At 42.3% G+C, this 141,930-nt stretch overlaps 11 protein-coding genes and 1 long non-coding RNA gene across 17 annotated transcripts in view; 6 read left to right on the plus strand and 6 right to left on the minus strand.

Annotated features, from left to right (window-relative positions):
* The first annotated feature begins 410 nt into the window (after positions 1-410).
* On the plus strand, positions 411-11,205 carry LOC117462496 (uncharacterized). 2 transcript variants are annotated; one of them, XR_004553831.1, is made up of 4 exons: positions 411-939; positions 3,114-3,188; positions 7,331-7,385; positions 9,710-11,205. It is a non-coding gene; the product is annotated as an uncharacterized lncRNA (long non-coding RNA). The 2 variants fall into 2 exon arrangements; XR_004553832.1 differs by lacking the exon at positions 3,114-3,188.
* A 2,617-nt stretch (positions 11,206-13,822) lies between these two features.
* Positions 13,823-14,746, minus strand: ccl20a.3 (chemokine (C-C motif) ligand 20a, duplicate 3). Its single transcript, XM_034105139.2, has 4 exons — positions 14,594-14,746; positions 14,354-14,453; positions 14,179-14,253; positions 13,823-14,057 (listed from the first exon to the last, which is right to left on the minus strand). The coding sequence occupies exons 1-4, from the start codon at positions 14,667-14,669 to the stop codon at positions 14,009-14,011; spliced, it is 300 nt and encodes a 99-aa protein (XP_033961030.1). The 5' UTR covers positions 14,670-14,746; the 3' UTR covers positions 13,823-14,008.
* Positions 14,747-17,934: 3,188 nt separating this feature from the next.
* capn10 (calpain 10) lies at positions 17,935-25,480 on the plus strand. The gene is made up of 13 exons (XM_034104946.1): positions 17,935-18,221; positions 18,679-18,931; positions 19,404-19,535; positions 19,725-19,921; positions 20,020-20,243; positions 20,607-20,748; positions 20,890-21,056; positions 21,521-21,777; positions 21,854-22,056; positions 22,606-22,861; positions 23,457-23,650; positions 23,755-23,800; positions 24,375-25,480. The coding sequence occupies exons 2-13, from the start codon at positions 18,785-18,787 to the stop codon at positions 24,402-24,404; spliced, it is 1,995 nt and encodes a 664-aa protein (XP_033960837.1). The 5' UTR covers positions 17,935-18,221; positions 18,679-18,784; the 3' UTR covers positions 24,405-25,480.
* Positions 25,481-25,628: 148 nt separating this feature from the next.
* eif4e2 (eukaryotic translation initiation factor 4E family member 2) lies at positions 25,629-30,855 on the plus strand. Of its 2 annotated transcripts, none has more exons than XM_034104062.2 (8): positions 25,629-25,738; positions 26,904-27,015; positions 27,099-27,233; positions 27,700-27,804; positions 27,897-28,049; positions 28,133-28,273; positions 30,205-30,280; positions 30,371-30,855. In XM_034104062.2, the coding sequence occupies exons 1-7, from the start codon at positions 25,719-25,721 to the stop codon at positions 30,238-30,240; spliced, it is 702 nt and encodes a 233-aa protein (XP_033959953.1). In that variant the 5' UTR covers positions 25,629-25,718; the 3' UTR covers positions 30,241-30,280; positions 30,371-30,855. The 2 variants fall into 2 exon arrangements, with proteins under 2 accessions (XP_033959953.1, XP_033959952.1); XM_034104061.2 differs by having other exon boundaries at positions 28,133-28,269.
* Positions 30,856-31,552: 697 nt separating this feature from the next.
* On the minus strand, positions 31,553-37,202 carry LOC117462029 (phospholipid scramblase family member 5). The gene is made up of 8 exons (XM_034104060.2): positions 36,889-37,202; positions 35,512-35,863; positions 34,840-34,917; positions 34,536-34,728; positions 32,930-33,041; positions 32,269-32,368; positions 31,977-32,035; positions 31,553-31,689 (listed from the first exon to the last, which is right to left on the minus strand). The coding sequence occupies exons 2-8, from the start codon at positions 35,852-35,854 to the stop codon at positions 31,663-31,665; spliced, it is 912 nt and encodes a 303-aa protein (XP_033959951.1). The 5' UTR covers positions 35,855-35,863; positions 36,889-37,202; the 3' UTR covers positions 31,553-31,662.
* An 85-nt stretch (positions 37,203-37,287) lies between these two features.
* chrng (cholinergic receptor, nicotinic, gamma) lies at positions 37,288-43,541 on the minus strand. The gene is made up of 12 exons (XM_034104059.2): positions 43,362-43,541; positions 41,670-41,806; positions 41,533-41,577; positions 41,326-41,450; positions 40,602-40,757; positions 39,897-39,994; positions 39,602-39,802; positions 39,288-39,402; positions 39,082-39,196; positions 38,688-38,952; positions 38,048-38,181; positions 37,288-37,965 (listed from the first exon to the last, which is right to left on the minus strand). The coding sequence occupies exons 1-12, from the start codon at positions 43,423-43,425 to the stop codon at positions 37,744-37,746; spliced, it is 1,677 nt and encodes a 558-aa protein (XP_033959950.1). The 5' UTR covers positions 43,426-43,541; the 3' UTR covers positions 37,288-37,743.
* Positions 43,542-45,025: 1,484 nt separating this feature from the next.
* prss56 (serine protease 56) lies at positions 45,026-50,604 on the minus strand. The gene is made up of 13 exons (XM_034104854.1): positions 50,290-50,604; positions 49,928-50,182; positions 48,996-49,185; positions 48,774-48,882; positions 48,487-48,643; positions 48,201-48,343; positions 47,867-48,026; positions 47,568-47,756; positions 47,266-47,457; positions 46,899-47,095; positions 45,863-46,433; positions 45,637-45,743; positions 45,026-45,531 (listed from the first exon to the last, which is right to left on the minus strand). The coding sequence occupies exons 1-13, from the start codon at positions 50,561-50,563 to the stop codon at positions 45,358-45,360; spliced, it is 2,718 nt and encodes a 905-aa protein (XP_033960745.1). The 5' UTR covers positions 50,564-50,604; the 3' UTR covers positions 45,026-45,357.
* An 18,106-nt stretch (positions 50,605-68,710) lies between these two features.
* On the plus strand, positions 68,711-81,329 carry vwa5b2 (von Willebrand factor A domain containing 5B2). Its single transcript, XM_034104856.1, has 22 exons — positions 68,711-68,849; positions 71,636-71,851; positions 72,588-72,813; positions 72,928-73,085; positions 73,184-73,315; positions 73,411-73,535; positions 73,653-73,829; positions 73,929-74,039; positions 74,627-74,829; positions 75,913-76,027; positions 76,602-76,787; positions 76,959-77,079; positions 77,171-77,513; positions 78,053-78,288; positions 78,368-78,706; positions 78,785-78,916; positions 79,168-79,296; positions 79,374-79,424; positions 79,664-79,775; positions 79,947-80,070; positions 80,147-80,301; positions 80,446-81,329. The coding sequence occupies exons 1-22, from the start codon at positions 68,711-68,713 to the stop codon at positions 80,894-80,896; spliced, it is 3,981 nt and encodes a 1,326-aa protein (XP_033960747.1). The 3' UTR covers positions 80,897-81,329.
* A 66-nt stretch (positions 81,330-81,395) lies between these two features.
* alg3 (ALG3 alpha-1,3- mannosyltransferase) lies at positions 81,396-86,900 on the minus strand. The gene is made up of 9 exons (XM_071206220.1): positions 86,673-86,900; positions 86,017-86,116; positions 85,783-85,930; positions 85,393-85,553; positions 85,123-85,243; positions 83,516-83,721; positions 83,268-83,345; positions 82,913-83,056; positions 81,396-82,350 (listed from the first exon to the last, which is right to left on the minus strand). Exons 1-9 carry the CDS (start codon positions 86,851-86,853, stop codon positions 82,167-82,169), a joined length of 1,323 nt encoding a protein of 440 aa, XP_071062321.1. The 5' UTR covers positions 86,854-86,900; the 3' UTR covers positions 81,396-82,166.
* Positions 86,901-86,921: 21 nt separating this feature from the next.
* Positions 86,922-91,733, plus strand: mul2 (mitochondrial E3 ubiquitin protein ligase 2). The gene is made up of 6 exons (XM_034104445.2): positions 86,922-87,014; positions 87,632-87,774; positions 88,243-88,330; positions 88,412-88,532; positions 90,060-90,291; positions 90,707-91,733. Exons 2-6 carry the CDS (start codon positions 87,658-87,660, stop codon positions 91,220-91,222), a joined length of 1,074 nt encoding a protein of 357 aa, XP_033960336.1. The 5' UTR covers positions 86,922-87,014; positions 87,632-87,657; the 3' UTR covers positions 91,223-91,733.
* Positions 91,734-98,361: 6,628 nt separating this feature from the next.
* camk2n1a (calcium/calmodulin-dependent protein kinase II inhibitor 1a) lies at positions 98,362-101,364 on the plus strand. Its single transcript, XM_034105306.2, has 2 exons — positions 98,362-98,873; positions 99,465-101,364. Exons 1-2 carry the CDS (start codon positions 98,705-98,707, stop codon positions 99,533-99,535), a joined length of 240 nt encoding a protein of 79 aa, XP_033961197.1. The 5' UTR covers positions 98,362-98,704; the 3' UTR covers positions 99,536-101,364.
* Positions 101,365-114,051: 12,687 nt separating this feature from the next.
* The window catches only part of ece2a (endothelin converting enzyme 2a), a 76,333-nt gene continuing 48,454 nt past the window's right edge, over positions 114,052-141,930 (minus strand). For 3 of the 4 annotated variants that reach the window (XM_034103719.2, XM_034103720.2, XM_071206367.1), the window contains one exon: positions 114,052-115,029. In XM_034103719.2, coding sequence (XP_033959610.1) covers positions 114,736-115,029 — 294 coding nt within the window. In that variant the 3' untranslated portion in view covers positions 114,052-114,735. Of the gene's footprint in view, positions 115,030-132,271; positions 133,448-141,930 lie in introns of those variants that run through there. The other variant, XM_071206368.1, reaches the window with a different exon arrangement.

The raw sequence follows: 141,930 nt of genomic DNA on the forward strand, positions 1-141,930 counted from the left end.
GAGAATTATCCATGCACCATTCCCTCCCCTACTGTGGAAAATTCTGCAGTTCCAGCTGTCTCGTAGCCTACATACAGCAGAAACACACACAAACACACTCTCGCACAGACACCCTCACATGCATGGACACACACAAAATGTCCCATGTGCAGACACAAACACACATGCGATTTCTTTAGGTTTGATGTTTGATGCAAAAAAGGGTTGTTTGATTAATTTATACATTTTCACTTCCATCGTCTGAGTCCAGCATGTTTAATTTTATTTAAAAATATAACAGACTTAGAAAGAAAAACTTAAAAGAGAAATCCACTTCTGATCTTTCACAAATATTATTTTATTAATATTCCATAATGTTCCTATATGAAGTATATTTGTGGTTATTACAGTGATCCTAGTGCCTATGTTCAGAACTCTAAGGTCATACATATTCTAACAGCTAGTACACTATTGGGTTATCATAAATGCCCCAATTAGCCTGTTAGTCCATTTGATGAGATTATTGGATACCATAAACTGTGGTGAATAAATCCACCAATGAAATGTGAAATTCTGAGACACAAGGCATTGTCTGCATATTCCGCTTTGAGTATCCTCCTCTTTCACTCCCCACCCGGTTTCTCCTGAATAATACACGACTGCCCCTTCCCCTCCTGCCCTGCCGTCCAATGGCAGGCACGCATTTTATCAAGCTATCTCCTCTGAGCCAATCCCGGTCCTCCTGGTGATCCCTGTAAACCGGATACACCCTCCTGCCTCTCAAACAGACGTAATGCGTGGACCCGAGAGGCAGGCGCTCAATCGGTGGAGAGTTGGACTCGGACGGAAGTGATGAGAGTGAAAATACCCACTGTGGCAGACTTGAAGAAAACGCACCAGTCCACCTCGACTGGACTCTGAATCCTGCAGTTTTACCTGCAGCCGGGGAAGGGAAATTGCGTAAGTATGCCATCATGTAAAATGTAGGATAACCTAAAAACAGTAAGCATTGTATGTTTAATCCAGTTAAAACTATGCAAACCGATTCTGTATTTAGAATTTAGAAATTAAGCGTCTATAATTAATCAATGTATCTAAAGAAAGTGTGGATATTCTGCTGAATATGCACATGGGTGCTGTGTAACTGTGATAATGTGTGCCGGGGTCTGGGTTGGCGCTCAGTTCTAATGAGGGGGCTTTACGTCTCCAACACGAGCGCATGTGAAACTAGCAGCGAATAGAAAAGCGTGTCTCCCGTTCATTTTATACGAGCCTCCGTGTGACTAGAGGGAAAAAACGAGATTTCGGCAGTTTTTTCTGCACTTTACAACTTTTATAACGCTTTGCGAGACGCGTCGATGGTAGACTACTACACAGTGTACAGATAAATGCTGCTTCCGCTGCTTGGAAAGTTTTAAGATTATGTTTAAACAGCCGGTGCAGTCCAAAGGAATCCTACTGGGAGCCTCCCAAACAATACAACTTTGATTCATTTCACTCACCACACAGTGTATGGGGCCTGAAAGTCGGCGAACACTGATAAATCGGGGCTATTATATTCCAGCTGAACAATGCGCACCGGCTTTGTGTGGACCATCTGTCATTGTATCGACATTACAGCAGCCCTCCTGCCCCAAATGAGACACCTGAAGAGCAGAAAGCAGACAGCGATCATTCTCAGCCGCCACCGTCTCTCGCCAAGCCGTGACTCATGATGGTATCCCTCTGTGGACGGGTGCGTAACTCAGCCCGGTAATGAATAGGCAAAATAGAAAGAAATGCAAAAGATGCAATTAAAATATATAGTGTTTAGTCATTTTCAACATAATGCATGCGCGTTTTTTCAAATGTTTGCATTTTTTTAAAAATACAGACAGTCATTTAAATTGTTCAGACTGTAAGCGTGGCTGTGCGCATCCCGCATTCTCGGAAACAGTCTGTGCGCATCTGACTTCCTCCCGGATTTGGGCCTCCAGCACATGGCAAAAAAGCCAGACTGCCATTTTCAGGGTGGGCACACTGAGAGGATGCACTGACCAAATAAACACACTTCATCACGAGCGTTTTATACTCAGTTTTGGGTCCACTGTGCCACTGTGCTCTGACCCTTCTGATTATTCTAAAGCAGCTGACACAATCTGTCTTGCTTAGCTCTCAGCATGCAGTGCCAAGCACTAATATGCCTTAAGGTTAATGAGGCAGTCTCCATAAATTCTTTCTGCCATTTGGAAGAAGTAGATTCTAGACGCTTAGTGCAGCACTGCATTTAACTGGCTATGGATTGTACACAGCGTGCTCTTAATGAAAAATGCATGGCTTTTTTTTAGAAAAACAAGCACTTACCAAATGCTGACTTTTAACTGTTTGCACTTACATTTCTTGTACATATACAGTGGGAAAATGATGTATTATTTTAATAGAGAAATCTACAATAGATTAACTGACCTTTTATTCTTCTTGAGGCTGACTTACATGCAATTAACTTTGTCCCTTGTGAAGAGAAAAAGCAGCATCTTCCTGATTTTTAAATCCTGGAGCAGCAAAGTGCTTATCTCTTGTTTGGCTTCATTCACTTAGAGTTGCTCTCAAGGAGTTATCAGGCTGGGTGAATGGAGCCGATCCATCTTCCTGCTGCTGTTATGCGGGCAGGGAGGTGGTTAGATGGTGGCTCCTCTAATCTCCTGCTGGAACTATGATCATCATTCTTGTGTAATTCATTATCACATGTGATCATCAGCTGCAACCTGCAATTATGTCAGAAGTAACCTGCTATCACGGTGGATGAGGCTCTCAACCACAGATCACCGTTCATCCGTCATCATCGTCTTCTCATAGAACTGTAAAATAAAAAAATAAAACTCTTATTGGTTTTTTTTTGTCTGTGAAAAGGACATTTTGATAGCATCACATGACCCCCAGATCTTCTCAGCTGTGATCGAACATAAAAGGCAAGGAAGAAAAACTCTTTCAAACTGGCTTCCCCTCTTTTTAAGTCATTAATGCAATATGTACACTTTTTAATCCATTATCCCTGAGTCATCTGGAAGACATAACAAGCACAGATGTCAACTGCAGATGTCAACTTCTTTTCAGAAGACTTAAGTAATGCCTGTGTCCCTTTTTTTCCACCTCAGACTTATCTATGGATCCAGAGCAGAAGATCTAATCGCAGCTGTTTACCACATACTCTTTGTGTTCATGCATCACAGGTAAATGAGGTTAAGGGGCGAATTAGTTCATAGCAGCAGGATCCCGTGTGTGCACATGTGTGTGTTTGTGTTTTTCTTCAGTTCAGCTACAGTGTTGGGTAAATGGAAAGGTTAGAGACCCCTGGCCCCTGCCTCAGGCATATCGACATACTGCCTATCTAGTTGAGTGGACGACCTCTGACCTCTGATATCATGTATTTTTAGCACTATGCTTAATAAAGTCAGAAACTTGTCAAAACATTTTGATGCTCCAGGAGCTGCTTTTATCTAGAAACTCACTCTAAAATGTTCCCTAGGTATGATGAATAAAGGATATTCTAGTGAGTTGTCAAAGACAGATTCAGGGCCTCCATTAGACTCCACTCTCAGTTCATTTATGGGATGTTGAAGCTTTGGTGTGGCCGCCGAAAGACGAAAACATTGCATTAGTTCCGATCTTGTCACAGGTGAGAGAAACAGCCTGTCTCAATTCTGTCACAACATGCTCTCTATTGTATCGCCATGCCAAAAAGTCCCAATGGACATTTTGGAATCTTTCCCATTGTTCCTTAAGGACTTAAGGGCTTTCATATGGAAGTGGGGAACGCCAGGAAATGACAGGCATTCTTTGTGGACTATTTGAAAATAAACTTGCGGGCCCTCGCTTCCCTCTCGACAGCTAAGCTAAAACTAGAAATAAGAAGAGAGGATTATGGTGTTAAAAATCCCTCAATGGCTTTTTCACTTCCTTATGTTTCCTGCAATTTGTCCCGAAAGTACATTTTCTTTTTCAGCACACTGGAGACATGCCATCAGAGTTTCAGCTAAAGAGCTTTTGTCAAGGGCTTTTCACTCTGTTCGCTACATACAGTTTCCTGAATAGGGGCGTTCTTATTTTCCTTCTTATTTGTCCTTATTTCGCCTTATCTTTCCCCTTGGCTTTAAACACAACCCCACTGCTTGAGCTCTGCTTTATGAGGTGTGACAGTGAGGTCTGGGTGCTGAGGCAGTCCGTGAGGACGAGAACGTAAAGCTTTACATTCAGCCGGCTGCGGTTGGTTTTGGGGAGGACTTAAGCTCACTTTACCCCTATACAGTGCCCCGTATACAGGAACTTCCTTCATTCTGCTGAACTGGCATGAAAGTGCAGAATTGGAAGGGGGGAAAAGAAAAACCGGTAGACCTGCCTTTCTAACCTCTGAGTCTTTAACTGCTCACATACAGTTGCTACCTTTTAATAAGGAGGAAAGAAAAGTAAAAACAGATGGTCATAATTTGAGCTTCTAAAGTCATACATAGCATTTTTTCTTCGGTGTCAACAAGTCTGACATCTTTTTGAAGTGCAGTTTGCTGCCAGGTGTGCGTAGCTCCACTGAGACTTAATGACAGGTTTTATTTCACACGCACCTTTTTTCTAGACTTTTCAGTCTCGCCTCAGATTAACACTCACACCTTATCTCCCCCTCCTCCTCCTCCTCCTCCTCCTCCTCCTCCTCCTCCTCCTCCTCCTCCTCCTCCTCCTCCTCCTCCTCCTCCTCCTCCTCCTCCTCCTCCTCCTCCTCCTCCTCCTCCTCCTCCTCCTCTTGTGGTTTTCCCCAGCAGGCCAGTGGTGGTTCCCTGGTATTTGACCGGTGTAGCGTGGCCGGGAGGCTGGTTGTTCTGTCCTCTATGAGACAAAGGCAGCGTGCCTCAAGGAGAGGGATGAAAGGAAACAGGGCAGCCACTCCTTTTTACAATGGGAAACCTCCTTAGTGAGGTTGTAGAGCAAATAACCGCCTTCTCGCTTCCTTTTTTTATTTTAATAAGCACTACGACTGCGAGTGTGTCTCTATCTTTTTGTAGTAGGAAGAGAAGTGTAGTGTGTGTGTACGTATAGATGTGAATTTGTGTGCGTGCTTACAAAAAGGAACGTGTGTCCTTTATGTCGAAATAGAACGCTTAAGGCGTTCTCTTCCTTACACCTGCTTAGCGTGAAGCGGCAGATGGTGTCGTCTTGTTAAAGATGTTTCCTGTGGAAAGGTTTGTTTTTGTTGTGGTTTCAACTGTACAACAGGGGTTAGAGATTGAGGGAGATAAACATAAAAACAGCTTTAAATGTATTTTTTTAGACATGTTTTTCAGCGGGTTTCCTTTGGGGATACAACTATTAATTATAAGAGTATTCAAGTCATTAAATTATACAACAAATTTATATAAATTCAGCATCACTTACTTTTAGCATTTATGCGTTTGCATGTATGTTTTTAGATTTCTTTTCTACTGCATTGTTGACGAGGACAAGTATAAAGAACCACAAAAGGAAAATATTGACATGGTGCTAGTACATGTACCTAAAACAAATCTTTACATGCACAGAACTTAGGTTGTGTATTTATTTTGCTCTCCATCTCTAGAATCTAATATATAATGACACATTTGCTTCATAGCTGTTAACAAAATATGTTGCCACTCTATATATAAGGGGGTTTAACTACACACATATATCTTGGGCGCTCAGTCCAGTGTTATCATCTCGGGTGGTAGTCGGGGGGGGGGGGGGGGGGGGGGGGGGGGCGCCGCCGCCGCCGCAGGAGTCTTTTATGGCTCCTGCTCCAGAGACAACCTGTTCTCAGGCACTTCTCTTTCTGGCACTTTTTTATGAGATCATAAATTCCTCCATTTCCTCTGACCAGCCCTAGGTGGATACAAAGGACATACCTGGCCAGTAATTGTCTGTCTGGCCCTCTCATCTGTCAGTCTCCCTCGACTGCTGGTGACTTCCTCCAGAGCCAGAGTCTCAGGCTGCAGGAAGATAATCAGATCTCTTAGATATAGAGAGTGGACCAATAAAAACTGGCTTATTTGATGAGCGATAAGGCTCTTGTTTACTGAATCCTATAGGTCTTTTAGGTCAGCCTGGCACCCACGTAAGTAGGCTCTCTCCATGCATGTGCACTTCAGAACAACAGCCCACTGTAGACCTGTTGATACCTTTTGTTTGTTGAAGTCTGAGGATGAAGAGCAGAAAAAAAAGGATTAGGGGAAGAAAAGGGAGTTTTTTGGGGGGGAAAGGAGCGTTCACATTCATCTGATACACTGCTGGAACAATACACGCACCAGAAAGACAACATTCCTAGGGGTTAAAAAGGTCAAGGGTCACCGAACGACCCCATCCTGCCAATCAGTCCCAAGGCACTAACTCCATGCCTTTGCTTTTGGTTCATGCCTTTGCACTTGTTGAGCAGACTCTGCACCTTGTGTTACAATGTGCCCTTTGCTCTCAAATAGACTAGATTTACATGGAGCATTTTCCCAGTTCCATAAGGTTTGTTAAGTCAGCTCAGATATCCACAGTTACCCAAGTACAATGTACACGTCGGCTACACGACAGAAGGAAATAATTGTACTAGAAGCTGCACAGACCATCAAATTTAGTTGGTTTCTTTGGCCAAGTTTTCCTGACATTATACTTTTTTAGAATTATGTCCGCAGCCTATGTCACATTTAATACCCCAGCCAGATGTTTGGCATGCCCAGATTTTTATATCCTTGAAACAGAACCACCACAAAGCAGCGAAACTGCAATTATCCACAGTTTGAATGGTTTAAATGGCCACTTAATATAATGAACCCACCAGGGCCGAATATTAGGCCGAGGGCACTGTAGGTCGTCAAAGTCATGTTTTTCCTCCCTTCTGAAAAATCCGGGGTTCCGTTTTTTTTCTAAACACCACAGCACACTTCAAATAAAGTCTGAAGGCTGCCATTAAAGTGGAGCATATGCATCTGTAGGCATGGAGGGGCGTGTTAGGCCCCTACAGGCAGTCTGTTAGTCATTATGGCTGAATGTACAGTATACACTGGAGTGGACATGCAGCTACATTCAAGTCTCGCCCACGGCCACATCGGACCACCCAGAGACACACCACTGGCACTTCCTCCCCTCACTTCCATAGCTCAGCCCCGGGGGAAGAGTGTTTTGGGATGTCCGGAGGATGCACTGGACATTAATTGTCTGTTGATTAGGAAACCTTTAGTGAAAACCAAATTAATTGTGCATTTATATAATAGATAGTCAGAAAAAGCCTTTTCCCCTCCGTCTGTGCAATATAGAAGTCGGTCTCCAGCCCATTGCTTTGCCTCTAACTGTTCGTCTTTTATCTGCTTTTGTCTTCTATCTATAGGTGTTCACAATGCACCTCTTGACGTCTGTGACTCTGTGAAGATTATTTCCACCAGGTATACTGCACATCATTAAAACAGCTTCACAAAATCCGTAGTTTCTCTATTACCGAATATCCACCATGTGTCACATTCTATTGTCCTCTTCCTCGGTGGAAAGTCAACTCAGAGAGATGACTATAAAGCTGCTTGAATTTTCATCCTGCACACTAAATCGGCTTATAGTCGAGGAAGGAGACACTGCTCTCTATTAGTGTGCAGTTAGAAATGAAAGCCTATCTGGCTGCAGCTGTGGAGGAGCTCCAAAGATGGGGACGTTTATTGTCGGAGACAAATAGAGGCCTTTTAATTTTGTCTAGCAGCTGACGCCTCTCCCCACCCACTTCTCCAAAACCGCTTTTGTCTGTAATGTAAAGTGGCCCACTCAGGAAAGAGCCAGATACCACGAGAGTTTCGTTCAAATGAAATGCAGAGTTAGTCAGCGCTAGGCTCGGGGAGGAAGGGCCTGGCTGTTTGCCATATGATGCAATTATCTGCCATTTCAGAAGATTATCTCCCTCCCTCAATATAGTGTTTAAATGTGTATATGCACGTGTGTGTGTGTGTATGTGTGTGATTTTATCTTAAGTTGGTACCCCCGATGTAATGTTGAGACTATGTGGCTTGCAGCTTGGCCCCCCATTTAAACTGGGTTAGCTATGATCTCCCCCCCTCTAACCCCAATGCTCCCCCTCCATGATCCCTCACACACACACACACACACACACACACACACACACACACACACACACACACACACACACACACACACACACACACACACACACACACACACACACACACACACACACACACACACACACACACACACACACACACACACACACACACACACACACACACACACACATTTACAGAGTCTCTCAACACAAAAGAAATATTCAGCTGTAGAGAGGGGGGTCTCTCAGAGGGCGCGACATTGAACTGGGGGGGGATTAAGAAGAAATGGCTGGCTGACACTGGGGTTGCCATGGCAAAGCCCCCTTTTCTCTTCTCCCTCGACCTTCTGCCTAGTTTTCGTTTTAGGGCTTATTGTGGGGTGAGGTGTGTGTGTGTGTGTGTGTGTGTGTGTGTGTGTGTGTGTGTGTGTGTGTGTGTGTGTGTGTGTGTGTGTGTGTGTGTGTGTGTGTGTGTGTGTGTGTGTGTGTGACAGAGTAGGGAAGATGTAATATGGCTTATGAATTTAGTCTCTTATCTGAGCTGCTTCACCCTGAGAGAAAAGAGACTTCTAGTTCACATGCTGCAGTTCACACCAGAAAAAAGCAAGCAGAACAAGGACAAAAAACACGTGTATGTATATCGTGTTTCATGTTATTCATTTAAGTGGTTGTACATGTTATAATACATAATAGGACATTATGTGACCAGATACTGGATGTATTTTGCCATGAGCATCCAAATGAATTTGTACATGTTTACATATTCATAAAATCAAAGCATGCCTGTGAAAGAATGCAGAGGCAATAATTCAAAGAACCCAGACAAAAAGCAAACTGTCTATTTTATGACCTTCTGAATTATAGCTGCCATAACGTGATGCATTACTCATTCATTGTAGCCAGTGTGTGATCATGCTAGCCTGACGTCTGCCATCCTCAGCAGAGTAATAGATGCAGGTCTAGCCCGCTGAATGACATCAGCACACTAAGCCGATGGAGCAGTGCGATGAATGACCATAGATCAGCGTTTACCATCCTGACGTCAGCCCCCCCGTCTGCGCAGGAGCACAGCCACACTGTCGGTGGTTGTTCCCCTGCTCTGCCCTGCTCCTGACAATAGGAGCTCTCAGCCTGTGGTCTGGCATGGCTGGGGTCTGAAACGCTTGGCTGCACAGTGGGACATCGCAGCATTGTTCACCGGACTAGATGTCCACAAGAACAGTGGCAGGCTCCGCAATATTTCTCTAATAGTGTTCTGTGCAACAAAAGAATGGCTTTAAATATGAAAGTAAAACATATATTAATTACTTTTAAATATATAGAGTATTTATTTTTTACATTATATTTAACCTCCAGACCAAAGTGCTGTGCAGTCAAATAAACAAACAAAACATACAAGAAATCACACAGCACAGCCCACACACCATAAAACAAGTACAAGTAAAAACGATAGACAATTTAAAAGCAACAATCTAAAATATGTCAATGCGCTAAGGGGAAGAGGTAGTCGATTATTACTATTATGATAATAGTTTTGGTTTCATTTATCCATTTTACCACCAAAAGGAAATATCTGAATTCTACAAAAGGAAATGAGGAGGGACAGTTTTTCTACAATATTGTGCAACATCAGTGCTAACAACTTCCTCTTCTGTGTTTCAGATGCTGTTACGGCCGTGTTTGAAGTGGAGATGAATGAAGTTCTGGTTAATGAGGCGGTTGTAATGCAATAAAGCAGATCCTCTCAGTTTGTGTTCCAGCTTCTCCACACATCACGATCATGTACAACATAAGCAGAAGCATGTTTGCCCTGTGGACAGTGGACTCATTCTGCCACTGTCCTATTTCATTATGTCCCGTTGCTGTGCGTCCTGACCTCTGGGCTGTGAGTGACATCCTCGCCTCCTTCCCTGTCCCTCTGTCCTCCCTCCTCCACATCCTGCCTCGTCTTGTCACCTCGGCTCACACTCTCCTTCCTGCTTGCCTCGGTGAACATTCAACGCTGTCGGTGAGTTTTGATATGGATCACATAAAAACCATCGACCGTTGACTGTGCCCCGGGGCTTGCTCTGACGACGCCTGGAATGAAATGAACAAAAGGGCAAAGTGGGCGCATGTAAAATCTAGACACGAAGCCACACACACATGCATAGACAAAAGTGACACTCTGTTTCCACTGTACGCAAAGACCAAAGGTCACAATCAACATTCATTGCTGTCGCTGGGTTGGACTGTGTAGAAAGCTCACTGAACAATGAGTGCAACTGTGGCCCAGATCTGCCCGACTCGCGTCTCAGCCAATCAGCCGACCGGATGTGAAACACTGATTTCTTTATATACTTCTTGTTTTTCACTTCTATTTTATCCTCTCTTCCTCCCTCCCCGGTGCTGGATAGTGTTCAGGGGAAGAGAGAAAAAGAACAAGAGAGATAGACACAAATAGACTTCTGGCGGCTTGCTTGTCCTCATCCTCCTCTCCTCTAATTGGTGGTTATGTGTGCAGCAAGGGGGAAGGAAGCGGAGTGAATGTGTAATCATTTGGAGTCTCTTCTCCTTTAGATGTTTCATCCTTCTCTTTTTTGTTTGTCTAATTATACACCGAGCAGTTAACTCTTTGTTAACTCTGCCAGCAAGAATGAGCGAGAGACAAAGAGAGGAAAGTCAAGGGCAAACAAAAAAAGATTAGAGCACATGAAAATAATGTTCTAGTTTTAAGTTTATTTATTCTAATATCCTTCCTGGGGTTGCTTCAGATGGGCCAGGATATAAGCAATTTTCTAATGCAGATTGTTCTCACCTCTCTGAGGATATCTCATTATCTGTGTTTGAGCTTCATGAGACACTGTCTGCTTTTCTGCCAGTCTGTGTGTCATGCCATGATAAAAGACCTGTCTGCTCATCCCAGAGTGCAATATGTTATTTTCTTTTCATACTAAAGCAGACTGCTCTCTCATGGGAAAACACATAAGTCTATATAACCTTGTCTTCCTGCAGATAGTGTGACCGGCCATGCTGCTGCCATCTCTCTTTTCCCCTCCACAACAACTCTCTGCACTGTATCTGTATTTCATATAATATAAATAGTTGAGATATATCAAGGAATGTGTTGAAGGAAGCATGTCTGATTCATAAATTAATCCAATAAAGTTAAATCAATATCCGTGCAATTGTGTCTGATGTGATTATTTACGGTGTGAATTCATCATATAAATCATATTCAGCCCACTCCAGAATATCTTTCCAACACTGTCTTTCCATAGACTATCACATTTTTCTAAAAGTATATACTCCCTGTCATTTAGTTATACATGTCCAGGTCCTTCTCTCCACAGTCTCTCTGTATTATTCATAGAAAAGCACTCTGTACAGTGGTGCAGAACAGTGGAGGTGATGTAATAGTGGCTGTGAGCATTGCAGACTGTCATTTGGGATGGATTCATGCGGCAGGAGAAAACGCTCGTTTGTTCTGCTTTGTTGGTGTTGTCAACAGCCGATGGCCAAGGATTGGGCATGAAGTACATCAATCAACGTACTTATTTGTTGCTGTTTAAAATATAGGAAAGAATATGTGAGAGACATGAAACTCACCCACGTCGAGTCTCGGTCGAGAAGGAAGAAGTTTCAAGATGAAGCTTGAAGTCAACATCATTGTTTGATGTAGTCCTGATCTTTAGAATGCTTTATGATAAAACTTTGCAAATAAAAATAGCACTGAAACAGCAAAAACTAATAAAAGTGCCGCTGAACATAATTTCAAAGCTCTTCTTCTTTGAAGTGATACTACCGCCATCTAGTGGTCAAAGAGTTATTCAAACGACTACGTGCACAAGCTGATCATTCTGTAATGTGAACATGATATACTTCATTTTTACAGTTTATCCTATTTTTTGAATTTTATGATTTTAACTGATCCTAGATCTACAATTGTTTTTCTACTTTAAAATATAAGTACTTTTAAAAATTATTCTGTATCACTTGAACACTGTCACTTTGTAACCCTGGCTTTGGTTTTCTATGTTCAAAGTATTCTACTAGAGGTGGAAGAAGTACAACGATCTTGGACTTGGAAGTAGAAGTAGAAGTACCAGAGTGAAGGAATACTCTGTTACAATACATGAATACAAGTTACAGTGCAGTTTAAGATAAGAATAGTTCAATTAAAAGCAGCGACAAAAAGAAAAGTCTTCAGCCTGGATTTAAAAGTAGTAAGAGTTGCAGCGGACCTGCAGGTTTCTGGGAGCTTGTTCCAGATATTTGGAGCATAATAACTGAACGCTGCTTCTCCATGTTTAGTTCTGACTCTGGGGACAGCAAGCTGACCAGTCCCTGAAGACCTGAGAGATCTGGATGGTTCATAGTTTAGCAGAAGATCAGAAATGTATTTTGGGCCTAAACCATTCAGTGCTTTATAAACCAGCAGCAGTATTTTGAAATCTATTCTTTGACACACAGGAAGCCAGTGTAAAGACTTCAGAACTGGAGTGATGTGATCCACTTTCTTAGTGTTAGTGAGGACTCGAGCAGCGGCGTTCTGAATCAGCTGCCGCTTCCTAATAGATTTTTTAGTGAGACCTGTAAAGACACCATTGCAGTAGTCGAGTCTACTGAAGATAAAAGCATGGACAAGTTTTTCCAAATCCTGCTGTGACATTAGTCTTTTAATCCTAGATATATTATTTAGGTGATAGTAGCCTGATTTAGTAACTGTTTTAATGTGACTGTTGAAACTCAGGTCAGAGTCCATGACTACACCTAGATTTCTAGCTTTATCTGTTGTTTTGAAGTACTGTAGGCCTACAAGTAAAAATCCTGCATTGCATAAGTTACTCAAGTAAAAGTACAAAGGTATAAGCATCAAAATATACTTAATAATGTACTAAAAGTAAAAGTTTTCATTATGCAGATTGGCCCATTTCAGAATCATATATATTATATGTTTTGATTATAATTATTGATGCATTAAAGTGTTATCAAAGTTGGTAAAGGTGCAGCTATTTTTACTGACTTTGTATATATATATATATATATATATATATATATATATATATTGTATACAGGGTAGCTTTTGAATTTACTCCAGCTGTAACTAACGTCTTATTTAAGTGTTGTTTAATCCAAATCTGAGAAGCAACTAAATGTATTAAATAAATGTATTGGAGTAAAATTACACTTTTTACCTCTGTACTGTAGTGGAGTAGAAGTACACAGTAGCATAACATGGAAATAAGTTGTACAAAATTAGGTACAGTACTTGAGTACATCTATTTAGTTACTTTACACCACTGTCTATAACAATGTTTTGGAACTACTTTCATTCAAACTACCTATTTAGCAATATATATACAAATATCTGTATTATTCTCCAAGAGTTAAAAGTTAATAAGTTAAAGGATAGTACCAGCAGAAAACCATTACACCATGACATATAAATGATTATCACTCCTCTTCAGTACAGGTGATGTAAGCATGTCTGTTGACATGGAAATGCCTGTTTTGCAATGTGCTTCAAACAGCTCTCATTACTTCCTCTTTCTAACGTCACAGTATTTTCAGCACTTTTGCCATGTTTGTGTCACAGAACACAAAACTTCCAGAGCTGGAATTTCTCACCGTGATCATAAACAAGGAAGTAAAGTGTAAAGATGTTTTCACGTGTAGTAATTTAATTGTTACGTTTTAACAATCGACCATGCACGGTAGTGTTTTAATTAAGAGACTTGTCACAATGTATTCCTTTTTTTTAACAAAACTTTAATGATTATATATTATAACATTATGTACAAATACATTTCATTATAAAACACACATAATATGAAAATAATATTACTCTTACAACTGAGCTGATTCTTGTGTTGCATTGCCAGTGTCTCACAGTTCAGTTACTGAATAACTGAACTGTAAAACATCATTGGTTTCACAGTACGAGGGTAACAGGCAGGAACACGGCTCCATCGTCTCTCTTCAAATACCAGCCTGTGTGGACTTCATGTGAACCATTCGTGCTTTATTCCTGCAATGAGAATTGATCCTGTTATAATTGTATTCAATCTTTTTGTGTAAATACATTTCACAGCCTGCAAAATATCACAGTTTCTGAGTTATGTTGCACAATTGTATGAAATTAATCTTACCTTAAACGGTCAACATAGTACATCACCCAGTTCAAAGCAGGGTCGGTGCATGCTTTACCCTTCTTTGTGTGGAAACTATGGATTATAAGAAAAGAAAAAAGATTATACACTTATAAACATAAATGTTATGGGGCATACATCTTTAATGTCTTGTTGTGAAGGAGGAGACACTCACATGATGGCACTGATAGGACACAGCCCTGTGACTGTCTGGACAGAGTACCCCTTGATTTTAAGAAATGGTATTTTGGTTTTCATGTAATTTCGACAACATACTGTGAAAAAAGGAGAAAAGAACATTAGATACTGGATAGGAAAAAACAGGTTAAGAGAAATGCATCTTGATATCAAAACATAAAACCATATAGGAAAAGCATTTAAAATCAAACCATAGAAACCAAGGAAACTATAATACCTGGAGATGCATTTGTGGCCAGCAGACAAATGGTGAGCAGTGTGATCACCATCACTGAAGCTTTGATTGACACCATGTCTTCTTCTGTGTTGGCAGCAGAGACTCTGAGCTGTTCTGTCCTCAGGCGGTGTCAGGGAGGTTGTGTTCATTGAGCTGTCAAGGACTGCCGCCTTTTATAATTCTCAGAGGTAGGAAACTTCCACATGGAAGAGATGAACATATTACAACATCACAGAAACCCCCCCGTCAATTTCCCCTTTAAAAAAAGAGAAAGGGTGGGGGGAGGACACACACACACACACACACACACACACACACACACACACACACACACACACACACACACACACACACACACACACACACACACACACACACACACACACACACACACACACACACACACACACACACACACACACACACACACACACACACACACACACACACACACACACACACACTCTCTCTCACACGCAGGTAGCAGGAGCTGTTAGTAAAGATAGTGCTGACGCATGTGCATGTGTATTTCTAGTTTTAATCAGATCTTATTCAATAAAAAAACTCTATAATGCAAATTCGAATGTAAAAATATGTTGTTAGGTCAAACTTTTAAAGCTTAAAGGTCAGTCAACCCATAATAATTCAGTGTTGTTTTCTCAGGGATTTTACTGTCAATATTAATGGAATATTATTGTTGATTAATGATTATGCATGCTACAAAAAATATCTATATATAAGTCATTGTATCACTTGGCATGTCAACCATATATAAATATAAGAAAATAATTAAAACTGTAATGACAAACCAGTACATTAGACAAAAAGTTTGTTACGTCTTTCCATCACCACTCCTAGATACGACAAAGAGTCAAGTGCTACATGGGAAGTGACACAGGTGTGGCTACTTCTTTGTGTGACTTTACCACACAAAACACTGGGAAAGGCAGCAAATATTTAATCAAAATCAAAAATGTACTTAAAATGTAGATAGGATAAAGACATCGTGTGTCACTGAAGACCTCTCTTTGGGCCCCCCGTATGTAAGTAGGTTGCTTTGTGGTTGTACGGAGGTTATTTTCTAGGCCAGAAGAACACTTACCGTGCATCGAAGGAAAAAGTGCGCTGAAATACGTCATGAAACACTTAATGTGTGTCCAATTGTGCATATTGAACTTTCCAAAAAACCCACAGCATGCTTTAATTGTCATAACTCACCTCTGATTTCCTGCAACGTGCATTTACAAGTCATTACTATGCAACTGAATTATTGTCTCTAAATTGCACTTTGGCAGTGAGACAATACTCACATCGCCATGTATACATAGTTATTGTTCACTATAAATGTTCCTCCTGTACAGACTGAAGACATTTATTTTCAAATGTAAAAGACAACATCTACAGTTTATTTTCAGGTGAAGTTAAAATGAGGCATCAGTAGCCTCCGTTAGGAAGGGGGTATATTAATTGGGTATCTTCCAAAGGTACTGTCTTTTTTGTAATGAAAAGTTTCCAAAATACATATGGAAATTGGGGTATTGCTTTAAAACAGACATTAAATAATTTGAGCCTTGCCTTAATGAAGAGGCTATTTTAGGAAACCAGTTTTCTGTGAGAAAGAGACATCAAACGACACCCACTCACAGAGAGAGAGAAGGGGTTTCTGCAGACAACTCGGCTAACTTTCAATGTGCATTTTCTCACAGCCCTCTCCAAACCAGTGAGAAGAGTTGAATAAGAGTTGAATGTTGAAAAAAAGCAAGACAAATATCAAAAGTTTTACCAGTAACATGACAAAGCCAAGGCAGTGTGACTCTGAGCCAGCACGCACAATACCAGGACCCTGCAACTGAAGCAGTTAAATTAAATTCAGAATTATTCATTTTATACCTACTCAGACGTTTCAAAAATGTCCTCTTTGAAAATAGATTTTCAAAGCATCCAAATGAGGAGCTCTTGCTTTCTCATAGACTGGATACATTGACGTTGTTAATAAATGTTTAGCATTTTGATGAAAAATAAACAGTGTGACATGTTAGATGTTTCGTAATACAAAATGTGTTTCATTTGACTCTGACTTGCTTGTCACACCCCATTTCCACAATTTGCAAGTTACTGTCGTGTATACAAACATTTATAAGCAATGGTTATGTGTGATATTAACCAAGGGTGTGTTAGGTTTAACACATTTAAAAGGTAATTGGATAAAAGGACAATACATAATGATGTGTGGTCATAATCATAGAGGACATGTCTTGTACATTGCTTCATAATGTTGTCTATAGCAAAAGAGGTCAGCAGGATGTAATGTGGTATATTGTTTTCTCGCAGGTCTGTTTTGATAAAAGATAAAGATCTCAATGCGACAAACCTGTTACATGCAGTAAGAAGTATTGAGAAATTGTTCTTCGGTAAAGGTTGCAATACAACAACATACAAATACTCAAGCACCTCATTATTATGTATTGACAATAAAGTAATCTAATCTAATCTTAAATGTGACAGTTTCTGAAAGCAGTAAATGACTTTAGTAATTATTGATTGAGGACAAGAGATGTTATCCTGTTTTCATTTTCTGCAGAGTTTAAACTATTTTCCTTCAGTGGGTCTTTCGTTGGTAACTTTTGCTGAAAGGAAATGAATGTAATATTTCAGGCTCAACACAAGTTATATATTTTGCATTACTTCACTTCAGTCTTGCTTCAATGTCTTTCATTTTGGTAAAGCACTTTGAACAGAAAGGACAGTACAACAATCTTAGTTTGCATTTAAATCATTAACTTAAGTCATCAACAATGAGTTACGAATTGGAATACAATATGTTTTTCCCAAAACATTTTTGTTAGAATCAACATTGGAGTAAAGTAAACAGATGCATAGAGATTATGTTACAACTTCCTTTTGTATTTTATTCTATTTATCAGCTTGCCACTGTCTTATTGTTGTTGGTCTTCTAGATCTTCTTTAGATTGCTTGAAATATGAAATATCAGCTTCTTCAATCCATTTTGCTCTCAATTTGCTCTCAATTTAGCTCACAAACGCATCCTGGGCTCTTTGGAGATATGAATCATCTAAGTTTATATTGCAGTTTCATAAGCTTCGTCTTTATCAATACCTTTCAATTTTGCTTTAGATCAGAACTGACTGATTTCCTATATAAGATACTTTCTTAGTTACTTTCCTTTTTTCCTTTATTAGTAGGCTACTCTGTGCATTTTTTAAACAAATAATGTACATTTGACCCTTAAAAACATTGAAAAACATGTGACAGTACAGTGTGTAGTTCACAGTCCTGGCAGTAGGTGGCGGGAGAGTGAAGCCTGACAGGAAGGATTCACTTCATGAATGCACTGCTGTTATCCAAGCGGAAGAGGATTTATATTCCATATTCAGCAATATTATGATGTGCCTGGTTTGGAAATAACTGGCAGTCATAATAAAATATGTCATGCTTCTGGATAAAAAAACTCGGTGTAGTTGTAGTTATGTTTGTTAAACCATGATAAGATGAAGCGATACAGAGATGCTAGTATTATGCTTGTGTGCATGAGAAGCTAGCTCGAGCTAACGGTTAGCTGCTGTGTAACGCCAGCTCCGAGGGGAAAGATGATTAAAAGGGGAAAACGGTAAGATACAGAAGTACAGAAGAGAGCCACACAAATACATGCTATGTCTGTAAAATTACAATTAAGTAAAGAGATATATTCAAACATAAATTAAAGGTAAAATAAACATGTGTGCTTACCCAGTGGTAAGCACACATGTAACTACAAAGTTTTGCTATGTTTCCCCCTGATATTAAACACCTATAAGACACTTTACATACATGCAATGGTGTAGTGGTGTAAGTATATTCATTGTAAAACTATATTATATGAATTGTTGTGGAATTATGAAGGAAGGTGAACTGATTGTGTTTGATTTGGTTCTGTCACATAATATAAAAAGGAAAAGGAAAGACATTCACTGATTTATAAAAAGGGTGAGACTTCCACCTCTCTATTTACATCTGCAGCAAGGTGCAGCTTTCTATTGGTACATTTGCAGAAAACCACAATCTTTCGAAACATGTTTTTTTTATAGGTGCAATACCAGTATGAAAGGTACATGGCGGCTGTGAGGATGGTCACAGCTGGCTGAGGTCCACCCACTGTCCCGGCAGGTAATATCCAGGTTGTGAGAAGGAGCCATGAAAGAAGCGGGCAGGGAAGGCTCTGGACTAGGCGAGGCTCTGTTCGAGGACCTGGACTTCCCCTCTGACGACAGGGCCCTGTTCTCCGACAGCTCCACGCCCATCGCCACGCTGCAGGGAGAAGTCACCTGGCGACGTCCTCAGGTCAGTGACACTGTGGAAATGCCAGCGTGCATTCCTCTGTTTGTTTTGTTCATGGGTTATGATTGCATATCCAGTGTCTTAATTCATTTTTGGCAACCAAATAAGTTGCATCAGTGAGAAGAATTTCCCATGTCAGAAGTTCAGTGTTATTTTGTACTATTTAAAAACACTATATTAGATATGTATACATTTATTTTTTCTATTTATGTCTATGTGCATCATCTTGCAACCCGACAAATTATAGATTGATAAAAGCATATTGGGAGAGGCCTTGAGCTCAATATTAACAACTTCTGATTCAATTTGTTGGAACTTAAATTAAATAAGATCAACATTATTGGCCTACATTCAGTTTAAACACTTAAAAAACGTTCTGCGCCTCATTTCTTTTACCACGAAAACAACAAATACCAGCGTTATTGACCATTTCTAAATCAGCGTCTTTTAATATAAGTATTTTTCACAACTCCAGGAGATCTGCCAGTCCCCTGCTCTCTTCCCTGACAACATCACCCTTGCTCATGCTAAACAAGGCTTATTGGGCGACTGCTGGTTCCTCTGTGCCTGCTCTTTCTTGCTCAAAAACAGATATCTCCTGAACAAGGTACTAAAGCAACAACTGTATTCTCATTTAGATTTGATCAAATATTATCTGCCGCTCTGGCATTGTACTGAATCTGAAGAAGCGAATGATGCCAGTGGCTAGACTAGCTTGCTGTAAAAAAGCATGTCATAAGCCCATTATCCACCGTACCTCCTATACTCTGTGGACTAATTCTGTGACTCTTTGTAGGTGTTGCCTCCAGACCAGCCCCTGTGGGGGGACAGCAGGTACAGGGGCTCCTTCCAGTTTTGTTTTTGGAAACTGGGACATTGGACAGAGGTGACAATCGACGATCGCTTACCCTGCATTAACTCCACTCCCTGCTTCTCACGCTGCCACTCCCCTGCTGCCTTTTGGGTAGCCCTGTTGGAGAAGGCCTATGCCAAGTAAGTAGCTCCAGGAATGTCCCTCTACTCACAATGCACTTTGATTAAAGATAGTATTTTAAGGTTATCCCATTTTCTGTCCCTTTCACCTTCTTTAGGCTTCATGGCTCTTATGAGCGACTGTGGGCAGGGCAGGTGTCTGAGGCCCTGGTGGATTTGAGTGGGGGGCTGGCGGAGCGCTGGAGCTTGGGAGAGGAGGAGGAGGAGCAGAGACCAGAACAGGACAGTGACCAGGTCAGGAGGAGAAGGCTGGACCTGAACCTCCTGTGTTCAGTGAAGGAAGAGTGTGCAGTCAGCTGCTCCACTCAAAGCAGTCCTGGAGGTCAGAAAAAAGCAGATTTCATGCAGAAATAAGTGATATGTTTTTATTTGTATGTTATCATTGCCCCCTCAACCTCATAGATTCAAAATAGTAATAATGCAGTGCAATTCAGACAACATTTGAGAAGGGTGTTACAAGGCATAATAAGGCTTAATATATTGTTATATATTGCATGTATATCATTTCCATCTAATACATTTAAAGGAAATAGCTGGCCCTTGAAAAAGCTAAGAAACAGAGACCAGGTTTCATAAAACTTTCTTGCACGATCCAAAAAAAACATATGCATTTTTTGTTCAAGCTTAAACATTGAGAAAGTGATTTCAATCCGGTGTCACCTGTTGACCTGGATTACTGCTGCAGGTGCCAGTGAGCTGGGTCAGTACCATGCGCTGACTGTCATGGAGTGGTTGGATGTGAAGACGCTGTCAGGGAGCAAACAGCTGCTGCTCAGGATCAGAAACCCCTGGGGAAGATGCTGCTGGGGAGGGGCCTGGATAGGGAGGTAGGCATGTGTTTCATAGTTAGGATTAAGAGATGTGTCTTCAGACGACAGCACCTAAAGTCTTTGTGGAAAGCCCAGAGAAAGCACCTTTCAGACTTGATGTATTGTCTGAATTCACGCACCATACCTCTCTGTCTGCAGTGGTGCTGGTTGGAGTTCTGTCGACCCTGCCTTGGCTTCGGACCTACAAGCCAGGGTGGCCGAGGGCGAGTTCTGGTTGGATGAGACCGAATTCCTGTCCCAGTTTGATGATGTCACAGTGGGCTACCCCATCAGTGATGAAGGGCACCTTAAGAGCATCTATACTGGTAATTTCTAAAGACCACATCTTAAGTGTATTATGAGGACATTCAAAGTAAAGGATAATGCTTTTATAATGTTTCAAGACTGCACAAATGTAAACACACAATGCTCTCTGATACACCATATAAACATAAAACATTACACATGTGAATTCTAAGTATTTTATGGATCTTTTTCAATTGTTAAAGGCTACAGGTTGACTGAATACATCATGACTTCCTATGCACACCTCAACAATCTACTGGAATCAAAGTATGCTATAAAAAGCCACAAAATATTATAAGTTATTACTTTATTTGTTAAATATGTGATCATACATATACATATCGATGCATCCGTAATATTGCATGCTTGTTGACTACAGTTAATAAGATGGTCTTCATAGACAGTGTAATTAATTAGGGTAAACCCACTACCTTTGACCTCCTTGGCTCCCCTTTTTAACCCCCATAACTCTCCTCTCTGACAGGAAGTCCACTGACACACTACCACCAGCTGGCTGGCCGGTGGATGGAGGGTCACTCCGCTGGTGGCAGCCGAAACTGCAGCAGCTACGGCAGCAACCCCAAGTTCTGGCTCAAAGTGTGTGAGAGAGGAGAGGTGCTAGTGTCCCTGCTGCAGCACAGAAAATGGAGGAAGACAGAGAATTGCACACAAACGCCATTAGAGGATAGCAAAAACACAAAACACCAGCACTACCAGGCTATCGCTCTACACATGTGGAAGGTTTGTCCCATCGCTTGTGAGGAAAATAAACATTTGTGTCTTTGCATTGTGTCACTAAAGTTTGTCCTGCTGCTAGGTGGAGAAAAGGCGTTTCAATCTTAGCCGAATGTTGAACAAACCACCTTGTGTTTCTACTCACTGCCACGCCTACGAGAGAGAGGTGGTTCTCCATCAGCAGCTGGAGCCTGGGTTCTACCTGCTGATCCCCAGCACCTACCAGCCAGGAGCGGAGGCCCGCTTCCTCATCAGGGGGTTCTCCTCCTCCCCCACGTCTCTCAGGTAAGGACAACTGTCAGAGAGAGTAAATAGGCTCCTATTATTTATTTAAAAATACTCAAAACAAAAAATACATCCAGGTTATGTTTCTTTGTGTGACTATAACGTTTGAACAAATTCCAATTTCGAAAAGTCCGAGTCCTTTTGAACTTTTTTGGATTCATGCTTTTAATGGATGTAAAAAACATGTTTCCGTGCAAAATCAAAACGGGATTAGCTATTTTGCCCATTCAACAATCTCTTAATCATACATTGTTGATATTATTAAGCGTCTTTGAGCATTAGGAAAAGCGCTATAAAAGTCCCATGTATTATTATTATTATTATTGTTAACTGTTCTATGACTATTATTTATTCATTTAAGATCATGATTTATGATTTATTTGTGCACATATTCTTTTTCTCCATGCCAATAAAAAGGTATCAGCTGGTAAACAGTGACATCTGCTGGTCAATTAGTCACCTCACAATTTACTTTCTCCACATTTTCCTATTTCCATGTGTTGCCATATGTGCTGCAATTGACTTCAATGAATTCTATCTCCTCCTCAGTGCCCTGAAGAGCCCAGCACCTTCACTGCCGTCGACAACAGATGGAGAGTGGGAGACCTGTTACTTCCAGGGCTCGTGGGTGGAGGGAAGGACAGCTGGAGGAAGCAGGAACTTCCTGTCTCACTGGCAGAACCCCTGCTTCCCCTTTACAGTTTGTGATGAGTCAGCAGTGACGTCAGGAGTTAATGTCAGGATTACCCTGCACCAGAGCCGCCCTGACACGGACCTCCACCCTATTGGCTTCCACGTTTATAAGGTCAGTCAAACAAAGGGAGATTACCAGTGTCATGTACAGCACATTCAACTCAATCAAAACACTCTGTTCAATGTTTTTTCTTTTTGTGCGTTCTAACATTGAAACCTTTAGGTGTTAAAAGCTAACTTTACATTTGCTCACATACTGTAGTTGTATGTCTGTGAATGTTCTTAGGATCAACAAATAGCCTCTTATTAGGGTAAAAAAGCAATCATGTATTTGTTTTTCTTTGTTTTTAGGGCCATGTTAACTAACCTGAGAGTTTTGAAAACATTAAAGTAAAAAGTGCTATGGTTAGCTCACAAGTAGTTTGCACTTGAAGACCAAACACCATAAAAAAGATAAAAACATTAGAATAAAAAAAAATAGTTTGTGTATATTTTGGTCTTAATAATATCTTCAAATAATATGATACATGATAATATCTTGAAATGTAAGTTAGTTGTTAGTGTCTGCAACGTTACCATTAATGAACACCTATAGCCTGTGAATAAAAAAATATTTGTAGTGGTATTAAATATTAATATAAGTATTAAAATACGTTTGCTATTGATAATAACTCTACACTGCCTGAGCCTTTGATCTGTGTGTGCAGTTGTCAGAAGGGGAATCCCAGCAGACATTACCCAGGGACGAGGACCCCGCGGCCAGTTGTGTCCCTCACTGCTTCACCCAGGACGTCCTCCTGGCCTGCTGCCTCTCTCCTGGAGCTTACACCATCGTGCCCTCCACCTACAGGCCTGACTGCTCAGCCAGCTTCACCCTCAGCCTGGCCCGCAGGATACACAGGTAGGACATATTCAAATCAGAACATGATTGAATAACTCAAAACAGTATCTTTAGGTATTATTATGTCATTGTCGTAAATAATGGTGGTTTTGTGTCTTTTTTAGGAAGGTGGTGAAAAGCCAGGAGAGACTGGGAAGAGCCATTGAAGAGGTCAGTTATTGGAAATAATGTAGTACTGTTAAATGAGAAAAACGACTTGGTAACACTGACTGACAAATCTTCCTTATCCCACCAATCAACCCGGGATTTTGTCATGGTGATTTACAGAATCTATAAAATATACCAACATTCAAAATGTATTACAAAAGGCAGAATTTCTATTATCTAATTAGAGATATACAAATAGATGGCTAAAGGAGGACAGGAATTTTAGGATAAAAGTACACAACTATATAGAATAACGTTTTTAAGTATTAACCACAAACATTCCGTCAAAACATAATTTGTCGCAGCCCTGGCATTATGGTAAAGAAACTGTCTCGATAACCTGTCCCAGTGTTTCAATTTCAACGAAGCTCAACAAATCAAATGATTATGATTTTGGAAGCTTGATGGTAGGATGAGGAAGAGGGGCAGCAGCTTGACAGCAAGTCATTCCTCCAGATCAATTCAATTCATAACCCTTATGCCTACTTTAAACCTGCAATTATAAATGTGTGTTTGTGTCAGAGGATGGCAGCACTGACTAATCGCTTTTTCTTGCTCTTGTCTCTCTGGGCGGCAGATCTCTCACATCTCTGTGATGCAGAGCTAGTTCTCTGGGACTGTTGCTGCTCCGCTGACGTCGACTCACCTCCCGGTGCCTCTTGGCCCATGATGAAAGAACCAGTTCTCCCATCCACCCTCACCATGGAGGATGTGTTTGTTTGTGTGTGCATGTATGTGTACCACCAGTGGCTGAGAAGGCAGGCACATTTAGTGGGAATGTGTGTGTCGGGAATCCTGGAAACCCCTTTATCCTAACCCGCTGAGGCTCAGGGCTGATGGGCAGCCACACACTCATCGGCGATTAGCACATCAGAGGTTGTCGGTGGGCTGGGCTGCTAATGAAGTATGACGGGACTGGCTGGTGTAAACAAACAGCCGCCATTGAAGAGGGCCGCCGATCCTCTTGCTCATCCACTCGCTGGTGCGCCTGCCGGCCCGGAACAAAGGGCCCTCTCATGAAGGTCCTCACAGAGGCACAGGGGGCAAGGGGCGAGGGGATGGTCTCCGACAGCAGAGCCAACCAAACCACACCACACCATACCGTGCCATACCATGCCAGAGCTTTCCTCCCATCCCTGTCCCCCAGACATTCTGCACCTCACCTAGCTTGCATTGTTTGGCCATATACACAGACACAGGGTTTTCTTAGTACCTCTTACCCAACATGAGTACCATCCGGACTAACACCAAAGTCAGGCTGGACCTAAAGAAGTCCATTTTGTTCCTGACTCCATCCTCACCCCCCAGCTCCCTTTTTGTCCCCCCAGACTCGGTCCACAGCTCTGCCTGGACCTGAACAGAGCCAGGGTTTGAAGTTGCCGCCAGAACAGATGACAAGCGGACGGGTGCAAGGGATGAAACGAAGGATGCGGCACATCAGAGGAGGCCGGTTCATAAGAAGAAAGCCGCCAGTCCTTTTTTGTGTTGAGGCTGCGTATGTGTGGTGGTGTGTGTCTGCCTGCTTGTAACCATGTCTGTTTCTTGAAGTCACAGGGTTTCTGGTTATTCATTTGAGCCAGGGTTAACAGAGACATTTCAGAAAGCTATAATTGACTAATTAGGAGTGGCTGTGTATTTATTTGGGAGTGAGATGTGCGAATAATTAATAAAATGTTAAAACTACTTGGTGGTGATGTGTCCCATATTTTTTGATGTAATTAAGCTTTAAATAAGTATGTGTATTCCAAGTGTTAAATAACTACATTTGGTGACAAACTGAGGAAATCTGTGTGTAGCCCTACGTTCATCAACACGACCGATCTGTGCGTGCGCGTACTCTCGAGTCCTCAATGCGCGCCGCCGTTCCTGCGGAATTCAGGAGACTGTGGTTGGACTCCGAAAGGCTACCACCTAGAAAATAATGAACAACAAATTTGACGCGTGAGTAAACAAAAGTTTCTGTGGCAAATCTGCCAGAGAGTGGGCCCCCCATCGTGAAATTCACGGGGGAGCGTAACGTTAGCGAAAGCTGTTGCGTATAAAATGAGAGGTGTGTCAGCTTCATTGCATATCCTGCATGCTCTGTTAGGTTTATAAACCCACATTAGAGCCAGTTTTAAAGACACAGAGGTGCATTTAAAACGAAGTAAAGACACAGATTACATCGTATTTCAGAAAGGAGATGGTGCTGTGTTGTTAGCGGTAGCTTAGCCTGGCGGAAGCCTGACAGGCCTGTATCCTCGGTGTGCCAGTTGTGGAGAGGCCGGGGAAGGTGTGCGCAGCCTCGGATCAAACTATACTGTCATGGACTCATGGCCCTAAAGTAATGACACACAGCTGACATTTTCATGTATGATATTCACCGTCGGAGTATTTTAGCAACAGATGTGTACGTATGCAATTTAACAGTCTAGATGTTTGCTGTTCCTGGTTAAACAATCACACTCAGTTGAGAGTTTCTAAGCTGTAATGTAGCAGCCCAGCAATACATTATATATCCCTATGAAGGTTATTATTATGTTCCTGTTTTTGCAATATTTTGTCAACCCCATTAATATCAACTAGTGCAGAATATTGGTCTTTATAATAATACAGTTTAGCACCACAAACGATAGAGGGGAATCCCTTCTTGATATTGTGAGTTCAGGGCAATCTTCGTTCACTCATTTCAAATTGCAAACAAATGAAAGCAGATGGACATTTAAAATGCAGTTTGAATGGTAAAAATCCGTTCAGCAATTATGGAAATATCAATGTCAAGGAGTATAAACATCAGTGGGCTTTAAGCTGTAGGTTTAGTGATTTAAACATATTTACTCAAGGAAATATATTTTTGCTTAAACATTAAAAAAAAAAAAGTTGCAACATAAGACCGTGGGAACATCGATTCCCTTACAACAACAGCCTTCAAAGTGACCACAAGTTGACTCAACACTTCCCTAAAACTGTTTAAACTAAAACTGAACTTCTTTATGTGTTATGCGAGCATTAGTTAGCATTTATACCTTAATGACTTTTTAACCAAGATGCAAGTCCCCCTTAACTTAAATGAAGTCAGGTCAAGATACAAAGATCTTTTTTTGCCTAATGTTTCCATCAAATCCAGTCTGAAAGATGATGACAGTGGAGACCACGACCAGGACCAAGGCTCACCGAAAGACAGTGAGAAGGAAAAGACTGAAGACGAGGACAAAGACCAGAACAGCTCCAAGAGAAAGGTCAGCCCATTATAGAATGACTCGTATATGAGTTTATCTCCAAAGTTAGTAGTATGTCTAAGTTCCTTTCTTGATTTCTGCAGATGGTGGTGCCAGGGGCAGGAGAGCACCCTCTTCAATACAATTACACCTTCTGGTACTCAAGGCGCACCCCAGGGAGACCAGCCAGTACTCAGAGCTACGAGCAAAACATTAAACCGATTGGTGGCTTCGCCTCGGTAAGTCGCTCCTCATCCAGTACATTAGAAAGGGTGGGGGGACTCTCTTTGCTTCGAATTATCACCTTAGCAAGGCACAGCGCAAATGCATGAATACAAGCTTATCTTGACTGATATACAAATATTTTAGGACGTTTTAATTAAGACATAAAATATTGTGGCTTTTGTAATACTTACTATACACTGACTCTTTTCACATACTGTAATATGACATCTTTGTGGCATACTATATTATGATTTATAATACAAAATTACCACATACTATATTATGATTTTACAACTAATCTAACTAACTAACTTACAAAAATCACAACTAATTGTAACTTTAAGTGTATCACTAATGTAGCCAGCTCACTCTAAGGGGTGATGGGGTCTTAACACCTATGAAAAAGGGTCTTTTAAAAATAATTTTAAAGGTATAAAATGTAATTATTCCTGCATATTCCCTGTTCTTGTCTTTCCCAAGGTGGAGCAATTCTGGCGTTTTTATAGTCACATGATCCGGCCAGGCGACATGACAGGCCATAGTGACTTCCACCTGTTCAAAGAGGGTATTAAACCCATGTGGGAGGTCGGTACTACATATATTATTGTAATACATTAAATGAATTTAGATTTGTAAATGAAAAACCCAGTCTAAATCCATGCCATGTTGTTTTACAGGATGATGCCAATAAGATGGGTGGGAAGTGGATCATCCGTCTGAGGAAAGGCCTTGCGTCGCGGTGCTGGGAGAACCTGATCCTGGCAATGCTGGGGGAGCAGTTCATGGTTGGGGAGGAGATCTGCGGGGCTGTGGTGTCAGTCCGCTTCCAGGTAAACAGACACGCACTCCTGTAGTACCTCGTCGCACACTGCATGTTTCAGTATCATCATCATGCCCTCTCTTCTCTTCTCAGGAGGACATCATCTCTATCTGGAACAAAACAGCCAGCGACCAGGCGACCACTGCCCGCATCAGAGACACGCTGCGCAGAGTCCTCAACCTGCCTCCCAACACCATCATGGAGTACAAGACTCACACAGACAGCATTAAGTATGTATGTCTAATCGTTTAATTATTTTCTCTCTCTTTCTATCTATCTCACAAACATGTGTGCATGCTCACAGAATGAACATTTTGTCACATTTATGTTTTTAAATATGATGCATTATTGTTGCGTCAAAGAGCGTAATGATATAAAACAATGTATTTTACAACTTGGACAGATAGATAGATAGATAGATAGATAGATAGATAGATAGATGGGTGTGGTAATCTAATTGCAAACATTTGCATGTTGCAGCTTCTCAGTTGTTAACATTTGCTGCTGTTATTTGAATAGGTGAGTGTTGTTAGAAGAAAACATTGAAATGATCATGCAAACAAGATCATGCATTTTTCAGGCCTTTTTTAAAAGCTAGAGCAGGGCCTGTTTTGAACGGCTGAATGATTGGCCTCTGATATTGCAGCTTGCAGCTTTCTCAAGAAGCGCTCATACAAACAGCTGAACACTTGACACTACGCTTCCTTTTCTTTGGTCCTGAGCTTCCATGGCATAGTTCTGTCACTCAGCAAAATACACTCTGGTTCATGATAGCAAACGGCAGAGGCAGACATACTATATTACTGACTTTTTCATAATATACTACGTAAGGCTGCACGATATTGGAAAAAACTGACATTGCGATATTTTCTTCCCCTGCGATATATATTGCGATATGAAAAAATACAGGAATTGAAGAAAAGAGAGTTTCTGTTGTCCGCAAACCATCCTTTCTTGAACTTTAATGCTATACAATTGGTATTTTTTTAAACAATATTTAACCGGATGAAGGATTTTAGTCACGGACTTCTGGATCTTAAGTTATCAGAGCAACAAGCTGAGCTAGCTCGGTTATCCTGCTGTGATCTGATCACATGACATGTCACTTGTTAGACGCTTTTATCCAAAGCGACTCACTCAAGTACCCCTGACATGAGAGCCATGACCCATTTGAGTTCATTTGCCTACTTAATATCGCACGTCCTAAAAATTAAATAAATCGCACGTCCTGCGATGTCAATATCGCGCATGCGCATTACGCTATTATCGTCACGACATGATATATCGTGCAGCCCTAATACTATGCCATTTTTAGGACACATGCTGTTTTTATTTTTGTATAATTTAAGTTAAAAAAAGGTGCAAGTACTTAATCTACCTCTGCCAATACCAAAGTTCCCAATCAGTGAATGATGTATGAAAAATGATCCAAAACAGCGTTTACCTGGGCCCCTGAATCACTCAATCTGCGCCTGGAAAGCAAACCCAAGTAGAGCATGGATTGTAACTTTAGTATTTCCAACATACATGTAACGTTAGCAGGCTATATGCGGCATGTAGCAGCAAAAGAAAGTGCAGTCCATGAGCTGCAGCCTTTAAAGGCCTGCTGCGGACAACATGCTGAGAGTCATGTGGCCCCAACCCATTGCTGCACAGATCGCTATTCACTTGTTTTTTCTTAGTTATCGAAAATGTCCCGTGTCTAAATTGCGCCCAACTTCGACACCGCACCTACTTGGATCCCCAACAATATAGTCGCCAATTATGAAGTAGATCCAATGAAAGGTTCTCGAGATCATACGAGATTCCTTTCTAAGAGTTTAATAAACATTTAATTAGAAAGTGATCAACATTATACTAGATAATGAACATAAATAGTTTTTAGCAGCACTAAGTAGAGCATTACTCTCTTCATTTTCTTTGGCAATTATGATTTATTTATTGAAGCATCCAGAGCTATAATAGAACTGATATATAATTTGTTCCCTTATTTGTTGTTGTATATGTTATAAAAGAAAGACAAGTCAAACCCCACCATGTATGCAACACGTTTCATGTGCTTTTGCAGTAAATTGATGCAGTTGTGATTTTCCCATTGAACAGGCCTGAATATCCAAACGTGGTGTTTATTTTGAATGATGATGTGCTGCATCCTTTGTTCACAGAGCATGGGTCGACTTCCATGGACTGGTGAACCCTAGTGGCGGACGTTAGCCCCTCACACAGACCACCTCTGAAAGAGTAGGAACTGTTGCTACATTATTTCAAAGTGAAAGATAGTTTCTCTCTGATGTGCTGGTGCTAATGTTTGTCTCTGTTTGCTGTGCGTAGGTGTGTGTGTATATGTGACATGCCGGGGGATGACGAGTCCTGGGAAGGAAACCTCTATGTGGATTGGGACTGTGTAACATGAAGACAGAGCAAAAGTCAGAAACAGAGGCAGGAAGACCATTCCTTATTTGCGTCAAATTGGAAATGAACGGAAAAGCCTGTCGAACTGAACCTTGCCGAAGAGGGAAATATGCGTTACTTTTAATCAACCAGAGAAGACTGATGCCTCCATTTTTATTTTTTATTTTTTTAATGCAAGTTGTAACATCTGTTAACTTGCCACAAGAGGGAGGCCATGTGACAGGTATTCGCTGATCTGGTCATTAGCTGTTAACAAAGTGTACTTGACAAAATACAACAAAACCAGTCTGTTATACTAGATTTAACTGCTTCACATCACATTTCCTGCTGTCTAAAATGAATCTGTTTTATTAGGACTTCAACAGGGTTGCAAGTCGATTTTTTTTTTTTATTACAGTGCTGTATTTTAACTACAATTCGTCTGACATTTCGAACCAGAAATATTACTATTATTGTGTACGATATATTTGTAAATACAGTCCACTTCAAAGATCGCTTAACTGAATCAGCAATGATTCTCCATCTTACGTGAAAGTTAATCCCAAAGGATGAGGAGCATCCTGTGTTGGGCAGAAGGTTGTATAACCGGCATCTTAAGAATGGACTGCCAAGCTGCCTAAATCACTGTGCCTGGCCTCGAGCCCGAACCAGTTTTCCCTTCTGTCTGTCACGTCTTCATCCCGCCTTTAAACAATCCAAGGGATGGGTTCTGCTTTAATGTCCTCAACAAAGGTGTCCTGGAACACTGACCTTCACTCCTTTTCCATTTTGTAGTAAAATAAATTAAACTGGGCCCAGGGTCAGGGTCTGTTACAGTTTTTATCAATTCTCGGGAGCATTTTTTTGGAACCATGCCAAGAAAGCGCCTATAGTTTGTTGAAAAACTGTAATGCTGCCAGTGTTTGAGGGTATGATGATGGGTGCAGGTGTGTGTCAAAAGTGAAGAACACATTTGGATGTACACCTGATGGAGTATAGCAATAAATGTCAAATATGCATCTGCTGCTAAATCTGGTTCAGTGTCATTTTCTTTAACATATGTTAGTTGAAACATAATTGTTGAGGGACGGATCATTTCTTTATAAATACAATTCACTGATACGGTCTCTTGTACCATCAACTGACCCCTCTGGTGTGTCTCTTCAATTGTAGTACACACTGACGCTGTAGCAACAATGTCAGTTTACCTTTTTATTGATCCTTTTCATGGATCAGCTCATTTCAAAGAACATGTAATTCTGTGGGGAAAAAAGTGAAAGCAAATCAGTAAAGGGACAAACTCTAAGGGCCCTTTTCACAACAGACATGATATGTACTAGTAGGGAAATCACAGGTATTAATACAACTATGAACAATGTCTATATTGTAGTCATTTATGATGGTAGCATTCACAATATCAGAACCCTAAAACTGAATTCAGCTATGTTTAGTTTAGATATTTACACTTGTATTGTCCTTTCTGTAAAAAAAGGCCTATTATAGTAAATAAAGTATGAACAGTGATAATATAAATTTATTTGCTTACCAACAAGAAAGTGGCTGCCAGCAGCATTAGTTTGGAATGTGATTCCATACCGAGTGGCACTGGAAGAGACACATTTAAATACAATTTGAAATGACATTAAGGTTCTCAAACTATGGGGTGCACATGACTATGGGACATTATGTGGAGTTAACTTAAGTAAAATAACATTTCATTTCTCAAAAGACATTTTGATTTGTAAACACGTGTGTAACTCAGTAATTGTTGTCATGTTCTGTCATGCTCATCAATTTGTTTTTTTTGTGGAAGTTTTTAAACCTTCCTTGGAACTCACCTTCCAACCCAAAATATTCATGGTCCATGTTATAATCATCATTGAAGCCAGGCCATTTCTTCCATATCGAGCCCATTTTCTCCCCAATGTTGGAGACAATCTGGAGAAGATTCAAAGCAAAACATAGCAATTAAAATAAGCGTGTAGAATATTTTTATTTTTGTATTGCTTAACCCTTAGATGCACGAGTGACTGGACCCTACACTCTTCCATAAGTGGGTAAAAAAGGACCCGTATTAGAATAGAATGTTTTTATGCCATTTTTGTCATTTTGGTTAAGACAAATCACTTGTGTAATATTTATTTTTTATTATATATATTATATTTTGGTTCATACTAGAAACTAGAAACATGTAATATTACATTTTTCACTATTTCTAATTTTAGAATCTTTTTTACATTTTGAAAAAAAAAAAAAAATCCATAGAAAATGCTTGCGGGTCATTTTTGACCCACTTATGGAAGCTTGGGGTAGTAATACAAAAACTACAATTTCTTAAAATGTATACAATTTAACGGCATGATATCCAAAACATGTTTTTTGAGGAATAGCTGGAATATGAAATGATAAAAAAAATGTAATTACAAAGATACTCTGAGAAAACCACCTCACCGGGTCAACAAAGACCCACTTATGCATCTAAGGGTTAAATATCACTACCTGGAATTGCTGGTTAGAGAAGCATCGGGATGGACAGCAGGAGCCCTGGATTCTGATGGTGGATGCTCCTTCTGAATCACACACTTCCAGGAGAGGGGTGAACATGCTCCACCTGAAAACAAAGGCCCCCAACACACACCAACTCAACCCGTACCCTTACATAATAATCGTGCAATAAGCAACCTAGCAGATGCACTGGCCAGCACTTCACACAGTGGCGCGGCATAGCCTTGATGCTTGGTTGATCACATTTTCAGCTGTCATGGTTCTGCAGCACTAAAACCATTGTTTGCTTGGTATCGGAGGAGTTCAAATTAGGGCAGGCTTTATTCGAAGATAACTGAGAGAATATGTATACCAAGTAAATCTGTGCTCAACGAAACCTCTGCCAGGTCAGTCTTAATTGGGGAAAACTTCATTGAGTGTGGCTTCTGAAATACTCTGGATCCGGCACACACCACGGTAGCTAACCCTGGAGTCAAATTCAGGCCATAGGAAGAAGAAAGTATTTTGGTGTGCCTACAGTAGATTGGGTGCTGCCATTTCGCCCATTAGTCAACATTCCCATTAAGAAGGACGTTGCATTCCTTCCCTCCCATGCAGCCCGGGGCAGCTTTGTCAGTATGTCTCCGTCCAAGCAGCTGTTTAGTGCATTAAGTCTCACAGGTTTAGACTGCACCCCGGCTGGGTGGAACAGTAAAAGCTCTCTCTGCTATTTACAGACAGGCTGGGCATCTCTGATGGCTCAGGGTGGCCAGACGCCGGGAGGGACACGGAAAAAAAGCTCACATGTTCAGTCTGAGAATGTATAAAGATTGCTGGTACAGTATGTTTATAGTGGAGGTCAAAGGGTACATTCATTTAAATTACAAAAAACTTGAAAGATTGCATTTCTTTCAACTCAACTGTATTTCGACAACATCATAAATGTCAGACCTGATCAAATAAAACGATCCTGATTGGTATTGGTATTAGGAGATGGCACAATTCCACCACTGACCCAAATACCACACCGAAGACACCTTTAATTAAAAAAATCAAATCCGACTAGTTGGGATTTCTTTTTTAGTTTTTATCAAATGTTTTTGCTGCATCAGTAAAATCTTAATTTGAAAAAGTAAGACAAAAATAATTTATGCCATATAACAGTTCAACTGTTAAATCCAGTGTGAAAAACAGAAATCACATGTTTTACTTGAAATAATAAAAAAATGTAAATGTGTGAAGAGAGTTTTACTTAAAGTACCAAAAGTAAATCTACCCATTATGTGGGATATTTTTTAATAAATTATATTATTGATATGCATTGATTACTGGATATAATTTATAACGATGCAACATTTGTTTTGTTTTGTTTATTTTTAATTCTTTATTTATTTGGGGTTACATTATATTAAAAGTACAGTTTTGTCTGAAACATGCACCATATTTTAGACACTTATCTTCTGTTCTACAGGTCAAATCTGCAAAGTAACTTAAATATAGCATGAAATAGAAGATTCTCTAAAGTATTCCCAAGCGTTTATAAGAGTCGGTACTTCAGTAAGTCTACTCTTCAGCACTGAAGTCGGCCCGGGGCAATAGAAGTACGTTTTGACTGTCCTACCTCTGAAACACAGTGCCTATGAGTTGTTTGTGAGGTGTGTACGCCCTCATCTCCATCAGGCAGCAGCCGAGACAGCAGGCGTCCACTCTGAGGGGCCTTTCAAAATAAAAGACCTGCCGGCCCTGACAGTCGAACCCCCGCAGGGAACAGGCCCGAGCTGGACCGCAACACTGGAGGCACACACAGGAACTCTCTGACAGATCAAAGACAATACACCGAAACACATTAAAACCCACACTATCTTCATATGAAAAGCAAATGATGAGCTCAGTTAAGACATGTGTAGCTGAACATGGATCAGTACCTTCCACAGCCATAAATAACTGTGACCTGTGACCTCCTGTGCTGATGCTGTAGATCCTCCTTGGAACACATTGTGGACCTGCGATGACGACACATTATTCTTTAAAACAGAAAAACATATTCACTGCAAGTTTGACTTTTTACAGGTCACCTGTTATGCAAAATCCACTTGTTCATGTCTTTTATACATACACACGTGTCCCCTCTGTGGAAATGAGATTCTGAAAGTCTCAGTAACAAAGACCCCCTCTCTTTTTGTCCTGATCCATTTATATAAAAACCTGTCTGAAAATGAGCTGATCAGATTTTGGCCACTTTATGATGTCATAACGATTTGTTTGGCTTGTGTAACTATTAGCCACCCCCCCCCCACCTTACCACCTGAAACTCCTCCTAGAGCACCATTGTGTTCTTTTTAACCAAATATCTCTCAGAGGGGCGTGGGGAGGGGCTCCTTATTTTCATCTAAAGTAACAGACAGAGAATCAGCACTTTTGAAACAGGGCTGAAACAGAGGGGATTATGGGATGCTACAATGCATGATCTGTTCGGTATTTGGAGCCAAACACTTCAAAGACATGTTTTGTATATATCTGAGACCTATAATATATTGATGAAAAACAGTATAGTAGACCTTTAAAGAAAGATACGCCTAGTGACCCCCCTGTCTCACCCTGCAGCTCTGGTCTGGCAGTGATGTGGATTTCACTGACTGTTTCCAGCACAGACAGGAAGTGTGTTCCTGCTGCACCTCCAGGCTCCTCCCCCCCTGGCAGACTGACTTTCCCTGGTTGCTGCATGAATCCGTTGCTCATCATCCTCCCAGGAGCCACACCTGACAGCGGCCCATCAGATTGACAGTCAGGAGGCGTTTGGGTGCGTTTGGGCCGAGGGTGGTGAGCGTGGCATTCACATGAAGGCCCGCAGTGTTTCTGGAAAGCTTTGAAGATCATCTGGATGTGCTTCTCTCTTTCCAGTTGACCGAAGGGAAGAGGCTGATTGGTCACCGCTGACATGGTGTAAAACTGAAAATATATGTTGCACCCAGAAATAACATCAATGACAAGCAATTACACTGTGAATATATAAGGTGGGATACTTTGTTCACCTTTGTTTACCCGAGAGTATAAGACCAGCGTCAGTAATCGCTCATTTGTGGTCTATGTTTGGATGTAATTATTTAGATACCAGACTCGTGTTAAACAATAATCCAGGACTTTTTGGAGTTATAGAAATAATTGTTGTGTTTAAATTGTCCTCATAGTGTTTAATAATTTTAATTGTAAGAACATCATTAAAAAGACATAGTATTCAAGGTAAATATATATCATACAAATGAATAGTATAATACACAATTTAAAAATCATAAAACATCCTATGTCTTAAAAATTCATCAAAATAAGTCATTGTTAAATACTGTAGGTCACAACAAGTTATTAATATGGATTTAGCATAATATGTATAAAATAATAAGTGTAAAGGAAACAGTTATCAGATTAGGGACCGTTGACCAAAATCTTATGAAATGGGGTCTACGGTATGTCATTAAAAAAGTCATAGTATTGTATGTCATCAAAAGCGTTGTTTCAAGAAGTATTTCAGAACACTAGTTGACTAGATCGTCTAAATAATAATTTCACATTTCCCCTGAAGTAGAGGCTTACAAACAAATAATTAGATTTATCTCTTGAATTTACAAGAGAAAGCTCAAGAAAACCAACATTCCTTTTCACACAAAGTTCCTTCAGGAGGTTCAGGGTGTTCTCTGGCACAATATAAACGCCCTCCCCTTACGACAAAGGCATCAGCCTCTTCTTTATTCAGATCACACACACTCAGCTTTCACAGTGTGCCCCGTTCTGCAGCTGTATGTAACTTTGTACACGATATTCCTCAACAAAAAAGTAATTAAACTCTAACTCCTGTCCTGCATAGAGACAGGGATTGCTGAAAGAATACAAGGTGCCAACATGGTAAACATCTTCCAGAGTATTTAGTATTAAACAGTATTTAAGGACAGAAACCAGCAGAACAAAGCACTCTTGCTTACCGTCTGAGGTCGACCTCCGGGAACCTAAAGACTCTGACTGTGAGAAGGATATAACCAGACAAACATCCACGAGTCGTCATGATCAGGAGGGCTGAAGCACATACCTCCTGACAACCTCTGTATGTATGTAGTAATGTTTGGCGTTGTGATGTGTGTGTATGTGTGTGTCACCGCCGGTCTCACCCCCTGACTCTGTTTCCATCCCAACCAGGCGGATCTGCCTTTTGTTGGGATAAAAAAAGACCCCGCTTGGCCATGTAATTGAAATCCTGCTTCCAGAGGTGGGGGGGCTGTGCAGTGGGTCTGTGTTTTGGGGTAGCCTGGGGGCTGATAGTGCTCTATATGTGCCACACAAAAAGGTGTTAAACACATAATTAAGAAAAGTCTGAGACTGAGCAATTGACCAATAATAGAAGTACTTTTATTTAAAAAACAAAACATGTTTTCACTGTTTACATCTGTCATCAACATGTGTCTCGTGTAGTTTATCATGAAGGCCTAAGATTGTATCATCAGCAGGAAAAAGATGTATACTTACATCAAACACTGGGCTTGTGACAGGAAGAGCACATTTTCTTATACAGCTTTTTACGCAACAAGTATTCTCAACCCCAAAAATCAGTGACAGCTGATACCAGTACTGTGCCACCATCGGTCGTACTGGCATCCAGAAAACTGTGCAGTGGATCCTTTATCAACATGAACAAGCATTTTTGACTTGTGATAGTCGGAAAGACCCCCACATCTTCTCTATTATCTCTGTGTCCTCGTCTCAAAGCGAAGGATCACTGACGGACATCCTCACATTCCGACTTTTGATTGAAAAAGGATTACATCTGGAAGTTTTCTCTTCGTTCACCCCAAGAAGTTTGCTCCCTTCCCACTCTCAGTTAGATCAGTGAGGTTGTTTATTAGAGGGAGATACCTCTTGGGATCCCCGGGGAAAGGCGAGGAGGGGGGCTGGTTGAAATGACCCATCAGGAAGATCCCAATCGTGCCGATAAAAAACACCGACACCATGACAATGAAGCAGACCCTGTCGATCACCCGGGCGACCAGGAACCACTCTTCGTTCTCCTGGAGCAGGAAGAACATGGGAGATTATCACTGATGTTGATGAACCTAAGAAGATCAGCACGTATTGAAATGTAGAACTCACACTTTGGAAGTTGTTCTGTTTTCTTGCAGTCTCGGCGATGTGTTTGCAGGAGGCCACACACTGCTTCAGCTGTGGAGAGGCCTTTGCCAGGCTGGCACTGAGCTGCTCAGCTGAGCCCCCCTTCAGCCCATCATCTGTGTACATAACACCAGATGTTCATGACAAGGAGAACACACTTTCATAGGCACTTTAATGGAAGACTTCACTCCGAAATTATCTTTTGCATATTATTCAACCTCTGTTGCCTTGAGTTCTTGAATACATCTCACAAAAGGCTTTCACAGTGAACACAATTCCTCATGAACCAAAATCAACTTGGTCTGGATTCAACAACAGCACAACTATATCAAGAAATACAAGGGGTCCAGATGAAAAGTATCTGTGCAAACCTGAGACTGTTAATGAGGAGGGGGTTTTAAATAGTTTTTGGTTTGGGAAGTACTGAGCATACAACTAGAAAAGCTTTGATTATAATACACAGGCGTCTGCAAGTTTTTTAGCTGATGTGCTTTAGTAAAACCCCGCTCACTATTGACAGTTTAACCAATGCTTTGTTCACATTGAAGTCGTGATAAAAACATAATTATTATTATTACAATTTGGGGGTGAAGAATTGCTTTGCACTTGTTTAAATACTTACGTATCCTCTCTAATACTGACTTCATCAGTCCGTTTCTGTCTTTGAGTCTGGTAAACATGAGTTCAGATCGAGCTGTTTTGAACACGTATTCCTCCGCCTTGCTAATGAGGCTCATGGAGCTGCGGCGTCGGCAGGGCACCAGGAACACGTTGTTCCTGTCTGTGACATGATTTTCACCGTTGCCAGGTTCTGAAGCCTTGTCACTGTTTGGTTTCCAGGGTTGCATCTGCATCTTCAGCAGCCGAGGCAGGATGTTTAGGAAGATCTGAGGAGGACACAGGGTCAGAGGGTAATCCAGTGGCAAATAGACCTGTGTTTGCTTCACAGGATGCTCATTCAGTAGCTTCTTAATTGAAATTGCCTTTAGAAAAGCGTTTGGTCCACACAGTCTTACCTTTCTGACATTGTCTGTCATTTTGTGAGTGTTTGGGGTTCTCAGGGAAACGTTGAGGACTACCACACAGTTCATCACCACTGTGGTTGTCACTGACATCGCAAACATCAAATACCTGCAGTCAAATGTTCATCAATCACATTTTGTTCTCACTTCAGGTCAGCTGTATTTGAACCAAAACTCTTTGAGTGGTCACACAAACGTACTTTCCAATCAGGGGCACTGCCCTGGAAGTCTCTGGAACCTTCTTGGCGATAAGGAAGAGAAACACAGTCTGGCCCAGAAGAGTGGCAATAGACATGGTGCACTTCTGACCCCCAGCTGCAAAACAAATATCCATTGGTCAGTGGTAATGAAAACAGAAATGTGTAAAGGAGCCAGACTTTTCTTGTCTACCGCATAACATTTGGAGAAAACCTTGATGATGAGAGCTCGGAAAATCATGATGAGGTTGATGTGTTGGAGGTCTGAGTGACTATTATTAGGCTTTTAGAAAGTTTCACAAAGTTAGCAAATAGACCTTTGGCAGGTAAGAAGTAGACAAGGAGGCAGAGGGAAGAGAAGAGCACACAGGGAGCGATGATGTTAATGACGTAGAAGAGGGGCTTCCTCTGGATGATGAGGAAGAAGACCACCTCCTGGTACTCCAGCTCATCCTTAGTGTGCTGAGTGTTGATCAGCGTCTTAGCCGGCCTGTGCTTGATGGCCCACTCTCCATTCTCTAAAAACAAGTTAAGATGGAAGTTAAACATTTTGCAACACAATCATTTGTAATAAGTTTCAATATAAACACTGTCTTTTAAACTCTTCTCTACCTGTGAAAGCCTCTGGGTCAATGTCCACCCACTCCAGCGTGTGGTTGTCCTCCTCTTTGAGAACCAGTTTGATCTCGTTGGCACTGTACGTCTGGGAGCTGAACACAGCGAGAAGACATAATGTTCTGTCTGACACCACAACACACACAGCCATGTATTCCCTTTTACAAGACAGCATGGGGAAAAGGGACCGTGAAGGAAGGAATCATTGTCCCTGGTGAGGACACTGGATGCTATTTCAATCACAAAGAGAAACCTGACATAGAGATCCGAACCGATGGTCCAGAGTCTAAACGATTAGAAATGAAACTGGTCAGCAGCTGGTTTGTCGATTTCAATTCCTTTGGTTTTATCCATTGTTTTCATTTAACATATTCATTTAACTTTAATAAAATGTTCTTGGAACTTAACTTTATTTTAAAGCCTTCTATATAGTAGGGTATAACTAAATCCTTAACATAAATCTAGTTCACATATTTTTTGCAATGTATTACACTCTATATTGAGTTGTTTATCTGTGTCCTTACATTGCAGCCAGTTTCCGTGCTCATTTAACATGCACTTCTACTCTTTGGTTTCTAAAATGTTAAATCTTATCTTGCTTTTCTCTAAATTACTGCAAGATTGTGGGTAAACCGGAGGTGCTTTTTAATATTATAGTAGCTTGACAATCATCAAATCCTAACAGCTTTTGTCTCTACTCACCGGAAGACCATGGTGCAGTTCTGCCAGTCAAATGGAAAGTAGTTGACGGTGATGGCACAAGCACTGCGGTAGATGGCGGGAGGCAGCCAGTACACGCAGCCGTTAGGAGACACCAGAGCGTTGCAGTACAGAGCCACCTCGAACTGTCCATCCATACTGTGCACAGGTTAGAGCAGAGGGGAACTCACACACACATTGCTTCTACAGTGTGTTTTTCTTATGTATACAGGCAGAAGTAAACATTAGAGCTGCACTTGATTCAAATACTTTTGACTAAATTAGTGTCTGATGGACTGTTACACTTTTCTGCCCACAGGAAGTGAGAAATACAAAAATTAACAACTGAAGAAAAACAAAAAACAAACACTACTCAATTTCCTTTCTTTGAAATCTTAAACACTGTATTTCTACCCGTTAGCTCATCATGTACCAGCAGGTAAATATAGTCAATGCATTTTTTTAAATCTGCCCCTTTAGTTTGTATGGCTGAGTTATGTCACTTTTAAATGACTGTGATTACAACAACAACATACCCACACAAAAAGTCTGTATATTACTCTTTGTTTGCTTTCAAAGCTTTTAAACTCATTGTGATAAGTTCCACATCAATGCTAGCTACATCTTATAAGATAGTTCTTCTGAGCTCCAGTTGAAGTTTTAGTGACTGCCTGGGAAAATGTGCTTATTAAATGTGTGGCTGATCCAGTGCCTTGTTCACACTCACTTGTTCTCCAGTATGACTTCAGGCAGCCAGATGCTCTTGGAGGGCATCCGCAGCTCAGAGGTGATGTTCCCATAGAGCGCTGACCTGGGCGGTTGGTCCCACCTGAGCCTGTAGTCACACCATTGCTACAAACAGAGATACCGTGGGTTTGAAATCAGTGCAAAGCAGCTCCAAAGAATCCAACAGGTGAGGTGTGTGTAAGGTTACCATTTCTATCCAGACGCTAGTCGTCAGGGCCTCCTCCTTTTCACTCTGAAGGAAGATAGGGTTAGTACATAGTGTTACCCATAATGCTCAAATAACCACGGGCACCAATGGAAAACACCAGACTGAACTTCACTCACCAGAGAGATGAGGTTAGTGAGAGTCATTTTGATGTCGACCTGAGTGATGTCCCCGCTGTTCTCCATCGGGCGGATGTTCTTGTTGTAGCCCTTCATTAAATCCTTGAAAAGTACCCCTTCAAGGTTGAGCGCTGATGCTGCAGGAACATATTTCATTTCTTTTCAAACCTTTATTTATACAGATAAATCCCATTGAGATCATTGATCTCTTTTCCAAGGGAGACCTGCTCAAGTAGTTCCACATGAAACATAAAAACATAAATAGAACAACAAAAGGACATCATCCAGCATCATTTACATAATTATCCACATAAGCAGGTACCAATAGCTTCCGATTGACGAGCATCCGACCGAGCAAAATGAGAGACAAGTGATAGAAAAGGGACTAAATCAAAGAGTGCTCCATCCATTTGACATATTAGTCTCAGTTTGAAGCCTAATGAATGAGTTGCTTAATGTCTCCTGTGGCTCTGGAGAGAGGTTTCCAACGTTTGTAAAATAACCCGGATGATGTCTTATTATTGTCATCTCAGTTTGGGCTCGACACATTGCGAACAAAACTGCTTAAAAACTAGATGTGTAACGTTTGAGAGACATGATCAGTGGAGTGCTGTATAGGTAAGATCCTCCGTTGTTGGTGCTTGATCTATGCTACGGACTAGAAGCCATGCTTGTGCTACATCAAATCTAAGTACCGTTTTTTTAACCTGCCTCTTATCAGCCCCCCTAATACACTTCAAGTATGTGCTGCATAACATCGCTGATACAAAGCATCACTCGGTACCACTTTATACTTGTATCAGCAAAGATAATACAGCAACCACCTGATAGTCCCCTAAGACGAGTATACAACTGGAACCCGCATGCAGTCTACTACAATGGACTATAAAGCAGAGCAAACTCACACATCATGAGTATGGTCCAACTTTGTGGACATGCCAAATAATTAATCACAATTGGGTAACAATTTATATTTACATCAAAGGTGCATCGTTGTTGTTTGATTCCTCACTGAACCTGGGGCAGTTTAGTGAAGAGTGACGCTTAGTGTACTGCCACCTCTGTAATATCATTTGGCCGAGAGTTGAGTACTACTTTTTGTTGATTGTGAAAATGCAAATATAATTAGTAGTAGGTGTGATGGAAACTCCTGAAGCAATGGAGACAGGACTTAGAGAGACACGTGGAGAGCAGGAACTTTGATAGCAAACACTGTGCCACGAGTTGACACAGCGGTTGCCAAACCAATACTGAAGATCTCTACCCCAGACCATGTGTGTAGCTAGTTCTGAGAGAATAATCAACATTGCGCATAACAAGATAAAGCACTATAACATCTCTATCAGCTGACGCCAACAGGCAGGAACAGGGAGACAACACACTGAGAGCACAGCAGCCCAAGGTTGCAGGCAAACTGGGTCGAAGGTGTGGGCCTAGGAAAAGATGTCCCCAACAGTAGGAAGAGCAGTACTTGAGCTGTTCCTTAATGTTAGAATTAACTTAATTTCATTACAGTTTGACGACACGATATTCAATGTAAGTAAGGTACCTTCATTAAGCATGTTACACCTTTCTGAGAAAGTTGCACTTAATAACATACATAAAATAATCTGGCTTTACAAATATAAACACAATGCGAATCCAGATAAACTAAGCAACAAGATGCTACTCCTAAATCTGACAGCAGCCTACCTGTGGCAGAAATCATGAAGACCCTCACAAAGAGTGACAGGGAGAGTGGAGGTACTGAGTCCATTAGTGTGTGTGCTGCTCTGTCCGAGACAAAGCAATGATCACTAATCTGATACACACACACACTACTCCATGGGCTTACTGGCACTCAAGCTGTGTGTGTGTCTGTGTCTAAATGTGTGTGTGTTTCCTAGCAGAAGTCGGGGCTGATGGGATGGGTGGAGGTTTAGAGGAATGGTTGGGGGTGGGTGGGGGAGTTGATGATTGTTTGGGTTAAATCCAAGAGTTTATTTCTAGGTCTGCATAGTCAGCTGTCACAATGCGTTCACACACACACACACACACACACACACACACACACACACACACACACACACACACACACACACACACACACACACACACACACACACACACACACACACACACACACACACACACACACACACACACACACACACACACACACACACACACACACACCCACGACACGCACATACTTCAGGCATTGTACTTAGTGCTTAGCTGCCGACAGTGTTAAGGTACACCATAAAAAAAAAGTTGTAACTCTTGTTTCTAGCACCTGGCTGTTGTCATTCAGACAACACATGTACAAAGTAACTCAAGGATACTGTGAGGGTACATTTACTACATCAGTGATCTATAAATAAAACGTAACTTTTTCCACCAGAAGTCTTGGTTAAGTGTGTTTTCTGCAATGAAAGGATCACAGACAATAGATTAGACGCATGCGTGTCTGCAAGCCAGAAAGTTAAAAATCAGTACAGAGGACACGACGACAGGTGATACATCTCTTCCTTTTACAGCTCTCCCTCTGTGATGAGTGGCCAGGCTCTGTTTCACTACAGTGTGTGTCTGCGTCACACACATACTTGTTACTGGCATGATTTGGCACAATTCCCACTCACACATAAACACACCAGTTGATGTGTTGCAACCGGAGTATGTATGAGTGTTTACTCAGCTGTCCCACTTATTTCCCTGTATATCCCTCCTAGCATTTGGCAGAAAATGACCACAGATTAGTGGGCAAATATTAGTTGTGGAGGTACTTTGTTTTTGTTCGACTCATTACGCCAATCATCACTGCTGACAAACTCTGAGCCTCGGGAACCACTTTGCCAGTCGGACATAACTCAACACACAGCAAACACACGGGGCTGTCTACGCTTCAAAGGTGTCACTTCAGTTGTCTTTACTTGAAATGCTCGGACTCATGACAGACAATAAGAGACTTTCGGTCGGCCTAGTTCTGCGTCCAGTTACAACTCCCCATCCGGGAAATAACGAGTGAAGACAGGGAGGAGGTGAGAGGGTGCTGGTCACTGGCAGCTGCAGTGTTGATGGGAAAGCTTACCCTTAAAGAGTCGGAGGATTGAGGTCAATCTTGGGTCACGACAGTAACCAATCAGCCGCGACACCTGTCTCTCAAGAGTGTCAGCAAACTGCCGTACCCAGCGGCAACATACTGAAGGATTAGTAGCATTGCTGTCAGCTTATTTGAATATCTCACATCTAACGATCAACACTCAACATGCCATAGCAATAACAATTTTATTTATATATAGATTTTTACAAAAATACAAATGCTTTTCTTTGTACAAATAAATATAGTAAGAATCAGGTAAGAATACAAATAATATTTACAGTCTGTGTGCTTCACAAGAGGCTCAACCTTTGCAAAAGACAATATGAATAACTTATCACTTTGTACAGATTTATAAGTTAAACAACGCTGCATCTCCGACCACATACAAAAATCCTGTGGCATGATGAGTGGGCGACAGTGGGATTGATACATTCAAGTTTGTGTTTTCATTTAGAGCCAGGCTCCGAGAGAAGGAAAACAAATCAATGCTTTTCATAAAAGGCAGAAGAAAGTTTGAGTGAGTGTGCGTTTATGTCTCTGTCCCATGACGAGGCTTTTCTGGTGCAAACAGGTCTCCGCGAGAGTCTTTGTGCTTCCATCGCCATCTCAGACTTTGAGTGCGTCCAGTGCTACAGAGATTATCCTTGGCACACTGCGGTAAAAGGACTCGTTCTCTAGGCCCACAAGACTGTAGAAGGTCAAAGGTCGTCCGCCCACTACTGCTCTGACCCGCGCCTGGTAAAGTCCTCGATCATTCTTGGAGCTCAGATCAACTAACACCTGAACGAAAAAGAGAGAGAGAAAAAAGGCGTACATTAGACACAATTCTCTTTATCAATTGCTTATTCACTTCTGTCAACTTCTCAATCTTAAATTATAGTTCACCTCTTGGAAGCTCATGCGGAGGTTTTTGCTCGGGATGCTTAAGACCCAGCTGTAGGAGTCTCTGACCTGGCTGACCTGCTGTGAGGTCTCTTTGACTCCAGGGCAAACTGCAGGAACAAACAAAAACATTTGATTTGAGAAAAACAACAACTTTCCAAGAACAAATGTTACACACATTGTTTTGTGAAGGTATTTAATGGAAGTCAGAACAAAGTGTGGTACATACTTTTCCCACTGGCCCCAGGTGTCTGCCTCTTCCGAAGGAGGCTCCGGTATATTCTGTGCAGACTTCGAGTCTTTCCTGCTTGCACAGCTTGTCTAGGGTCAGCGGTGGTCTCTGAGCGAGGAGCCCCCTCAGTGACCACAGACGTGGACTGCACAGGAAGCGGTAACGCTGAAGATTTCAATTCTGTTCCGTCTCCATTCTCAACAAAAGTCAAATCCTCCGACGTGACGCTCCAGTTTAAATCAGAAGAAGAGTCTTTATCTGGCAATGTTACACTTTGTGACTCGTCTTCTGTCACTCCTTCATCTTGTGTCCTGACTTTCTGAATCTCATTCATCAGGGCTGTTAAAAGAGACCAAGGTTCCTGGGGTTCCTGTGAGGATGAGGAGGAGGAGGAGGATGCTCCCGTGGAAGCAGACGTTGAATGGGGACTGTTGGGAGACTCCTCCTGGAGGTAGACTGTGTCAATGGACAGGATGGGAGGAGCAGCTCTGGATTCCAATTTTGAGCGCACGGCTGAGATAAAAGATTGAAATTCTGCCTCCAGCTGATGTACCGAGGAGTCCTCTGTCTGGAGAGGACGAGTACAAATAGAGATAGGTATTACAGTCGGTGAAGCTTCATTAATTATAATTAATTCCCATGTCTAAATCAACAGCATCCTACATTGCCGTTGAAAGCAACTGTCAGCGTTGATTTTATTTAATTGATTCCTCCCAGTTGAATTATCAAAAGATATATTGATATTGCAAAGGTCTTTACTGAATCAATAAACATCAGATGTACCTCTTTACTGATTCAGATGATTCTATAAAAGGTTGTATATAAGGATAACTGAATATTTGAAAAATGTATGAAATGTTTATAGATTTTCTTTGACATTTAAAGCTTTTATTGAGGTTCCCGAATGAAGCTTTGTGTGTCAAAATAAATGAAATTCTACAAAAGTATAACACTAATAATATAGCTGTATCTTTAACGACAATTACGCAGAACTACCAGGTTTAAATAGACAGATATGTTGCCTGTAATATACCTGTAAGAAAAGGTTGTCCTCTTGTCGTTTTGGCGCGGAGGTGTCTGTTGATTTGTCATGTTGTTGTTTGTCCAGATCCTCAGCAATATTTCTCAGATATTTCTCCCAGTCGTCCACTGAGGGTCCCACCTCTCTGAATAAGGACGGAGGAACTGGAGAGGGACCCTGCTGTGTAGGCACCACAGCTCCACCGAGCTCTGCAAGTAATAAAAACCATGTTAGAAACCTGACTTCAAAACCCAATGTCTTATTATATCAATGCACCGAAAGAGACATGTGTACAGTTGTATATGCATGGCTTCCTGTAAGTTATTTATAGATTTTATTCTCAGATCAAATGGAATAAGACAATCTAAAAATGAAGTACCTTTCATCTGTGTGAGACGGGGGCTCAGGGCCAGGTCCCTTCGTTCTCTGGTGTGAATGAAGGCGGTGCTGTAGATGTGCTCCACCAGCTGAGGAAGAGTCTGGGTGAAGAAGGTCAAGTCCACTTTGTCCCGGATGTAGTCCTCTGCCCTCTGGAGCAAGTCTAGCAGGGTTTGTATGAACGAACGCAACTCTGGATGACAGAGAGGGGACAGATGAGAACAGTCCAAATCTGAGCAAGATAAATAGTAAGTGGTCTTCTTCTTCATCCATCAAGCTGAGATTTTAAATTAGAGCACTTACGACATTTCTTAAAGCGGGTGAGGCACTTGTCCTCTGCCATCCGGCTGCAGGCGCCGGCTGACTGAGCGGGGGGGCAGGTCAGGGTGTAGAACCGACAGATGGAGCTGAACTCCGACCGCTGTTCCTCCTCCGTCATTTCTGTTGTCTTCAGAAGCTCCTGGCAGGTCGGCTCCCTGCTTCCAAAGGACTCTACAATAATGCAAACATAGATTGTAGCATTGTAGATTAATTACATATTTTAATATTTAGATATCAGCTGTTTTAGCTTCTGTGGTGTTTTATAGTGGCATGAAACTCACTGTGTATCTCAGCCTGAATCCAGTCAGAGAAGGCAGACACCCGAGTGTAGACTCCGGGCTTGCCCTTCTCCCCACAGCCGTCTCCCCAGGAGGTAATGCCGAAGAGCTGGAACCGACCTGAGATTCGGTCCTGGTAGATCAAGGGGCCTCCAGAATCACCCTAAAGATGACAGAAAACCCCAACACGTTATAGAAAATGATGGGTGTTGCTGAAACATATCAACAAGCATAAAGGGTATCAATACCTAGGCACTGTTTTAAAGGTGTGTCGGTAGTTAAAGGGAACCCCCAACTATAACCTGAGAGATCAGATAAGACATGTTGGTCTGCCTACCTGACATGAGTCTATTCCTCCGGAGAGATAGCCAGCACACAGCATGGTATTTGTGACCAGTTCTTTGCCAAGGGCGCTCTTACAGGTGCTCTGAGGCAGCAGAGGCACCTTGGCCTCCATCACCACGTCAGCAGATGGACCATCTGTAGAGAAACACACAGACATGTTATATGTTATATATAGGTTTCAATATACATCAGCACTTTTAAGAAACCAAAACATCTTTTAAACAAAAGACTAAGCTATACATATCATGAACTTCCAGGTAATTGATGTCCTTACTCACCCTCATAGAGGGAGCCCCAGCCTGCCACCAGACACGGACTGCCAGTAGGGGGCTCCATGCCGGAGGGGAGACACACCGGGGTCACACGACCAGACAGGACGACTGGGGATGCCAGCTCCACTAGGGCTATATCGTTGTTAAATGTCTTTGGATTGAACTGTGGGAGGTGAAGAAAGATTGATTGAAGAAATGAAAGAATGACTGATCTGGTTGTTTAACCAGGGAGGTGTAATGGGAGAGGTAATACTCTATTATGCCTCTAATGCATCTTCACCTCGGATAGTTACCTTAGGATGAGGGATGATGCGGTTCACTTTGAGAACCTGCTCATCAGGGTCCGTCTTTGTGATGTCAAACTCCCCCACCACTGCAGTCCAGTAGCTCTCACTCCGGCTGCTACAGAGGTCAACACAATAAGAGAACGTGGGAATGAGTGAGAGGTAAACACTATGATACACTCCAATCAAATATCTTATTATCGTTGCAGAGAAACAGTGATGCACACTTACCCAGCAAAACAGTGAGCTGCAGTGACCACCCAGGAGCTGTCCACCAGCACCCCCCCACACATCAGACCACCATCTAGCTGGAGGTTGACCAGCCAGGGCCAGCTGCCTGGAGGAGCCGGCGAGCCCCCCACGATCCGGGAGCGAGGCTGTGTGATGTTCTGCACCGCGGACGACCTCTGACCACACACTGCTGCTGGGACAGAGACACAGAGGGTCACAAACTGAAATCAGTTTTTTTTAACTTATTCTTTATTAGTTATTTCTCACATTCCCCTTTACATCCAATAGTACTTCAATTTAGATGAACAATTTCTTTAACAAGGGGTCACAACATGTATAAGGTCTCAAATCCCCCAAAACATCAACATGAGAATATGAAAAACAAAACGTATAGAAGTCAAATCAATAATAACACTGAGAACGTAAATAACACAGGTATAGCAAAAATAAAATAAAAGATGGGTTATATACACTGTAAAGTCATCCTACATATTACAATAATACAGTCCAATACACTTAGGAAAAATGTCCATATACCAGGACATTTCAAAATAATATGGCTTCATTTTAAAGAAGCCATATTATATTATTTTGGGGTGTCACACAGTCCAGTTCCTTTTTTATCCAGCCTTTGTAATACTTCCATTATTATTATTATTATATTTCCTCCACCAATGGTGTCCATCTTTCTTTAAAAGTTTCCCTCTAAAAAAATGTCCATACATATTTCTTAGAATTGTCAGCCATTAAGCAGAGGTGGGGGGATCTTTTTTAAGCCATTTTATTGTAATTGTTTTCTTCGCCGCTGTTAGTAATATTTGTAAGAAAATCATCTTTTTACAAAGAAACATTGATTCACTTTGCGAATAAGCCTCACACTTTTCACAGACAAAGATAATCTGTATGAAGACATGACTGATGTATCCCCTCACCCTGTGCATGCGTCTGTGTGGCAGGCTCCAGGTTCTGCATGGTGTTCAGCAGGCTGCACTGGAGCACCCGGGCGCTGCAGCTCTCCCCCATGATCCTGATGCAGCTCTCTTTGTCCAGTTCACCAGCTGGGCAGCGATGCTGGTAGTATGCACAGGCCTGACTGAGAGCCCAACTCCGCTCAGCTTCATCTTGAAGCTTCTGCGCCTTACTGATGACATCACAGCTGGGCTCTGAAAGGGCATTGGCAGGAGACGCTGTTGGGGCGAGAAGCAGAGTTTACTTTAAGAAAGCATTCATTGGTTCAACATGGCTCAAGGTGCTCACTGATTATAAGTGGAAGAAAGAGTCATATTTGACTTACAACAGGAGCCAGACAGCTGTCCACAGTCCTGAAACAAACAGGGAACACAGCCTCGGCAGCCTGCTTCCGCCCGACTTCTCTCAGATGATGCACGGTCGAGAGTGGACAGGGCACTAGTCATGGCCGCCTCGAGAACCACAGTGCCTCGATCAGAGAGTGCTGCAGGGGAGGAAAGGGAGACACCGAAAAGAAAGAACAACATGTGAGACAAGCTGGCGGGAAGGAAGCAAAGCAAGTACGGCAAGATAGAGAAGAAGACAGGAGCCAGACTCATGTGTTGGTCAGGCTGAGATGCCAATATGTATGTTATCAGCTTATATGTTGGGCAAGTGACAAGTAGTTACAGTGAAATGGACACATTTGCGGTAATGCCTCAATTAAAGCAGTTCTGGACATTATCAGTGTAAATCTTGTTAGGGACTGTTTATCAAAACATATTTAAAAACGTTTTATGAGATCATCAGCAGCCTGGCTAGGCTCATTGCATAATGGACTGATACTACTTTCATACTTTTTTTTGGATAAATGCATGTTCATTGACTGAATTCTGACAAAATAGGAAGGACAACTTCATCGTTAACTGCAGACCAGCGTTTTCTGTGGGAACATTATGAGTCCACATCCGTTATGTGAGCATCAGTATTAACTGGTGGCGCTTTCTGGTATGTGTGCGAGGACCCCCCTTTCTCTCATGCTGCTCTTTGAGCTCATTGGCAGCGTGTTAGGGAAGCTAGCTCACGCTCAGCGCGCTGGTGAGGATTCAGCAGACTCACATCAATCGGGCCGCCGACCCTGCAGCCCCCCTCTGTGCCGCGCCACATCACAGGATAGGCTACTAACAACAACAATGCTGATTGAAGACTTAATTAGAAGGCCAGGGCTGAGCTGGCAGAGGCTGGCGAGCAGGGACAGACCCTAGGGGCGGCTGGGACCCCGAGTCCCTTGTTCTAAACACTCTAAACACGTTTGTGTGAAGGCTCTGCTGTACTCAGCACTTCCACCAGGGAAGGCCAGGGGTCCTCCACCAATGTGCTTTACTGCAGGATTAAAGTATGCATGCATAAAGCCTGACTGATAAAGTGCAGAATGAGATACAATTATAAATGTAGACTAATGACATACAAATACAGCTGATGATATTTCTGATCCTTGCAGCTTGAAGACAGTTTGTATGTGCTGAAATACATACTCAAATGTGTTGCATGACTTCTTTAGGGTTACTAGGGTTAGCCACCTGCTGCTCCTCAGAAAAACACTAAACCATGAAATATTGTTAAATAATATCAGCAATAATTCAATTGAAATAACAGAGAAGGCCTATAGCAAAACACAACATTCATTGATATGTTGTGCCTCTTTGTACATCCTGTAAGTCAGCTGTAGTAATAGATATCGTAGTTTTGCCTGCTTTACTCCCAGAGAGATACAACGCTTTTGACGCATCACTAGTGTTTAATGTGCGGGGTTCTCAACATCATGCATTCATACAAATGGATCTGTCTATGGCATATATCCTACATAGCAATTGTTGATTAGTTATTTGGTGTGGAACTGCTTAAATGCTTATTCAGATATCTACACTATAATCCCTTACAGGTCATGTTGTCACTACCTTTAAAATATACTGCAACATGAGAAACACCTTACCTTTGAGAGCGCTCTGAGGCATCCTGTAGACCTCTCGACCTGCCGGGGCTCCCAGCAGACAGTGGAGTCCCATCAGCAGCAGAGATATGAGCAGCAGCATGGTGTCAGAGCATCAGACCTCCACTCCACAGCGACAACAAGCAGACAGGCAGGAGAGGACGCAGAGCTGGTGGAGGTGAGGCGAGCCTGCAGGGTTTCCAGGTCCTTATTTGAAATCCTTCTCTGTCTCCCTCCTCCTGACTCTTTGGACTCTCTCCCACACTGTGGTGCAGGGCATCTGTCGGTAAGTTTACTTAGAGGAACAATAGGTGCCTGGAGTGGTCCCTGGTATATATAGAGTCCCCCAGGGGAACACCAGTAAGTGGGAGGGGGGACCGGACAGGAAAGAGAGGGAGGGAGGAGGGAGAGATGCTCCCATGGCCAATACACAAACAGATGAATTCATTAAGACTGTGACAGCAAATCGGGTGCAACTTGCCAAGGCTGGACATTACAAAGAGGTTTGGTTCTATGAAAAGAGACAGAGGGAGGGAGAGAGAGAGAGATGCAGATAGGGGGGGGGGGGGGGGAGAAAGGGAAGGCAGAGTGATTGGCTGGGTGGCAGGAAAGGGGGTGTTGTTTGAATTAATTAATGTGAGAGGAAGAGGGAGAAAGATATGCAGATAAAGATATGGGCTGATGTGCCACTGGAGTGGAGGAATGTAGATCAAGAGAGAGAGAAGTCTGTGAGCGTCTGAAGTGAAGAGTCACAGGGAAAAGAGGGAGGTTGAGTGACAGAGTGTGAGAGAGCGGGAGAGAGGGTGAGGGAAGTGTCTGCCATTCTGTGTGCCGCTCAAAGAGGGCTTTGTCCCCGGCGTCCCTCTGAGGATGCCCACATCAAAGCCGTCCACCGGGCATCACTTGGCCGCCGCCTCCATTGATCACTTACAGTCTTTTATCCCCCCCATTAAAATATTGTCAGTTCACATCACTTTTGTCTTTCTCTGCTGAACTCTGCTTTTGTTACATAAAGAAAAAATTACATATGAATATGATGTATTTTTAAGGTATACACTTTGAATTTAGAGCCATTCAGTGTCAACGTTTTGGATTGTGTCTTGTCACTGCAACTGCTGGTACTCGAGTAACATTGATGTACTGATTTTCAGACAAAATGTTAGAACTTGTGACATGATGATACAGTATGTTTGTACATCTTTCCATCTGAAAAAGACTATGGTAGCTTGTCATCTTTTTAAAGCTCAAACAATAACATTATATGAAAAACATGTTCATCTAATAACTTAAGAATTATGACAACAAAAAAACTTTTTTAACAACAATTAAATTATTATTGTTAATTAGTTACCAATGCCGAACCATAAGCCAGGATTCCTTATCATATATGGGCCATTCTGCATTAAAGAATATGTTATGGTTTTTTTATTCTAACACTGGTTTCATAGGATGCAGGATGTGCCAGTATGCAATCTGTCAGATATGCAAGTTTGTGTTGTCAGACAAACTTTGTCAATATAACTCTGTATATCAAAGTATATCCAATATAATAAGAACACATTTCACTCTTCCACACCACAGAAGCAAGGCGTCATTTTCTTATTATTAGATTGTACTGCAGTTCACAGCATATAAGGGTTACAGTACACTTCCAGACTTTTGGATGGTTGAAATCTCTGCAGGGAGTGATCCAAATATAACACTGATATAAACCAAATGTTCTCTACATTCACAGGCATCAGACAGTGGCATGATCACAGTCTACATGCACACAGAAAGAAGTCTGTGCCGACCAGTCTCCCAATCGAGAAGCACAACTTGGAGCCAACTAACTGGCTGAACGGCAAAAAGAGAGGCGGCTGAATCTAGCAGGGCATTATCAAAGAGAGCCGTGCACTGCTGCCACACCGACAGCATACAGTACGTGTTAGAGAGTGTGTGACTGAGTGTTGGTGTTTCACTCAAAGTGTGTGCTGCCAACACAAATGCTTTGATGGTGAAACAGATGAGGAAGAAACAAAAACAACATTCAGAGCAAGAAGAAATATGATGAGGAGTCAGAAGATAGAAACATGACATGTCTTCCTTTTGAAGCCATGCTTTCAGACGTTAGTTAGTTTGTTTGTGTGTGTGTGTGTGTGTGTGTGTGTGTTTTGTTGTGTGCATTGTGACCCAGCCCCCTCCATGCACCCGTGCGGCACAATGGCCCTGAGATCTGAGAGCAGGATCAGGCGGAGCGGAGCGGGAACGGCATGGGACAAACGGGCGGCACTCTTTCATTTCTTTGCCCCCTCAATCTGTTTGCCTTTGATGTCCTTTGATTAATTTGCCTTCTGCTCACTCTTCCTTCATCTATCCACCAAGCATGGAGCATTCTGTCCTCCTTTCTCCTCCTCCGCCTGCCTGCCCCAATCCCCACTAACGGTGATGTTGTAACTTATCCAACGATAAAATACTTTGAATGATGTAGCAACGTGATGCGATCAAGTAATCTCTTATTTGATTAGATCTCTGTCAGTATATTTAGGCGGGTAACTGTACAGATACTGTTCTTTTGTTATTGATGACAGTGTTTGTGTTTTTTCTCCTGATTGGTTGAGTTTTCCAAGGCACTTGTCCTTAATAAAGCAGTCAGATATGTACTCATGAGAGTGTCAATGGTAATGCCTCTACTCAGAATGAGGTTGAAGCTGCTTTTAGTACTGCGCTGAACCAACTTCCTGACAATATTAAACGTGATGAACACAAGGCAGTTCTAAATCATACATCATATAAAGTGAGCTCATCTGCTGTGTCTTTAAATTATGATCACCTTTATAAAATGGTGGATACTCCCACATTACAAGATATTTCTGGTCTTTCATCTTTTTTTATTCAATTTGACCTTTTCTTTGAAGGGTTCTATTTACAAATACCCTGCCCTACCTTAACTGAAAAGTAACATGAGCAAGCAATAAGGAAGACATTGTGTTTGACCTAAATTGTCCTGCGATCCTCCTGTAACAAACAGCATAGGCGCGTTCACACCGGAGTACTTTAACCCCGTACTTTTCCCGTTTAGTTCCGTTAGTACCCCTTATGTTATGTTGCGTTCACACCAAAAAGAGTACTCATTCAAACCAACGGTGTTTCAGGGCCGGTTCGGAGCTGGAGCTTGAAAAGCACCGTGTTTTCCTGTTCACACCGCAGCGGAGCAGCCTCTTAGCTCCGGAATCCGGTTCATTTCTCGTACCAAAAAATTGTCCGGCCAGAGCAAAAGCACCACATACGTCACACTTACGTCGAGGTGGGGGCAGGGGCGGGATCAACTCCTGAACAACAACAAAAAGCCGGCGTTTTATCCAGTTTGTACACAACGATGGAGAAACTTAACAAGCAGCAGTGGTCCAATGAAGAGACCAGAGGCCTGTACTACGAAGCTGGTTCAACCTAACCTGGATATGTTTGAGTTAGCCAGTTGGCCTAATCCAAAACATACGCGCTCTCGCTAAACGGTACTATGACGCGGGTTATCAAGTGGATCGCTCAAGCCAGCCGTGTCCTATCTAGTTAGGTGCGCGTTCACATGAAAGGGGTGGTATTTGGAGCATTCGACCAATCACAAACATGGAGAAGCATATACTGACAGCGCAGCGTCATACTTCCTGAATGAAAAGTCAACTATAATATTAGACATATGAAGAAGTTAAACTTTAAACATCCATGACTCAAACACTTTATGCTTTATGTTGTGGCAGATATTTAAGTAAGCTTTCTTAACGCTAATGTTATAGGCCTAATAGTCAGATTGCTCTGAAGATGGGAGGTGATATTCTATTAATGTTCACGTTCACACAGTCGGTGATTTTTGCCGGCCGTCTTTCCTGCAACGGCAGCTTTTCTGTATTTCCTTTCTCCTGTAATATGACTTGATCGCTTTAAACTCCGCACCCTGAGCTCTGATTGGTCAGCAGGCAGTGCTTTCACTGAGTTGAGCTCTTAGCCTGCAACCTAACCAGCCAGGGGGGTATACTACGAATCTAGTTCAACCTATCCTGGATATGTTTTGAGTTATCCGGTTGACTTAATCCAAAACGAAGCCGCTCTCGCTAAACTGTCATACAACGCTGGCTATCAACTCGTTCGCTCAAGCCAGCCGTGTCCTATCTAGTTAGGTGCGCGTTCACATGAAAGGGGTGGTATATGGAGCATTCGACCAATCACAAACATGGAGAAGCGTACTGACAGCGCAGCGTCATACTTCCTGAATGAAAAGTAAACTATAATATTAGACATATGAAGAAGTTAAACTTTAAACATCCATGACTTAAACACTTTATCCAGGATCAAAGCCACATAGCTGCACCTGCAAGGTGAATACAGCTGGTAAAAGAAAAAGTGTTTAAATGCGTACATTAACAGGTTTATGATATCACTGCCCCGTCTAAGACACAAGTGGATCTGACTTTAATTACATTTGACTCGAGTGTTTCGTCAACTTAATGTGTTGCTTAAAATAATACTTATGCTTATGTGTTGCACAGCCAGATACGGCTCAGCTGACTCAGATAAGGAAATATATGATACATTATGATGTGATATGAATGATAATGGGACATATCGACGTCTGCACTCACAGTGTCGCGGACTGTAGGCAACGTAATGTTACTTTGATCCGGTTTTTGTTGTGGCAGATATTTAATTAAGCTTTCTTAACATAATAGTATAATAGTTATAATAGTCAGACTGCTCTGAAGATGGAAGGTGATGTTCTATTCATTTTCACGTTCACACAGTCGGTGATTTTGGCCGGCCGTCTTTCCTGCAACGGCAGTTTAAACTGTATTTCCTCCGCACACTGAGCTCTGATTGGTCAGCAGGCGTGGTGCTTTCGCTGAATTGATCTCTTATCCTGGAACCTATCCGGCTTCGGAGCACAGGCTAGGTTCCAGGATAAGTCACCATGGAGATCTAGCCCGCTAAAAAGTGAACCAGCTTCGTAGGACCGGAATTCCCAGAAGTTATCTTGCTAAACGAAAATCCTGCTTCGTAGTATACCCCCCTGGTCCCGACCAGGTTAGCCACACAGCATAAGTTACCATGGAGATCTAGCCTGCTAAAAAGAGAACCAGCTTCGTAGGACCGGAAACCCCGAGTTTTCCCTGAAGTTAGTCGGCTAAGCGAAAATCCAGCTTCGTAGTATACCCCCCAGCTACCTACTGGGAATCTGATCTTCCGAAGAGGTACAGAGGAAGCTGGAGTACAATCGGCCATTGTTGTTGTTTTCGGTGTCAGCTGTGAGGGGTTTCCGCGCGGTTTGGGTTTATGAAGCAGGCACGCAAACGGTTACGTCATGACGCAAACGATGACGCAATGACGCAGCACCAGTCGGACTCTGGGCAGTGTGAAAAGAGCCGGAGCTAAACCGAAGAACCGGTTCTGAACCTGAAAAGCTCTAGCACGGAGCTTGAACCGGAGTTGCGTTGGTGTGAATGAGGTATTAGTGCCGGGAACTTTTACCCCCATGTTTAGTGCCTGCTAGAGAGGTGGTACCAAAAAAGTACCAAAAAAGTACCAATTTCTATTGGCTGGGCGAATTGCAAACCACGCCCCGTAAAACTCTGAAAAGTGTTTTGAAGCCGACATTGTATTTGCTGGCATTAGCATTATTAGCATTAGCATTAGCCCCGCGCACCAACGGAGAGAGAATAACTTATGGCAACACAAATAAAACATGGGAGCGGTGGAGATGAGGAGGTGTCAGTGTTCTGGCGATTTACTCGGAAGGCTTCAGTAGAAGCTGCTGGGAGTTCCGGCAGCTTCTACTGAAGCCAGTCCCCAACTCCGGGGACTTTGGGCGGCAGTATACGCCGTAAAGTTGTTTGCGGCCTGCCAGTAAACCCAAAGCAGAAGAAGACAAAGTGACGTCAGCGGCTCATTTGCGTAATCTTCCCTCAGGGAAAAGTACTCCGGTGTGAACGCGATTGGTACTTAGTGCCCTGGGGTACTAAGTGCCGGCACTAAGTACGGCAAAGTAGCCTACTTGGTGTGAAAGCCGCTTTTAGGCGCGTTCACACCGGAGTACTTTTACCCCGTACTTTTCCCATTTAGTTCCGTTAGTACCCCTGATGTCGCGTTCACACCAAAAAGAGTACTTAGTGCCGGGAACTTTTACCCCCATTTTCAGTGCCTGCTAGAGAGGTGGTACCAAAAAAGTACCAATTTCTATTGGCTGGGCGAATTGCAAACCATGCCCCGTAAAACTCGTAATAATAAGTGCCGGGGCACTAAGTACGGCAAAGTACTTGGTGTAAAAGCGGCTATTGTTTGACAGGTTTGAAGACATGTTTAGGGTTTGCACAAGAAAATAAATTCCATTGCTTAACAAAATTGTTTTAATGGTGGGGTAGGTAAGTTTGAGAAACCGGCTCGAGATACCCTTTTCGTTATATTCCATGGAATGCTCTTAACATCCCGATAGCAATGAATATCTTAAGTGCTTTGACAAAAAATCCATACAAAAATGTCATCTGTGGAAGCCGTAGTACTGTAAAAAGCACGACCAATCATTTTAGCCGGGCCGGCTAAAGTAACTGGATGGCCTACCTGCCTGTCAGCATTCCATCTGTGCACAAACTTATCTCGTGCCCTCATTGGTCTTGTGCGCGTTCATGTGTGTTGGAGGAGGGGCTCTATAAGGAAGTGGCATATTTTTTCCGGCTGTGTATTATAAATTCTAGCGCACTCAAGCTGGTTTCTCCAAAATTACCTACCTCACCTTTAAATGTCTCAGTACAAACATTTAAACTTAACTCTAGATTAATTTGGCAACCTTTTTGGTAGGTGGGAGGAATTTAAAACAGGCAGTGACGATAAATGAGTAGCTCGTACTTTAGGCAATTTTGTTTTTGTTGCTTTATTAGTTAGGAGTTGTCTTCATTGTTTGTAAGACACACAAATACACATTAAGTTATTACTGTTTTTTTGTCAAATTGCTTTCAAAAATAAGATTGTAAGCAGGAAGATTTGTAAAATCATCTGAGAAGTGTGTTTGCGTTTGACACTGGACCAGCTTGGCGGCAGCAATTAATGTGAATGCACAATCATCTGCTGAACCGTCCAGAAGTGATTTACTGCAGGATGCTCATGCTCGTCCCTGACTGGCTGCTTGAGCAGGTTACATAAAGAAAACACACAATGCTCAGCATAAAATCACACCACAATGAGAACCTTAACAACAATCATGTTGAATAACACCCAGGTATTGTGTTCAGTTATGAAACCATTTCTCCTATTGTCTCAGGCAGAAAACAATTGAAATCTAGGTCAGTGGGGTACGCAGCGGAGAAAAGGTTCCCAACATTTCAGCACAGACAGACACTTGAAGCCCTGACAATAGTCAAGCAGAAGCAGCTCGTCTGTACAGGCCTGTTTTGGGTCATTGTTAGACATGTTGTTAATTAGATCTATTATGACCTCAACAAGCACATTAACTGCCATTAAATGCACATGAACCACCAACTGTTCCATAATGATATATTCGCTTTATCTAAATGGAGTGAAAATGATGTGGTTGATTAAGTTTGTATGGAAACACTGCTCTGATTCTTTTTCTATTAATAATTAAACTAAACACAACCTTTGTTTTATCACACAATGACAAATGTGTATTTGATAAAGGTGAATACATGAAATATAATTAATGGTTGCATTAAGAAATAAAGGGGTTTTATAATTGAATTTAATTCAAATTTGGTTTTGCTTATCAACAATTATTTATGAATAAAACTAGGGATCCTCTGTCTCCTCCACCCAGCCATAACATGGGGTCGACCCCCTTCCCCCTTTGATTGTCAGTGATACTGGGGGGCTGTTTCTTTGACATTTGAGGGCTTAAAACCTGCCCTTAATCCTGTTATCTGACCTCCCATCTTTTGCTCTTTTCAAACTTTGATTGGTAGATGTGGATATACTTTACCTGCAGGTGAAGGGGAACAGGCTAACATGTCCATCTGGATGTGATGCTGCAGATTTTGCGCTGAACTCTTTGCACCTAAAACCACAATGAACAGAAAAAAAACAGAATGAGCAAACCATATGTTTGTTGCATACAGCTGCACTTTATAGCAGGGCTGCAAAACACAAATATATACATCAACGACCAATGTTTTATTGATAGAATAATGTGCTGGTTCAATCAAATGTTAAAAAAAACAGTGTACATCCAAGTTTATCAAAGTCCAATGGGGATGCCATATAATGATTTTAAGTTGAAAACTCAAACATATATATGATATAAAACTACTATGAAAAATTACTTCAACAATTATCAGAATAGATTCAGATTATTTCTCAGTCGATTGAATAATCTTTTAGTCAATTGACTGTAAAAGTAAGTGCAAACAATTTAACCAAGTTGGAAAAAACAACCTCTCTGAAGAACCAGCACCTTACCGTGGTAGAGAGGTTTGTGTGCCCTGATGAACCTGGGGGCTGTGTTGTCTGGAACCTTGTGTTCCTGGTAGGGTCTCCCATGGCAAATTGGTCTCAGGCAAGGGGCCAGACTAAGATTGGTTCAAAAGACCTCATGAAAGAAAAACCAAGAAGTGAGGATACCCGGCCCGGAGGAAGCCCGGGGTGCCTTTCTGGAGCCAGGCCCAGAAGGAGGACTCGTCGGCGAGCGTCTGGTGGCTGGGCTTGCCACGGAGCCCGGCCGGGCCCAGCCCGAAAAGGCAACGTGGGCAACACCTCCGCTTCTCCGTCCCGCGGGCCCACCACCTACGGGAAACAACTATGGGGTCGGGTGCGCTGCCAGAAGGGTGGCAGTGAAAGCGGAGGGTCTCGACGGACCAGACCCGGGCGACAGAAGCTGGCTTTGGGGACGTGGAACGTCACCTCTCTGGGGGGGAAGGAGCCGGAGCTTGTGCGGGAGGTGGAGCGGTACCAGTTGGATCTGGTTGGGCTCACCTCTACGCACAGCGTCGGCTCTGGAACCTTACTTCTGGATAGGGGTTGGACTCTATTCTTCTCCGGAGTTGCTCAAGGTGTGAGGCGCCGGGCGGGTGTGGGGATACTCACAAGTCCCCGGTTAGGTGCTTCGTTGTTGGAGTTTACCCCAGTGGACGAGAGGGTCGCCTCCCTACGCCTGCGGGTTATGGGGGGGAAAACTCTGACTGTTGTGTGTGCTTATGCACCCAACAGCAGTTCAGAGTACGGCCTTCTTGGAGACCCTGGAAAGAGTCCTGTATGGGGCTCCTGAAGGGGACTCTTTAATCTTGCTGGGAGACTTCAACGCACATGTGGGCAATGATGGAGACACTTGGAGGGGCGTGATTGGGAGGAACGGCCCCCCTGATCTGAACCGGAGTGGTGGTTTGTTACTGGACTTCTGTGCTAGTCATGGATTGGCCATAACAAACACCATGTAGGAACATAAGGATGCTCATAAGTGTACGTGGTACCAGAGCACCCTAGGCAGAAGGTCCATGATCGATTTCGTTATCGTATAATCGGACCTGAGGCCGTATGTTTTGGACACTCGGGTAAAGAGAGGGGCGGAGTTGTCAACTGATCACCATCTGGTGGTGAGTTGGGTCGAGTGGCGGGGGAAGCCTCTGGATAGACCTGGTAAGCCCAAACGTGTAGTTCGGGTGAACTGGGAACGTCTGGAGGAGGCCCAAGTTCAGGAGGCCTTCAACTCGCACCTCCGGCGGAGCTTTTCGGGCATTCCTGTGGAGGTTGGGGACATTGAACCAGAGTGGTCGGTGTTCAAAGCCTCTATTGCCGAAGCCGCGGTGGGGAGCTGTGGTCTCAAGGTCCTAGGTGCCTCAAGGGGCGGTAACCCTCGAACCTCCTGGTGGACACCGGTGGTCAGGGAAGCCGTCCGACTGAAGAAGGAGGCCTTCAGGGATTTGTTATCCCGGGGGACTCCCGAGGCAGTGGCAAGGTACCTACAGGCCCGAAGGGCAGCAGCCTCATCTGTGGCCGAGGCAAAGCAGCGAGTGTGGGAGAAGTTCGGAGAAGACATGGAAAAGGACTTTCGGGCGGCACCAAAGTTGTTCTGGAAAACTGTCCGACACCTCAGGAGGGGAAAGCAGGGAACCATCCAAGCTGTGTACAGTAAGGACCTCAACTGATGGAGTGTTAGGGCGTTGGAAGGAACACTTTGAGGAACTCCTGAACCCGACAACTCCGCCCTCTATGTTAGAGGCAGAGCTGGAGTATGACGGGGGATCAACACCAATCTCCCGGGGGGAGGTCACTGAGGTCGTCAAACAACTCCACAGTGGCAAAGCCCCGGGGGTGGATGAGATCCGCCCGGAAATGCTGAAGGCTCTGGGTGTTGAGGGAATGTCATGGTTGACACGTCTCATCAACGTTGCGTGGAAGTCGGAAACAGTACCGAAGGAGTGGCAGACCGGGGTGGTGGTTCCCCTTTTTAAAAAGGGGGATCAGAGGGTGTGTGCCAATTACAGAGGCATCACACTACTCAGCCTCCCCGGGAAAGTTTACTCTAAGGTACTCGAAAGGAGGGTCAGGCCGATTGTCGAACCTCAGATTGAGGAGGAACAATGCGGATTCCGTCCTGGTCGTGGAACGACGGATCAGCTTTTTACTCTCGCAAGGATCCTGGAGGGGGCCTGGGAGTACGCTTATCTGGTCTACATGTGTTTTGTAGACTTGGAGAAGGCGTATGACCGGGTTCCCAGGGAGTTACTGTGGGAGGTGCTGCGGGAGTATGGGGTGAGGGGGTCTCTACTCAGGGCCATCCAATCTCTGTACTCCCAAAGCGAGAGCTGTGTCCAGGTCCTCGGCAGTAAGTCGGACCCATTTCCGGTGAGGGTTGGCCTCTGCCAGGGCTGCGCTTTGTCACCAATCCTGTTTGTAATATACATGGTCGGATTTCGAGGCGTAGTCGTGGGGGAGGGGGTCTGCGGTTCGGTGGACTAAGGATTGCACCACTGCTTTTTGCAGATGATGTGGTTCTGATGGCTTCATCGGTCTGCGACCTTCAGCACTCACTGGATCGGTTCGCAACCGAGTGTGAAGCGGCTGGGATGAGGATCAGCACCTCCAAATCTGAGGCCATGGTTCTCAGCAGGAAACCGATGGACTGTCCACTCCAAGTAGGGAATGAGTCCTTACCCCAAGTGAAGGAGTTCAAGTATCTCGGGGTCTTGTTCTCGAGTGAGGGAACAATGGAGCGTGAGATGGGCCGGAGAATCGGAGCAGCGGGAGCGGTACTGCAGTCGCTTTACCGCACAGTTGTGACGAAAAGGGAGCTGAGCCAGAAGGCAAAGCTCTCTGTCTACCGGGCCATTTTCGTTCCTACCCTCACCTTTGGTCATGAAGGATGGGTCATGACCGAAAGAACGAGATCGCGGATACAAGCGGCCGAGATGGGTTTCCTCCGCCGGGTGGCTGGTGTCTCCCTTAGGGATAAGGTGAGAAGTTCGGTCATCAGGGAGGGACTCGGAGTTGAGCCGCTCCTCCTTCGCGTCGAAAGGAGCCAGTTGAGGTGGTTCGGGCACCTAGTTAGGATGCCACCTGGGCGCCTCCCTAGGGAGGTGTTCCAGGCACGTCCAGCTGGGAAGAGACCAAGGGGTAGACCTAGGACCAGGTGGAGGGATTATATCTCTTCGCTGGCCTGGGAGCGCCTTGGGATCCCCCAGTCAGAGCTGGTTGATGTTGCCAGGGAAAAGAAAGTTTGGGGCTCTCTGCTGGAACTGCTACCCCCGCGACCCGACCACGGATAAGCGGGAGAAGATGGATGGATGGAAAAAACAACAACAATCCTGTCGATTCTACCACAGTACCGTATGTCAAGTTGTTTTTACCTTCTCATCTTCCATGAGCATACAACAACCTGCTCGACACTGACTAGCTCCAATCTATATTGTCCATCAGAAGTATTAAGTATGGGACAACCTGGGAATGGAGAATTTGTCAGTCAGGGGGTATACAAGCAAAGGAGGAAATACATGTAAGTACATTTAATAGGTATCATTCATATTTGCAGTGGGTGCTAAAGAAAACAAAGCTCTACCCTTACAGCCAAGTTGACAATGAAAGGTATTTTTGCAAATAACATAACACAGTTCTGGTCAGAGGTAACATGAACAGAATATGAACATTTTTGGAGCACCAGACAGCTGAAAAGGAAAAACAGAAACATCTATTCTAAGTGATTGCAGTCCACTGCTGACATGGAACAGCTGACTTGAAAAGGCTGACATCTAGTGTCACAATATTGAAACGTCTCTCAGCCCTGTCTGACAGAGTTGCTGAAACTGCAGTGTTCTGCATGATATCATGTTACATTAGCAAGCTCTGGGACAGTGAGTTCTCATAACACTATAGGCGTAAAACAGAAATCACTCAAATAAAATAAAAGGAGACGTGTCCAATGTTGTAATGCAAATCTGCATTGATTTGGATTAACTGGCTCGCATGAACTGTGATTGTGCACGTTTTCTGCAAAACTTGTTGTTCAATCAAATCATGACACATCAGTTATTAAAAAGGTGTAAAGTATATCACACGTTTACTATAGTTTTTAAGCACCATTTTCACTGATATTTAACCTGAAAGTATTGCAAATCACATTGGTTTTGTGCCAGTCACACGCTAATATATTGATGGTCCCTTGATTAGGACCATGTGAGTTAGGGCAGACCGGATGTGAATTGACCGTCCTCTGACTGACCGTCTGTGAAGGAGAAGACACCGCTGGATCCGGAGTGAATGTCTGTTGAATATTCAGCATACAAATAACTTCACCGCGGCAAGCGTGGTATCAAACAAGTAACTAACTATGCTAGCAAGCCAGCTAACTTTAGCTAATTTAAAATGGTCTCACCCCAGTCATCAACACTAGATATTCTTGATATTTAATTAGCAGATTGCAAATTGTTCCAAAACTACATAACATTAAAATGTTGAGTAGCCTTCCGAATGTGCTTTAGAATGTGTTTAAATACTCACCAGTTGTTGTAAGTTAACGCCTTTTATCCTGCAGAGGTAACCATAGATAATTTAAAATAACTGTAGTCTGATGAATCGAGTTCGTCAGGTGCCAATTTAACGGCATTATGCGCTAGTGAACCCACATTGTTACAACATAACTAGTAGCCTACTTATACGTATGCGACATTTTGCATTTTATCAGAGACATTTTTAAAAGTGAGAAATAAGATTAATTGAAAAACTCTGGACATCACGATATAAATAGATAGAATTAGAGAAAATGAAAATCAGGCCACGTGGAGGCAGCATGGGACACACATTGAAAACACCTGCATCTCTCTCTGTCTGTCTATGTCTCTCTCCCCCCTCTCGCTCTCGCTCGCTCTCTCTCTCTCTCTCTCTCTCTCACACACACACACACACCATGTATACATCACTTCAGGGGACATTACATTGACTTACATGCATTTCCTGGAGACTTATCCTAACCTTAACCATAACCAACACATGCCTAACCCTAACCCTTACCCTTACCCTAATCCTAACCCTAACCAAGTCTTCACCCTAAAATTAATGATTCCCCTTATGGGGACCTCCAATTTGTCCCCATAAGGGAGGCGAGTCCCCACACGTGACTGTGTAAACAGATTTAGGTCCCCACAAGTATAGTAATGCTAGGACACACACACACACACACACGCACGCACGCACGCACGCGCACGACACACACACACACACACACACACACACACACACACACACACACACACACACACACACACACACACACACACACACACACACACACCACACACACACACACACACACACACACACACACACACACACACACACACACACACACACACACACACACACCTTAAGCATTTAAGGCTTTAAGTGTTACCTGTAGTTGTCATAATCAGACTATATGTGTATTTGTTGCCCTTATTTTGCTTTGCAGCAGTTATTTGATCATTTTGATGTCACAATGTGTTATGAATACAATAGTAGCTCAAGGCATAACATAAACATCAAAACAAACAGTAGAGTGCTTCCTGCTGAAATATCAAAAGGAGATATTTCACTATTCTTTCTGACCCCAATGTCCTTTTCACTCTTAACTCTCTCTCTTTCTGTGTTCACATTGTGTTCACACACACACACACACACACACACACACACACACACACACACACACACACACACACACACACACACACACACACACACACACACACACACACACACACACACACACACACACACACACACACACACACACACACACACACACACACACACACATCTTCAAGCCATTTGTCAAATAATAATGGAAAAAATATCACAATCTTGTGTCCTTGGCTTTCTTTTAAGTGTGTTGTAGATTGTGTAATTACAGAGCAATTCACTCATTTCGGGTGACTTGTCTCAAAAGTAATACTTATAATTATTAGCTATTCATTTGTTACTGCTTGTACTACTTACTTGTTACCCCAGTAAAAATAAAGAAGGCTTTTCGTTGTAGTGTTAACAATCAATAAAGCTAAGCAGCATTTCCAACTTTAATACAAATAAACCAAAAACAACATCCTGAATAAATAAAAATGTAATTATATTTAAAGCACAAGATACTTCATGGATTTTTTAAACTTCTGTCTTACATTAAGAATGATCAGTTATCATAGCAACAACAAATACAAATGAGCATCCCAAAAAAGTTGTTAATATAATTTCTCTATCACGTGGCTCTCTATATGTTTATTTATCATTTTCAAGATTTGGAACAATTCAACTAGTTAACCAAAGACAAAAAGCTGCTGTTCCTTTGGTCTTACCTACTACTACTGCAGCTGCTGCTGTTGCTGTCTGACTGACTGACCTGTTGGGAGAGGCAGAACACCCACCCCTCCCACCCTCCTCTCTCTGGTCAAGCCATTAGCCACGAATAATGGTGCTGCTACCATCACAGCCAATTGTCTGGATGAAAAGCAGACTCTGCCTCACTTACCGGCGTTGTGTGTTAGCTTGTGACCGAACAGCAGGTTCAGGATCATAGTTTGTGATCAGCTCTGTGGTGCAGGTCAGAGCAGGATAGCAGGCAGATGACATTTCACTCAACAGGAAATGTTGGTGATTGATCACAGCAGAGACATTTCCAGGTCTACTGAAAGAGACATTTTAATTTGTATTATACTGATCGCCCGATACCGAAAATGAAGTTGTTACAAGTATACATCTTACAGTGCATGCAGAGGATATCAACATTCTGATACTGTTTTGTACTATATTTGTAACATCATATTTCTGAATATCCTTATAGGGCAACTGGTGGATTTGTGGTGAAAAGGAGAGCTAGGGAGAGAGAGGGAGAGGAGAGAGCAGTATCTGTTACCAGGAAAACTCCTACCGTTGTGTCACTGGGAAACCTGCGGGCAGATGTGATGCTGGAGTGATGCAGACACTGGACACTGAGGCAGATTGTCAGACACTGCGCTGAACACGACAGTAAGTGCTCCTGCTTGATTCTTTTGTCTGTGATCCAGAGCTTTTAACTGACAGAAGGCACTGCAGCATCCAGCTTTGCCTCTGCAAACACCCAGACCATGGTACTGCATCTCATATCATGCATAATTATGAGATTTGGATTTACTTAACAGCTGCTAAGGTTATTTTTTGATGTTGTAAAATATTTTACTAAATGTTGTAAACATGGTTTTGTATACATCTGCATTTGAAATAACTTTAAAAGGCTAGAATGTGAATGTGCACTGTTTACGCCATTCATTTTGCACTATGTGTTGATATACTGTAATTAAAACCACACACACTGACCGCACACACAGCCGACTCATAGTGTGTAAAGAAGTCATTATCTGCGCTTCCCTCACTGATAAAGCTGAACTGACTGTCAGGCTTATTCATCAGTTTTGAGTATCAGCAGTCTACACAGGGGTGCTGTGTTGTGCTTACTTTTGTGTGTATTGTGACACCATCAGTTTGTCCCACTTTAACCAACCAGGCATTTATTATTTGCCTGTTATGAGCTAAGAGCACGGTAGCCAGATGGGCGCTGTTGATCTTGTTAGAAAGGTAGATGAGAGAAAACCATTACCTGGACCACAGCAAACACACACACATGTGCACGCATGTGAGCGTACACATACACACACAGTTTTATGCATTCTACCATTCGCTAAGCTGCAATCTGCACACTGGTCTCTGCACCTGCTGCACTTAAAGTTATTACTGTGAGTGGACGGTCATAAAGAATTATTGCATGGAGTAATATAAATGGAAACTGGATAAGTTAGTGGTTAATTGCCAAGTCACTGTTTCTGTTAAAAAACTAAACAGTAAGCTATGAGTGCAGTTAAGTAAGAGTGAGACAGTAGTAGTAAATTCACATATATTTACATACAGGTTGGCCACTGATTGCATATGATAGGTGTAATGCTAAGTGTAGTTAGCGGCGCGCTGCCCTGCAAAGTTAATGATTGACCAAGCCTCTTACACTAAAACTATCACAGTTGGTTGCTAAGACCCCGAGGAGAGGAGATACCTTGGTTACAAAGAGATGATGTGTTCACATGAATAGATACCTGACAGGCATACACAGCGTACATAACATATGTGAAACCAATGGACATTTGATATATGCAGCAAAAATCAGGTGTGCTTTACAAAGATGATTACTGTGATTGCTCTGTGAATGGAAAATTAGATCATTTAAATGCACACTCACATATTCCTCTTCCGGTGTGCAGGCCGTTCCACTTACCATAGTTCTCATGCCACCAGCAGATTAGAGGCTTGTTGCAGCCCTGAAAAGATGGTGGGACTGAGAAACTGCTCTACATGGGAACCATTGCTACTCAAGGCCTCCTGCATTAAGTCCTGTGCCAACGGCTGCTCCCTGGGCATGACCGCACACCTTACCTACGCTAATGCTGACATAGAGTCTGTAGAAGGTGAGTGGTAGGATAATACATAGCACAAGTTATATCTATGGCAACTGTATTTGCCATCAAATCGAAGTTGGAAGGAACATGCCTCAATGACGTGAGTAAAATAACAACAAAATAAATCCGACAACTCGGAATTATCTTATAAACTACCATATTTTTCAACAAAAGAGCTAGAGCTGTTTTAGTGGAAAAACACTACATTTAGATTTATCATCATAGCATGTCTTGTTTTATTAAAATACATTATGAGGCATGGATTGTGGGCTTTACACCAGTGACTTTATTGAGACGGACTACTAGGACACTACTGGGAGGAAAATATACTGTATGCTGTAAATTGAGAAAGTAAAGGGATTTGAATTGACCCTTGAGTCAGTCACATCTGCTATTGGAGCTTACTGAGGGCAGTCAGGCTGATGTGGAGATGGTACAGTTGCAAGAAAAAGTATGTGAACCCTTTGGAATTACCTGGATTTCTGCATAAGTTGGTCATAAAATGTGTTCTGATCTTCATCTAAGTCACAACAATAGACAAACACAGTCTGCTTAAACTAATACCACACAAACAATTATATGTTTTCATTGAACACACCATGTAAACATTCACAGTGCAGGGTGGAAAAAGTATTTGAACCCCTAGGCTAAAGACTTCTTCAAGAGCTAATTGGAGTCAGGAGCAGGGCCACCCCTCCCTACAGGCCAATCACGCAGGCTGCATGGGGCCCCGCCTTGCGCAGGGGGCCCCGCTGTGCGCAGTTCTCCCCCCCCCCCGCGAGAGTGAGAGGTGACAAAGGGAGCACATCTGTAACCCGACACCGTTGCAATGAATCGACATCTGACCAATCACGGCTTTGATACGGCCACTGGTGCAGGTGAAGAGATGTCGGTGAAAAGACAGTTTCAGTCCGGCGCAAGCAAGAGGGAAAATAAAAAAAACATGAAGAAACTAGAGCATCACTCGAAGGTGGGTTATTGTATGAGTCAAATGTACAACTTGCAAATGTTGTATAAGTCAAATTGCCAATTGCCATATTAAAACATCAGCTGCAATTCACAACATGAAGAAGGCAGTCTCTGCAGAGCATACAGGCTAATGGAGATGCAGTTATTTCCAGCATTCTTTATTTACCATTCATTCAAGTATGTTATGCCTTTTATCTGCTAATGCACAGGAGGAAGAGAGATACACTGTCTGTCTAGTTGGCTTACATAACAGTTAAAGTTTACAGCTTAAAAAACATGGAGCATTTGTTCCCCTCTTATTCATTTTTATGTCAATTTGCACATTTCATGGTGATGCTCAGCCTCTCCCCTTAACTCCTAACAGTCATCATCATGTCAACCACAACACAGAGAAATACTGATAGAAATGTGTGTGTAGTTGTTGATACATTGCTGACAGAGGGAAATACATTTGAATACAGATTTAAGAAACATCAGTTTTGAGCATGTCATAAGCATGTTTTATCTTATCTATATTACAACTATATTATAATAAAAATAATATAGTATTTATATTATTGAATTGATTATTATTATTATTATTATTATTATTATTATTATTATTAGTAGTAGAAGTAGTTTATTTGCATTAATTATATTTTAATCTTTTTGAGGCTAGTATTTGACAGGAAATGCAGACGTATTCACCTGTAAACGCATACTGAACGACATACATGCACATTTACCATGTACCTCACTGTATAAAAAAGTAACTATGTTGATAATAATAATAAACAGGAATTATTTTTGCAAAGTAGCCTACTTTGTTTCCCAAAAAAATGTCGGTTGGGGGGGGGGGCCTCATCTCACAATGTCGCTTGGGGCCCCAAGTTGGCCAGGGGCGGCCCTGGTCAGGAGTCAGCCAACCTGGAGTCCAATCAATGAGACGAGATTGGAGGTGTTGGTTAAAGCTGCCCTGCCCTATAAAAAATACACACCAGTTTTGAATTTGCTATTCTTAAGAAGCATTGCCAGATGTGAACCATGCCTCGCACAAAAGAGCTCTCAGAAGACCTACCATTAAGAATGGTTGACTTGCATAAAGCTGGAAAGGGTTACAAAAGTATCTCTGAAAGCCTTGATGTTCATCAGTCCACGGTAAGACAAATTGTCTATAAATGGAGAAAGTTCAGCACTGTTGCTACTCTCCCTAGGAGTGGCCGTCCTGTAAAGATGACTGCAAGAGCATAGCGCAGAATGCTCAATGAGGTGAAGAAGAATCCTAGAGTGTCAGCTTAAAGAAATCTCTGGCACATGCTAACATCTCTGTTGACGAATCTACGATACGTAAAACACTGAACAAGAATGGAGTTCATGGGAGGACACCACGGAGGAAGCCACTGCTGTCCAGAAAAAACATTGCTGCACGTTTGAAGTTTGCAAAAGAGCACCTGGATGTTCCACAGGCAAAATATTCTGTGGACAGATGAAACCAAAGTTGAGTTGTTTGGAAGGAACACACAACGCTATGTGTGGAGAATCCAAAGGGTTCACATACTTTTTCTTGCAACTGTATATCAAATTAATTAGCTTTAAAATCAAGCTCAAATGTATAACCAAATAAAATAAAACCGCACATATTTCCTTTTCCAAATGCTATGCCATTGTCGTGTTAGACACTTTTGTCCAAAGCAACTACAAAATAAAGTAGCAAAGAAGACCTCTACAATGCCTTTCATAAAACATCTAATGTGCTTTTAAATGTATTCCATGTTTTGTAGTTTGATTACTTTCTAAATGATGTCTGAAAACAGAGTTATGAGTGTCAAACATTTGCTGTCATCTAGGTGTGTTTGTGTACCCTCTCGGAGAAAATGAGGTTGTGGTGGGCTTTGAGGCTGTGATAGCGGGCCGGATGGTGGGGGTCCAGATCCAGAGCCGAGGGAAGCTGAAGGACTGCTGTTTGGATTGCTGCCCTGGATCTGGTCTTGAAGGCCACTGTGGGAATGGCCGGGAGTGGGGGTGCTGCGGGAGCTCCAGCCTCGACATGCAGTGCACCAACGGTAAGGAGGGGAGGGGACATTTTCTATGTTTATAAAAATGGTCATTTTCTATAATAAAGTATGGACCGTTTTGCAGTGGTCTCTATAAATATAGCCAAAGTAAGTCCCTTCTCTGTCCTGTTTTAGCCTTTCTGAGGATAGAAAGGACAGACAAGGTTTGGCTGCCTGCCTAATGGTGAGATGGCGTTCACTTAGTACGGACGTATATCAACTTGAAGCGCTCTAATTTCTCTATAGCAAAAAGAGATTCAAGTAACCCTTTAGTAGCCTTTGATTATTTTGGATTTAAATGACAAATGATAATAATTGGGACTGTACAACAAACATTAGGGTATTGAAAAGCACTAGCAAAGAGTCTTTTAAGTTTTCTCATCCAGATTTAATATCATCCATTCCTTGTTGAATGTGTTAAAGTAAAAGCTAATGGAATACACAATACAAGTAAGAAAAGGACCTAAATTAAGATTAAGACGTGTTTAGGTATCTAATGGTGTGTTTCTGAATAAACAGTCTGTAGCCAATGTCTTGATATTTTGATTATAAAAAATACTTGTTTTTGTTATTGTTGATGTCTTGCCATAAGTAACCTATTGATTTGATGTGTTGAAAGTCCAAAAATGATTGATAAAGAAAGGACCTTGCATTTTGCTCGATCGATTAACATACATAAAATCAAAGATTGAAGATGTAGCCTGGTTATTGGATGATGTGAGTGACTGCTGTATTTCTACTTTAGGACATCTTATCCTGGACGAAGACCTTGAGAGAAGCACCTTCATCGTGGGCACAGGCCTCATTGGCCCCATGGATATAGTGTCTGTTATCATAAGCACCACACTTGAACTCCCCACGTTAGAAAATGGAGCAATCCGCATCATTTACCCCACATTGCTGACTCCGATCGTCACTGGCCAGATGACTACAAGCAAGAGTGAAAGTGGAGGGAAATCTGAAGAAACGGGGTATTTATGTAGCAGGCAACTTTGGCAGTTTCATTTAAAGCTGTGTAATTCAATGAACTAGCTTACTGCTATATTTTTGTTTTACCAGAAACTCCACATTTCTCTCCTCTTTAGACCAACCAGTTGTTTCAGTGCCAACTCAGGAAAACAGGACCGGGCCCTAGACTCTGAGCAGCAGTGTGCCCACGCCATCTTCACCAGTCCTGCTGCCAACCTGGCCCCTTATGAACTCAACTTCCAGCTGCTGGTCAGAGGGGCCTGTCTACTAGCTGGTACTGCACACTTATATCAAAAAACATACTTATTAAAAAAAAAAACACATCAACATCTATGATTTCCTCATTTGTATATCTTCTAAACTGATGTGTAGGACTGGAGAGCCCCACTCACGCTCTGAGGGCAGATGCAGACCCCAGTGCCAAAAGTGCCTCTGCGACCTACATCACCTTGGCCCAGGAGCATCCATATGACAGACACATAGAGATCATTCTGCACCTCAGTGGTGAGTTAGCACTTACCAGATTGGGTTTCCTTTCTAGTTCTGTACTTTTTGCTCAACATTTGAATGTTACCTGAAATGACAAACCTCTTCCACAGAACCTCACAGCCCATTGGTCATACTGGAGAGAGGCAGGCTCTCGTTCAGCCAGTACGAGCAGCAGATCTGCGCCCGCCGTGATTTCATTCGTTGCATTCGCAAAGATTCAGAACCTGAGAGGAAGGTTAGTACTTACTCATGCTGCTTTGAGCTCTCCATTTACCTTTGGTATCTCACATGTGTCCCCATGCTGGCCAAAAACTGCTTGAAAAAGCGTGCTGATGTTTCTCTTGGCTTGCAGCTGGAGTTTATGAGGAAGCGATACCACAAGGACATTCTGTGCAGCCCCGTCCTGATGCTCAACTTCTGTCCCGACTTGCTGCATGAGCCTCTGGAGCTGCACAAAGCCACCAGAGAGCTGCTGTTCCTTGTTGACCGCAGTGGCAGCATGAGTGGCACCAACATCCACCGAGTAAAGGTGAGCAGCAGGCAGGACAAAAACATATCAAGGAACCAGTTTAGTCATTAGATTGTTGCACATACTTTGATCTGGCCCTGTCCCTTCTTGTTTCTGCAGGATGCCATGGTGGTGGCATTGAAGAGTCTCCCCTCTGGCACCATGCTCAACATCGTGGGCTTCGGCACCACCATGAAGCCTCTGTTCACCTCCAGCAAGCCCTGCAATGATGTAAGTCACTTAGATGCTTTAATTATCTGAATCTGTCTTGTTTATTGATTTTCAGTAACCCAGGAATTATTTTCAGTGAAATAATACAAATGGAGGACTTGGACCATGTTTCCTGAAAGCAGATGTTTTTGCCCACGTAGGCCTATCTGTTCTATTTTCTCTACTCTCTAATCAGGCAATAGGTCAGCTTCTTAGGTTGCCTTAGTAGCAGAGTATCGGGTTTCGTCTAGACCAGGGGCTGCGAGGACAAACAGTCTTTGCACGGACTACCGACCATATGGTGACCTTTCATGCATTTTCACTAATGCACGAGATGTCCTTCCATCTCCTGTCCTGTCAGGCATGTTTGTCCACAGTGTGATTTGAAGTGGTTTCAAGCCAGGTGCTAATGTGTGTAATGTTTGCTCTCTCTTAATTAAAGATGTGCTGATTTAATTATTTGCCAGCCTCACAGGGTAATAAGGAAATCTGATATCAAACAATAAATTGAACTTGACAGCTGTTTGCACACGCTACCTTGTGCAGGTTTTCCCCTCACCTCTACTGTAGAATGATGGCATATATCCTTTTCTTTTTCTCTGCATCAGGTCACTTTGATGCAGGCATACGTGTACGTCCAGAGGATGAGAGCCGACATGCGAGGCACCAACCTGCTGGGGGCGCTGTCCTGGGTGTACCAGCAGCCTTTGCAGCGCTCACACCCTCGCCAGGTTTTCATCATCACAGATGGTTCCATCAGCAATGTGGCTAAGGTGCTGGAGCTGGTCCGCAGAAACACATGCGCCTGCAGGTATTACATTAAAATAACTGCCAATTAGACATTTAATCCATTTAAATCATGTGTGAAGAACGGTACAGAAAGGTGTCCGGTTGATATCCAATATGAGGGATACGCACACACCAATGGACATCAATTGAAGCGACTAGTTAACAATGATTTATTCTATGGTTGGAATTTTATAGGACATTAAATCACAGTGGGTGACAAGGAGGTAGAGAGCAATGGAGTTCAGTGAGTGCAGGCAGAATGAGGTGATAAAGGAAAGAGACACCATGTGGGGGAGAAAGGAGAGGAGGGAAGAAACAGAGGAGACACAAGCAAACGGCGGTCTTAAGGAACTGAGACCAAAGCACTGTGAAAGAGAGACAGAGGCATTTCTCTGCCCCGCCCAGTAATCCCGTTAAGTGCTCTCCTCCGCAGTAAGAGTCACGCCCCTCTGGTTTCACGAGGCCCTTCAGCCATGCACAATAACTCCATTTATCTCTCATTAGTATTCCCCTGCTTGACTGACTTTCTCCACTGTATTTTGGCTCTCTCTTTGCAGACCATCTCCATATTTCTTTATTCCCAAGACATCTCATTTAAATAAATTACATTTTGGTGCAACCACAATATGTTTCCATAAAATAGGTTTTGTATTTTTTGTAATTCTGGTTTCCCATCTTCTTATATTGCTAACAGTATGTGGACAGACATAGGCATACTCACTGCTTTAAGAGACAGAACAAAAGATCTCAGCCTTTTCAATTATTTTGTCCCCTGCACTTTTCAAACTCTCAATTAGCCAAATGGCTTGTGATCACTCTGAGCACATAAATAACAGTTCTGTCAATTTGATGGCACATCTTCTCTTTTCTTAGACACATGGAAGCCTCTGTATGCCATTAGCGATTCACAAATAGATACTGATGATTGCAAGAGGCTGCTGGTAAATGTGTTCAGATGGGAAAACATAGTGAGAGAAAACATTCAGCGTATAGTTCAGGCAGTGAATCAAATACCACTCTGTAAAAATACAAAGTGAAGATGATAATTCATAAAACACATTTTCTCAAAGAATGTGGTCAAATATAATGTTGTGTTCTCCTGCAGATGCTTTGGCCTGGGTCTGGGTCCTCGAGCCTGCAGGAGACTCCTGCAGGGCGTTGCCAAACTGACAGGAGGGACCACAGAGTTCTTCGATGAGGAGGAGAGACTCCAGCCCAAGGTCAGCAGCACGGCAACACTGCCCCCTATTGGGAAAAATAGAAAATGCAGAAGAATTACACGTTGAATGTTTTCCTTTTTGTCCCCCCTTCCTATTGTAAAGCTTATTTGGGTTTCATGAAAGGCGCTATATAGAGTTATTACCATCCAATACCTACAGCTTTAGTTCCTACACTAAGCATATCACAAGCTTTTGCCAATAAAAACGTGGGTGTTGTACTTGAAAAAAGTACATTTACTTTACTCAAGTACACTTTGAGTAAAGCAACTAGACAACCTTGACAAGCTACAGCAGAACATTACTACTTTTAGTACACATTAATAAATCAATCAACTACTAATGTAATATTACTGGACATTATTTCTGCAGAACAACTAGTTTTACTTTACTTGTCTCTTGTTTTGTTTTTATTTTTGGTACTTTTAATTTATATTGGTGGTGATAGTAAGATTTTTTTACAATGTTTTAAAGAAAAGAATATCACTATTTCTTCCACCACTGCCAGCTATTTGGTTGTGAAAATTAATAATAATCCTTTCAATTAAAACATATTCTGATCAATCTATCTCTTCAGTTAATCAAGTCTCTGAAAAAGGCGTTTGAACCTGTGTTGACTGACGTACGGATTGACTGGTATCTGCCAGAAAACATGGAGGCTTTTCTTTCACCCAATGAAATCCCTCCGCTCTACCCTGGAAACCGCCTGATTGGATACTGCACTCTATATGATATGACAAATATCAAAGCAAGAAAGACAGACGTATGCATTACATCATTCTTAAATGCATGTTGTGTGTGCATGGAAAAACAAATCTCTAATCTTACTATTTTACAGTCTCAAGGTCGGGGCTATAAAGGTGTACATCGCGGCTCCACGGGTTCAGTTTTTGGACAATCAAATGATGAGCTTTCTCCCCCCCGTGCCTCCGAGTTAATGCCTATGGTGACACCTGCAGATGGCACCGACTTGGAGGAGGCACTGAGGGAAATTTCCAGAGAAATCTCCTCTGAATTCCCCTGTGCCAAAAACACAGATCCTGGCACCAGCCCAGGTCAGTGACATATCAAAGGACCTTGCAGGTAATATAAGTGAACACTGGACATACCATTGTTGTATATGTTGAGCTTGTTTCTCCTCCCTAGGTGTGGAGCTGGACTGGTCCAGTGACGTGAGGAGGAGGATCCAGGAGAGCTCTTACATCCAAGAGCAGTATGTCCTCACCCGCTGCTCCCTCAGCAGTGAGAGGAGTCTGCAGACACAGTCCCACTCCCACATACACGCCTCGTCACACTCTGAATCCACAGGCGCTGTGTTTCGGCCCGACCCTCTCTCCTCTGGTTCAGTGTTGGAAACAGGCTCTCTACCCCAAGGCCTGGAAAAGATGGCCCCTCTAGAGCAGAGATCGTCCCTGTCTCGCTGGGCCGACTCTCCATGGCAGCCAAACCTCTCCGTAGAAAACACTGATACCGGGGCAGAAAAGGTTCAGTTGAATGTAATTGATTCACCCTAAAGTGGTTTTCTGTATTCTTGCAAGTTAGTGGTAAATGTTTAAGGAACATTACATAAAAACTACCAATGCAACTGCTACAGGTGAAAATCGTTGGAGAATCTATGATATACTTTTTATATCTGCACAGTCACAAATGTCAACAATAACATTGAGAGAAATGTATTCTGCAAAAATAAATACCAGTTTATCCACTATGAGGCAAACTAGAAACTAGTCGAGATTCCAAACTCTAACATAGGGCTGCAATCTCTTACTTCATTGCTTTTACTGTTGTTATTGCTGCTTGTTGAAAAGTGTTTTTCAAAAAAACACATCTCTCCCCCATGTTGTATCTGATGCAAAAACGGTATGCACATGAGCAAGACTGTTAGGTTCCAAAGAAAGATCACAAATACATAACAATCAGATGACCATAGGATCTTTCAATTTAAGTCAAATGGTTGGAGTGAAAATAAAATGGCAGTCTAACTTACTTTTTTCAACCTGTTCGATTTGTCCTCTTCTACAACCAGAGTCGGGGGCTGGATGACGTTGAGGAGACTCGTAGGAGACACAAGTCACTGGCTCGTTCAACCATGGCAGCGCGAAGCTTCTCATCTCCACAGGGCGAGCTGGAGATGCACCGCCTGAGGAGAGCTCTGGAGAGGGTCTCCTTCCACCAAACGCTGGGGGGCAGGCTGGACGAAAGCGATGGGGAGACGAAGCCCCCATCAAGGGGCACACTGTCTCACAGGAGCCTCACTGACTCCAGTAAGCCATTTGTACTGAGAAAAGAAAGATTCCTATTTTGTCTCCAAAAACATTTCTATCTCTCTCTCTCTCTCCTCAGATGGCCTCCTGTTCCCCGCCTCTCCTCTGGACTGGGACAGCTTCACAGACCCAGAGTACCTCTTCACTGCTGTCCCAGCTGAGGCTCCTCCACCAGGCCAGTGCCGCTCGCTCATTCACGGCCTGCTGAGCGGCAGACCTGTATCCTGGGAGGTCACTGTGGACCTGGGGCACCTCTGGACCCCTGAGAGCCAGGAGACACTGGTAACTGAGGGATGTGGAGGAGGGGAAGAAGAAAAAGGAGGTGAACCATGGGAGGAGATGATTCACCAACTGACTGCTCGCTCAGTGATCAGGGACTTTGAGAAAATGGCAGAGAAGGAGAACGACTCGGGACATGGTGAGGCTTCACTACCGTAAACCTTTATCTCACGTGATTTAAAGTTATTTAGACACTGTCTGTCTTACTGCTCTTTAGGTTCAGCTAAGAGATACCGCATGAAGGCTATCCAGACCAGTAAGCATTGTAACATCATCTGCATGTACACAGCCTTCACTACCACTGACCCCAACAAATGCCTGCCAGACAGCATGGACGTCGAAAACACAGGTGTGACACACTCATAGACAAACTGAGCAATTATATTATATATTTGAGTCGGCCACTCATCGTAAAATGTATTTTAATCACGGGAAATACTGTTCTGCTGATATTTTATATTGTCAAATCATATAACCCTGATGATTATGGGATTATTTCAGATTGTGTTTTATTTAGATTTCACAGGTACATTTATGCACACAAGGTTGCAAATTGAGACCTGTCTTTCGGCCTGTGTGTGTGTGTGTGTGTTTGCTTAGGGGTGCATTTGGGGAACAGGCGGAGTTTCCAGTCAGGTAGTCGCAGGCAGACAGCCTATTCTGTTGGATTAGGCAGACGGCGCACCAGCAGAGACAGTGAAGAGATGGAGGACACCTGCAACACTACCGGTAAAGAGACTGAATGATTACACCACCCATTTCTGTTGTCAGCACTTTAGGCCATCATCAATCTTTGTATCTCTCAGACAGAGATGACACCCCTGCCTCACCCTGTAGCCTTACATCCTGGGACTCTAGTAAGTATTGTCAATACGATCAGTGGAAACATTTATAGTGCAAGTGTAGTCTCAAGGTTAGAGGCGTCTGGCCAGCAAGACAGTTCTTCAGTTAAGGTCAGTCTGTAGGGAAGGAGAAATATCTCAACGACTTGTTTTGAAGGATCAATTCAAGCTTCAAGCTATCTGTCTCTACAGTCAGGAAATATCACTTTATGCTGATGACACAATATTGTTTAATGTTGTCTCTGCTGTCTCAGGCGTAGGGGGCAGTGCGTACTCTGCTACAGCCTCAGCAATAACAGGCGCATCATGCACTCGTTCACAGCGATCTATCGAGAGCAAGTCGATGGAAAGCTTCTTTGGCACCAGGTAAGACTTTCACATTCACTTCTTGTTATGTTACACTATTTAGGGGCCTTTGTAGAAGTGTTTGCTCTCAAGTTTCATCGGAGATAGCCTCTTTCTGTAATGGGTTTGTATTATGTCTTTATCTAAATGTATAGATATTCAAAGATACCCACCTCTTTCTGTATAATCCAGATTTCCCCTGGGCAGACTCAGGTCCTCTATTTCATCAGGAAAGCAGGTTCCTCTCAAGACCCACTGTCTCTCTGCAGAGACTGAAAAACAACCTGAGACTGAGGCTCCAGACTACCTGCCCCTGGTGAGACTCTTACCACATATAAAACTAAAGCGTGCATACAAATGTTTTAATTTGTGTATATTTGATGTCTTATTAGGTGCATTTGCAGCTGGCATCAGGCGCTTTTCTTCTGACAGAGATCTACTCGGACTGTGTTCAAATCACCCTGGACCGCCTGAAGAGGGCCTCCCCCTTCAGCCTCCACCGCCGCAGCCTCAGCCCACCCTTCCGCTGCACATATCCCAGTGCTCCGTCTTTATCCACCTCCACTAAGATTCCCGGCGCTACCTCCAACCACCATGTTACCTTTTCTCCTTCCTCGTGCTCCATAACCAAACCAACTTCACCTCCTTTCCACCACACTCCAGACGACACTCCCCTGATGCTGGAACCAAGGCTTCGCCGAAGACACCTGTCCGACAGGGATCCGGTCACATCACCAATGGACCCCCCCAGCTCTGAGGAGGGCTCCCTGGAGCTCTCTGTGGGCCCCTCTCAGGGCCAGGCAGATAGTGGTCGCGGGTCGGAGACAGATGTATTTGAAGTCTCTTCCATAGATCCAGCTGACCTCCAGGGGGGCAGCCAGTTGGCTCTGGAGGACCTGGAAGGCTCGAGTTGGGCCACAGCTGTGGCTCTGGCCTGGCTGGAGCACCGCTGTGCCGGGTTCTTCATGGAGTGGGAGCTGGTGGCAGCGAAAGCAGACTTCTGGCTGCGCTGCCAGGATCTACCCGAGGGAGTGGACCTGGCGGGGCTGAAGGGGGCCGCCAGACAGCTGTTCCTGCTGCTGCGCCACTGGGACGAGAACATCAAGCTCAACATGCTGTGTTACAACCCCAATAACATGTGAGGCGATGACGAGGAAACTGAGCCAGATCTACTGATATCATAATCACTTGTTACCAATGATAGTGACTCCTGAGAAGCAATGCCTTTTAATGGAAGAGTAAATCCTGTATTTCATCTGCAGGATAAACTAATGCCATAACCTAGTGCCAAGTTCATTCTAATAGTAAGTTGAACATGAAATATTTTACAAGTGTAAAACTTTATATTTATGTAAGAATATCCTTAAATGACATAGACCAAGTGGCCTTTTTCATCATGAATATATATATTGCTTTATGCAAACACAAAAATGCCTTTACCATCTGACTAGGATTTGTCTAGTCTATGTCTTCAGTTCATTTGCTAAGTCGCAGTCAGTCAGTGTTTATTTTCATTACAAGGATAAGTCCTTGATACACTTATTAAAAGTTACTTTAAGTAAAGAAATCATTAATTGATTTAATTCAACCATTTGTTGTAATGTTGTAACATACATACAAAATAAATAAAAAACTACAATGTTAAGTGGCATCTCTGTTTAATATAAAATGTCACACTCTTGCTCAGTCTACTGCCATTTTATCACATTAAAACAACCTATGTGCTTTTGAGTGCAGCAGTGAACCATTACAACTGAAGATGAATCCATTACATCACCAATCTGACAGACAAAGTGCCATGATTGTCTTAAAGCTTGTAGATCTATGAAAAAACAATGTGGCCTTGTGGTGGGGAAAAAAAACTCTTGCCCTGTATTCAATTAAATTAAAGCTTTTGTGGCGATATTCAAGTTCTGTATCATATTACTTTTATATAAATGATACAACTTAAATATTAATCTACTGCATTCTTATACCACGTACAAGAGCATTAGAAAACCAGATTAAAGATTTGGCAATGTGTAGTTTTAACATAATTTGTAGAAATAAAGCCTAGTATGTAACAAATTCTCTCAAAACAACAAAACATTCAAAATGTCCTCCTCAAATTCGACTCCACGATTCCTAAAATGTGTCTGAAAATTAAACCTGAGATCCATATTTTTTTCTCTTTTCATCTCTTCAACTGCAAGGAACTACTTCATCATGTAGGTATCTGTGTGCAGCACCCACACTTTAGCTTGGTTCACCTTTAGCAGTGAGCTGAGACGAGAAGCTTTGAATGGCTCCTTGTATTCACTTAAAAAAACAGTCTGTCACAGTGACCTCCCTCTGCACCGGTGTTGTGAGGACCAAAGAGAGGAGAGGAGCTGATTGGACCATGTACGACATCCGGTCCGATCAGCCCGCAGCTCACTGGCCTTTGTCCTTCTCGGGTGTTGGTTCTTCTGTTTCTGCCGGTGGGGCTGAGGGCAGCGGAGGGGCCAGCCACAGACACAGGAGGATGATGAGGTGACAGACGTGGAGGGCGGCGGAGCTGCCGATAGTAGAGGGGTAGGTGTTCCAGGAAAGCTCAATCAGACCCAGGATCAGTACCCTGAGGAGGAAAACAATATGGCATTAATGTATGAGTGACTGTGTGCTATAGGTGTACAAATAATCAGAAATGTAACTTTTAGTTTAGCATTTAGTTTAAAGGCTTTATTGTCATATAAACAGCTACAGTGTAGATATACAATGAAAGGGTTCCCAGGCTCCACCAACAATGCAACACAAATATATATAACATATTAAAATAGTATTCATAATTATTGTGCAAGAAGAAACAGAGTAGCAGCAGTGAGGTGTGGTCTGATTTGCTTTAGACCGGGCAGCACGATTCTTTTAATTGTGGTATGATTTATGATATTAGAGGATTGACCATTTTTGAAAACATTATCAGTTCCATTAAAAATATATTAAAATGTTAATGGGATTTGTACGAAACAAAGATTTCACACTACAGTTTGTAGGCCTGGACGTTACCAAAATACTTCATGAGCAATGATACTTTCACATATGTTGCCTTTACCAAATACTATACTTACAGTGATTTGGTCCAGATTGCATTTTCGATACAATTCCAATAATGTAAGCCGCATTAGTTTAGACTCCCTTACCTGAGCAGGTGGGCCAGCTTCTTGACTCCTCCGCTCCAGAGCAGGAAGGGCAGCGTATGGAAGTACCAGACGTAAAACTGGTAGTGCAACGAACGGCTGAAGCACATGCCAATGAAGTTAGATGTGAACAGAATCAGAACCATCTGTGATCATCTGTCAAGGTTTCACACAGCAGCTGTTGTATACTAGGAACATCCTTTAATTACTCTCTCACCGATATATTGTAGACATTTTAGCAAATCAATTCATTGACATCTACTAGGAGAAATTAAAAGGTTTCCTGACAAAACCTAATGTATCCGTTGAGGATAAATATTCTACAGATAGAAGCTAAACCAAATGCGAAAAAAGGATATGATCAACAGTGGTTTTCTGAGCGGGGGCTTTCCTCTTGCTGGGATCCTTGAGGAGATCGAAGATGCTTTCTCCTGGCCTGATTAGAAAAAAGAAATAAATATATATATTTACACTTGAAATAAAATGGTGTTAATTTCACTCCCTGGGATCAACTCTTGCTACGTAGGGGAGAGAAAAACTGGCACAACTTTACCACTGATTTATTCAAGTTCATATCTGTAATGCCAACAGTAACCTCTGTCTCACCTCTTCCAACGACGGAGAGCGAAGAGCAGCAGGGCGAGCAGGTGGGAAGCCAGCAGGATTAGGTGGAAGTACCGATCCAAGAAGAGCCATTCTGGCAGGAAGCGCCAGTTGACCGTCCATTTGAACATAAACTGACGGCCAAGATCAAACGCCTGGCTCATATAACCCACAGGATTCTCCAGGAGGAAAGGCAGACCTAGCAAAAGCTGCAGACAGATTCATTTATATACAGGGGTGCACATAACTTTTTTGCCCTGGTTCTCAAAGGAGCACCTGGAGATGTTGCTTGGTGCTCATCCTTGAAATGAAATAAACCGTAACTTTTGAGGGGGTCTTGACTTTATTTGCCAGACACACGGCACTGAACACACAGAGGTGAACACAGAACACACATGCAGAGGTGAACACAAGACAACATTAGCACGACCAGTAATCCTACAAGCTGTCATCACTACCCTCCTGACTGTTCTCCTGACTGTTCTCCTCACTGTCTTCCTCTCTGTCAGACATGGTAGCTGATGATGTAGGCCTACTACCTTCTCTCTGGTTGAGTCTGCGATTAGCTGCTGGTTTTGGGTCGAAAGTCTCTGTTGTCATCTTAGACAAGTGGATGTAATCAAATAAGTATGTGAACATAACCAATAACCTACCATAGCCAATAACAAATTAATGTAACTTATTGTATTTGTGTTATTTTACCGTAACATTTATTTATGCATTTTTTTTTTTATCTCTCCAGTTTTAAAGGATATTTGTGGTTACTGTCCTATAGTATACATTGGAATGATTTCAAACCTGTTTTATCCCAATAATTATAAAGGATTGCCTTGGAAATATGTGTTTACATAAATTGTGATCAAACTGTTTGAACTTAGACTAAAGTGAACTATCTAAACACTCAAGAGTCCTTTACCTCACTGAGCTGTAGTATCAGCCTCTCAGTCTGACTGGAGAGGACTCTCCCTCCACATTATTGTAGAAACATCTTCTTCTTATATCCGTTAAAGCAGCTAGCACCAGATGCTAATAACAACAGCGCCGGTACCGGGCGGTGCGCCCTTCTCTCTCTCCCTCGCATTTTGGCTGTGAGCTGCGGGCGCCAGATAAGCCAACATCCCCCATTTTCATCACTTACAGCGCCCATCGTACAGGGCAAATGAAACGTGTAACCGGGGTGAAAAGGGTGTTACATTTACTTAATTATGAATGTTGTTACATCAAGACCGAAAATTAGGATGAGCACCAACGGTCCAAAAGGTTTTTTCCCCTCCCAGAGCTGCCAGCGCAGCGCCTCCACAGATCTGGCGCGCGAGCATCTATAACGCCAGTGCTACGGGCCGATCCTGAGTTCATATGCAACTCGCAAATACCTTTCTCTCTCCTCTCTTTTCTCTTCTCTCTCCCCCTTTCTCTCTCAATTTTGGTACGCAAATGTGCCTTTTTTCAAATGACCCGGTGGTCCTTTTTTGGCGGAGGTGCGCATGCGCACCTGCGCACCAGTTATGTGCAGCCCTGTTTATAAATGATGCACTGCGATAGTGGACAACATTACAAAAAAATGTACTTGGTGTGCTGATAAAGCTTGCCTGGTTTTAAGGATATCTTACCTGGATGCCCGCACAGAGAGAAAGCTTGGGAATTGTCCTGATTATGCCAAACTCAGATATGAGGAGGAAAAGTAGTCCCGGAGCAAAAAGGAGCACATTCATTTTCACAGACACTGCTAAACTGTCAGAAAGAGAGAAAGATGAAGTTGTAATTTCATAATGTAAAAAAGACACAATCTGATATAAGTTTCACAAAGATATGTGACACTTCATCCCGAGAAAGCCAAACACATAAGAGTTGCATTGTGCTGTGAAGCAGTGGACACTTGCCTGTAAAGGCCGCAACCCAGAGTCCAGTTTCCATCCATGAAGAGGTTGATGGCTCCAAACAGCAGCATCATGGCCACAGGATCATTAAAGAGACGCAGCACAAAGATGGAGTGGATCCGATAAGAAGCACAGCACACAAAGAAGAACACGTAGGGAGGAACCTGGGGAAATTCCACGAAAAAAAAAATACACCATGTTTTTAAGGCAAAAAATTACATCAGAGGCATTTTAGAAGGAAACTATTTGGAAACAGAATACATAAGTACAGAGTATACAATACAACTCATACAATATAAACGGCCTATTTAGCAAACACAGTACAGTTCAGTGGTGTATCGCAGACAATGTTATCATGCCACATTGTACCTGAGGATGTTGTCACAGACTGACCTTCTTAGTGCGGTGGTAGATCCTGAAGACCAGCAGCAGTGTGATGAGGTAGAAAGCAGCAAAAAGGTACTGCGCAAGGCGGATGTTCACCCCATGGCTTGTGATGTAGTAGAGAACCGTAAAGATGTAGACAAAGCCAGCCGGGTACCTGCAACAACAAGGTGCTAAGTTATACTGCACTAACACTAACTACAAGTTGGAGAACTCTACATAATTAAAAACGTTTAAACTCACACCAAGGGGCCGGTGTCTCCTTTAAGCTTGGTGTAGTCGTAGGTACCATTGATGACTCCCTCCACCTCATCCATGTAGGCTTTCCAGTCTATCTCAGTGTCTGTGGTAAATAGAATACATCAGGGATCATAAAAGATGGGGAACGTTGCTGTTAGTGCTGTGCTGTGGTTATTTGTATATTTATTTGCATGTACATTTCTAGAATAAACATGTTTTGATTAATAAAAAAAAACAACAGTAAGATAACATGATGATTTCATTTATTTTATGACAGTTCAGCATGAGAATCTTACAGCATTACGTTAGATTGAGAAGTAAGCTACATTTGTCAATACAATCAATGACGTGGGATACATACTAATTGTTGGACTTTATGTGTAACGGTATACATAGCGTTACACATTTAAATTAAGATAAGAGTATTGTCATTAACAATAGTTTGCTGCATACAATTTTAGCAAGAAGTTGCGGAAAATAATGAACGATATTTAACACTTGAGCAGACATGTGGTCATGCAAGGGCAGTAAATTCCCTTTGACAGGTGGTAGTCGAAGTTAGTAGGTTTGCTAATGCTAGCTACTGAGCGCTTACATACGTTAAGAAACATAACAAAGCACCAGAGCATGCTAACTAGCCGCACAGAGCAGCTACTTACATGCTACTTTCTGTATGACCCACGCATTGAAACCGATCTCTAGAAACCACAAAACTGAAACGACCAGTAGAGTGTATTGCGTCTTGAACAGGACCAAATGTTTGTCCTGCCACAGTGTGTGGAGTTTCCCCCACAGGGGGGACGGGGAACCAGGAGACTTTCTGCGCACACCTCCTGCCATCTCGGCGGTGTAGCGAGTAGCTCACTAGCGAAGGAGAGACTGGAGAGACGTGGAGAGACGTCGCAATGTATACGTCATCACGCAGCGTTCCATAGGGTCACGTGACGTGGACAACATAGCTCAGCCGAAAATGTCAAGCTAGGACTTCAATTTTCTGACAGGTAAAAACAACTGATATTATAATAAGTCGTACTTGACAATTAAAAAAGATATACCTTTAGGCATTTCATATTTGTGAACATATAGTAAGCTAACGATACGGTTGTTTAAACAATGTCTAGAGGTCAAAACTGCTGCTTTATAGCTAACTTTAGCTTACCATTATTACAAAGATAATAATCCTACTGAAATACGTTATGTAATAAGTGGCTTGTTACTGTTGACAGCGAGTTACAGTTTGAGTCATATTGATGGTGTTAGCTGTAAAACAATTAAAGAGAAGTTAATGGGTCTTAATTTCCCTTACAAGCAATATGAACCGAAACAAACAACTGGCCTCGTTTAAAGAAATCAGGTTGTCTTAAAACAACATTGTGTTAATGTATTTCCAGAATCTTTAAAAAATACTCTATACATCTGAATTAGTCAGATTTTGAATGTCAACAGCTGAAGCTGAAACATAAACGAGGTTAACCCAAGTTCCATGATCATCAACTGAGGAGACTTTACTTCATTAAGTCATTTTTTTCATAGTAACATGACATTTGTTGTCATCACTGATATACAGGAAACAAAATAGATTATATTTGATCTTCTTTAATATCATGTATTCCTGCAGGTCTGCAGTGAGGAGACTCAGAGGGAATGGAGGAGTTTCCTGTGAAGGTCTCAGAGGCAGTGTGTCTCGGGGCCAGCCTGGCCCTCTCAGGCATCTGCTACTGTCTCTACAAGAAGAGCCGGACAACGCTAGATAAACTCGAAGTTAGTTGTGGTCCATCTGTGATTGACATAACCTTTCATATATTGTTTTAATAATGCATTTGTAGTCTTCATGCTGTCAAAGCCTTTCAAATAATTGGGATTAGTTCCAAAACCATGTAAAAGTCAGCTTTCACACACACAGATAGATAGATCCTATTTAGTGGAGGGCAATCTTCTTGTCTTCTTCTTATACTTTTTATTTTATTGGGCTTGTGACTGAGAACATGTCTACTTGCAACCTACAAAGTTCCAAATAACTTTGTAGTAAGAAGAAGGAAGTAAACCTTGCATACATTGAAAAGAAAACGCAAAGGCTGGAGACAAAGTATCATTTTGTGTGGGGGAAACCGTTTTGTTTCCCTTTTTCCCATCTTGTAAACCATTAGGTAATGGTCATGGCTTCTACTGCTTTTTTTTTTTTTAAACCTTCAAGTTTCCTTCCTAAGTGTTTGTGTCTCATGTTGTCAGGATGCTCCTCACTTCACTATAGACGGAAAACTCAAAGACATTCTGAAAGTTACTCCAGGAGCATGTCTACAGTATGCTGTCATCGAAGGTAAACATGAGTTGACTCTGACAAGAGCTGAACACTTGAAAACATATCGTATACTCTAACAGGTGTGTGTATACATCGTAGGTGCTGTGCAACCGGTAGGCGAGCCTCTGACCAGCTCCTTCCAAAAAGAAATATTTGGAGTGTTGCAGAAGGTCTTGCTGAGAGAACACAGGCTTGTGTGGAACAGCCTGTCACGCACTTGGTGAGTCATCCATCAATACAATATTAGCAGCATTATGATTCCACACATTTTGTGGCATCATCACTTTTATAGTGGACAGTTTAGATGTTTGACATGCAACAAAGGTTTGTGGTTGGAATACAACCAGGCACATTCCTCTGAGGTGGTATGCCTTAAATAGTACGTGCACTCCCAATTTAGGAAGGAGGAAAAACATATTTCTGCACTAGCCTCTGCTTTGAAAGGTTTGCGTTTCTGGAACCCAGCTGTGAAGAGTGGTTCTATAACGTCATGGTACACCACTGCTGTGCATGGTGTGGGAAAATGTTCTATTAGTTGTCAGGGCAAGCCCGATTTTAAGCTGGGGTTAAGTTACTTTTAACCATGTGGCTTTTGCAGTAGGACCCAAACCTGATTGCTGCCTCTGACATCAGCTACACAAGATAGATGAGACATCTTGGCCCCTGATTGAAAGCCTGTGGGTTTGGTTGAGGGCTATTACGAGCTATTCATACTGCATCTATATATTCTTTGCCTTTTCTGGCAAGTTCGTGTTATTAATCAGCAAGAATTTCAGAAATATCACAGATTCACTTTTGTAAGAGCATCTTAGGTGATGATGATGTCAATATTTGAAACATTTAATTATAATAACTTTCGACATGGCTTTAGACCAGGGGTGTCGAAACTACGGCCCATATTGAATCAGCCCTCAGCAAATTCAAAAGGTATAATGGAATATGGCCCACAAATTAAACTTGTGCTTGTCTTATATTTTCAATATATACGTACACATATATTAAACACTTTTTTTAAGTTGAAAACATTTTCTAACAAATTTAAGTTGAAAAGAAAAAAGCCCAATAACTTATTTACGCTTGAAATCTACCCTTCATATTTCCTCTTTTTATAAGCAATCTGAGGCTTCTGCTTTAAGGGATGAGCTGCTAACAAAATAAAGTAAACCCTCTGGAGAGCTGTGATGTAGGCTGTTTTTTTCTTCTTAAAGCATTTTCAAGTATCAAGAATAATTTACCCACATTTAATTGATTTTGCTAATTTATAACTTAACTTATGAGGCAATTAACTTCACCTCGAGTGAGGGGCCCAGCCATTCGTATTTTTCTGTATGTGGCCCTACTGTAGGTGAAAAAAGTTTGGACACCCCTGCTTTAGACCCTTCACTGCTTTCAAATTCCACAAAGCAGCTTGTACCAATTCCACAAAGCAGCTTGTACCGCAGGCTTTCAATTAGCCCAATATCAGAATATTTAGTTTATGTTTATTAAGGATCCCCATTAGCTTTTGCTCTTGACAAAAGCTACTCTTCCTGGGGTCCGACACTTAAAACAATACAACAATAATACAACAACATTCAAGACATAATTCCTGACATCATTTAGTGATGTCACTTCAGATGTATTTGTTTATTTATGTAAACATGAATCAAAATGCAACCCAAAATTGAAGTGCATCATGTTAACAATATCTTGTCTTGATTCTCATGTGTATTGACATAAAATATCTGTTATTCTTCGCCTGTTGCAGGACGGACAGTGAGCGGGTCTTGCACCAAAGAGTGACTGCAGTGCCCTTTGTAGTAGTGGGATCAGATGATACGGCCGTCAGAGTGCTGTGCCCTCTGCAGGCCTCTGGTGTCCACATGGAGACCACCCACGAGAAGTTTCACCAGGTCAACTACGGCTTCAGTGACATCATAGGACAATACCTCAGCGGGGAGAAGCTTAAAGGGCAGCTGGAGACAGAAGAAATGCTCAAAGTAAGTAAAATACCACAGTGAACTTCTATTACTCAATAGTAAAGTGACCACAAATAGTAACCAGGACTGTACATACATAACAACTGCACTGTCTTTACAAGACTTTAACCTGCACTCACATCTGAACACTTATGTACATATATTGAACATGTTCATACAAATGCTCAACTTGTGATATCTTGTTTCAATAGTTACTTTATCACTTTATTTTTGCTGTATTATTATTTTAACTTTTATTCTATTTTATCTTTACCTTGTGAATCCTGTTTTTCTTTCTGACACTGTTGCTGCTATAAACGCCTGAATTTCCCCACAGGGATAGATGAAGTTCCATCTTATCTTATCTTTTATTCACTTCACAAAGTATACTAATACAACTGATTTAACTGATCTTCGTTTCACAAATGTTTTCCAGGTGGGCGCAACTCTAACTGGTGTGGGTGAGTTGGTACTGGACACTGACGGCACCCTGAATCTCAGACCCCCTTCTAACGGCTCAGAGTATTTCTTGAGCATTACAGACTTTGACACCCTGTTGGGGGAGCAGGAGAGCACAGCTGGTTGGTGGAAGGGGCTCGCCATCGCCTCTGCTGTGGCGGGGGCAGGGGTGCTACTCTGGTTGGGCCGACGCTACTACAATAAACTCAAAGTACACTGGCAGAGGGAGAAGGAGAGGAGGGAATTTGACAGACTGCGGGCTGAAAACCCAAGAGCCCGTGCTCCAGTAGCCGGACACGAGGCCATCGGAAACGAGGAAGAGGAGCACTTAGTGAACGCCTGTGTGATCTGCCTTACTCAGCCACGTAACTGTATTCTGTTGGAGTGTGGGCACGTGTGCTGCTGCTACAGCTGCTACCAGGCTCTCCCCCAGCCCCGCTGCCCTATTTGTAGACAGAGCATAAGCAGGGTGGTGCCTCTCTACCATGTTTGAGGCAACTGTGATCACATGACCTCAGTGGAGCTTCAGCAACACACAAACTGTCAGCTTAACTCCTTTAAGTGCTGCACTCACACCACAGAAGAGCTACGCTTTGAAATTCACATTACTGTAAAGAATAATGTCATGATGGGATTGTATGTAATACAAAAGGTGAATTGTTATGACTTTCAGTTAGGTATTTTATCATTAATTAAGAACAAATGTGATGGGGGGTGGGTGTAAATGTGTGAACAATAGATGTTTATTTTCCTACATAATTGTTCTGTGCCTTATTCTGGTTATTTATATGGTGGCTGCGGTCTAAAGAGCGATTTAACTGTTTGTCTGGATGACTTGAGACTGCTCAGAAGAAGTAAGCTTGTATTTCAACCTCTTTCAGTCACATTTGAGTCATAGAAAGTTACATATATTTAGTGCCAAGACGAAGCTAATGACTTATTGACAGGAAATGTGTAAAATGGTGGTTTTTGAAACATATTTAATAAAGAATCACTCTGTACAATTTGTGTAGCATGTCTTCCTTATTGTCAGTGGCCGTTTCTCAATCGCAAGTAAAACTGCTGCAGAGCAACTATTTCAAGTATACTGCGTCATCGAGTGGCACCGAAGGACTGTTTAAATCATAGGTTTAAATGCATGTTAAATGCCCAGTATTCTGCGCCACTCTGACGTAGAATACTTGAAATAGTTACTCTGTACTCGCGATTGAGAAACGGCCTGAATCTCCATTTGTCAAAATTACGGATCCCATTTTGTTTTAGGAATGTTTTGAAACAACTTAGTTTATCCTGTTACATCAAACGTCTGCTCTTCTTAAACATTAGGAACGTAGTTCATATCTCAATAGATACACGTGTTCCACAGGACTTGATTCATTCATGATGGGTCTTATTATTTCTCCATGAGGCACACATGCTTGTTGACAGCACCTGGTGCCTGAAAAGACTTGTGTGTAGTGAGTCATCAAGCTTACTATTTCTGTCTTCTCTAAAAGGCATTACGAGGATTTGGAGCATGGCGGGTAGATGAAAAGCCACCTTTTGTTTCTCTTTTCGAACAGAAAGGGAACAACTAACAGTTGTGTGCTTGTGGTTGTATTGCGAGGTAAAGAGTGTGGCGTGAAAAAAGGAGCAGGTGGGAGACACAGGATCTCATAAATCTTCCCCAGCGGTCAGAAGGGTTCACTTTGACAAATTCTTCATGAGGTCTCTCAGCAGAACAGCAGCTGTGGCTCTGGGGGAGCAGACTATTACTGTAGCACCCGCAGACCTCTGAGGGCATGGGGGAGCAGTGTCATTTGATTGGATCAGTCCAGTTCAATTAATAAATACAAAAAGATCAAAGTATTTTACAGCAAAAAAGAATGGGAATAGTTTCACATGGGTCTTTGGAGAGGGTAAATACAATGGGAAATACTGTAATGTATGTATGTATGTATGTATGTATGTGTGTGTGTGTGTGTGTGTGTGTGTGTGTGTGTGTGTGTGTGTGTGTGTATGTATGTATGTATGTATGTATGTATGTGTGTGTGTGTGTATGTATGTATGTATGTATGTATGTATGTATGTATGTATGTATATGTATGCATATAGAGATACAAGTTCTAAACATATGAACTACGAACTACTCCAGGCTTAGTGGATTTCAGTTTGTGTAAATGATGATACGAGATTGGTGCCTCTACCACTAGATGTCCATCTTTCTTCACTTGAGTTAATGAGACACTGTGCTGGCTGACAGTGAGGGAAGACACTGGCTTCAGTGGATGAATTCGAAGTCACATGCAATTAATGTAGGCCATGCTATCCTGTTTAATCTATTCTGATAGCTGACAAACAATTATTTAATAATTAACAATGATATGATTATTCTCTAATGGTTTCTGCTTCATGGGTGTAGACCCATATTTGTGGTGATGAGGCTGCAGACACTAGTAGTTAAGTAAGTTAAAAATATATTAGGAGTGCCCGTTTTAAATAGAGAGATGTAATGGCAGCGTTAGCATGGATAGCTATTATCATTGCTAGCTATTATCATTGCTAGCTATTATCATAGCTAGCTATTATCATTGCTAGCTATTATCATTAATTGTATTATTGCTAAGTGTATGGAGTTTTCAGGAATGGAAATGTCAGTCCGTTGGTCCACACTGAATTGTAATTTGTACAGATGTTCCTGGTTATGACAGGATGAATCTTATTGACTTCAGTCAGCTGCTGACTTTTCCTTTCAAGCCATAATAAGGTTGGCATTTTCGCCTTTGGTGAAATGTCAACTATTGTATGCATTGCTGAGCATCAAAAACAACTCTTAGTTTGCCTGGCTTCTTGGGGTGGTCCACCCTGTGATGAGGAATGTACCGAACACTCTCTCCTTCATGGCTCTGCATCACCGTTGCTGATTATTTCTTGCATAAAGACTGTATAATGACCACTGCCCTTGAAAGGGACAGGCATCTCGTGGTGTCCATCTTTTTTCTGCCTTACAGTATGTTGTCTCTAAGGAGTTGCATGACATCACCTTGAGACACATAGTGCACTTTTGGTTGAAGTTTGATTCCAGGACTTTCAGCACATCCCTGGCTGTTGGCAATGGCATCTCTTTCCCTTTAACTCCATGCACAAAGCTTTGATTTTCCCTTTCTTCTTTTTTTTTAAATATATATTTTATTGAGCATTAAAAGTACAAAATATACAATTAGAAAGGGACAGAAACATAATACTCACTTTCAGTTTTTCTTGATTTTCCCTTTCTATCCAAGAGGGGATTGGCTGAGCCTATGATGCTCCCTCCGAGCACGGTCCTTTGCGCGAAAGGTTCATTTTCTCAGCCTGTGAGCAGCTAAGACCTTCTACCATCACATTAACTACTGCCAGCAGGAGGAGACAACAAGCTAAATGGATACTAATGTTGTCCAAATGAGGACAAAACAATATATTTAGCAAGATCTAGTTTTTCGTCAAGTCATACACCAGCAGTTATATGCAGTACTCAACAAACAATGAAGGTTACATTGGAAATGGCATGGCTCCAAATCTTTGAAATGTTGACACATGACCTTATGTGCGTGTCAGGGAGTAGTGGTGCAGCAGGGTGTTTCTTTACCTTGGCATTAGCAGGCACTCAGCAGACAGCAGGAGGGAAGGTAGAGGTGCGGTATCTCAGGAGAGAGAGCCATCACAGCGTGCCACAGCTCCTGATGCCAATTACCGCTGTCACCCATCTGCTTTGGGCATGCAGTGAAACGTGGGATAAGTGACCTACTTTGGGACAGTTGTGTGACTGCAGTGCTTCTCCTCTCATCAACAAACCAAGCGCTCCCCCCCTGAGGAAAGGCTGACAGCGATAGTATCACAGGCAACCACACACTGGTCAGAAATATAGATTTTTGTTTTGTTTGGCCGTTCGCTTTGAGCAAATTGCATGGCTCTAACAGCGCTGATGCACCGAGCCCAGGGATCTGAATCCAACCAGATTGTAGATACAATTGAGGTGGTAAGGTAATCCGGTAAGGGCATATTGCAATCTATTCCATTCTTTTACCCTTTAGAAACCAAAAGGAAATAGACACAGATCCCAAAATTAGAAACAGAGAGGTATGTTTCTTTACTTATCTCTTCTCTCACAGTATTTAGCCTTCCAGACATGTTGTTTTAAATGTATCTGATCAGGTTCTAAAATATTAATCACTGAGATTTCTTCTTCATGAGTACATTTGTGATCTGTAAGACCAAAACAATGAGACTTAAAACCTTAAAATGCTCCATGGAGATGAGGATACTTACAGTTGGTTCAGAATTCCGTCGGTTTGACAATAGTATCAACATATTTTACTTTACATGTTGACTTGATGCATTGTCATAAAAATACTGAAAGATGCATTTTAACGAACAAAAAAGATTACTTTATAATATTGCAGACAAGAGACGGACATTGTTGTGTTTTAATATGTATATCTATCGGTGCAAGTATTCAGATTGAAATACTATATTAGTTACTCTGTCTGTCTAAGTTAACATATTGGCATTTAAAGGGAAAACTACATATTATGTTAAATGGCCTATCAGCATTGTTTTAATCATAATATTTTATAACCAGATCATTGTTTTGAGTATAAAACCACAGGTTTTACCAACATGGTGCTAAACAATATATACTCACCTTTCCTGATCCCAGCGTTGCCTCCTCTGTGAGTGACGGAGGTGCAGCAGGCAGTGCGTAGTATTTGACATGCTGCAGAATGAGTCTGTGAGCATGTGTAGCTCAGCTGTGTGGTCACTGACTGAAGGAGCTCTGCCGACGTCCCCAGTATCTAGAGAGCAATGTGCTGAAAAACCAACAACATTCATCTTGATGACGATGAGAGCAGATATACAACTGTTATTCGCTCCATGAATACAGATGGTGGTGCCTCACTTTCTTTTGGTGCTCTTACTTACAGTTTTAGCTTTTCCAAAACACACACACAACCTGAGAGCAAGTCATCGATCGTGGCTCTTAGCTCTACGCTTTTTATTGGCTTTTTTACTCAGCTAGTGTAGTGTTCCTCAAGGAGGAACATAGTGTGTTCAACATTGTGCGAGTGTGCGAGTGTATGTGTGTGTGTGTGTGTGTGTGTGTGTGTGTGTGTGTGTGTGTGTGTGTGTGTGTGTGTGTGTGTGTGTGTGTGTGTGTGTGTGTGTGTGTGTGTGTGTGTGTGTGTTCAGCTGTGCCTGGCCTGCTCGAGGGGAGGGGAGGGGAGGGAAGGGAGAGGGTAAGTGACTCAGCATAGTGATTCATTTATAATTGGAGGCAGTGCTTCAAGAGCACACACACACACACACACACACACACACACACACACACACACACACACACACACACACACACACACACACACACACACACACACACACACACACACACACACACACACACACACACACACACACACACACACACACACACACACACACACACACACACACACACACACACACACACACACACACACACACACACACACACACTCTCTCTCTCTCTCTCTCTAAGGGTGGGTGCCCTTGTCAGAGATGATGGGACTGATTGAGTGTGCCTGGTCATTATTAAGGACTGCTGCCTGCTAAAGGGCAGGCTGGGATGGAGAAAGAAAAACAAGGGGACGACGGAGGAGGAGGAGGAGGAGGAGGAGGAGGAGGAGGAGGAGGAGGAGGAGGAGGAGGAGGAGGAGGAGGAGGAGGAGGAGGACGACGACTCACAGCATGCGGACTGAGAAAGATCAATTGAACTTAACAGAGGCGGACCAAAAGAGTAGTGGTGGTACTTAAGCCCACTGGAGTTCAGCATACGAGGCGGGGCGTTATAAGGAAAGGGGTACGGCGTTAAATCAGCGTAACACATGCATAAGTATATTTCCAGGAGAACTGCTTTCAACGAGTGTCAGGTGGTCAATTTCAGACAGGAGGCACAGACAGACAGGTCAGCTGGCCCGAGTTGTTAACACAGGTTTGGTCCAACAATAGGCCTTCTGTCTGCTCTTTATTTGAGATGTTATAAGACACCATAATGCCGTAAGGATGGGATGTTGTAGCAGAGACTGCAGAAGAGAAGGATGACCTTCAAATGCAGCTAATGTTGAATTTATACTGGCTCTGTCCGTGGTGCTGAAATCAACCATTCATATATTTCCGCACGAACACAACCAGGATAATATTATTAGTTTATTTAAATAATTAATCATTTTAATTTCTTAACTTTTAACTGCTGTTATTTCGCCTATATATGCTAATAATCTGCACTACTATTCATCTATTCATTCAGTACGAAAGAAGTACTGAAATCCTTTGTTAATGAAATGTGCCACATTCACATCAAAAATGTAAAAGATTTAAAATCTAAAAGTTGTAAGTAGCATATGTCACATGGCAATGTATTTTAATTATTCATTATTGCATGGCTTTAAGTGTAGTGTGTTTTATACCTTTTTATTGTGTGATTTTACTCTGAAATGTGTTTGCCTTTTTAACTAGTTTTAACTTCCTGCTGCATGCTTTTATTTTTGAAATGTTTGGATTGGCCTTGCCATGCTGATTGACAATGAGTGACCACACCTGGAGCCAATTTACACGCCTATAAAGGGAAGGAGAAGAGCAGCAGAGGACAGACGGAAACTGAGAGAGACGGAAACTGAGAGGCTGAAGGGCACAGCATGGCTGTGAAGTATTTTTGCTTAAAATACCAAATAGATCACCCATTGTAGCCATGCCTCATATTGCTCAAACCCCTCTTTTGTAGCTCTGTTAGACAAACAGGAGCTCAAATGCTTTTTCTCTTGCAGGTTTATCACAAGGGGAGTTCCTTTTTCTATTTCCTGCTTTTTAAACACGTGCTCGTACAGGTTAGCTCTGAGTGATGGCGAGGCTTTCTAATGTAAACAAAGACGAGATTACGTCCAAAACACGTCAGGCATTGTTTCTGATAGCAACTTTCTGTGGGTCCGCTGCCGATTTGACGTCAGATCGGCAGAAAATCTGTATCTGCAAGTTGGACCCCCCATTTTGAAAAGATTTGGGTACGGAGGAAAAGAGAGAGGGTTTTATTTTCCCGACGCACCGGGGACACACATTTATGTATAAAAGACATCACAAAGTGCATTTTGCATGATAGGTCCCCTTTAAGTAACTTTTTGAACTCAGAACTTGTACTTCTGTAATAGAGAACGTTTAAAATGTGGTATTAGTACTTTTGCTTAATTAGAGTATCTGAGCACGTTTTCCACCATTGCCTAATGGTAAATTTGCAGATTTATTCTACAGTAAACCAGCGTCACAAAAACTGACTGAAAGTTACTTCTTCACTGGTGCAATGTCATGTATTGACCTGAAGATGTCACTCTTGCTCCTCTAACTCTAACTCTCTCTCTCTGTCTTTCTGTCTTTCTTTCTTTCTCTCTCTCTCTCTCACACACACACACACACACACACACGCACGCACGCACACACACACACACACACACACACACACACACACACACACACACACACACACACACACACACACACACACACACACACACACACACACACACACACACACGCACACGCACCCCCCCCCCCGGATGGATGACTTCACCGTTCTGCCTGGGTTTCCTTTATGATCCCGGGATCTCCCACTTCCCTCAGCAGACAGCAGCCAGCAACACAGGCGAACACACCTCTCTCTCTCTCACACACACACACACACGTTGACTCTGCCTGCAGCTGCAAAACATCCAGAGACCACAGAGAGACCACAACAACAGCCGGACCTTAGACGCGGGTGTCCCCTCATCTACACCGAGTTACATTCAGAAAGGATCCAGCAGGACAAACACACCATCCTCTGCAGCTTGCACCAACAAAGGAATCTAAGGCTTTATTGGAAATATAAAGCCACTGGGGAAGACTTTTATCTACTTTCTATTTACTCTGGTGATCCTTCTTGAGTCGTGCCACTATGTCCGAGGTGCTGCCATACAACGAGGGGAAAATGAGCGGCTACGGGGCGGACAGCGAGGTCAGTCAGATGTCCTTTAGCTGCGGACTGCAGGACACGAGCGCCTTTTTCGCTGGGTCGCAGGCGAAAAGACCCCCAAAGCTTGGACAGATCGGAAGAGCCAAGCGAGGTAACGGATAGTGTAATATCACTTTGTCACAACGACGTAAACATGGCGATGGAAAACATGCAACATCTGCTAGGATTTATAATCAGTTTATTATAATGCTCTCATTCGTATAATCTAGTTTTTATTCAAATTGTGTGTGTCCATAACATTCGAGTCTACATTTAGATATTTCAAACACAGGGTAAATACTTCTTTGTTGCACGAGTCTGTTTACAGAGACATTATCTCCGTAAGGACACACCCCGCACTGTTCCCAAAACAATAGAAACCTGATGAAAGCCTGGCTCGTCGCCATTACCGGGAATGAGTTGGCTTCACCAAATGCGCGTACCCGTCCCGAGGTCGGGGATTTGCAATGCTTTCATTTGTATTTATCTATTCACCTGCAGTATTGTCAAACATGTGTTCTCCCTTGCTTTGGTTATTCAGTGTTCCCCCTTTACTCTAGTCCGTAAATACGAATCACTTGACCTTACAATAAAACACAATGATCTCAGTATTGACTGTGATATTATAGAAATGTCATCATGTATCTCTGCTGTAATGGTCTTAGTAAACATCCCCCCTTCTCTCCCCACTCTCTCCCCACAGTGGTCATCGAGGATGACCGAATAGACGAGGTCCTGAAGGGGATGTCAGACAAGTCTGATCCCGGCGTTTAAACACGAGCGAGTCTTGCAGACTTTTTATTTTTGATTACCGATTTGAAGCACTTGTCGGCTGTGCATGTTCGAGGATTGCAGGAGAATAACGACGGCACGAAGCGAGGATGGAGTGACTGACGAACGGCAATGAAAAGAGCAGAACGGGGGGGGAAATGGAGAAGGATGAAGGTTGATAAATGAAGATGACGGATGATGAAAGAAAGAGAGGGAGAGACTCTGGAAAAGACCAAGATTTATCATGGGATTGCTGGCAATTCTCCAAACGAATCCCGATTTTAAGTACTGCTGCGCAGCGAGGTGTTGAGATGGCGGACTCCGCTCTGTATCTAACCTCTGCTGACTTTAATGATGGATGAACTTGTCATTACTTCACGACCATCTATTTTTCCTTTCCAACAGCGTTGTAAGCAACACAATACTGCAACTGGAGACTGAAGCTAAATCCCAGCCCTATTTCAATAAGTTGTACAGTATAGGCTAAGCTTTCAGACGTCCCCCTTCCTCCCCCTCCCCCTCCTTTAGGCTTTGCTTTGTTGATTCAGTCAGCGACGGTGCATTCAAGGGAGCTGTCCGTTCAGCACTGAGCCAATGCATTCCTGTTGCTGCTAACGCTTTTTAAAAACAGACCAACCAAACTCTCGAGTCTGCTAAATAGAGGAGACACATTGTATGTAAAAAAAACATATATCCGAGGACGGTGCAATGTTAATATTTTCTGTAGTAGAAGCCCTGCTTGTTTTGGCCCTTAAAGAACATTAGGCCACTGATTACACCTGAACCACAGGCTTCTTCTTCTTCTTCTTCTTCTTCTTCTTCTTCTTCTTCTTCTTCTTCTTCTTCTTCTTCTTCTTCTTCTTCTTCTTCTTCTTCTTCTTCTTCTTCTTCTTCTTCTTCTTCTTCTTCTTCTTCTTCTTCTTCTTCTTCTTCTTCTTCTTCTTCTTCTAAAGGTGCAGCTTGGCACCTTCATGTAGCTGATTTAGACCTGCACATATCTCTTGTTCCCTTGTTTTTGTATTCTCAAATGCTCAGATAACTACAGAGGCCAGCATAGATTATATAAAATGTTTAGAATAAGTCATGAAATTGATGGGAAAAAAATTATGCTTTCAAAAATGTGGTTATTTTTCATTCGCAGTTATTTGTGTACCCTCTACAATACGTTGTTTCTCCATCTATTTGCATGAACTTTCACTCCGGTGCCAATGCAGGTGCCACTACTCTTACCCTGGCACGCTTCTTTTTTGACAAAAGTCATATTTGTATTTTTATATCTAAATATTTGTTATTTAAATGATATGCTAGTCTATCGTCTTACAATTCATCAACACAAATATTTCTACTTCAGAGAGGATATACAGGATGAGACTAGGCTTCATGGAGGTGAAGCTAAGGTTTTGGTGGACTGGTCTCATTCTATATCACCAGTCGGGCGTTTTTTAAAGACTAACTGAATGTGTCTGGGGTTTTGCACACATCAATGTTAAACTATTATTAAGAAATCGTATACTGTGACTTGAGCTTCGTTGATGAATTTGTTAGAAAATTGCAGTTTTAGAGTATATTGCACTGTTTACGAGTATCCTCAAATAACAAGTGTTATTTGAACGGTTTTGGACATTACAGTTTTTGTTTTTTTATTTTGTACCATTATTTTAAAGAAACTGGATATGGTTTGTTGTGCATGAAACCTTAATATTTTCAAAAATGAAACATCATTTTCTGAAGCAAAAAAGCATCAAAAATGTCATGACATTCTAAGAATGAGTCATTGTTATTATGATGCCATTTTCACTGTATTTGGTGAATTAATAAATGGTTAAAGAACATGTAAATGTGTTTCTTTGGAATTATATGTCCCAAGACAATTTTGTTTTTGTTTCACTAACAATTCAAAAGAAGATGACAAACAATACACTCAACATCAGAGTGGCCTGGGCCTGGAAAAAGCCAATGGGAGCACAGTGACGATCACAAAAATAAAAGGGAGAGAACACAAGTGTGGTTGTAGCATCAAAAAGCAAAAGTCCTCTTTGTAGCCTTTGAAGCCAGTCGCCATAATCTCAGTGACAGTAAATACTGATCCTTAATTAAAGGAGGAAGAGCGATCCATCTGTTAAGCTGTTAAACAGCTCGATGTCGGCCTACACTAGTGAATCTATCACACCACAGAGCCCTGGGGAGCCATGACTGACCACATGATCATCTATCAGAGTGTAGATGTGCAGCGTCCTCGTACAGTAGCTCTCACACAGAGACTGTAGCAGGCCAAACCCTCGTTTGGCTGGTGCACCAACACAAACCTACTGTAGTGTACAGTATGTCATGCAACAAAACCAAAAAAAACTCAGCATGCTCTGGGTTTATTTTTTCCAATATACTGTCACACAATGGCAAAAATCAAACATTGGAACCATTTATCCCTTTTTGTTGGCTTTTTGCTTGCTAGTTTCCACAAATTCTCGTTAGCAATACAATTGGAATGAAGGTGTTATCTTGTTCAGGTTTGTGTAAAACACAATAATAGTCAAACTAACAAACACACATAAATAATCTGCTTTGTATTTTTTTTATCAAATCAAAATGTCAGTTTTTTTATATTAGGTGAGCAACTCCCTAACTCCTTTTCTTAAAGCCTTAACAGATCTGTATTCTGATGTGGAGTCTGGTGGAGAATACTGCACGACATTGTTTGCCAACAGTGTCAGTCAGGAAATTGTGCCAGTTAAAATCAACCTTCTTCCACCTGTGGTACACAAACCTGCAGGCCATCGCGAACTCACTAGAAATTAATTTCCTTGTAATCTCACTGCAGAACTTTCCTGGAAATCATCCCACAGATATGATTTTCAGTCTCATTTGTGTATCTCATGTGTTTGGAATAACATCTATAAAAAGCTACTTGTTGTGACAATGCCTAAACAACAATCCTTGTGACTCTGAATTGCACTTCACTCTAATAACAGAACATCAGCAAACATCATCAGCGTAACCGGCCACATTTCCATCAGAGGGATTATTGAGTGTCCTGATAACAGGAGCACTGCACTTAGCAAAAACGTAGTGCGGTCGATCATGTTGTGTGTGTGTGTGTGTGTGTGTGTGTGTGTGTGTGTGTGTGTGTGTGTGTGTGTGTGTGTGTGTGTGTGTGTGTGTGTGTGTGTGTGTGTGTGTGTGTGTGTGTGTGTGTGTGTGTGTGTGTGTGTGTGTGTGTGTGTGTGTGTGTGTGTGTGTGTGTGTGTGTGTGTGGTCTGCAGTCATGGACAATAACACTTCTCACAGTAATGGGCAGCCCTGAGAGGCAGGAACTGGAGTGACATATTTGGGCAGATATTGAATTGTATCAGCTCTGCTCCACGCCTCTCTTCCGGCCATGAGTGTGATTGTCAACATGTGACCTTTCAAAGAAATTCAATCAAGTCCCACTACCAAAATGTCTGCAGCGCCAGCATTGCTATTACTTCAGTGTTAAACACTTTTTTAATTTTACAATTTTGCATTAATTTCAGGTTTAAAAATCCTACAGAATATTATTCAATCAAAACATTGCAAGACATTTTGGAAACACATGCTCACAAATGAACACTGGTGATATTTAATCTTAAGGTTACCATCAAAAAATCCCTTAAAGAGATCAAAACCAGTATTTAAATAATCCTATGAAAAGGCATTATCTCTATAGATGTATCTCTGACCTGTGCATTTTGACCCGGTGGTGACAATACCTATTGACGCAGCAGCCACTGTAAGTACTATTCTTGTTTAATTAGACTTCTCTATTTCAGTTATTCTACTCTGTATAATTGTTCTGTAGTTATTGTAGCTAAAAACGGCGCTTTTGAGAGAAATTAAATCTCAGATCTGATCACGTGAACCTCTTACACTGCTCTCAGTAGGAAATCTAGGCTGCTTTTAAATAGGCACGGCCTCTCAGCTGTCGCCCATCAACTGTAGAGAGTTAACTAATTAGAGGGGCGTGGCACCACAGCTGTGAGAACTAAGCAATCAGGCGTCCATTTTAGGTAGCTCTTTCTTTGAGCGTCAGACCGACAAAGACATTGGAGTCCTGCGGGAGTAAGACCGACAAAGACATTGGAGTCCTGCGGGAGGCAAAGAGGAGGCAAATCCTACTTTGATTGAGCTAAGTATCGCTGGTGTTTTATTTTTATTTTCTTTAGCTTTCTAGCCCCTCATGCTATAATCATGTGTATTTTCTCCAGTCCTGTTTATGTGTCTTCTCGCAATTATCACTGGCCCCGTGTATCTCGTAATCGATATAACCGGCCTGCTCTCGTCTATCCCACATGCTCCACTGAGATCCAACATCTAGTTTCAGGCGGCCTGTGGAACTGCCAGTCAGCTGTTCCTAAGGCTGACTTCATCTCTGGCTATGCCTCCCTGCAGTCTCTGGATTTCCTTGCTCTCACTGAGACGTGGATTACTCCATCCAACACATCCACCCCAGCAGCTCTCTCCACAGCATATTCCTTCTCCCATACACCCAGACCCACTGGCAGAGGAGGTGGCACTGGTCTCCTCTCTCTCCCAAATGGAGCTTTTCCCTCTTCACGCTACCTAACTTCACTCCTTCCACCTTTGAATTCCATGCCGTCACAGTAACCCATCCTATAAAATTAACCATTGTTGTTCTCTACCGTCCACCAGGCGCCTTGGGGGACTTCTTGGAGGAACTAGATAATCTCCTCTCACACATCCCTGAAACTGGTCCTCCCGCTGTACTTCTCGGAGACTTCAACCTCCAGACGGGGAAGATAGACGAACTAACATCTCTGTTAACCGCCTTTGCTTTCTCACTGTCTCCGTCCCCACCAACTCATAAAGCTGGCAATGTCCTTGATCTCATATTCTCACGGAACTGCGCTACTTCTAACCTCTCTGTAAACCCGCTCCACACATCCGATCACTTCTTCATTTCATTCTCTCTACCCCTTTCCAAACATAACAAACTAATCTCTTCTCATCCTGCACCTGTCCGCCGTAACCTCCGTTCCCTCTCCCCCTCTACCTTTGCCTCATCGGTGCTCTCAGCCCTCCCTTCCTCTGACTCGTTCCAATTGCTGAAAAAAAGGTTGATGATATTCGCTCTTCTTTTTCTGACTCACCTCTACTCACCGCTGGATCACCAGACCCTCCTTTCACCCACACACTGACCTCCTTTTCCCCTCTCTCTCCAAGTGAGGTTCTTACCCTCATTACCTCTGCCCGCCCTACCACCTGTCCTCTGGACCCTATCCCTTCAAACCTCCTTCAGACTATCGCTCCTGATATTCTACCATTTCTCACCCATTTCATCAACACTTCTCTAACTTCTGGTCACTTTCCAAACAGTCTCAAGGAGGCAAGAGTAAACCCTCTCCTAAAGAAACTCACTCTCAACCCGTCAGATGTTATAAACTACAGGCCTGTCTCTCTCCTCCCGTTCCTGTCTAAAACACTTGAACGCGCTGTCTTTAGACAACTCTCCTGCTATCTCCATCAGAACAACCTTCTGGATCCGCACCAGTCTGGTTTCAAGGCAGGTCACTCCACAGAAACTGCCCTCATTGCTGTCACTGAGGAACTGCACACTGCTAAAGCAGCATCCCTCTCCTCTGTCATGATCCTGTTGGACCTGTCTGCTGCATTCGACACGGTGAACCATCAGATCCTCCTTCGCACTCTCCAAGAACTTGGAGTTTCAGGCTCTGCACTTTCCCTCCTCACCTCATACCTCAAAGACCGTACCTACAGGGTAACTTGGAGAGGGTCCGAGTCCGACCCTTGTCAATTAACTACAGGGGTCCCTCAGGGCTCTGTTCTCGGTCCCCTCCTCTTCTCCTTGTACACAAACTCGCTCGGATCTGTCATTAGCCCGCATGGTTTTTCATACCACTGCTACGCTGATGACACCCAATTAATTCTGTCCTTTCCCCCGCTCAGAGACCCAGGTCGTAGCACGCATCTCTGCTTGTTTAGCTGACATCTCTCAGTGGATGTCCGCTCATCATCTCAAGCTCAACCTTGACAAGACTGAACTGCTTTTCATTCCGGGAAAAGATTGTCCCACTCTTGACCTGACTATCAACATCGGCACCTCCGTTGTTTCCCCGACCCAGACTGCAAGGAATCTGGGTGTGACCCTAGATAACAACCTGTCCTTCACTGCAAACATCGCTGCTACAACCCGCTGCTGCAGATACACACTTTACAAAATCAGGAGGATACGTCCCCAGCTGACCCAGAAAGCGACGCAGGTTCTGGTCCAGGTTCTCGTCACCTCACGCCTAGACTACTGCAACTCCCTCCTGGCTGATCTACCTGCATGTGCCATCCGACCTCTGCAGCTCATTCAGAATGCAGCGGCTCGTCTGGTCTTCAACCTTCCTACATTTTCCCACACCACACCGCTCCTCCGCTCCCTCCACTGGCTTCCGGTAACTGCTAGAATCCACTTCAAGACACTGGTACTTGCGTACCATGCTGCGAATGGATCTGGCCCTTCCTACATCCAGGACATGGTTAAACTGTACACCCCAGCGCGTGCTCTACGCTCTGCATCAGCCAAACGACTCGCTGCACCTGCGGCTGATGGGGACCCAAGTTCCCATCTGCAAAAACACGTGGGTTTGCTATCCTGGCTCCAAAATGGTGGAATGAGCTCCCCATTGACATCAGGACAGCAGAAAGCTTACACACCTTCCGGCGCAGACTGAAAACTCATCTCTTTCAACTCCACCTCGACCGATAGAATTACTAACAAAGAACTGCTAACAGAGCACTTATATACTAATAAAGGACTGGCTTATCTATAGCCAGTTGAGTAGCACTTGAAATACTTGGCTCTATGAAACCTGATGTACTTATATGATTCTGTTTTCTTCAAGGTTGTGTCTTCCTGGTCGAATGTACTTATTGTAAGTCGCTTTGGATAAAAGCGTCAGCTAAATGCAATGTAATGTAATATACAGTATGTCAAGCTTTGGCTGCAGACTAAGTTAATAAAATCCAACTCAAAGTGTTTAAATAAAATGAGATCTATTAATTATTTTTTAAATGTAGGTTGTCTGATCGAACATCGCAGGCATCAACTAAGAGCTGCTGTCCTCTTAAAGGCACACACATTCAGGCATGATTTTACAGCTTTCAGGGTCAGAGGTCAGTCGAAATGATCCGGAGCTGTGGATGTAGCCTGGGGTCTTTGTGGCCCCTGTGTCCTGAACCAGCAGATGGGCTGTGAGTGTGGGCCGTCCCGAGGTCAACACAAACACAGAAGCCTCCCAGAGGACAGCCACTATGTAACCACACAGAACAACTGGATGGAAGTACAAGCACAACAGACATGTGGACGGCTGTGCGCAAAACAAACAAAGGCTAAGGCAGAGTGCTGTAAATTACATTATATGAATGTTATTTATCACAACTAGGAACACACAGCTCACAGCAACGCTTAGCTCTATAGGTGCAGACTAAGCGTGTGCAGAGAGGACAAAGAGCTTTGATCGGATTCCACTTTCGCTCCATCCCGAGTGGACGTCCATTAATATTCCTCCTCCAGTTACATAAACCTGCCATACAGAACATAATGCCATTATGCTGCCCTATGGGATATGGGCAGACGTACAGTGCTGTTGAGAACAGTGGCTGTGATTTCTCTCAGTAATCACTGCACTAATGCAGATTTTCACTGATCAGAATAACTATCCCTCCATCTTATCTCCACAGGCTGAAGCCTAAAGATACATACACCCTGTCATAGTTTCCCCCATAATTAAGATGTGTTACTCTTAAGTTGTATGCTACTCATAAACGTAAGCATGCAACATGGCTATAACCAAATCATCCAACCTTTTACAACCTCAAATGTATATGTTGTTATGGAAAACTAAAAGAGTAGCAATAAATGGGAGTTGGGAGAAAGTAAAAGTAAACATTTTGTGTTCAATAAATGTTTTTCAGTCTCAACATAACATAAGATCAATGAGGTTGGGAATTACTGGTCCAAACCTCTTAATTTAGAGGTCAAATCCAAAATGTATGTGTGTTAATTAAGTAGTGTATAATTGGTCAAGTCACTGGAGAAAAAATGATGGGGAGACCGGCCGCTCCAACCTGCAAAGTAAGGATCATGGTACCACGCCATGTCAAGCAATTACAATTAAATACTTGTGTTTTTTCAGAATCAGGTTGTATAAGCACAGTCATTTACGTTTTCTTTTTATGAATACTAACATTAGATTTGAGAAAACAACTTTTTGTTGTTTAATATCTTTATTACTTACTAATTATAAAACATTACTACAAAAAACGGACAACAGTCTATTTGCAGTTAAACAGGCAGTTGTGCTGTCGTGATCCAGTGAGGCAGATACAACTCAGAGATGTTTGGTTAAAGCATTCAGTAGACCTTTTGAATTGTATGAGCCCTCACATAACACCCACACACCACAGCACTCAGAGCCAATCGATGCAGACAGAGAGGGCAGGGTGGTGACCGAGAGAGTAGAAGAGAGACAGAAAGACAGACAGGGATAGAAAGGCATTGAACATGCAGTAGATTAGTGTTGTTGCTGCCCTTGGGCAATGTAGCATGGAGGACAATTAGCAGCAGGAGAGACCATTCTGGCTCTGATATCTCTCACGAATAAATACATACTCTTTATTAAATCATAGCCTTAGACACCTGCATGCATCAAGTGAAGAAAACTGCAGGCAAGACAAAACGGTTTGTGTTTAATAGGAAATGATGACTAAACCTCTCCTGTGTGAGGCCTGCGCCCTTCGCTGTGGTTATATAACTGAAGTCCAGTCAAGTTACATCTCGCTGTCGGGGTTTCAGACACTGCAGATCAGTCAGTCTGACTAAGGGAGCGGAAATGTATCAAAATACACTTCTGAGTTTCAATGTATTCATATTTTGACAGAACAGAGAAAAACTAAACTAAGTGCAGCTGAGGAAATAGTGAGGAAGAAAGCATTATACTTTGGTGGATAATAGAGCAGAAACTCGCTCCGTTTCCATGTTGAGTGTTAAATCCATGAAATGTGTTTATGTCCCAGGGCTGCTGTACACCCTTTTTTATTATTGAAGATATTAAACCCACTGCCACATACATAAGCCCCCCCCTCCTGCCAGGCCAAAAAGGTCCCAAGCTGTGCTTTATAACCCTCCTCTTCAGGTAGCCAGGCCCCTGCACCCAATTGTCACCAGGGAAACCAGATAATAGCTGACAGGGTTTACCCAGAGACAATGCAAGGGTCTGGGGGAGAGAAAGGGTGAGATAAAGACCATCACTTAGTTATACATCTCAATATGAGGAGCAGTGTGTGTGCAGTGTGGATTTGTGAGTGTGGATGTTCAAGATAGGATTGCAATAGGGACGCAGGGTGAGATATTTGTGTAGGCTGACCAGGCCCGGTTCTACGGGGGTGCATAAGGGTGCATTGCACCCTCAAGTGAGTCGTTATGCACCCTCATTTGAAAAACGAAAACTGAAAAAATATATATTAAAAGTGAAAAATATTACATATATAATAACAATAATAATAATTGTAGTAATAATAAGAAGAATATAGTCAATGATGGACATCAGAAAATGGTTAAAACAACCAGCCCTTATCGCCAGCAGTAACACTGCATATACTGCAGGTAATAACAGTTCAGGTCATGGGGACATTACGTTACCCGCGGCCACTGTCGAGGACACTAACGTCCTCCCACCAGACTCGCCGGCTTTGCCCGCCTCGCACGGAGGCGGAGCAGCCGCAGCCGTCTTCATTGCCCCAAACACCGCCACCCCTCGGCGGCACGCATGTGCCAGAGGGCCTCGGCAAAACAGAGCCTGCCCAGGTATATTTAAAAAAGTACCCAACTCGCCTGTACAGTGGGGCAAGGCACTCATTTTGCAGCTCACGGTTTCAAAACAGAGATTGGCTGGAATATTCATGTAAAAACGATGCCATCTTCTGCTATGCATGTATTGTAGACATTTCGGTTCAAGTACGTCAGATGCCTTCACCACAACTGTACCAGAGTACCAACCGCTGTCTCCTGGTACTTATCTGAGTAACTCACTCACTAAAAATGAAATACTATATGACAGTAAAACAAGAATGCAGTTTGAAAGAGGAGTGATTTGTAAATATCCATAAAGAAAAATTAATACTGTTTACAGTTCTGTTTCATATGAGTGTTGAGAGATGTATCCATGGATCTCTTAATTTTGCTCTCAAAATGCACCAGATTGATGCTTTTAACTTCAATATTTAAAAAAACTCTTCCCGGGGGAGCATGCCCCCGGACCCCCCTAGAAGAGGTGAGGTCCACTCCCCACATATAAAAATAGCACTTTACCCCTGCACCCTCTCTAATCTCAGATGCACCCTGAGTCATTTTGTTCTGGAACCGGGCCTGAGGCTGACCAGGAAGTTTGCATCGGAGTTTGGTTCTTTCGACAAATGAAATTCTTCCTTTGGATTCAGGATAATTTCAGGAATAAGACCTTTGGCGAACACAAGTTTATGATACTTACATGATTTGTTCGACACGACAAGTCACCACCACTTTTATCATTTTTTAAGAGTGATTTAAAAATTCAGAAAGCAAACATTACCACCACTTACTGTAGCTCAGTGGTTCCCAAAGTGGGGGGCGTGTCTATATGCGCTAATGCGTAATGACGTTATTGTCTCAACAACCAATTGAGTCTCATTTAGACACTTGTTAGCAACAGCCTTTCTTAGCACACATTAAAGCATCCAAATGAACAGGTGGGGTATTTAGTGAACAATGTAATGTCAAATATAACAAAACGTTAAAATCTCTTGTGTTGACAGCTGACCTTATTTCAGGCATCTAACAAGGAACAATAAAACATTGACTTAGATATGTCAACAAAAGTGCCAAAAAAGCTGACTTCTTTTCAGGTTCTGACTTATGTGAACATAATTATCTTTAGGCGTAGCCCAGATAACTGGGCTAACTCCGCCTACTGAAGAAGATCATGTGATCAGAAGCTGTATCTTGTGATGAGATCAACATCAAAGTGAAGCATGTTACACCAGCTGAAAATCATGGAGCAAAAGAAGAGCCGTCTGAAAAATCACACACCTTTTTTTCCAAAGTCTTAAAAATAGGCAGTAATTAGATCTCAGTGGAGAATTAAAAATAAATGATTTCTACTCTATCAATGTGGTCCCCCCTGCTCTCTCTCTCTCTCTCTCTCTCTCTCTCTCTCTCTCTCTCTCTCTCTCTCTCTCTCTCTCTCTCTCTCTCTATCTCTCTCTCTCTCTCTCTCTCTCTCTCTCTCTCTCTCTCTCTCTCTCTCTCTCTCTCTCTCTCTCAATTCAATTCAATTCAAAGGGGCTTTATTGGCATGAAAGTTAAATTAAACATACATTTCAAATGTTTACATATTATTGATGATATATATACAGTGATATAATTACATTTCAACACAGGTTGTGGCATGTGTATACATATTGGGCAGCAAGGTGTGCCTTGTCTCCTTCTCCTAGGAGTACTCTCAGTCTTGAGAGGTCATCAACCTCCTTGAAACCTGGGATTACAGAGTTCAACTTGTTCCAGTAAACGCTCCTTACTTCGTTGAATGTTTGGCACTTCAGGAGGAAGTGCATCTCTGTCTCGGTCTCACCTGTCGTACAGTGACCACATGTTCTGTTCTCTTTTGGTTGCCAGGATCTTTTGAGTCTTCCTGTTTCGATTGCCAGTCTGTGGTCACTGAGCCTGTACTTGGTTAGGATCTGTCTCTGCTTTCTATCTCTGACAGTAGAGAGATATTCTGCAAGCTCGTACTCTCTGTTTAGAGCCAGGTAACATTCTAATCTGCTTTGGCTTCTCGTCTCGTCTTCCCAATGTTGTAAATAGTTGTCTTTACATTGTGCTATAATGCGTTTGACTGCGATTGGTGTTTGGAGAGTAGTGCTGCTGAGAGACTGGTCAGAATGGCTCTGAGAGGGGGCAGCTAGCCTCAGCACCAGCTGCCATAGGGGACTCTTTTCTGGGGTCAGCTCTTGGCTCTGGAGGGCTTTGGAGTGGAGGGTGTCTCGTGGGCTGGATCTAAGGTGGTTAAAGAATGTTAGTGCTCTCTTTTGAGTGTTGATGATCAGTGGGTATCTGCCTAATTCTGCTCTGCATGCATTTGTTGGTGTTTTTCTCTGAACACGTAAAATGTATCTGCAGAATTCTGCATGTAAAGACTCTGTTGGATGTTTGTCCCAGCGGGCATAGCTCTGGTGACTGAGTGGACCCCACACTTCACTACCGTACAGCGCAATGGGCTGGATCACACTATCAAAGATTTTGAGCCAGATTTTAACTGGAATCTGGACATTATAAAATGTTCTCTTAATTGCATTTAGAGCTCTTCTGGCTTTTTCTTTGAGTGCATTCACTGCCATGTTGAAACTTCCCGATGCTGTTATGGTTAAACCGAGGTAGGTATAACTCATACTATGTTCGATGATATGATTGTTTATGGTAAACTGGTATTTGTTCTCCTGACATCTGGGGCGTTTTTGGAAAACCATGACATTAGTTTTCTTCATATTGACTGCCAGGGCCCAGTCCTTACAGTACTGGTCTACTATGTCAAGCTGCTGTTGGAGTCCTTGTTCAGTAGGAGACAGCAGAACAAGGTCATCAGCATAAAGCAGACACTTCACCTCTCTATCTAGGAGGGAGAGGCCAGGAGCAGCACAGTGATCCAACTGAACAGCAAGTTCATTTATATATATATTAAATAAAGTGGGACTTAAATTGCAACCCTGACGAACGCCTCTTCTCTGGGTGAAGAATTCAGTTTGTTTGTCTCCAATTTTAACAGCACATTTATTCTCTAAATACATTGATTTAACCAGATCGTACATTTTGCCCCCTATACCACAATGTAGAAGTCTATAATAGAGCCCTTCGTGCCAAATAGAGTCGAAAGCTTTTTTGAAATCAATGAAACAAGTGAATATTTTACCATGTTGTGTTTGGTGTACATGTTTGTTAACTAAAGTGTGAAGGGTATACACATGGTCGGTGGTGCGGTGTTTTGGAAGGAAGCCAATTTGATTTTTACTCAAGATGGATTGTTGGTTAAGGAAATCTTGTATTCTTTTATTTAGAATGCTACAGAATAATTTCCCCAGACAGCTGCTGACACAGATGCCACGGTAGTTATTAGGGTCTGATTTGTCTCCACTCTTATGAATGGGGGAAATGAGCCCTTTGCACCAGATGTCAGGAAAACATCCTGACTGCAATACGATATTGAACAGCTTTAACACTGTCCCCTGCATCTCTGGGGTGCTGCATCGGAGCATTTCGTTTTTAATGTTGTCTGGGCCACAAGCTTTCCTTGGCCGGAGAGATTGTGTCTGTGTGGTCAATTCTTCCCAAGTCATTGGGAAATCAAGAGGGTTTTGGTTGTCTTTAATAGTTTCTTCTAATGTTTGGAGTTTCTCTTTTGTAATACACTGATTTGAATGTATTAGATTTATTGGTATGTCTTTGTACAAACTTTCAAAATGTTCTCTCCAGATGTCACCGTTTTGGATGGGTAATGCTTGTGGTTGTTTTGTGTTGAAGTTGTTCCACAAACCATTTGTCAGCGTTTTGCCTTTTAACAGGCTTCCGTTTTTGCTTTATAAGGTCAGCTTTAATAGCTGCCTTGTGAAATATCATATTGATATAATCAATGGCCATGTTTACACCATCTTTGGTAGGACCATATTGATTTTGGTCAAATAGTGACCTCTCTCTCTCTCTCTCTCTCTCTCTCTCTCTCTCTCTCTCTCTCTCTCTCTCTCTCTCTCTCTGCTCTCTCTCTCTCTCTCTCTCTCCTCTCTCTCCTCTCAGTCTCTCTCTCTCGTCGGTCTCAATCCTATTCTCTCTCTCTCTCTCTCTCTCTCTCTCTCTCTCTCTCTCTCTCTCTCTCTCTCTCTCTCTCTCTCTCGGTTTGCCAGGATCTTTTGAGTCTTCCTGTTTCGATTGCCAGTCTGTCTCTGCTTTCTATCTCTGACAGTAGAGATATATTCTGCCAGCTCATAATCTCTGTTTAGAGCCAGGTAACATTCTAATCTACTTTTAGTTTCTTCTTCCCAATGTTGTAAATAGTTGTCTTTACATTGTGTTATAATGCGTTTGACTGTGATTGGTGTTTGGAGAGCAGTGTTGTTGAGAGACTGGTCAGAGTGGCTCTGAGAGGGGGCAGCTAGCCTCAGCACCAGCTGACATAGGGGACTCTCTCTCTCCCTCCCCCCCCCCCTCTCTCTCTCTCCTAAATTTAAGCAGCAGAACACACAGAACCCTAGACTCATCTCATGTTTCCTCAACAAATAACACGCAGGGTGGGCTATCACTTGTATGAACATGCATCTGTGTCAAACACTGCATGTCTCCATTAGCAGCTTTTGTCTGGAATCTAGAGCAGACATGGGATGGATGCAGACAAGATGGGGAGTAAGACATACTAATAGACTTTATCACTGACTTGACATGCAGGCTGCTGTTATGTACTAGACAAGTTTGTTGTGCACATTGCGTAACACTGGCAGTACTGTCCAATTCAATATATTGTTAAGGACACTGGGGTGGAACATTGATTTGTTTTATTATAAACATCGTTAGAAAAGAAGCTGAGGAAATCTCCATGATGTGATGTTAAAATTAATACAAACCATCCCATAAAAACAATAAAATCAGATAAAAACATATACAAAACAATGTTAATGTTATACAAGAGCAGACTTAAATCAAGAATATGTAATGTTTGTTGACATTTTGTGTGTTAAGATCTGTATTTTGAAAGTGACCTTTTCTGTATTTGTTAACATGGCGGGATAAAGAAAGGTCAAAGGTCAGTTTGGGTAGTGTATATTTTCACACACCAAATTAACTCTTTGTTAAAAACACTTGATTGTTGGCTAGTGCCAGCGCTGTATTACATTTCATTTATTTAAAATAGTGAGTTGGGTTTTGGTTTTCCAAAGATGCTGTTATTTAGAATAACTTTTGTTTCATTAGTTTGGTTAGTTTGGCATTTCCATGTTGTACAGTCCCTAAATGTAAGAGACACTTTTGTCAATGGAAATGATCTCAAACATGATTCTCTCCCCGATTTAAAAACGTTTCTTGCTCCAGTTCTTTTTTTGGCATGTGACAACTGCAACATTTTTTTTTTTAGAAAATCCAGTTATGTTAAGTCAATATTAGACAGGAAGTCTTCCTCATCTTCGCTTTGTGTGGCGATCATGGGAGGTGGGGCTTTGGTGGTGTCCTCCAGTATCTTCTTCTCCAGAGCTGCATCTTCTGGACTGAGCCCCTCTCCTTTGGTCATTACGTACACAAAATATTCAAAGCCTTCTCCGTAACTGTACTCGGTAATCGACCAGTTGTACTCTGTGCGAGCATAGAGGCGTTTCCTGAAGAGGGGATTGGCAAACGTTACAGAGACAAAGCGTCCTCCTGGTTTCAAGCAGCGACTAATCTGGAAGAAAGAGAGAAAGAGAATCAAAATACATCACCACCAAGATGCACACCATTTTAATTCCCTCTGTCAATGCCAGCAACCTCAACCTCATCCTTAGGATCTCTCCAATAAATCGCATATCCTTGCATCGCTGTAAGCCTGAGCGAACGTTAAGCACGGAGATTTTCAGTCCACAAGTTTGGTTCCCTAGCCATGCAGTCTGATAACACGCTGTGACAGCACTACAACTTCCCCTCCATATGAATTATTGTTGTTCTGGGTCCATCAACACTCGGGTGTGTTCATCCTGCGTGTGAGGTTCACATGTGCATCAGGACCAGATCAGGACCCAATAAGCTTCAGAGGACTGCAGAGCTATGACAGTACACACAAACACACAATGTGAAAATTGACACCAACACAAGCAAGCAGAGACACATGTAGGTAGGCAGGGAGTTTCTCCAGAGACAGAAGTGTGTGGGAGTGAAGGAACAGAGTCTGCAGAGCAAGGAGCGACAAACCTTTCATATTGTACAACCAAACGTGTAAACTGGGTCAACATCGCATAGTTAGGGAACGGTCACAGGCAAACAGCAATAGGCATTTCCAGTCAGTGAACATTATCATACAGCCATACGGCGACACTTTGGTAATCAGCATAGACTGTATAGAATGTGTCCGTAGTCTCTCTGACATCACCCATAGATTTCAGTCAAAGCGTGATGGAGGTGGCTCCAGCTGTCACCATACACGGCCTAACTCACGGTTAATGCAACACATCAGTGGAGCAGACAGCGAGTGTCACACAGAAATCACTGTATTGAAGACTTGGTAGTCTAATTGTACCTTTTTAAAAATCAAAACGTATCTTTCACTGTTGAAGACCGGCAGTTAGGTTAACGTTGATAACACTTCCAATTTTCGATTGACTTGCAAACATTACCACCACTTAGCTGTAGCGAATGCGTAATGACGTTTAATGTCTCAACAACCAATTGAGTCTCATTTAGCCATTTGTTAGCAACAGCCTTTCTTAGCACATATAAAAGCATCCAGGTATTTAGTGAACAATGTCAAATATAACAAAATGTTAAAATCTCTTGTGTTAACAGCTGACCTTATTTCAGGCATCTAACAAGGAACAATAAAACATTGACTTAGATATGAGAGGACCAAAAGTGCCAACAAATCTGACTTCTTTTCAGGTTCTGACTTATGTGAACATAATTATCTTTAGGTGTAGCAACATAAAACATGCTATCAGTTCCAGATAACTGGGCTAACTCCGCCTACTGAAGAAGATCAGTAACGTTGATAACACTTTCAATTTTCGAATGACTTGTTTTGTGGCCTTGGGCGTCAGACTTCACATTCAAGATTTGAGACTTTCAAATTGGAAATCAACACCAAAAGTATTTTTTTACGAGCTAATACCTGAGGCCCTAATGCTACACACTCAATGTAGATACAAAAGATGGATGGATACAATATTGACAGGCTGCTGCATGGTCTCTGAAGATGGCTTGGTTTTGAAGTCAGAGGAGCTGGTCATGTCATACAACCAGGATTGAGTAGTTTTGGTCCGTACAGTAAAGTTGTGACCCCCCCCCCCCCCAACACTGTCCTGCAGTATTTGGAGAGAGGAGTCGCTCTGAAGCGAGCATGAGTATCCTGCTCTCCTCACATGATTCATCTTCACCAGCAAGCAGCCCGACCATGAATTATTCACTCTGCACTGTGACACGGAGGAAAAGCGAGAGGAAGGGTGCAGGGGTCTCTGAATATTGGATGAAATTAGTGGCTGATCTAGATTAGAAAGTGTCTGACAAAAACATGGCAAAGAGTCGAAAGAATGTACGGATGAAGCCATGAGTATAACAAAGAAATCAATCAGCTAACATCTTCTTCAACACCTTGTTTTAACTTTTCAAGACTTACAAACTGATCTTCAACATCATAATATAGCCAGGAGTTGATTTTAACCAATTGACTAAAGCTCGATAAAAACATGATCAACTTTTCCCATTGCCCTCAGACTCGTATATCCATATATATATATATATATATATATATATATCATATATTAATATATATATATATATATATATATATTAATATATATATATATATATATATATCATATATTCATATATGTTATTGTACAATTTCAAAGTTTTCAAAGTTTTTTCCCTCCAAATATTAGCAAAAATGTCAAGTTTAGGGCCAAAAAGTGACATCTTTCCATTTTAACCTTGAATTTAAATCATGACAGTTTCCTTAGAAGGCCAGATTTAATGACAGATTGCTGGAAATAAAAAAAGTTAAAGTCTGGTACAGGTGGAAGCCTCCGGAGGCTTTGGTGAGTGAGGTAACCGGAGGTGGGGTTAACAAAGGTCATCCTCCTTAGCCCACCACTTAAGCCATTATTCATGCCACGGGGATGTATGGGTGCACCGCAGGATGTGTCCCTGTGCAGTGTAACTTCAGAGCCTGATGTCACTGCTGACTGAAGGACCTACGTCACTGCAACCCAAGACCAACCTGAACCACAGCAGAGAGCTCGGCTTCAACTGAGACTACGTGTTAGCTCGGTCGACAGTCTGAGGATGGCTTCGACCGTATTTTGTTCTTTTGTTTAATTCTGTTTCAGACCATTTCAAACCAACTGACACACATAATGTTATCCCAACCAACAGCATGTGTTTCCAGCAGAGATTGTTAACCACGCTTGGCATGGACACAAATGTATCCTTATCAAGAGGAGGATGATACATTGAGTGTGGTGAGTCATACTGTATATATTTACAGTAGGCACGTGTACTACTACAAAAGCTCTGGTACTATCATCAACACACACATTGGAGCTTTTACTACGGTAAAGGCTCAACAGTGACAGGTCTGTTTGGTTGTGATGTTGTGAAAGCTACAGATACACATTTCATTTAAAGAAAAGCAAGAGGTCTTTTAAGCTCTAATGTATTTAAGAATGGAAAACTGGCTCAGGTAGAGTCGCTTTTCTTAATCAACAGGTGGAGGCCCGCTGGCTGTTCACCCAAACACTGGAGTAAGGAAACCACATCCCCAAAACACTGAGTCAGTTTTCAACATCCACTCTCAGTCCAACATCTGTAAGCTGATCCTAAGTAGGCCACAGGGCTTCTCCAAGAGGACAGAGGAAACCACTCTGTTAGCACCCATCTTCATACAGTCACAGAAACCATTCCTCAACATTCACGCACGCACGCACGCACGCACACACACACACACACACACACACACACACACACACACACACACACACACACACACACACACACACACACACACACACACACACACACACACACACACACACACACACACACACACACACACACACACACACACACACACACACACACACACACACACACACACACACACACACACACACACACACACACACACACACACACACACACACACACACACACACGACAGGATGATCTAAAACACGCAGGCAGCTTCACGGCCTCTCCTGAATTATGCAGTGTCGAAGTGACCTGCCCTGCCTGGAGCACGATGCAACAGAAAGGTAATAGGAGAAGTTTGGATACCCCACGAGGAATTCCAGGTAATCCCACTGGCGTTTTAAGAAGTTTAGAGATATTTTCATCACATTAATGAATTAATCCAATTAATATTTCCTTATGTGCCACCATACATTGAATTAGATAGGTTAGGTTTTAGGTAGAAATGATCAAGACGCTTGCACGAGAACGCTTGAAATATTTACTTTTTATATGTCAGACCAAGTCCCTGTGTGACCTTTTGAACGAGTGAACATTAAGATAGAAGCTGTCGGTGAGAATGACATTTATTCGAATCTGTAGGATTTCTTTCTCCAGCTGTGTGTCCTCAATATCTCCTATCCATTGCTTTGTCTTTCTCTCTTTACAGAACTGCAATAATAATATCCATCCTCTTGTATCTCCATTCTCTTCTTCCTGAGCTCATGTTGGCCTGAAGATACTGTACATGAGATAACTAATAGTCTGCGGTGGTCAGACGGGGACAGGTGGTCACATTGTACTCAGTGATATCACTCCGAAGGACCTTTGAGTTTCGTAATTCTGGGTTCATCTGAGATTGCAAAAGGTAAAAGGTTGTCGCTACTGAGGCAGTAAGCGCCCACGGTATCCTTCTTTCGTATTCCCCTGCAGCAAGACAGATGCAGATACTTAAGGGAAATTATAGTAAGAGTGACAGTAAGTAAAACAATAAAACCAGAGTGCAAAGAACACTACAAGCTTTATTGTTGAGCTTTAAACCACATCTCACAGCCTTCTTCTCAACCTTCAACCCAACTGGCTGTTAATGACCTTGATAAGATGAGGTTGAAAGCTACAAACAAGAAGGTGGATCTTGAATAAAGATTTCTCTGACAAAATGTTTATATTAACTTGTGATTGTCCACTTTTCATGTGTCTACTTAATGAGTTTTAAAACAAGCTAAGTGGCTCATGGAAAATACTGAGTTCCCTCCCTTTCCTATTTTTTTCTTGCATCAAAAGATATGATTAAATTAATTGCATGATTTGACAGAATCTTGGACGCCTTACTCTGTCTTGATTTAGACCTGTGCTTAAATCCATACATGGCAAGTGAAAAAGGGAATGTTTTTATTAAGTGGGGCAGTTGGTCCATTTCACAGAGTAATGAAGGAGGCAATGTGAGTGGTCAGGTTCAGCTGTGCAGTGCGCTATATTATGATCATTCATTTGACACAGACAAAAGACAAAAAATATCTCCGATATGACAATAGATGCCCTTCATCCATGTGTGGGAGGATCCAAAACACAAAATAGCTGCGAATATTATTTTGTTATTGTTTGTCTACTTCAACAGATCACAGAGGCTGTGTAGGATGATTAGTGAGAGGCATGTAGAGTGTGTGTGTGTGTGTGTGTGTGTGTGTGTGTGTGTGTGTGTGTGTGTGTGTGTGTGTGTGTGTGTGTGTGTGTGTGTGTGTGTGTGTGTGTGTGTGTGTGTGTGTATCACTGTGGCAAAGCTGATCAGTTGGTAGAAACAACAGCAGAGCCCTATCTCCATTCGGCAGACTTGTACAGACCACAGCCTACTGTCTCCTTTCGTGTTACTGCACACACACACACACACACACACACACACACACACACACACACACACACACACACACACACACACACACACACACACACACACACACACACACACACACACACACACACACACACACACACACACACACACACACACACACACACACACACACACACACACACACACACACACACACACACGCACACACACACACACACAAAACAAAGCACACATGCATTACTCTGCACCCGCTAAACATGCACGTTTAAACACACAATTAAACTGGGTCAAACAAAAAAGGGGTTTTTATTCTGGTCATTTTTTGTTTCTAGTTCTTAAATGAGCTTCCCCCAGTGTTTCTCTGGTTGCTAACTGGTCTCTTGTAGCTTCACAGACCCACCTCAATGTTTCCCCACTCTAAAGAAATATGCCTGAGAAAGCAACCTTTTCTCTTCCACTCCATTCCACCTCCACCGCATACATGTGTTAACGTCTTGAGGAAACGGGGACATGAAGTGGGTGAAATGAGTAAGGAGAGAAAGGGGTGTTGTGAAAATGAGGTCTAATGGCCAGTCTCCTAACAAGGCAGGGCTGCTTTTCCCACAAGGGTCCTGCTTCATGAGCCAAATGTGCAAATGCTATAAAGGCACCATCTGCCCTGAAGTAGCTAGTATAGATCTGCCTGAGCGAGTGGGCAGTTTCTGCACAAGTGTCTCCTTTGGGTTTGTTTCAAAAGAAAAAGCTATGGCAGAAAATATAAAAACATGATGTATAAAGATTCTAGCAGTTTTTACTAAGCGAAAGGGCTCCATATGCACACGATCAAAACAACATAATTCTGATCACACGGTTTAATTTATTCAGACACCTACTCCCACTGGAGGACTTACAGTACTTGGCACAGTGATGGATAACAGGGAGAATGTGAGTGTTGGATTGCTTCTCTTCGCTCTCCAACACTGCCTCCTCCATTCTGCCACCTTTCCTCCCCGAATGTCCCCCCTGCTACCCACCCTGCTGTCCTCCCCTCTCTTCTCCTCACCCAGCTCACACCCCATCACCTCCGCCCACCCACTGTTCTGATAAATTATACATCAGAGACCATTTCTTCTTTTCTCCCTCAACATCTATCTACCCCTGCTATAGGAGGGAAAATGGCTTGAACGGGCTCGGGTGAACACTATAGAAAGAGCTCACACTGATTCCAAACGGAGAACTCTGATTTAAATCGTAGGAGTCCGTAGGACGACAATAACATCTTGCCTTTCGATAGGCGCATCCCTCCTTCTCGCACCTCGCGTTGTCATGGAGACAAAAGTGTAGCGCTGGTCCCGGTAACATATGTAGGTCAGAACGGGACAAAAACACGAGGCAGCTCAACAGTGAAACTCACAAGTTCGTTAGACAGGGAAAATGCCGGACAGTTTGGATAGAAAGCAGCTAAAACAACACAAACTATGCTGATGGTTCGCCGTGTCCCAATCCAACGGTCGCAATTGTAGACCGATCATGTCACATCCGCCAAAGAATCCTCAAAATGTGGCCTTCTTTTTCCTGGATTTGGAGGACTCGTGATGGATCCTTCGTGGCCCAACATTTCCCAGGTTTCAATGCGCAATAACAATCAAATACAAAATGGCCTCTACTGGACTCAGCTTGGATGTATGGGCAACAGCAGAGGAATATCTTGAAATGTATTGAGTTTTTACTAACTTCAATAACTAACGACACAAACGTCAAACCCAAGGCGGCTTAAAACTTTCATTTACTGTAAAATAATGAGCCAGGTCCAGCCTGACACAACCAGTGGAAATAAACATCAACAACTTACTGGGAATATAATTCTTATAAGTGGGATAGCTTTAGGAGAATGCACAATAAAGACAAGGAATTACTATTGTTTGAAAACAAACTTCACACTGGGTCATGACTGAGTTTTCAACATGGAGATAACTAAAAGCTATGCCTTGGATATTTCCCTTAAAATGAGGGGAACGCTCGTCTTTAGGCAAATGTTCAACTAAGTGCTGATATTATGTAATTGTCAGTGTGTGTGTGTGTGTGTGTGTGTGTGTGTGTGTGTGTGTGTGTGTGTGTGTGTGTGTGTGTGTGTGTGTGTGTGTGTGTGTGTGTGTGTGTGTGTGTGTGTGTGTGTGTGTGGGTGTGTATGTGTGTACGTGGGTGTTATGTGTCCGTGCCTGTGTGTAGACCCCTGTCTAACCGATCTGCATCTTCAATTCAATCTTCAATTTAGGTGCCACTTTTTCCCCTTATGGCAATCTGGCACGCCAAGCTAAAATTAAAACCTCCTCTTTTATCAAAAACAGCCGTCTCTTGCTTTTTATCTCTCCTTTCTTCTTTGTCTCTCCCACTCCCTCTCACAGCCTCCTCACCCTTTATGCCTTCCCTTTTCATTGGGGACCAGAGAGGTTTGCTTTAATTACTGAACTACTTTTCACACTGACGGAGAAAGACAGAGACACACTTTGGACACCCACACACGCCCACTGTCACGCTTCCAGCACTGCTTTTTAAATCCCACACTCCCAAGCCTGTGTCTGTGTGTGTATGTTTCTCTGTGTGTGTCTGTGTGTTTCTCTGTGTATGTCTGTGTGTGTATGTTTCTCTGTGTGTGTCTGTGTGTTTCTCTGTGTATGTCTGTGTGTGTATGTTTCTCTGTGTGTGTCTGTGTGTGTCTGTCTGTCTGAGCATTTCGCATGTGTTCATTTTGCTCAAACTTTCCCTATCCACATGTACTACTTTAAAGCAGTCACAGATACAAAAGCAGCATTACACTTTGAATAATTATTCTAAATTAATGAAGCCATGTTTGCTATTCTCGGCGCAGTATGATGAAAAAATGATGCAGACTTTGTGAAAAACGTTGTACTGGATGGGAATGCACAGAGTCAGCATATGTGTAATTAATAAACTCATAAAGTTAAACTCTGAGGTATACGAGCCGCAGAGAATCTAGAGCAAAATATTAGCGGCTGGTACAGTTACACGTTTGGCTTCGAAATAGGAAGAGTAAAAGGAGGGGGGGGTGTTTCCCTTTTGTTGGCTCCCTCCCAATGCGCTGTTGTTTCCCCAGTCTCTAAATCTGACGCTACCTTTTAAAGCCCAGGACACTTATTACACTTATCAAGCTCTCGCTTGCACTTATATGTAATTATCTATTAAGTTATTGTGGGTAGACTGGCATCCACAGCGGCTGAGTAATTCGTTTATTGTAGCCGTTCTCTATTTAGCAACACTTGGAGTTTACAACTCACACTCCAGCTAATGTTTCACCACTTTATGTTATTAGGTTTTAGACTTAAACTGCCTCTGCATATTTAACAGCTTGGACAGAGTGGAAAAAGTCAATCAAAAGAGAGAGAGACATGGTGGATAGATCAAAAGCCAAAACAAAAACAACCACTTCGATAAAGTCTCAGCATAGCGAGCCAGAAATAAAAGGTTTGGCAGCAGCTGGAGACGGATGGAGACACAGTTAAGAGCGGAGCTCGGGAGAGGCAGAAAGGGAAGTAAAGTGGGCCAGTGTGTCTGGCTGCTGGAGGGGCCTCCCGCGGGACGAGGGGGGGGACAGGACAGTGGAGGCTCCTGCAGCACACTGACACAGTACGGTCCATTCAGTGGGCCAGTGGCACGGGGAAGCCTCTTAAACTGAAACCAACAAGCTCCGTGACACAAGAAACTGACCCCGGAACCAAATCGATACTTTGAATGTAGCTCTGAAGAAGGTAATGTCGGTACTGTTACTCTCACTTTGTCTATCTCAATATTAACATTACAAGAAATATTTGAGCCTTACTGTATGGTGGAATAAGATAAGATATAATGGCTTCCAGTATTTGTCACTTTTTATGAGAAAAAAAGTAAACCTTCAACCGAATGTGGGAATAAGTCAATATTTTGTTGGTTATAATCTGTTGGACAAGCATTTAAAGAATAACATGCAGGAGCCACTGTAGCATAGGAAGTGAGCTAACAACAGTGTTCAGCAGCTTTAAAACGGTTTTAGTTCCGCCTCTTATTAAACGTATTAAATGACTGTCAATACTTTCCATTATTGCCCTTGTGCCAACGGCAGCGTCCCTCTGTGCCCCTACTGCTTGTACTATTTTACCATTCGGATAAGTAAAGAAGAATCTGATTTGTCCTAATGTGATCTTTTGAAAAAGTGACAGCTCTTGTTTCCATATTGCGTTAATATTAAGCTGTACTAAAGTTGTAAAAGACGGGAGTTTTATGTTTGACCAATTCAGAGACATAAGTAACCCTAACCCCCAGGTCCCTTCAATAGTGTTTATTGATGTTTTATCTTCACGGACTACTGTCTACTTTCTAATGCTGCTTTAATTCTATTTTGAGATGTTTAAATTATAGTATTGTTTATTTCTCCTCATTAATTTCTACCTATGTGCAATGCCTTGTTTTGTAATGTTTTTTTTATGCTGCTGCAATGCAAAAAAACAAACAAATTGGTATCAATAAAGTACCTCTTATCTTATCTTATCAGACCGTTCTACCCACAGGGGCTTCTTGCACTCGGCAGAGGAACTGATGCCTGAGCCCCGTACAAATTCCATCAGTGAAAGAAAAATTGGCTTCATGCTGACTATGAATCCTTGAGAGTTACATACAAATGTTTTGCTTCAGTTTTACATCTCAATTGGCCACTTAAGTGCTACTTGGCAATAATTAGTTTTTATCAGCCGTCGCTCCCAGTGTCCCCCCCCCACAGGTCTCAACACACCGGAGACCTCTCAGTGACTCATCCTACAAAGGGTCAAAGGTTCACAACTCTGTGTGAGGGAAACCAAGTCATGTGAGCTGGTGCTTGTCAGAGACATCACAGTGAAAGGTCAGAAGACTCTGGTACATTAACTCTGTCCGTCACCGGTTCACAAACACTGCTGGCTCCACAGAGCACAATAACTGTCAAGATGGGTTTCTAGTGCTCAATGCAAGTTGTCCTGAATAACGGTAAACCTAATTTACGGAGTGACTGTGGAGAGAGCATTAGAGGTAGAAAACTGTTCTCTACAGCACAGGACTGCTGCAGACGTAGGCGGGCCAGTTTCCATAACAACCTGAAGAAAAAAAAAAGATATAAAAAAACCAAACAAGTTCAGCTAATTTATTCTTGAAGTTTGGGTGCAAGAAAGCAAGTCTGCTTATCTATTTTTGCTGTTGCATAACACATAACTGCAGCCTAAGTTGATAGTTCCAAAAGTAAAAATGGATGCTTATTGTTGTCACCAAACCTCCTTTATGTTCTTTTAACTTTATTCAAATGTGAGGCTGCCCCGTCATTTCTGTTTAGACAGTCGACATTTCCTTCATTCAGATGCCATGTAACATCAGCTGTTTGTGTGTCAGAGGGCCTGTTAATGAGGATGTATTGCCCGACTTTACAAACCAATGCTTTGTTTAAGGCCATAACATATAGGAGAAAAAGGAACACGCAGACGTTTGCCCGCTGTAATTGGCCAGTGATTCTTGGGGTTTGAGCCAAAACACAACAACATATAAGCAATTATATTTGTGAAAGCCAGCAGCTGTGTTTGATGCTCATAGTTTCAAAGGCTGCACGCTTTCCATGGACCAGCTCGGAGTTCTTTTAATGGATGTACATACTGCAGGCTTGTCCAAATAATAGAATTTCAACAATGCTTATTGACACATCAATCATGATTGTAAGGAATATTTGCTACGCCGACAATATAAGTTTCACAAATGAACAGGGATTCTAAAAGCTTCTGCTTAGTCACCTCAAAGCAATGTTTATTTGTCAAAGACAATGCAGACCTGGTGGTGTTCTCTGCTGGATTTCACAAATGAGGCAAGTTTCAAGAGTGTGAATTGACTTTAATGACACATGCAAAAGAATGGGAAGCAGTGATTGTCTGCAGGGAGCAGAAGGGTTTGGTCCTTTAAATCGTCAATCAAGGAATGTGACAAAGTGTGATTTCAGCTGTTCATATATAGACATGTGAGAGAAATGGATCTGAACTGAGCCTTTACAATGTGTCCAACTACACTGCAGTTATCTTCCAACTCTGAGCCAATGGGCAATACGACAGCACTATATTTTCCCAGTTATACTGCCAAATGTATAAAGCAGCTCTTTCTCCTCGCACAAAACCAGGCCGGGACTCATTAAATATTAGATCATAAAACTGTTCTTTAACTGTACTTCTACTGTCTCATTATACAGCAAGTGGTGCAGCCTTCGCAGTCAGGCAGTCAGCGCTGCACACTCAGGGGAACGAGTGATGGGTTCGAGCCCAGTGTAGTGTGACTGTACTGCATGTGAGGGAGGGAGGGAGGGAGTGGGAGGAGGAGCTGGATCCATATCAAGCAGGGAGGACTACTGAGAGAGAGGGGGTGATAATAATACGTACAATTGCAGACTATAGGGTTAAAAAGATTTGATTGGTGAGTCCCTCGCTGGTATATCAGTTCTGCTGCATCTCTTAGGGCAGGTAAACATAAACCATTATTACTTTTGTTATGTAACTCTCAGCAGAGTCCATCAAACCAGAGTGATTAAAGAAAGCTGTGTGGGTGTGCAGGGGACTAATATCACATGCATTTCCCTATATCAATTATTTACGGAGTAGTTTATACAACTGCCTCATATCAGGGCAAAACTCACTGCCCCACAAGCCATATTAGCAAAGGAGAGCACTCCCAATGCAGCAGCCAAATAAAAAAAGAATTACAAGGTAGTCTCTGTCAACAAAAGCTGTTGCTGGAAAATGTACTGTACCTGGTGTCTGGCCAACAAGGGAGTGTGATCAGAGTCTGCCCAGAGGCAAACAACATTTACAGGGAGGAGGAAGGCTCCAAAAGAGACTTGGCTCCAGTCTGAGTGGCAATAGTACTCTCACAGCTGCTGTTCAACCACACCTTGTTGGTGTCATTAAAGATGCCTGGGGTGGGATTCTGGGAGGAGAGGGATGGATGAAGTTGTTGAGGCATATGGTGGAGTGACTGTTTTAGCTCTGTAGTGTTTTTCTACTTCCACCAGGTTGGACTGGCCTCCCACAGTGAGTAGAGTAGTAGAAGAAGTTGATGTTGAAGTGACTAGAGTGGGACTGAGTCACCGGCGATTAGGCTTTAATCCAAATGTAATAGCCAAGGGAATTCCCTAGCAGTTATACTTCAGCATCAGGAGTGACTGAATCAGCAGCGACCCACTTTTAGACAAACTGGCGGGTGCAGAACAATATGCAGCTGGTTTGGTTAGCTGTATGTCCTGATGCAGTTAGTTGCAATGCATGGGGCCAAACACTATGTTGACTTTATTAAGGGACTTTAGCCAATGCTGCTTTTCCGGATAATATCTTGCCGAGGGTCATGAATGATTCACGTACCGGTACAATAAAGGTGACGAATGCAAAGTTCGTGAACAAGAAATTGCTGAGATATGATCTAAAGAAGCTTAGACGTTAGTTGATAGAACTGGGTTTAGATTCAAATGCTAAAAAAAGGGTATTTTGTGTGTTGATACCATAGACTGTATATATAGGTTGATAATGAAGATTCATCTGGGACCTGAATAAAGATGTTTGGATTTAGAGTTAACTTCATAAAGGATATAACTCTGTATCACATGCACATCTGGTTCACTGCTAGATTGTATTGCTTCAATTTCAAAGAGAAAACAAAGAGGACCACTGCTGCTGCTGCCGGCTGCACATCGTGTCACTGTAAGTGCTTTCTGCGTAACAGACAGATCAGTATTCCAGCTCCAGTTTGATAACTTATGTAACTTTGTAAATTCTCATTCCTCTCTAGAGCACAACAAGACAGAGACAGAGGGTGTCGTATTGTCATACTGATATTCTGTACACACTGTGAAGACCACTGAGACAAATGTAACATTTGTGATATTGGGCTGTATAAATAAACATTGATTGATTGATTGAACAAGAACACACTGTGATATACTTCCTGCATCTGAAGACTTATTCTTCAGTCACCTCCTTTTACTTTTCAACAGTTCCATATAATATAATATAATCATAATGTGGCATAATGCTATAATTCAGAATCTCAAAATGTAAAACAACAACAGTCTGATGCTTTAGGATGATATACAATTTAATTTAGGATAAGATTCCTAGTAGTATGTTGTCACATGTGCCTTGAGTAGAGTTTACTTCATATTTTCACCATTAGCCTGATTTCTATGGGCAGTAATGACAAACAACATCAAGAGTGCTTTTCCCAGAGTAACACTGCACATCAGTGCCTAAAGCAACCAAAAAATAAGTAATCAAAAGACTGAGCGCCTTTAAATCCCTTCGAAAAATAAAATCCACCTCATTCCTTTTTTACTGTTTGTGGCCCATGCAGTGGCTGGACAAGCTCACTGCTGCGTGCCGTTTGTCCGACCTTAAAATGTCACATCCAATTCAACAGACACTCAATAGTGCCTCACCCTCGCTAAGTACTAGTGAACTGTGGCTATTATTTGATTTTTGTGTCGGCAGTTGATCCTGCGGGCATAATATGTAGCTGATACAGACCAGGTCAACTGGAGCACTGGATGGGGGGGGGGGGGGCTGAAGCTCGCTCCCACATAGGTCCCCTCACCCCCCTGATCCCTGGAGAGAAAGTAGTTCTCCGTCTCAGAAAAAGAAGATGGAACCTTTAATTTTATACAAGCTATACTGTGCAACCAATGGTCATGATAAGGTTTGAGAGCAATATGCAGCAGCCTCTAATTCTGCAGTGAAATTATATTTTAGTAGTAGTAGCAGGAGCTGGTACCACCTAAGCAGCAGGCGTAACACGGTCGCTCCATCACTGTCGCACCTTCTGTTTGTTTGCGCTCTGCTTATCTGTCACTTTTTTTTCCCCGATTCCCTCTGTCTGTCTCTTCATCTCTCTCCGTCTGATCGTGGACTGGATGAGCGACTTGGATTCAAGAAGCTGTGATTGTTTTGTGAAAATTCAACGTGGCCACAGGCTGTTGTTTTTCATAATTAAGTACTGGAGCAACAATGTGACTACAAACAAGACACACAACAGACTGGGACTCTCACACCGCCGAGCTGTTCCAACATAATCCTCATGGTCATAATAAATACAGGTCATAGTAAACTGACCACATACAGTAGACCCAAAGTGGATGCACAATAGGGCATTTTTAAATGTTCTCAACATGTAAGAGAGCAAAACATAACCACCCCCCTTAACACCTGAGCGCTTTTCTGTTATCTCTTTATTCTCGTCTATTTCTATATTTGAAGCGACATAAAAGCCTGGTCTGTTTTTTCTGGTCCTGCATCATTTGGCAAGTGGAAGAGTTATTTCTAGCCGAGGCTATCTGTGCATGATGCAGAGGCTCAGATGGACAGAACATTGAAGATTTGTATAGGAAGGGGAAAGAGAGGGCAGAGAGATGTAACATATCACTCATTAAAGACGGACACATGTATTTTCTGCATGTTGGTTAGCATATAAGATTAGAGATTTAAAGTTTTGTGTTAGATGTCAAGTAAACAAAGTGGATATGTTTTTTTTGTATCCTTTAAAAGAGTGTTAATAGAGATTCAGGAAACTTTAAAAGTAATTGTTGTTGTCTAGTTTGAAACTTAAATGTACTCATTCTTTGAACACAAGCTAATAGTGATATTTAAAATTACTCAAATATTCCGTCAAAATGTACTCAAATTGCATTAATGTATGCACCAATTCATATTATAGGAGGCGTGTGGCGCAGTGGATAGAGCCTTGGTGTTGGAATCAGGGGGGGACAGGTTCAAACCCCACTGCAGTCAGCATGTCGTTGTGTCCCTGAGACACTTCTCCCCAAATTGCTCCTGTGGGGATTGTCCACAGTATTGAGTATGTAAGTCGCTTTGGATAAAAGCGTCTAACAAGTCAAATTTAATGTATTATTATAATGACAATGTTTCTGTGGATTTAAAATGCATATTTAAAAGCTTCAAATCAAACCCACAGTTTCGTCTTAACTTCAGTAAACAGGAGGCGACAAAACTAACTTTCCCTTTTTCCCGCACACCTCTCGCCTGGCGATGGCTCGATGGGATGCACTGCACTGTCACCTAGTTTCCATGGTAACCTGTTGCTATGGAAACAGGCCCTGGAACAGACTCGGTGGAGATTGTGTTGCCGGAGAGGAAGAGGGAGGTGAGGATAGAGAGGCAGAAAAATGAATAACAAAAAAAAACTACGGGAGAGGAGAGAGAAAACAAAATGGCTATAAAGTGTAAAATAACGCGGAGGAGCTCAACACACAGGTAATATCCAGGCATAAACACAACCTACTAATAACAAGAACTTCAAGACACAATTCACTTTGAACCTCATCTTCTGACATTCAGGGCTGGCTAGTTTATCACTGGGATACTTTGGGATGTATGATGGTGAACATGACCCCACATTGGAGAAAAGGAGGGTGCAGCCTTATAGACATTCATCTCACTCGTCTGTTGGCCTTGTACAGCAAACATTACATAACCACTGTGATGGCTGATCGCTGGCACTACAGACAAACGGAGTGCACACTCTTTCTCTGCATGTTGTACTCTTTTTATCTTTGTGAGGACCAATTACAATGTTGAACATTCAGGATAAAGACATCTGAATTGTCGTTTGTTTAAAGATATATAAATACACAAGGGGTGAGGGTTTATTAATAGGACGAACATTTGTGTTAAGCATGTAGTCCTGGTGATTTACCTTCAAGAGAAATAATAAAATGAGAGACCTTGAAAGAAACAGAAAAGGGTTGTGTGTGTGTGTGTGTGTGTGTGTGTGTGTGTGTGTGTGTGTGTGTGTGTGTGTGTGTGTGTGTGTGTGTGTGTGTGTGTGTGTGTGTGTGTGTGTGTGTGTGTGTGTGTGTGTGTGTGTGTGTGTGTCAAATAACTGAAGCTAGTTCTATGAGTCACCTTTTCTGGATAAAATACAATGGTCATGTAACAAGCACACAAACTAGAGAGGCAAGTGGCAAACAGCTTGATTGGTTTCTTACTGAACAAATAACAAGGAGCGAGCGCTGAGTGATGAAAGGTAAATCCAAGCCTGACACAGTCATTTGCAGATGTCCGGATAGACAAGACAGTTTACCAGAAATTACGCACAGACCAGCCTTTGGACTACATCGGATTTCCCGTAACGTCTCCTTGCACACTCACCACCCCCTCCTCATCTCCATCTCGCTCTCTATCTCTCCCTGGCTGAAGTTGGACTGCAGCCGGCTGGGTTAGTCTATTTAACTGCTGTCACATAGAGAGCCTTGGAGCATGTTGTGTAGCTCACTCAGTGACAGACAACATGGACAGCGACTGGCAGGGAGCACCATATGACAGATACACACACACACACACACACACACACACACACACACACACACACACACACACACACACACACACACACACACACACACACACACACACACACACGCTACGAAAAACTGCACTAGAGAGTTCAGTCGGACGTTCATGGCTGCAACACAAACACAAGTGTGTGGGAAATAAACAAATCTGAGAGCAGAGATGTGCAACAGGATGTGAGTTATTAACTTCACACTCAAAGAAAGAGCATGCAACCCCCACTTTGCTGTTGTCATTATAAAATTGTAAGATAATTTTAATGCATTTAGTTATGTAAATGTATGTACATGTATGCCACATTACCGTGGACCCACATGCAGGGTTGGGGTTTGTTTGCAGTTTAGTAAATCTGAATTTAGTATTGAATCTTATTCCTTTTTAATCAGTTATCTAAGAATGAGCACCATTATCGTTTACAGTTGGTAGATAGATACCACCTGAAAAGGACTATTTTGGGTTTGGGACCAGAAAGTTCCTAGAGTCTCCTCCAGTTGCTAAGCAACAAGTTCCAGCTAAATAAATAGACTGGCACCTAACCCCCGTAAACTGCGATTTGTTGTTTTTACACTTCAGTTTTTGTATGGATTAAAATAGCTGTTTCCAGTTTTTATGCTAAACTATGTTAGCCACTTGCTGGCTGTAGCTTCATACGTACAAACATGACGGGTGTATCAACACAAATGGGGCAAAAATGGGAAACGAACCACAGGGAGGATTTACATAGTGTTTATTTTCTTAAAGTTTCTGATTACGTTTCAGTTGCACCTTACGTTGAGGATGCAATTTTCAACAGACTGGAAATACATGTTATGACAACATCCAAAGACAACCACCGACAGGAAGAGTTTAAATAGGGAGCAAAAGAGAAAGATGGGCAGTGAGAACTTCAGATGGTCAAACCAAGAGAGGAGAAATGAGTCCCATTGTTCTCTATGATTCGTCACAGTTGCTTCAGGCATTACTGTTTTCTGGGGAGGTTTGCAGCGACTTCGATTGAAGGAAGTGAAGGAGGCGATTTAATTAACTGATTGGGAGTATTACACAACTAAACATCTCTGTGAGCCGTTTATAGCCAAGTGACATCTATCAACTCTTCGTATGCAAGCTCAAGTTGATGATTGACATTGATGTTTGTGAAGTGATGACAGTCTGATTATATATTTGATCTGCATCTAACATCAATGGTGGCAATGAGGCCATAAAGATTAAGTTGTTTTATGAGGTTCAAACAAAAGTCAGCCATCTATAAGTGGAGACGATAAAAACATGAAGTAACTTTAGGGGTAATGAGGCCTTGAAATACAGTAAGTAATTGAAATAGTGCCATTTAACACTTAATATCCAGGAACAATTTAATGGCTAATATACTTATAATCTAAGATTTGTTAAAAGCTATTTTTTGTAGGGTTGTGACTTGATTGACGTATTCCTCTATCCCTTAATTCTGTTGGCACAGCAACCATAGTAAAAAAAAAATGTCACATACAGACTGATACAGTGTGTGTGAAGTGCAGTGTCTGCCAAAAAACCTGCTGACAGCTGCTGGCAGCGACTGTGCGGGTGTATGTGTCTCTGTCACAGCATCCCACTTCTTCCAGCATGGGAGGTGTCAGTTAATACATTTATAATTGTTTGTAGGTTGTCATGAAAGACCATTTTGAAGGGCACTTTTTGGCACAGAAGAAATGCAAAGGACTCTTTCTACACATCTGTGTGACACTGCAGGACCCAGGGTCACTTCTTGGTCGCATGTGTGCCGAAACATTTTATTTCCCTCTGTGTGTTTGCAGGTTTTTTCAGTGTCCATTCAAGTATGTGCAGTGTGTGTGTGTGCGTATCTTTAGCACTAGAGGCCAGCTGTTCAGCGGTGGGATCCCTGCACATCTGGCAGCATGCACTGGCCCGGAGTGGAGAGGGTAAACTGCATAAAACTATGATGAGAGGGATGGGAGAGGAAGAGGAAGAGAAAAGATTAAAGACAAAGGGTGGTGGCAGAAGGCTTGAGAAGATGAAAAGATGATGGATTTAGCTCCATGAAATGAGAAATAAACGGATATACACAGTGAGTGTTCGAGAGGGACGTCAACATACGTTTAAACACACTTACAGTATGCACTGCCTTTCTTTGATTCCATTTCTCATCCAGAGCAACAACATTTGAAATAAAGTCATTGGGGTTGGTTGTGCAATACATGTGTTGGCCCTAAAATGAGTCCTTGTAAAGTTCCTAACCTTATTTCGAGGGTCAGAGTTAAGGTCAAATTATTGTGGCCAGAAGACCAGAAAGAGTTTTGTTAAATTCATATAAAACCAGCTGAACATATGTCAACTTTCAACAAGTCTGCTTAAACAGTTCCAAAAACAGCTGACATTAATTCATGAGTCACATGATCAGTTAGTACCTGCAGGAAATGGGGTCTCAACCTAGCGACAGTGTTAAGCCTCAAGGGGTCAAATCAGTGATCTCTCCCTGCTTCAAAACCTAATTTAAGCAGCAAATAGCTTTTACCTAAACCTTCTGCTCTGGTCCATTAGTGTAACTGTGAGGAAGTCATTTTGGTCACTTTAAAAGGAACCAGCAGTATGATGTGCAGATATCTTCCAGCAGAATAAAATCTATTTCTTACAATTCTTCAATGTTTCTGCTGTGGGACTGGATTGCAGATATAAGATCAGAAGTAAGGGCCATCAACCCAGGCCAGCTTCCTATGAAATGTTCGGGGAAAAGAAAGGAAAAAAAGAGTCGAGTAGAGAAGAGAAAGTGTCCAAACTGCAGGCTTGATTGGTTTGCTGTGCGGAGGAAGACGGTTTTCACAGTTAATTGGTTCCTATCTATCCAGAAACACCTCTCACACACATGCATGAACACATGCCAAAGCACGGACACACTGTTTTTCTATTTCTAATGCGGGGGACAATGATGCCTCTTTCCCTTTTCTCCAGATATCCATCCACACACTAATGCAGCGTTTCTCAAAGTGTGGGGCGCGCCCCACTGGTGGGGCGCAGAGATGTGATAAGGTGGGTCGAATGGACGCGATGAACGGGAGATTATTATTATTATTTAATTTTTTTAAATACATTTTTTGGAACCTGGGTCCTCGCGGGCGGTAATGGACTGTTACAGCCGGAGACTCGCAACGGCGGTGGATGCGGTACCGGTGCAGTGAAAGCCAGCCTGCCCACCTAAGGCAGCAGCCCATCAACGGCAGCGGCCCACCGGGAAAAGTCCTGAATCTCCCGATGGCCAATCCGAGCCTGCTCTCACACACACACACACAACTGAAACCAAAATCATTTACAGACATATGTAAAACTCTTTCATACACACATGTGAAACGCTCTCACACACACACACACACAACAGCGTTGCAGTCGGGAAGAAAATAAATGTGGAGCGGCACCTCACCACTTCATAAGGAGTTTAACCGTGACACTTTTCGAAATCCCGTTTGTGTGCCCCCACTTTACAAATAGGCCTATGTTTATTATTATTTTATTTTTTACAAGTCTTTTTATTTCATTATAGTGTACAGTAATCGATGCCATTTCATTTGTATTGTAATATCACAGTACACTCACTACACTCCCCCCATCTTGATAGATTTAAACTCCGCACACTGATCTCTGATTGGTCAGCAGGCGGTACTTTGCTTTCACTGAGTTGATCTCTTTTCTATAGACGCCGGACGCGGGCAGCGTCAGGTAAAACAAAGTTATTTAGCCTTCCCAAACCTGAGCCTAACGCGCCGCCTATGCCTGAGACACAGTGTTGTGAAAAAATAAATAAAAAGTACCCGCCGAGGGGGACCTTGGAGCAAAAAAAAAAAAAGTAAAGAAAAACAAAGTGGGGAATGACAGAAGAAGTTTGAGAACCACTGCACTAATGTACAGCTAAAATAAAATGATTTTTGTTCGATCCGGTCAAATCAAAGCAATGTTTTCCTTAGAGTTGGATGAGAGTTTTGACAGATCTTCCTTTCACACTGCCCATACCATTCACTGTCTTAAAATAGCACTCTCGAGAGCATAAGCCTACATTTTTCATGATTCCTTGATTTAATGTGTAATGCATCAAGTAATACATTCTCCGATGTGTCAATAGAGACTAAATTAATAACAGTGATGTCTGACTAAATGTAAAATCTACTAAACTGTCCTGAACTGAATAAAAACGTTCAACAGCAGAACGAAACAGTTAACACAAAGCATTTCAGTCAAGCCGCCTTTCCCACTCTCCCTGCTTTCTGACTTTGAAAGGCATTAATGAGAGAAAAGTGTCTGTATCGATTTTGTTGCATTCATTGATCGCAGAAAAAAAATAAAAAGGGAAAGATTGGGACAGAGGCAGAAAGGGAGAGTTCGTCCCATCGAATCTCCCTCTGGAGGGAACACAGGAGTTTTATGTTTGTAGACTATTTACAAGAACAAAAACCTACTCTACAGGGAAGGAAAACTTCCCTTAAAAATCACCATAGATATTAGTGTTGTCACGATACCAACATTTTGGTTTCGATACTAAGTCAAGAATTGCAATTCCGATTATTTTCTTTTATTATTTTCATGATAAATAAAATTGTAGTTTATCTGTTAAGTGTTTTCTTACAACATGGTCTCTTCTTTATACTTGAGTTTATGTGATTTATTTGATAGTTAACTTTATATTTTATTAACATATAATAGTAGGCTACAGTAATATAAATAATTATTGACAAAATGTACATTGCAGATGTTAGCCACATTGGTAAGTTAGCTAAAAAGATAGCCATATTAGACAGTTATCATTGCCATTAATTGCCTCGTCAAACTACGAAAACGTTCGTTTGTCACAAAATAAATTACACTTGTTCGACTTAGATTTGAGGGCATGGGCTTGAGCATGATGTAATTATGTTATCTATCACATTCGCTAACCTGTCTGTCTTTACATTCTTTAAACAGCTCTGGATGCCGGTCAGCGAGGTGCTTAGCTAAGTCTGATGTGTTGGCTCCCTTGGTTTGCAGGGATCTAAAACATTTCTTACAGACAGGCCTCGTGGTGTCCGTAGGCTTGCCCTCACTGTCAGAGATATAGCTAAAATACTTCCAAATGTCGCTTCTGGCGTCTTTTTTGTCAACAAGCCGAGGCGCAGCGGCAGTTGCACTCCCACTTGCAGCCATGCTTCTCGTTTTCTCACATGCTCTGGCAGCTAGCGCGTGCACGAGAGAGGGGAGGCACTTAGAGCGTGCTTGAGAGGGGAGGGACTTAGAGCGTGCTTGAGAGGGGAGGGACTGCAGGCACGGCTGCAGTGCAGGGAGTGGAAGCAGAGCGCTGAACACACACAGCTCTTATTAAAACAGCGCTTTCTCACCGGAGTACTTTTCCCCGTCATTCTTAAAGTACCGAAACTAATGAAACGGAAGAATCGTAACGTTTTTAACGGCAGGGTATCGCGGTACCTTTCGAGTATCGGTACACTGTGCAACACTAATAGATATATAGAATTGGAGGATGAGACCCTCTTTAATGGTCACACACACATGCGTCCGGTACCTTGCTCAAGGGCACCACGGCAGGGCCCAGGAGGTGAACTGGGACCTCTCCAAGCAGCAGTCCACACTCCATATTTTAGGTCTGAACCGGCGACCCTACGGCTCACAGTCCAAGTCCCTACTGACGTGTATCTTTTTTTAAATCCCGGCTGATGGATCAATAGACTAAAGCAAAGCTACTGAACAAAAAGAAAACAGAGACTAACCTTTAACAACATTGGCTACGCCTTGTGAGATAATACGAGCGTCAGATAATATCCATTTTATACCAACACATTTAGGACATGAGGTATGATGATGATAAAGGGGTTGAAATCCTCTGACAGGGCTGTGAGGCTACAGACAGAAAAGGTTTGAGACTAGACTGACTAACGGTGATTGGTTATAAAAGGCTGGGGAATAAAAAAACATCCCAGCATGAGCAGTCTCTCACTCACACACACACACACACACACACACACACACACACACACACACACACACACACACACACACACACACACACACACACACACACACACACACACACACACACACACACACACACACACACACACACACACACACACACACACACACACACACACACACACACACACACACACACACACACACACACACACACACCCCTTGAAGGTTTACGTGATCTAATAACCTTCTTCAAGGGGTGTACTCCACTCCACTCCACTTCGCTGTGGCTTACATTGATTTTCTACACATTTACTCTAACTATAGATGTAGCTTTTCTCCCTTCCAGCTCATCCTTTCCGTTGTGTCACCTGGATAAGCAGCTGCAGTCAAGTTTAAGATAAACTGCAGAGATAAAGATGGAATTCAGTAAAAAACAAAGACAGTACATTCACTATAATACAACCTTGCAACAATTTAGTTCCCAGTGATTTTTCTTTTCAGGTTTTTCTGACCACACCTCTGCCGAGCTACACTTTCTTCTCTCCCTCATTATCTTCCCCTCTTTTACTTTTCCTGTCTCTAGTCTTCCTTATCCCTCTCTCCCTTATTATTTTATTCCAATGAATGATCCTCCTCCTTTAGGCATCCGTTGTTTCCATAGGAACAGTGCTCTGTAGTCGATACCGGTCGTCTAGGCAACGGTGAGCTGGGAAGGACATTCTGTGTCTAAAAACATTCAATCAGCTTTTGCCGCCATTTTCATCACTTTCAACTCTTCAATGCTACTGCAGTGTGCGATTTGTTGTTGGTCTCTAAATCCCCTTCTAAGGTGTTGTCTTTAAACTTCCTCCCTCAGGTTTTTGTCATGTACCATTTTAATCTTTTTTAATGTATCTCTCTCACTCTGCTTATCACTGCTCACTCTCAAACACACACCAGTAAACAGCAGTTTCTGAAGTTTTAAATCTCGGTCCTGTGCACACACTTTATTGTCTGTTAAGATGCGGGGGGGGGGGGGGGGGAATGTGTCCGTTTCCAACAGCAACACTGCAATCAGGTACATAATAACAATAATTACCAATAATGTGTGTGTTTGTTCAAAGTGTGTTATTCATCAAGTATGTATTCATGCATATAACGTGTGCATTAAAGCATGTAGTACCATGAATGACATTTACTCTATGACTCATGGTAAACAGTTTTATCTGACAGCTCACTGCAGGCAGGCTCTCTGCGTGTGGACAATCTCTTAAACTTGAAGTCAGTGTGTGAGTGAGGGTGGGGGGGGGGGGAGGAGGGTGTGTCTGGCTCTGAGAGCTTCCCTATTCACAGCTGGGACAAACCATAACACTGGATTAACAAAAATATCCACAGATCAAAAAAGGGAGCAGTAGGTGAAAAGTGCAGAGATTGCATTGGATTAACTGGGAGAGAGGACATGAGGGGAACTGTAGAACATGTGTACAAAAGGAATGTATTTATTGAATGTAATGACTTGCAATAAATATATCTAATGATCATCATACCCCAAGTGCGTTTGTACTCAAATACACTTTTACCTCAATACATTCTTAATGTACGAGGAAAAAGAAAACAACATATTCATAAACCATTGTGCAATGTCATTTGCAGGTGCTACTAAAAAGACATAATGTGATATTAAATGTATAGGATAAACCCTTACTATGGTGAATCATGTTTGTGTTGTTTTAAAGAAGCCAGTTTTTGTTTGTGTGTGTGTGGGAAACGCTTTCAGCCAATGAGGGTTGAGAATGTTTGACGGAGCACGTGCAGAGAATCTTCCCTAAGCTGTGTGAAAATCTCTGGAGGGGTGTGAAGCCTGGGCTTACTCGTCCATTTGCTGATCCTCACACATACAATATAAATATACACAAAAAAATCCTGCATAAAGACACGTGTAAATGCAGAACTATATTTATGCATGCACACACACAAAAACACACACACACACACACACACACACACACACACACACACACACACACACACACACACACCCCTTGAAGGTTTACGTGATCTAATAACCTTCTTCAAGGGGTGTACTCCACTCCACTCCACTTCGCTGTGGCTTACATTGATTTTCTACACATTTACTCTAACTATAGATGTAGCTTTTCTCCCTTCCAGCTCATCCTTTCCGTTGTGTCACCTGGATAAGCAGCTGCAGTCAAGTTTAAGATAAACTGCAGAGATAAAGATGGAATTCAGTAAAAAACAAAGACAGTACATTCACTATAATACAACCTTGCAACAATTTAGTTCCCAGTGATTTTTCTTTTCAGGTTTTTCTGACCACACCTCTGCCGAGCTACACTTTCTTCTCTCCCTCATTATCTTCCCCTCTTTTACTTTTCCTGTCTCTAGTCTTCCTTATCCCTCTCTCCCTTATTATTTTATTCCAATGAATGATCCTCCTCCTTTAGGCATCCGTTGTTTCCATAGGAACAGTGCTCTGTAGTCGATACCGGTCGTCTAGGCAACGGTGAGCTATTTTTATTTAGTGTAAAAGTGTGTTTCTTTATAGGTAAAACAAATATAAATTGTTGCATTTGAGCTGCTAAGATAACAAATGAAGTTAGCCACATTTAGCACATGTTTTCTGTTACGGTATTTGCTAAACTGTTTTCAAATATATCACCCTATGTTTTACTCAAAACAATTTGAGTGACAATGCTTACACTACAAAGTTGTGACTGCTATGGCAGAAACTCCTATTTCAAGATTGTATGAAATCTGTGTTAATATTAAGAGTAAAGTTCATTTTAAGAGAAGCCTAGAAAGACAAACACAAAGTGACATTTGAGCCTCACAAGAACATATTTGTCAAACTGAAAAATAAGACTGCAGCTAATTTGTGTGTGCATGACTGTATGTATGACTGTATGTATGTATGTATGTATGTATGTGTGTGTGTGTGTGTGTGTGTGTGTGTGTGTGTGTGTGTGTGTGTGTGTGTGTGTGTGTGTGTGTGTGTGTGTGTGTGTGTGTGTGTGTGTGTGTGTGTGTGTGTTCAGGGACAACCAATCAATGTCAGAGAACGTCTTCCGCTCTGCATCAAACCAACGTGCGATGATGTCACGACAGGAGCCTCCCCCGTCATGTGTGGGTGGGAATCATGTAGCCCTGTGGAGATGGGGATTCCTTGGGATTGTGGGAAGGCATGGTCTATCTCCAACTCCCTGCACACTTTAATTAAGCTAAATGAAAATATATGTTTGGATAAAATGTGCCTAAATTAACCTTCTGGATAAACTGAACTGATATCAAAGGTTGCATTCAGAGGAGGGGATATATGTCATAATACAAATTAAAGGGTACTGTAAGTCAACCATGTGGATTTAATCACTAAATATTAAATACATTCTTCACAGAAAAAAAAATCTTTTTGAACTGAAAAACGTGAAAAAGCAGGGAAATGCTCGGCTCTTGGATGACACCTTTCTTTGAATGTTTAAAATGTAATACCATCAGGTGGTTCTCCGCCTAATTCTATTGCATTCTTTTGAAACTGGTGACTAGGGATTTTGCATTGCGCAAAAAATTGGCCCAAAAATGTAGTAATATAAAAAAGGTCATATTTTTTTTATATATCAATAGACTTCTCTACTGGGAAGTTTTTCATATAAAAACACAGATGCCACTCAAACAAACTCAGTCATCATTAATGTTAGAAGTATGTAATTTTACTTCTATAACAAATAGCAGGTGGTTCTGACTTTTACCAGCAGCAGAAATGAGGTCAGGACAAATGAGTCTGAATTGATCCATCAGAGCAGGCCACAGTAGAAGTGTAGGATTCACATTTCCTGCCACCAAACTGACCATGTTGGTCCAATTAAACCCATCAAACACCAATAACAGTGTCTGAAACACAACAAGAAAATGTGATATTAGTTCTGGAAAACTGTGGTCTGCACAAAACTCCAAAAACTTCACAAAGTCTTACAGTTTTACCTCGTCTGTTGCACACCACACACATTCTCTCACTAATCACCTGAAATTGCAGAGTCACCCAATTGTAAACTTATATTTTAGACCTTGTATTTTCAACCGTCTCTACCTCAGTGACCTTGAGCAAAACATAATAATCAGACACCAGGGACAGTCCTTCAGTCTGCGCTTTGACCGCCTCGCAAAGCTAACATGTTCCCTTTGTCTTTACCTCTTTAAACAGGACTATGGTTGGCAATTAATAGTGTTAGTCTGAGATGATAACTAACAAAAGAGTTTCCATAGCAACGGTAAAAGTGATTCACAGAGCATGTCAGGCTGTGAAATAATTGTCACACCTCAGTGCAGCACGGCCGCTGTTGTGAGATTTTGCAAAAACAAAACAGTGATTGTAGCATGCTTCTATTTACAGCGTGTGTCCTTGATAGGCTCCAGTGAGGACCGTGTGCTGCATTCACTCAATGGATGTTTGCTCTATGCCTTAACATCTTCACAAACC

Source organism: Pseudochaenichthys georgianus, chromosome 17, assembly GCF_902827115.2.
Source record: "Pseudochaenichthys georgianus chromosome 17, fPseGeo1.2, whole genome shotgun sequence".
Lineage (NCBI taxonomy): Eukaryota > Metazoa > Chordata > Actinopteri > Perciformes > Channichthyidae > Pseudochaenichthys > Pseudochaenichthys georgianus.

Coding starts and splice junctions, on each gene's coding strand:
- ccl20a.3 (XM_034105139.2), bottom strand. CDS start 14,669: ATGGTGTCAATCAAAGCTTCAGTGATGGTGATCACACTGCTCACCATT. Junction 14,254..14,353: donor TGTCCTATCAGTGCCATCAT/GTGAGTGTCTCC, acceptor TATAATCCATAG/TTTCCACACAAAGAAGGGTA. Junction 14,058..14,178: donor TACTATGTTGACCGTTTAAG/GTAAGATTAATT, acceptor TTCTCATTGCAG/GAATAAAGCACGAATGGTTC.
- capn10 (XM_034104946.1), top strand. CDS start 18,785: ATGAAAGAAGCGGGCAGGGAAGGCTCTGGACTAGGCGAGGCTCTGTTC. Junction 19,922..20,019: donor TTGGAGAAGGCCTATGCCAA/GTAAGTAGCTCC, acceptor CACCTTCTTTAG/GCTTCATGGCTCTTATGAGC. Junction 22,862..23,456: donor TTGGCTTCCACGTTTATAAG/GTCAGTCAAACA, acceptor CTGTGTGTGCAG/TTGTCAGAAGGGGAATCCCA.
- eif4e2 (XM_034104061.2), top strand. CDS start 25,719: ATGAACAACAAATTTGACGC. Junction 27,805..27,896: donor GTATTAAACCCATGTGGGAG/GTCGGTACTACA, acceptor GTTGTTTTACAG/GATGATGCCAATAAGATGGG. Junction 28,270..30,204: donor ACTCACACAGACAGCATTAA/GTATGTATGTCT, acceptor CTTTGTTCACAG/AGCATGGGTCGACTTCCATG.
- LOC117462029 (XM_034104060.2), bottom strand. CDS start 35,854: ATGTCAGCGGTGACCAATCAGCCTCTTCCCTTCGGTCAACTGGAAAGA. Junction 34,918..35,511: donor TGCCAGACCAGAGCTGCAGG/GTGAGACAGGGG, acceptor TCGTCATCGCAG/GTCCACAATGTGTTCCAAGG. Junction 31,690..31,976: donor TGGCAGCCACTTTCTTGTTG/GTAAGCAAATAA, acceptor TTTTCCCCACAG/AATTACATGTTCTTTGAAAT.
- chrng (XM_034104059.2), bottom strand. CDS start 43,425: ATGGACTCAGTACCTCCACTCTCCCTGTCACTCTTTGTGAGGGTCTTC. Junction 40,758..41,325: donor GAAGTCATACTGGAGAACAA/GTGAGTGTGAAC, acceptor ACCTGTGCACAG/TATGGATGGACAGTTCGAGG. Junction 39,995..40,601: donor AACTGCACCATGGTCTTCCG/GTGAGTAGAGAC, acceptor CGCTGTGTTCAG/CTCCCAGACGTACAGTGCCA.
- prss56 (XM_034104854.1), bottom strand. CDS start 50,563: ATGAGTCTGGCTCCTGTCTTCTTCTCTATCTTGCCGTACTTGCTTTGC. Junction 48,027..48,200: donor GAGGAATAGACTCATGTCAG/GTAGGCAGACCA, acceptor TGTCATCTTTAG/GGTGATTCTGGAGGCCCCTT. Junction 47,458..47,567: donor CACCCGCTTTAAGAAATGTC/GTAAGTGCTCTA, acceptor TCTGTCATCCAG/AGTTGCGTTCGTTCATACAA.
- vwa5b2 (XM_034104856.1), top strand. CDS start 68,711: ATGGTGGGACTGAGAAACTGCTCTACATGGGAACCATTGCTACTCAAG. Junction 74,830..75,912: donor AGAAACACATGCGCCTGCAG/GTATTACATTAA, acceptor GTTCTCCTGCAG/ATGCTTTGGCCTGGGTCTGG. Junction 77,514..78,052: donor ACCGGGGCAGAAAAGGTTCA/GTTGAATGTAAT, acceptor CTACAACCAGAG/TCGGGGGCTGGATGACGTTG.
- alg3 (XM_071206220.1), bottom strand. CDS start 86,853: ATGGCAGGAGGTGTGCGCAGAAAGTCTCCTGGTTCCCCGTCCCCCCTG. Junction 86,117..86,672: donor GGTCATACAGAAAGTAGCAT/GTAAGTAGCTGC, acceptor TATTTACCACAG/ACACTGAGATAGACTGGAAA. Junction 82,351..82,912: donor AAGCTGGCCCACCTGCTCAG/GTAAGGGAGTCT, acceptor TTTCCTCCTCAG/GGTACTGATCCTGGGTCTGA.
- mul2 (XM_034104445.2), top strand. CDS start 87,658: ATGGAGGAGTTTCCTGTGAAGGTCTCAGAGGCAGTGTGTCTCGGGGCC. Junction 88,533..90,059: donor AACAGCCTGTCACGCACTTG/GTGAGTCATCCA, acceptor CGCCTGTTGCAG/GACGGACAGTGAGCGGGTCT. Junction 90,292..90,706: donor AGACAGAAGAAATGCTCAAA/GTAAGTAAAATA, acceptor AATGTTTTCCAG/GTGGGCGCAACTCTAACTGG.
- camk2n1a (XM_034105306.2), top strand. CDS start 98,705: ATGTCCGAGGTGCTGCCATACAACGAGGGGAAAATGAGCGGCTACGGG. Junction 98,874..99,464: donor GATCGGAAGAGCCAAGCGAG/GTAACGGATAGT, acceptor CTCTCCCCACAG/TGGTCATCGAGGATGACCGA.